Here is a 144,179-nt window from a genome sequence, read left to right as displayed (position 1 = left end):
GTGAGCAAGGTGAATGGTGCTCCCCGCAGTTGACACAGATGGGAGGCGGGGTACATGGAGTATCGGGATTTTTTTTTGTTTGGTTTTAGGGCGCAAAACTGCTATGGTCATTAGCGCCCAGCCCGTAACTTAGGAAACAGTAAAAAACCGAAATTGAAAACAAGCAGCAATGGGAACAAAGTCATAAAATTGGAGAAACTAAAAGCAGAAGGAAGGCTTAAAACTCTACTACAGAAAGGGGTTTGTTATCCCAAAAAAAGCTTCAAATGACTGACTTCATTTCACTGTCACTAATAAACTGGAGAACGCGGTCGGCTGAGCGCGTGTCATCTGCTAAAATCGACGATAGATCAGGCGATAGCTGTAGACGGGCGCGTAACGGATTAAAATAGGGGCATTCAATTAAAAGGTGTCTTACCGTCCACAGCTGAGAGCAGTGGGGACAGAGTGGGGGAGGATCGCCGCTTAAAAGATGTTGATGGCTAAAAACTCAGTGCCCTATCCGGAGTCTAGCTAAAATTACCTCCTCCCGACGACGCGTTCGGGAGGAAGAGGTCCAAGCACAAGGAATGGCTTTCACTTCCCGCAATTTATTAGGGGGAAGTGTTGACCAATGCGCATGCCATAAATGAGCAACTTTGCGACATAAACCGCTCCGTAGATCGGTGAAGGGAAGCGACTGAATAGCTGGCCGAGGAAGAGAGACTGCAGCCTTGGCCGCTATATCGGCCGCCTCATTCCCACAAATACCAGCGTGTCCCGGGAGCCAGAGGAACGCCACCGAGACGCCCCCCAGGTGGAGCAAGCGCAGACAGTCCTGAATCCGGTGGACCAGAGGGTGCACAGGGTAAAGAGCTTGGAGACTGAGGAGAGAGCTGAGAGAATCCGAGCAGATAACGTACTGTATCCGCCGATGGCGGCGGATGTAGTGGACAGCCTGGAGAACAGCGTAAAGCTCCGCAGTATACACCGAACACTGGTCGGGAAGCCGAAATTCGTTTGGGGTGTCGCCAACAATATAGGCACTCCCTACACCTAACGATGTTTTCGAGCCGTCGGTGTAAATAAATGTGGCGTCCGTCATTTGTGCACGTAGAGCAGCAAATGCCCGACGATAAACAAGTGTAGGGGTACCATCCTTGGGAAATCGACAAAGGTCACGGAGCAGGCAGATCCGGGGACGGAGCCAAGGCGGTGCTGTACCCCAAGTTGTCAAGAAGGTTTTAGGAAAGCGGAAGGAAAGAGAATGGAGCAGTTGACGGAAGCGGACTCCCGGTGGTAGTAGGGAGGAGGGGCGGCCAGCATACCCTACATCAAAGGAGGCGTCGAAAAAAAGGTCATGGGCTGGATTAGCAGGCATGGAAGACAGATGGCTAGCATAACGGCTCAGAAAGACTGCTCGCCGATTGGACAGCGGAGGTTCAGCAGTCTCAGCATAAAGGCTTTCCACAGGGCTAGTGTAAAAAGCTCCAGACGCTAAACGTAATCCACGGTGGTGGATAGAGTCGAGACGCCGAAGAATAGACGGCCGAGCAGAGGAGTATACTATGCTTCCGTAGTCCAATTTCGAGCGCACTAAGGCGCGATAGAGGCGGAGAAGGACCACTCGGTCCGCTCCCCAGGAGGTACCATTCAGGACACGGAGGGTGTTGAGCGATCGCAGACAGCGAGCCGAAAGATAGGAAACGTGGGAGGACCAGCACAGTTTTCTGTCAAACATAAGACCCAAGAATTTAGCGACGTCTGAAAACGGAAGGTTGACAGGTCCTAGATGTAAGGAGGGTGGAAGAAACTCCTTACGTCGCCAAAAATTAACACAAACGGTCTTACCGGGAGAGAAACGGAAGCCGGTTTCGATGCTCCCAGAGTCGAGGCGATCGAGACATCCTTGAAGACGTCGTTCAAGAAGGCTGGTCCGTTCAGAGCTGTAGTAGATCGCAAAATCATCTACAAAGAGGGAGCCCGAGACATCGGGAAGGAGACAATCCATAATTGGATTTATAGCGATGGCAAACAGTACAACACTCAGCACGGAGCCCTGGGATACCCCGTTTTCTTGGGAGAAAGTGCGGGAGAGAGTAGTGTTCACCCGCACCCTAAATGTGCGCTCTGCCATAAATTCGCGAAGAAAAAGGGGCAGCCGGCCTCGAAAGCCCCATGAGAACAGTGTGCGGAGGATGCCTGTCCTCCAACAGGTATCGTATGCTCTCTCCAGATCAAAAAATATTGCTACCGTTTGGCGTTTCCGGAGAAAATTGTTCATGATATAAGTGGAGAGAGCAACAAGATGGTCAACTGCAGAACGATGCTTTCGGAATCCGCATTGGGCAGGTGTTAAAAGACTGCGGGATTCCAGCCACCACGCTAAACGGTAATTCACCATACGCTCCAAAACCTTACAGACACTACTCGTGAGAGAAATGGGGCGATAGCTAGAGGGGAGAGGTTTGTCCTTTCCAGGTTTCGGAACAGGAACGACGATAGCTTCCCGCCATCGTCTGGGAAAAGTACTGTCGGTCCAAATTCGATTATAAAGGCGAAGGAGGTAACGCAGACTATGGGTTGATAAATGTAGCAACATTTGGACGTGGATACCATCTGGTCCTGGGGCGGAGGAGCGAGAAGAAGAGAGTGCATGTTGGAGCTCCCCAAGGAGAAAACAGTATTGTAGCTTTCGCGATTTTGAGAGGAGAAAGCAAGAGGTCGCACTTCCGCTGCACGTTTCTTCGGGAGAAACGCTGCCGGGTAATTTGAAGAGCTCGAAATCTCGGCAAAGTGCTGACCCAACGAGTTAGAAATTGCGACGGGGTCCACTAATGTGTCATGCGCGACAGTGAGCCCAGAGACCGGGGAGAAACCAGGCGCGCCTGAGAACCGTCGAAGCCGACTCCAAACTTCCGAGGAGGGAGTGAAGGTGTTAAATGAGCTAATAAAGAATTTCCAGCTTGCCTTCTTGCTATCGCGGATGACACGACGGCATCGCGCTCGGAGCTGCTTATAGCGGATACAGTTGGCCAAAGTAGGATGGTGGCGGAAAACGCGGAGAGCACGTCGCCGCTCACGTAGTGCATCACGGCATGCCTCGTTCCACCAAGGAACTGGGCGGGGGGGGGGGGGGGGGGGGGCGGGGCAATTCGGAGGTGCGTGGTATTGAATGTTCCGCAGCTGTAAGAATAACGTCGGTAATATGTGTGACCTCATCGTCGACGCTGGGAAAGCAACGGTCATCGAATGTCGCTAGAGACGAAAGAAGTGTCCAATCGGCTTGAGCAAACTTCCAGCGTCGCGGGCGCATATATGGCTGTTGAGGCTGCAGTCTAAGGACACATGGAACGTGGTCATTCGAGTGTGTATCGTCAAGGGCGAACCATTCGAAGTGCCGAGCTAGTGGAACAGTACCGACCACAAGGTCCAAATGAGGTAAATTTATCGTGGAGGCAGACAAAAAAGTGGGGACCCCAGTGTTGAGGCAAACTAGATCCGCTTGGTGGAAGACGTCTAGCAATAGTGAGCCACATGGACAAGGATGTGGAGATCCCCAAAGCGGGTGGTTGGCATTGAAGTCCCCAACCAGCAAATATGGGGGTGGAAGCTGACCAAGAAGATGAAGGAGATCAGCTCGTGCCATTGGTGTGGACGATGGAATGTATACAGTACAAAGAGAGAATGTGTATCCGGAAAGGGAAAGACGGACGGCGACAGCTTGGAAGGAAGTGTTTAAATGGATTGGGTGATAATGGAGAGTTTCATGGAGAAGAATCATGAGTCCTCCATGTGCTGGAGTGCCTTCAACAGAGGGGAGATCATATCGGATGGACTGAAAATGAGGGAGAACAAAGCGGTCATGGGGACGCAGCTTTGTTTCCTGAAGACAAAAGATGACCGGCGAGTAGTATTTTAAGAGGATCGACAATTCATCCAGATTGGCACGAATACCGCGGATATTGCAGTGGATAATGGACATAGGGTGAACTGGAAGTGGAGGAATGTGACCAAGGTCGCTGTCAACTCAACGACTGCTCTGAGCTTGCGACCGACAGCACGGAATGGCATTCAGCCGAAGGCAGAAGATCCTGATCCATAGGTTGGTCAGGAGCAGCTCCTGCCACCAGCGACCGGCCGGTTGATCGGCCGCCAGCAGTGCGCCTCGGCGACACAGAAGACGGCCGAGGGCGACTTCCGCCAGGTGGTGCTGTAGATGGGACACGCCTTGGCGGAGAAGGAGAGGAACTGGGTTTCTTTGTAGCCTTCTTGGAAGTATGATGTTTAGAGGAAGGAGGAACCGATGGTTGCGAAGTTGCCGTACGTAAAAACTCTTCACGAGTATGCTCTTTTTTCGAAGTCTTGGTGTCTGACTTTTGGGCTCGAGATTTAGCAGAACTCGACGAAGGGTTAACCAGAGAGTGGGCAGGCGAAAGTGGTGAGGTTGAACGGGCGATCTTTGCGCTGGCCGATCTGACGACCGTGGCACTAAAGGTGAGGTCGCAAGTCTGCGTGGCCGCCTCCTTTGTTGGCCGAGGAGAAGCAAGGACAGTGCTGTATTTTCCTTTCTGAGGCACGGTGGGCTGTCGACTGGCGAATAATTTTCGAGCAGCAAAGGTCGACACCTTTTCCTTTACTCGAATTTCCTGGATGAGCTTTTCGTCCTTAAAAACGGGACAATCTCGAGAGGAAGCGGCGTGGTCACCCATACAGTTGATGCAGCGAGGGGATGGAGGTGGACAAGCACCCTCATGGGCATCCCTGCCACACGTAACACATTTGGCCGGATTGGAACAGGACTGGCTGGTGTGATTGAACCGCTGGCACCGATAGCAACGCGTAGGGTTCGGGACGTAAGGGCGAACGGAAATTATCTCATAGCCGGCTTTGATTTTCGATGGGAGTTGAACTTTGTCAAATGTCAAGAAGACAGTGCGGGTTGGAATGATGTTCGTGTCAACCCTTTTCATAACCCTATGAACAGCCGTTACGCCCTGGTCAGACAGGTAGTGCTGAATTTCTTCGTCAGACAGTCCATCGAGGGAGCGTGTATAAACGACTCCACGCGAGGAATTTAAGGTACGGTGCGGTGCGGTTCCACCCGGACAGGGAAGGTGTGTAGTAGTGACGTACGCAGCAATTTTTGTGCCTGGAGGGCACTGACTGTTTTTAACAACAGGGTGCCATTCCGTAATCTGGAACAAGACTTGACAGGACCTGCAATTGCGTCGACACCTTTCTGAATAATGAAAGGGTTGACCGTGGAGAAGTCGTGACCTTCGTCAGACCGAGAAACAACAAGGAACTGTGTCAACGATGGAAGAACGGTCTGTGGCTGAGACTCAGTGAACTTACGTTTGTGAGCTGACATAGTGGAAGGTGAGGAAACCATTGCGGAAGAATCCCCCATGATTACCGGCGTCTCCGATGGCGCGCTCCTCCCTTGTGGGGGCCCTCACTGAGGGCACACCCGCCTTAGGTGATTGTTCACACCTCAGGTCACACCTCCCGACAAACAGACGGAGGGACCAATCGGCACTTTCGGAAGGTATCAGCTCGGGTAATCACCCCTCCCTGGGCCTGGCCGTTACCGGGGGTACGTACGTGTCCTACCTGTCTACCCGGGGCGGGGAATTACGCGTTACCCCGTTACCGGCTACGCATGGAAGTGCGTGGGTCGGCCTTCAGACAAGCACATGGAGGAAAAAAGAGAAAGGGAAAGGAAAGGAAAGAAGAGGGGGTCTCAAACGCCGCAGCGGAGAAAAGGGCAAAGAGAAGAGGGAAGGAAAAGAGAAGGACAGAGGAAGGACGAGGACTTGCAAGCGTAGAAAGCAAGGAATTTGGAACAGTTTCGAGCGTCCGTCTCCGGACGTAGGCACAAACTATACTCCCAGAGGGGGAGAAAGGGAAGGAAAGAGCCAGAGGTGAGGGGGGGGGGGGGGGCGAAGATGGGGGACGGGGAAGGATGCGGAAAGGGAAGGTGTGCAGCCCGGAAAGGAAGGAGGGCCACATTAGCTCGGGGTCCCGTGCTCGCTACGCACGTGTCCACAAAAGAGTTGTGGACCCCCTGGGGGATTCGATCGGACTATGGACCGATACAAGCGAAGCAGGACAGTGCGATCCGCTCCCCAAGATGAACCGCTAAGAACTCTGAGGACATTAAGGGAACGTGTACAACAGGCCGCCAAATAAGAGGCATGTGGAGACCAACACAGTTTCCTGTCCAACGTGAGCCCTAGAAACTTAGTTGTTTCCACGAATGGGAGAACAACGGGACCGAGATGTAAGGATGGTGGAAGGAACGCTTTATATCGCCAAAAGTTGGATCAAACCGTCTTCTCTTCAGAGAACCGGAAGCCATTTGCCACGCTCCATGAGTATAGGCTGTCTAGACAACGCTGAAGGCAGCGCTCCAGGAGGCATGTTCTCTGGGCACTGCAGTAGATCGCGAAGTCATCGACAAAGAGAGAGCCTGAGACATTAGGTGGAATGCAATCCATAATTGGATTGATCGCGATGGCAAAAAGGGATACGCTCAAGACGGAGCCCTGAGGCACTCCGTTCTCCTGGAGGAAGACGTCGGACAATACGGAACCCACACGTACCCTAAACTTGCGATCCGTTAAAAAGGAATCAATAAAAAGGGGCAGGCGACCACGTAGGCCCCACCTGTGCATAGTGCGGAGGATACCTCCTCTCCAACAGGTATCATAAGCCTTCTCCAAGTCGAAGAACACGGCTCCCGTTTGGCGCCTTCGCAAAAAGGTTTTCATGATGAATGTCGACAAGGTCACAAGGTGGTCAACAGCGGAGCGGCGGCGACGAAAGCCGCATTGGACATTAGTAAGTAGCCGTCGAGATTCAAGAATCCAGACTAACCGAGCATTAACCATGCGCTCCATCACCTTACAGACACAGCTTGTAAGAGAAATGGGGCGGTAACTAGAAGGAAGGTGTCTATCCTTCCGGGGTTTGGGTATAGGAACAACAACGGCGTCACGCCAACGCATGGGGACTTGACCTTCGGTCCAGACGCGATTGTAGGTACGAAGAAGGAAACTTTTGCCCGCCGGAGAAAGGTGTGCCAGCATCTGAACGTGAATGGCATCTGGCCCCGGAGCAGACGACCGGGACAGTGCAAGCGCACGTTCGAGTTCCCGCATAGTAAAGGGGGCATTATAAGTTTCCAGATTCAGCGAGTGGAAGGAAGGTCGCCGAGCCTCTTCTGCCTCTTTCCTGGGAAGGAAGGCAGGATGGTAATGGGCGGAGCTTGAAACCTCCGCGAAAAAGCGGCCAAAGGCGTTGGAGACAGCCACAGAATCAACAAAGACCTCATTACCTGAGGTCAGGCCAGGTACCGAGGAGTGGGCCTTAATGCCAGACAGCCGGCGCAGGCTACCCCAAACGACGGAAGAGGGAGTAAAACTGTCAAAGGAGCTGGTGAAGGAGGCCCAACAAGCTTTTTTGGTGTCTTTGATGACACTACAGCATTGCGCTCGGAGTCGTTTGTATGCAATACAATTCGCCAACGTAGGATGGCGGCGAAAGGTGCGTAAAGCACGTCGTCGAGCACGGATAGCGTCCCTACAAGCCTCGTTCCACCAGGGGACAGAAACGCGACGGGAAGAAGAAGTAGTACGAGGAATGGAACGTTCGGCAGCATTGATAACAGCCTTGAGGTATTCGACCTGACTGTCACAACTGGGAAAATCGTGGTCCGAAAAGGTCGCCAGGGAGGAGTAAAGTCCCCAGTCAGCTTTCAGTATGTTCCAGCTCGAAGGACGTGGGGATGGGGTGTGGTGCAGGAGACGAACGACACAGGGGAAGTGGTCGCTCGGATAGGTGTCAGAAAGGACATACCACTCGAACCGTCGGGCAAGAGTGGTAGAACAGATCGAGAGGTCCAAGTGGGAGTAGGTATGAGTAGAGTCCGAGAGGAAAGTCGGGGCGCCGGTATTGAGGCAGACAAGATTGAGGTGGTTGAAGACATCCGCCAAGAGTGAGCCTCTGACAGGATGCAGGAGAGCCCCAGGGGATGATGGGCATTGAAGTCGCCAAACAATAAAAACGGCGGGGGAAGCTGAACGATCAGGTGCATCATGTCAGCCCAACTAACAGCAGATGACGGTGGAGTGTAGATGGTACAAACTGAAAAGTAAAAGCAGAAAGAGTAATGCGGACAGCTATTGCTTGGGTGGTCAATGGGATGGGATGGTATGGTAATAGACATCGTCCCGAACGAGCAACATGACCCCACCATGAGCTGGGATACCGTCCACAGGGGTGAGGTCATACCGCTCCGAGGCGTAGTGGGTAAAGGCAATACGGTCAGTCGGGCGCAACTTTGTTTCCTGGAGACCAAGGACGAGCGGACAGTGCAGGCGGAGGAGCAGTTGTAATTCCTCCCGATTAGATCGAATACCTCTTATGTTCCAATGAAACAACGCCATCGCTAGTCAAAAGTTGGGGGAACGAGACGGGGGAAGAGCTGGTCACCTCGACGGCCGCGGAGGGCCTAAATTGAGCCCGAAAACGCTTAGAGACTGCTGGCGGCTGGCCGCCAGCGAGAGATGATGTACCACGCTTCATTGAGGGTCATCCGCCCTGATGCCACCTACTCCGACCAAGGGCCCTCCCCACGGGCGCCACCCAGCCGCAGCAATAGCCACCTGGCAGGATGTCCATTGCCGGGAGTCCTGATGCCACAGGGAGACGGGCATCTACTCCTTGGCATACGTGGGGAGTTAACGGCGCAGGCATCAGTAGAGCGATCCCTGTGTTGTCAGGGGATTACAACCAAGAGGGTACATGGCGGCCCCACCACAACGGACTGGCTACCGTGCTGGATCTTAGGTGCAAAACTGTCCAAGGTCGTCGTCGCAGTTAAAAGAAACACTGCAGAGCGCAGCGTGGGAATCGCACCCAGGGACGTATCCTCGCCCAAGAGATGGAAAACGAGCGGGACACCATTGCAACGACGAAAAAGCCGGCTAAAGGTCTCAATGCACGACGGATACAGTGCACCATGTAAGGCGCCCTTCCCCAATTGGCTCGCTCTTCGGAATAATTTAGAAAGATGGAGGTCAAACCCGAGAGGGGACCATCACATAAGGCCGAAACATTTGAGACTCCTTTTAGTCGCCTCTTACGACAGGCAGGAATACCGCGGGCCTATTCTAACGCCCGAACCCGCAGGGGGATATGGAAATGCCACGTAGCTAGTGCCTCCCATCAAGTAGACAGTTAGCCTGGTGCAAGTCTTGCGAGTTGACACCACTTTGGTGACTTGTGTGTTGATGGGGATGAAATTATAAATGTAAGGACAACCCAACATCCAGTCCCTGAGCAAAGAAAATCCCCGACGCAGCCAGGAATCGAACCTGGGCCGTTAAGTATGATATTCTGTCGAACTGACCACTCAAATACCAGGTTTTTTTTATTTTTTTATTTTGTGGTTTTAGGGTGCACAGCTTCAACGGTCATTAGCGCCCAGACTACGTTAGGAATGCACCGCGAGTCACAAGTTTAAAACAGCAACGAAACGGAAAACACGATAAAAGACTGACAGGCATAGGATTAAAAAAAGGAAAACCGCATAATCGAATGTCCTTTGAGAGGGTTGTCAAATTGATAAAATGAAGAACGCGAGCAGCTGCTCGTGGGTCATCCGCTAAAATGGCTTCTACAGTACATGGCAGGCCAAGATCAAGACGCAGGGTGTTAAAATCCGGTCAGGATGTTAAAATGTGGCGGACCGTCAGCAATTGCCCACATGGGCAGAACGGCGCCGGCGCAGCCGTCAGCAGATGGCGATGGCTGAACCGGCAGTGTCCAATTCATAACCGTGCCAAAACGACCTCCTCCCGCCGAGAAGGGCGTGAGGAGGACGTCCACGCCGCGGGAAGAGGTTTCAAGGCCCGAAGCTTGTTGTCTGGAAGTGCAGCCCAATCGGCATGCCACAGCGATAAAATGCGCCGACAAATTACCCTGCTACAATCTGACGAAGGGACACAACAAGAAGCTGTCCGAGGCTAGAGGACCGCAGCCTTGGCCGCGGCATCTGCAGCTTCGTTCCCAGGGATACCGACATGGCCAGGAACCCACATAAAGCTAACCGGAGAACCGACGTCCACCAGCTGCTGAAGAGAGCATTGGATCCGGTGCACGAAAGGGTGAACCGGGTACGGATCACCAAGGCTCTGGATAGCGCTCAGGGAATCGGAGCAGATGACATATGCAGAATGTCGGTGGCGGCAGATGTAAAGGACAGCCTGGTAGAGGGCAAAGAGCTCAGCTGTGAACCGAACAATGGCCATGGAGCCGATATTTGAAACTCTGTGCCCCGACAATAAAAGAACACCCGACCCCGTCATTGGTCTTAGAGCCATCTGTATAAATGAAGGTCATATTAATGAACTTCGAACGAAGTTCGACAAAACGGGAGTGGTAGACTGAACCGGGGGTAACCCCCTTCGGGAGCGAGCAGAGGTCAAGGTGCACGCGAACCTGAGCCTGGAGCCAAGGTGGCGTGTGGCTCTCGCCCACTCGAAAGGTTGCAGGGAGTGAAAAATTAAGGTGTTGAAGGAGGCGACGAAAGCGAACTCCAGGGGGTAGCAGGGCAGAGACATACGACCCGTATTGACTGTCGAGAGAGTCATCAAAAAAGGAACGATAAGACGGGTGGTCGGGCATTGCCAGTAGCCGACAGGCATACCGACAAAGCAGTATATCACGCCGGTAGGTGAGTGGCAACTCACCAGCGTCAGCATGAAGACTCTCGACGGGACTAGTATAAAATACTCCGATCGCAAGACGTAAACCCCGATGCTGTATGAAGTTGAGGCGGCGTAAGATGGATGGCCGTGAAGAGGAGTATACGAAGCTCCCATAATCCAGCTTGGAGCGGACGATCGACCGATATAGGTGAAGTAGGGCGGTTCGATCCGCTCCCCACGACATACCACTGAGAACACGGAGGACATTTAGAGAACGGGTACAACGGGCAGCCAAATATGACACATGTGGAGACCAACTAAGTTTCCTGTCAAATTTAAGACCTAAAAATTTTGTTGTCTCCACGAATGGGAGAGCAACGGGACCGAGTCGTAAGGACGGTGGGAGAAACTCTTTGTAGCGCCAGAAGTTAATACAAACCGTCTTCTCGGCAGAAAAACGGAAGCCATTGGCGACACTCCAGGAGTAAAGACGGTCAAGAGAACGCTGAAAACAGCGCTCCAGGAAAAACGTACGCTGCGCGCTGCAATAGATGTTAAAATCATCCACGAAAAGGGAGCCTGATACATCAGCTGGGAGGCAATCCATTATTGGATTGATCGCTATGGTGAAGAGAGCGACGCTCAAAACTGAGCCCTGTGGCACCCCATTCTCCTGGCGAAAGGTGTCTGACAGGACAGAACCCACACGTACCCTGAACTGTCGATCCATTAAAAAGGAACGAATAAAAAGAGGGAGGCGACCGCGTAGGCCCCATGTATGCATGGTGCGGAGAATGCCCACCCTCCAACAGGTGTCGTAAGCCTTCCTAAAATCAAACAACACAGCCGCGGTCGGGCGCTTCCGCAAGAAGTTATTCATAATGAAGGTCGACAAGGTAACCAGATGGTCAACAGCAGACCGGCGCCTACGAAATCCACATTTTACATTGGTAAGGAGGCGTCGAGACTCGAGCAGCCAAACCAAACAAGAGTTAACCATTCGCTCCATCACTTTACAGACACAGCTGGTAAGCGAGATGGGTCGATAACTGGAAGGCAAGTGCTTGTCCTTCCCCGGCTTAGGAATTGGGACAACAATAGACTCGCGCCAGCATGCGGGAACATGGCCCTCAATCCAGATGCGATTGTAAGTACGAAGAAGAAAACCTTTACCCGCAGGAGAAAGGTTCTTCAGCATCTGAATATGAATAGAATCAGGCCCGGGAGCGGAGGACCGTGATCGGCCAAGTGCGTTTTCGAGTTCCCGCATGGTGAATGGGGCATTATAACTTTCACGATTCGAGGAGCGGAAGTTGGGTGGCCTAGCCTCCTCTTCCTGTTTGCGGGGGAGGAAGGCAGGGTGGTAATGAGCGGAGCTCGAAACCTCTGCGAAAAAGCGGCCGAAGGCATTGGAGACAGCCTCAGGGGCCACAAGGACGTCATTCGCGACCGTCAAGCCAGAAACTGGTGAGTGGACCTTAGTGCCAGATAGCCGGCGCAGGCTACCCCAGACAACAGAAGGAGTAAAACTGTTTAAGGTGCTTGTGAAAGCAGCCCAGCTGGCTTTCTTGCTTTCTTTAATAATACGACGACACTGTGCACGTAATCGTTTATAATTAATACAATTCGCCACTGTAGGGTGGCGTTTAAAGGTGCGTAAAGCACGTCGACGAGCACGTAAAGCGCCTCTACATGCTGCGGTCCACCAGGGGACCGGTACGCGACGTGGAGAAGAAGTAGGGTGAGGGATGGAATATTCAGCAGCAGTGAGAATGACTTCCGTGAGGTGTGCGACCTGACTATCGCAGCTTGTGAAGGTTTGATCCTGAAAGGTCGCCCTGGAAGAGAAGAGCCCCCAGTCTGCTTTGGAGATATTCCAACTAGATGAGCACGGAGAGGGGGTATGCTGCAGGAGATGGATAACACACGGGAAGTGGTCACTCGAATATGCGTCAGAAAGTGCATACCACTCAAACCGGCATGCAAGTTACGTAGTACATATAGAGATGTCTAAATGGAAATAGGTGTGAGATGTGTCCGAAAGAAAAGTAGGGGCGCCAGTATTGAGGCAGCAAGATTGAGCTGGTTGAAAAGGTCTGCTAACAGGGAGCCCCTCGGGCAGGATGCTGGAGAGCTCCAAAGGGGATGGTGGGCATTGAAGTCTCCAGTTAACAAAAATGGTGCAGGTAGGTGAGCAATAAGCTGCATCATGTCTGCCCTGGTAACGGCAGACGACGATGGAGTGTAAACGGTACAAATGGAAAAGGTAAAAGTGGGGAGAGTAATGCGGATGGCAACTGCCTGCAGGCCGGTGTGCAACGTGATGGGATCGTAGTAAATATCATCCCGGACCAGCAACATAACCCCTCCATGAGCTGGGATACCCACCACAGGGGGTATGTCAAAACGCACAGAGGTGTAGTGTGCCAAGGCAATTTGATCGCATGGGCGTAGCTTCGTTTCCTGGAGGGCTACGACGAGCGGACGGTGCAAGCGGAGCAGCAACTTCAAGTCCTCTCGGTTGGAGCGAATGCTGAGAATATTCCAGTGAATAAGTGCCATCATAAGAAAAAAAAAAAAAAAAAAGATGAAAGAAGGGGTCACCTCGAAGGCCGCTGAGGGCCTGGCTTCGAGCGAGCACTGCCACCGCTATCAGTAGGCGGACAGTCATCGTCCATTGGGTCTATAGGTTCATCGGCCATCTTGGGAAGATGGCCGGGAGGGGGAGCTTCCTCCGCCGGTGAACGGCCAGATGTTCGGCTACCAGCGGTGCGGCCAGGCGAAACGGAGGACGGCCTGGGGCAGCAACCGCTGGGTGGCGCAGGAGAAGAAATGCGCCGTGGCGGAGAAGGAGAACTGTGCTTCCTATGAGCCTTCTTGGAAGGTCGTTTGGTGGAAGTACCGGTCGAAGGCTGGGAGGTTGAGGTACGTAGGAAGTCTGCACGGGACGGTTCCTTCTTGAAGGCCCGTGCATCTGACTTCTGGGTCTTCGTCTTAGCAGAAGCTGATGAAGGGGCTGGTGTCTGTGGGGTGATGGAAGGAAGAGGAGACGTCGACCGCGCGATCTTAGCACTGGCCGAACGGACGACCGTGGTGCTGAAGGTCAGATCGCATGTCTGGGTTGCCACCTCCCTGGTAGTCCGAGGAGAGGCGAGGACAGTACTGTATTTCCCCGCTGGGAGCAGCGTGGGCTTCCTACTAGCCAATAGCTTGCGAGCAGCCGAGGTGGACACTTTCTCTTTGACCCGAATTTCTTGGATACAGCGTTCTTCCTTATAGACAGGACAGTCGCGGGAGGATGCGGCATGGTCACCCTGACAGTTCACAAAACGAGGAGACGGAGGTGGACAGTCACCCTCATGGGCATCCCTGCCACAAGTGACACATTTAGCCGCATTGGAACAAGACTGTCGAGTGTGATTGAAACGCTGACACTGGTAGCAGCGCGTAGGTGTCGGGACATAGGGGCAAACAGAAATAATCTCGTAGCCCGCCTTGATGCGCGATGGCAGCTTAACACTGTCGACGGTCAAGAAAAGTGTCCGGGTCGGTGCAAGGTCATTGTTGACCTTTTTCATGACCCTATGGACAGCCGTCACGCCCTGCTCAGCGAGGAACGATTGAATCTCCTCGTCAGTCAAGCCGTCGAGGGATCTAGTATAGACCACACCACGAGACGGAATCAAAGTTCGGTGAGCCTCCACCCGGACAGGGAATGTGTACAAGAGTGTGGCCCGAAGCAGTTTTTGTGCCTGAAAGGCGCTCTCAGTTTCGAGTAATAAGGTACCGTTACGCAACCTGGTACAAGATTTGACAGATCCGACTATGGCATCGACGCCCTTCTGGAAAACGAAAGGGTTGACAGAGGAAAAATCCTTTCCGTCCTCAGATCGAGAAACGACGAGGAACTGTGGGGCAGGCGGTAGTACTTTTGTCACTGGTGGCTGGTCATGTTTCCGTTTGTGGGCAGAAGTCGAGAGAGAAGAAGAGAAATCCATTGCGGAGGAATCCCCATGATTGCCAGCGTCTCCGATGGCGCGCTCCTTCCTTGTGGGGACCCTCTCAGAGGGCACTCCCACCTTAGGTGAATGTTTACACCTCGGGTCACACCTCCCGAGAAACAGACAGAGGGACCAATCGGCATGGTCAGAAGGTATCAGCTCAGGCAATCACCCCGGGCCGGGCCGGGCCGGGCCGGGCCGGGCCTTTACCAGGGGGTACGCGCGTGCCTTACATGACTACCCAGGGCGGGGAATTACGCGTTACCCCGTCACCGGCTACGCGTGCGAACGCGTGGGTCGGCCTTCAGGCACGCACAGGGAGGAAGGAAGAAGAGGAAAAAGGAGAGAGAGAGAGAGAGAGAGAGAGAGAGAGAGAGAGAGAGAGAGAGAGAGAGAGAGAGAGAGAGAGAGAGAGAGAGAGAGAGAGAGAGAGAGAGAGAGAGAGAGAGAGAGAGAGAGAGAGAGAGAGAGAGAGAGAGAGAGAGAGGGAGGGAGGGAGGGAGGGAGGGAGAGGACTGACTGTCTCAAACGCCGAGGCGGAGACCAGAGAAGGCAAGGAGAAGAAGGCAATGAGATGTTGCAGGGGAAAGAGTAAGGAAGACAGTGAGGTGGAGAAGAGCAAAGGAAGGAACCAACCAACCAAAGGAAGGAACCAACCAACCAAAGGAAGGAACCAACCAACCAAAGGAAGGAACCAACCAACCAAAGGAAGGAACCAACCAACCAAAGGAAGGAACCAACCAACCAAAGGAAGGAACCAACCAACCAAAGGAAGGAACCAACCAACCAAAGGAAGGAACCAACCAACCAAAGGAAGGAACCAACCAACCAAAGGAAGGAACCAACCAACCAAAGGAAGGAACCAACCAACCAAAGGAAGGAACCAACCAACCAAAGGAAGGAACCAACCAACCAAAGGAAGGAACCAACCAACCAAAGGAAGGAACCAACCAACCAAAGGAAGGAACCAACCAACCAAAGGAAGGAACCAACCAACCAAAGGAAGGAACCAACCAACCAAAGGAAGGAACCAACCAACCAAAGGAAGGAACCAACCAACCAAAGGAAGGAACCAACCAACCAAAGGAAGGAACCAACCAACCAAAGGAAGGAACCAACCAACCAAAGGAAGGAACCAACCAACCAAAGGAAGGAACCAACCAACCAAAGGAAGGAACCAACCAACCAAAGGAAGGAACCAACCAACCAAAGGAAGGAACCAACCAACCAAAGGAAGGAACCAACCAACCAAAGGAAGGAACCAACCAAAGGAAGGAACCAACCAAAGGAAGGAACCAACCAAAGGAAGGAACCAACCAAAGGAAGGAACCAACCAAAGGAAGGAACCAACCAAAGGAAGGAACCAACCATAGGAAGGAACCAACCAAAGGAAGGAACCAACCAAAGGAAGGAACCAACCAAAGGAAGGAACCAACCAAAGGAAGGAACCAACCAAAGGAAGGAACCAACCAAAGGAAGGAACCAACCAAAGGAAGGAACCAACCAAAGGAAGGAACCAACCAAAGGAAGGAACCAACCAAAGGAAGGAACCAACCAAAGGAAGGAACCAACCAAAGGAAGGAACCAACCAAAGGAAGGAACCAACCAAAGGAAGGAACCAACCAAAGGAAGGAAGAAACGAGAAGTGAAAAAGCAAAATGACAGCAAATAGAGGTCGTGGAATCGTCCGTCTCCGGACGCAGGCGCTAACTACCCCCTTGAGGGGGAGGGACTCCTTTTAGTTGCCTCTTACGACAGGCAGGAATACCTCGGGTCTATTCTAATCCCCAGATCCGCAGGGGGGAAATACCAGGGATGGACACCCCTAATATGTCTAGATGTGATAGACAGGTGACATGTACTTAAGAATCCTGGCTGATCACTTGCATCCATTCATGTCCATTGTGCATTCCAACAGACTTCAGCAATTCCAGCAGGTAAATGCGACACTCCACATATCTGGAATTGCTGCCGAGTGACTCCGAAAACACTCCTTTGAGTTTGAACACTTACACTGGTCCCCTCGTGTGTGCGAATCTCATGGGTGCCCAACAATGAGGTCGTCCTGATAGAAAGTGTTACTGGTACCTTTATGCGAGGACACAGTTTCTTAAAAATACAGAATATATAAGGACTAAAAATAAATTGGGTTTGATGGGTGAAGTCACACAGAAGAGCTACACAGCAACAAGAAAGAATGGCTGTAGTTTCTCCACGATTTCAGCTGTTCATGGTACCAGCACATCAAGGCCATATTCACAGATGTTACAAGAACAAAATTGTGTTACAGGCAGTTTCCACTACAACTACTGAAAAAGAAGCTACACCACCACCACCACCACCACCACCACCACCACCACCACCACCACCACCACCACCACTCCATATCTCTAGCTGCTCAGGCCAGACCAATATATTAAACAGAACTAACAATCCATAGTGGAGCAGAGCAGGTAGAGGGACATCCCACACAGGTTGAAGAGGAGGAAACAGTGCAACTTAGCAGAGTGTGCAGGGACTAGAGGTGGCAGATGAGGCTGTCTGGTTTAGAATCGGGAGGGAGTTTGGGTGGGAGGGAGGGAGGGAGGGATGGAGGGAGGAAAGGAAGGGGAAAAACTGAGCAGAAAGGAAAGGAGCACACGAAAGGAGAAGGGACTGGTTGATGCACTTGCAGAGAGCCGTGCACAGTGGGGATGTGAATTGGGAGATGATAGGACAGTGGGGTGAGGGTGGGAGGAAACATTTTGGCAGAAGAAGGAAGACAGTAGGTTACTGTAGGTTGAGGCAGGGATGGTTTCAGGAGCAGAGTATGTGTTTTAAGGGTAACTCCAGTCTCCAGAGTTCAGAAAAGCTGGTGGTGTATGCGACAACACAGATTGCCTGGGTTGTGAAGCAGCCATTGAAATTGGGCATGCTATGTTTATCTCCATGTTGTGCAGGGTGTTCCACTTTCCTGTAGTAGGTCATGTGTCACATTTACAATGAGCAGCAATCTACCCCTTCTGTAACTCTCGACATTATACACCAAGGAACTTGGAGGCCAGTACATTCTGACTCTTTAATTTAGAAATTCATGGCAATCCTCCTACGGTACTAGCCAGTCAATTTCTCTCTCTCTTTGGTGGGTAGAGAAGGTGAATTATGAACTTCATAGTTGTTCCGGTACAAACAACAGAGTTATTCATCACATGGACCTTACTTAAAGAATACTAATTTCAGTTAGAATTTACAGAGGAAAATAATTATGCAAGCAGAAAAATGAAAGTTCCAGGTTAAGTTGATAACGCAATGTGCAACTTTATTTTATAGGTCATCCTCATTATCAGGAGAAGTGAAGTTATCTGTCATCCTTTGGTAGACCTGGGAGATTACTTGGGCCGATCACTGCTACAACCTTGTGACTCTGGCTGAAAATGGGGGTGAGATGCAAATACAAGAATGCCACAAGAGAGTTCTCTTAGCCTCTCTCACCTTAATTCTCCACAATCCTACCTACACATCATGGTCCTGTTAAGCTGAGCAACCCAGTGGACGGTTGGGTAACCAACCCCAGTGGTGAACTGGGTCAGCAAGCTGACAGGATATGGAGGACAGTGGAAGGAAATGGGAAACCACTACTGGAATTACTTCCCTAGATGTTCATGGGCTTGATCTCTTTGTAAAATATTCCAGAGGTAAAGCTTCCCCTCAATCGGTTCTCCAGGAGGCAAATACAATGAGGAGTCCAGAGATTTGGGAAAATGGAAAAGGAAGGAAGGAGAAGAAGGAAGACTTATTGAGGACTGGTAGCTGGAATGTTTTAACTCTTCTCCAGGAAGGGAAATTAGAAAACGCCAAACATGAAGTGACAAGAAACGAATTGGGTATACTCTGTATGTGTGAGGTGAGATGGGGTGGCTGTGGAAAACTAGAAAGTGATGACTTCTGATTGTACTATTCAAGTGAAGATAAAAATGGAATGAATGAGGTTGAAAGTTTGACAGGTGCAGGACAAGGTAATGAAGGTTAAATATGTTAGTGGAAGAATATTGATGATGAGACAGAGAGAAAAAGAAATACTTACTTATCATCCAGGTCTATATGCCAACAAGTGATCATTCAGATGAAGAGGTATAAGAATGTTGTGAGATGATAGAAAACTTAGCAGAGAGAGAAAAGAAATGCATGTATTGTTATAATGGGCGATTGGAATGTGGTAGTTGGTGAAGGACCAGAAGGAGAAGCTCTGGGAAAATATGGACTGGGTGAAAGAAATGAGAAAAGGCAGATGTTTTTGGAATACTGCAATGAAAATTTCATGGTAGTTGGAAATACTCTATTTGGTAACCACAAAAGATGACAGTGTACTTGGATACCTCGATTTGACAACAAAAGGTATCAAATTGATTACATAATGATACAACAAAGACACCAAAATTGCCTAAAGAGTCTCAAAAGCTATCCAGGGGCAGATACTTATTCAGATCATATATTAGTAATAGCTGATGTTCTAGTTTAATTGAAAGGAACCTTGGAAGGACAGAAGAGAGAGCACATTAACTTTGAGAAACAAAGACAAAGGCAATTGTGAAAAATTGGAGAATGCATATTGTGAAATCATAATAAAAAGTCAGGAAATGGAATGCACAGAAGGAAGGCAGGATCATTTTAAAAATAGGATCAAAAATGCAGCTCAGGAAACACTGAGTCAAGGAGAGGAAAATAATAAAAAAAAGAACGGGTAACACCAGTTATGATAACCAAGATCGGTGATTGCAGGAAATGGAAAACTGTAGACACAGAAGAAGGGAAGCATAACTACAGAAGTAGCAAAGGACAAATGGCTGACAGGAGAGTGTGACAAGACAGTGAAATTAGAGAAAGAAGGAAAATATGATTTCATGTACAAAGAAGGATTGGATTTGACATTCAGGGGAAAAGAGAAACGACAATGGACTGAAGGAAGTAGAGGCAGCAGATGGTAAAATGGTGAATGAACCCCAAGAAATTATGATAAAATGGGAAGAATATATAAAATGGCTATATGCTGTAAACAGCTGACAAAGTGAAGAAGACATTGGGATAGAAGAAGAAGATGAAGTTGCAGATGATGACAAAGGAAATGCAATACTAACTAGTGAGATTTAAGAGTCTATAAAGTCATTGGAGAAAGAAGGGAAAAGGGAGTTTATTGAATTGTGTAATCAAATATTCATGACAGGAAAATAGCCAATGGACTTTACAGAAAGAATCTTAATACCTGTAGAAAAGAAAAAGAACAGCAAAAAGTGTGAGAAACATAGAACAGTGTGCCTGATACACATGCAGCGGAAGTCTTGCTGAGGATGCTCAGCACAAAGCTATGTGGACAGTTGAATTGCATACTAGGAGATGAACAATTTGGTTTCAGGCGAGGAGTGGGGCCTACAGGTGCCATTGTGCTACTAAAGGTGATAGGGAAAAGGTACATGGAGAGGAAAAGGAAGGTGTATATTGCATTCATTGATCTTGAGAAGCCTATTGACACTGTCAGATGGGACAAACTGATGGAAATCTTAAGGAAACATGGAGCTGACTGAATGGATAGATGGCTAATTAAAATCTATATTTGAACCAGAGAGCAAGAGTAACAGTAGGAGGTGTGATGAATGAAGAAATTGAACTCTGAAGAGGTGTAAGACTAGGTGGTTGCTTATCACAAACACTGTTCAGTATATACCTGAAGGAAATTATTAATGAAAGTTTTGATGGAAGGGGAGGAGTTTATATAGGGGGTCAGAGAGTGGAGCGTATAAGATTTGCAGATGACATGGTTGTGATGGCAGAGAGTACAAGAGAGATGGAACAAATGTTATATAATCTAAACACAAATTTAGAAGAATATCAAATGAAAATTAACAAGAAGAAAACAAGAAGCGTGGTAATTGGAGAAAAGGGGACAAAACTCTGTATGAAAATAGGGGGAGAGGAAATAGAGCAAGTGAATAACTTTAATTACTTGGAAACTGTAATAATGGATGATATGTATTGCTCAACAGAAATTAGGAAAAGAATTGCAATGGCAAAAGAAGGATTCAAGAGGAAACAAATTACTTTATGGACAACTCAACAAAGATCTGAGGAAAAGACTTGCCAAATGTCACATCTGGAGCATTGCACTATATGGTGCGAAGACCTGGACATTGAGGAAGGAAGATGAAAGAAGATTGGAGGCACTATAGATCTGGATATGGAGAAGAAAGGAAAAAGTGAACTGTGAAGACCGAGTAAGGAATGAAGAAGTATTCAGGTGAGTTGGAGAAGAAAGAAACATGCTCAAAGTCAACTGAAAGAGAAAACGGAACTGGATTGGACATTGTTTAAGGAGGGACTGTTTATTGAAGGAAGGAATAGAAGGAATAATGGAGGGAACAAGGGGAAGAGGAAAAAGAAGATATCAAATGTTGGACAATATGAAAGGAGGCAAATATTCAGAAATGAAAAGACTGGCTATGGACAGACAAAAGTGGAAGAGGCTTAATCCACGATAAGAGCTGCTGTAAGGCAGAATACCATACTACTACTACTACTACTACTACTACTACTACTACTACTTTGGTAGTATTCCCTGCGTGATTCTATTGAGTACCCCCTGCATTAGATCAATAGCTTAGGGAGAACTGTCAACTGCTGAATCATCACATGATAAGTTTGATGCATCTTGGCTGAAATTTGTTTCAATAGAATGCTCAGCAAAAACTGAAGGTGCAAATCTAGACTTGTGAATCACTTAAAGATTGGAAGGGAAGATTTCTGTTTCTTCGAAACAGCAGTCAGGCTCATTTGTGTAGTTTCTCTCAGCCAGGCACTTACAAATATCACATCTATAACTCTTAACTTTTCCAGATGTCCAGGAATTAGGCCAGCAACGTCCCAGAATATTCACATGTTTTGAAAACACATTTATCAATTGGCATACATTCACATTTAGTTCCTTTATAGGCAATAGAATATTTTGTTTTCTTAAGCAGCAGCAACAATACTAGGCATCCTGATGTGATTTAGCTCCATTAAGAAGTAGGAAGGTTTTGCAAGGATACTGGCTGTCATTGAGCTTTTTCTGTTATTTTGAAACAGGTGTCATCACAGAACTTTTAATGCTTTTCATCTTTACACAGCATTCCTCTGAACAGAATTATACTTGCAATTACAGCATCTCCACATTCAACTATTGTTACATTCTCACCATTATCACCAGCAATAATCTGAACTCTTTTTGTCTCTGAAAAAGGGTCAAGTGGCAATCCACCTTGTCCACACTAAATATATTTTAGTGTTTACCAATAAATCCTTTATTTAATTTGCAACTTGTGCCAACTTTTTGGCAATATCAGTGAAATAAATATTGTCAGCCTTGTCCTGCAAGCTAGTAATTTATCGTTTTGAATGTTATTTAAATATTATTCATTTAGCAAAAGCTAAACAATCTGCCAAAAGATATGTTCTGGTTCCAAAGTTTATATTGTGGATCTACCCATATGAACCTGCTAATGAGGTGTTCACAGGTGTCAGCTGTCTCAAAAACAATAATTAATTATGGCAGAGCACAATATGAAGAAATCCTCAGTAAAAGAAACATAATTCTTCTTATTACAATGAACCATCGCGGTCTTATTAGAGATCTACATTCAAACAATGAAAATCTAGCGTAGGATGTGCTTTTTTTTTTTTTTTTTTTTTTTTTTTTTTTTTTTTTTTTTGTGGTTTTCGGGCGCACAACTTCAATGGTCATTAGCGCCCTGACTACTCTAAGAATGCACCGCGAGGCACAAGTTGACAACAACAACTAAAAGGGAAAACACAATAAAAGACAGACTGACAGGCATAGGATTAAAAAACATCATCAAATGTCCTTAGCGAGGTTTGTCAAATTGATAAAACAAAGAACACGAGCAGCTGCTCGTGGGTCATCCGCTAAAATGGCATCTAAAGTAGTAGGCAGGTTAAGATCGAGGCGCAGTGTTTTAAGATCGGGACAGGACATTAAAATGTGACGAACTGTCAGCAAGTGCCCACATGGGCAGAACGGCGCCGGCGCAGCCGTCAGCAGATGGCGATGGCTGAACCGGCAGTGGCCAATTCTTAACCTTGCTAAAACGACCTCCTCCCACCGAGAAGGGCGTGAGGAGGACGTCCAAGCCACGGGAAGAGGTTTTAAGGCCCGAAGCTTGTTGGCGGTAAGTGCAACCCAATCGGCATGCCACAGCGACACAACGCGCCAACAAATGACCCTGCTAAAATCGGACGAAGGGACACAACAAGAAGCTGTCCGAGGCTGGAGGACCGCAGCCTTGGCTGCGGCATCTGCAGCTTCGTTCCCAGGGATACCGACATGGCCAGGAACCCACATAAAGCTAACCGGCGTACCGACGTCCACCAGCTGCTGAAGAGAGCGTTGGATCCGGTGTACGAAAGGGTGAACCGGGTACGGATCACTGAGGCTCTGGATGGCGCTCAGGGAATCTGAGCAGATGACATAAGCAGAATGTCGGTGGCGGCAGATGTACAGAACAGCCTGGTAGAGGGCAAAGAGCTCAGCTGTGAAGACCGAACAATGGCCATGGAGCCGGTATTGGAAACTTTGTGCCCCGACAATAAATGAACACCCGACCCCGTCATTGGTCTTAGAGCCATCTGTATAAATGAAAGTCATGTTGTTGAACTTCGAACGAAGTTCCAAAAAACGGGAGTGGTAGACCGAACCGGGGGTGACCTCTTTTGGGAGCGAGCTGAGGTCGAGGTGAACGCGGACCTGAGCCTGGAGCCAAGGAGGCGTGCGGCTCTCGCCCACTCGAAAGGTTGCAGGGAGTGAAAAATGAAGGTGTTGAAGGAGGCGACGAAAGCGAACTCCAGGGGGTAGCAAGGCAGAGACATACAACCCGAAATATGGTCAAGAGAGTCGTCAAAAAAGGAACGATAAGAAGGATGGTCGGGCATTGACAGTAGCCGACAGGCATACCGACAAAGCAGTATATCGCGCCGGTAGGTGAGTGGCAATTCGCCAGCGTCAGCATGAAGACTCTCTACGGGACTGGTATAAAATGCTCCGATCGCAAGTCGTAAACCCCGATGTTGTATGGAGTTGTGGCGGCGTAAGATGGATGGCCGTGCAGAGGAGTATACGAAGCTCCCATAATCCAGCTTGGAGCGGACGATCGACCGATATAGAGGAAGTAGGACGGTTCGATCCGCTCCCCACGACATACCACTGAGAACACGGAGGACATTTAAAGAACGGGTACAACGGGCGGCCAAATATGACACATGTGGAGACCAGCTAAGTTTCCTGTCAAAGGTAAGGCCTAAAAATTTGATTGTCTCCACGAGTGGGAGAGCAACGGGACCGAGTCGTAAGGACGGTGGGAGAAACTCTTTGTAGCGCCAGAAGTTAATACAGACCGTCTTCTCGGCAGAAAAACGGAAGCCATTGGCGACACTCCAGGAGTAAAGACGGTCAAGAGAACGCTGAAGACAGCGCTCCAAGACACGTGGACACTGCGCGCTGCAATAGATGGTAAAATCGTCCACGAAAAGGGAGCCTGATACATCAGCTGGGAGGCAATCCATTATTGGATTGATCGCAATGGCGAAGAGAGCGACGCTCAAAACTGAGCCCTGTGGCACCCCATTCTCCTGGCGAAAGGTGTCGGACAGGACAGAACCCACACGTACCCGAAACTGGCGATCCATTAAAAAGGAACGAATAAAAAGAGGGAGGCGACCGCGAAAGCCCCACGTATGCATGGTGCGGAGAATGCCCGCCCTCCAACAGGTGTCTTAAGCCTTCTCCAAATCAAAGAATACAGCCGCGGTCGGGCGCTTCCGCAAGAAGTTATTCATGATGAAGGTCGACAAGGTAACCAGATGGTCGACAGCAGAGCAGCGCCTTCGAAATCCACATTGTACATTGGTAAGTAGGCGTCGAGACTCGAGCAGCCAAACCAATCGAGAGTTAACCATTCGCTCCATCACTTTACAGACACAGCTGGTAAGCGAGATAGGTCGATAACTGGAAGGCAAGTGCTTGTCCTTCCCCGGCTTAGGAATTGGGACAACAATAGACTCGCGCCAGCATGCGGGAACATGGCCCTCAATCCAGATGCGATTGTAAGTACGAAGAAGAAAACCTTTACCCGCAGGAGAAAGGTTCTTCAGCATCTGAATATGAATAGAATCAGGCCCTGGAGCGGAGGATCGTGATCGGCCAAGTGCGGTTTCGAGTTCCCGCATGGTGAATGGGGCATTATAACTTTCACAATACGAGGAGCGGAAGTCACGTGGCCTAGCCTCCTCGGCCTGTTTGCGGGGGAGGAAGGCAGGGTGGTAATGAGCGGAGCTCGAAACCTCGGCGAAAAAGCGGCCGAAGGCATTGGAGACAGCCTCAGGGGCCACAAGGACTTCATTCGCGACCTTCAAGCCAGAAATTGGGGAGTGGACCTTAGTGCCAGATAGCCGGCGCAGGCTACCCCAGACAACAGAAGAAGGAGTAGAACTGTTGAAGGTGCTGGTGAAAGCAGCCCAGCTGGCTTTCTTGCTTTCTTTAATAATACGACGACACTGAGCACGTAATCGTTTATAATTAATACAATTCGCCACTGTAGGGTGGCGTTGAAAGGTGCGTAAAGCACGTCGACGAGCACGTATAGCGTCCCTACATGCTGCGGTCCACCAGGGGACCGGTACGCGACGTGGAGAAGAGGTAGGGTGAGGGATGGAATATTCAGCAGCAGCGAGAATGACTTCCGTGAGGTGTGCGACCTGACGATCGCAGCTTGTGAAGGTTTGATCCTGAAAGGTCGCCCTGGAAGAGAAGAGCCCCCAGTCTGCCTTGGAGATGGTCCAACGAGAGGAGCACGGAGAGGGAGTATGCTGCAGGAGATGGATAATACACGGGAAGTGGTCGCTCGAATATGTATCAGCAAGGGCATACCACTCAAACCGGCGTGCAAGTTGGGGAGTACATATAGAGAGGTCTAAATGGGAATAGGTATGAGATGTGTCCGAAAGAAAAGTAGGGGCGCCAGTATTGAGGCAGACAAGATTGAGCTGGTTGAAAAGGTCTGCTAACAAGGAGCCCCTCGGGCAGGATGCTGGAGAGCCCCAAAGAGGATGGTGGGCATTGAAGTCTCCAGTTAACAAAAATGGTGCAGGTAGCTGAGCAACAAGTTGCGTCATGTCTGCCCTGGTAACGGCAGATGACGATGGAGCGTAAACGGTACAAAAGGAAAACGTAAAAGCGGGGAGAGTAATGCGGATGGCAACTGCCTGCAGGCCGGTGTGCAACGTGATGGGATCGTAGTAAATATCATCCCGGACCAGCAACATAACCCCTCCATGAGCTGGGATACCTACCACAGGGGGTAGGTCAAAACGCACAGAGGTGTAGTGTGCCAAGGCAATTTGATCGCATGGGCGTAGCTTCGTTTCCTGGAGGGCTACGACGAGCGGACGATGCGAGCGGAGCAGCAACTTCAAGTCCTCTCGGTTGGAGCGAACGCTGCGAATATTCCAGTTAATAAGTGCCATCGGAAGAAAAGGAAGATGAGAGAAGGGGTCACCTCGAAGGCCGCTGAGGGCCTGGCTTCGAGCGAGCACTGCCGCCGCTATCAGTAGGCGGACAGTCATCGTCCATTGGTTCTATAGGTTCATCGGCCATCTTGGGAAGATGGCCGGGAGGGGGAGCTTCCTCCGCCGGTGAACGGCCAGATGTTCGGCTACCAGTGGTGCGGCCAGGCGAAAGGGATGACGGCCTGGGGCGGCAACCGCTGGGTGGCGCAGGAGAAGAAATGCGCCGTGGCGGAGAAGGAGAACTGTGCTTCCTATTAGCCTTCTTGGATGGTCGTTTGGTGGAAGTACCGGACGAAGGCTGGGAGGTCGAGGTACGTAGGAAGTCTGCACGGGACGGTTCCTTCTTGAAGGCCCGTGCATCTGACTTCTGGGTCTTCGTCTTAGCAGAAGCTGATGAAGGGGCTGGTGTCTGTGGGGTGATGGGACGAAGAGGAGACGTCGACCGCGCGATCTTAGCACTGGCCGAACGGACGACCATGGTGCTGAAGGTCAGATCGCATGTCTGGGTTGCTACCTCCCGGGTAGTCCGAGGAGAGGCGAGGACAGTGCTGTATTTCCCCGCTGGGAGCAGCGTGGGCTTCCTACTAGCCAATAGCTTGTGAGCAGCCGAGGTGGACACTTTCTCTTTGACTCGAATTTCCTGGATACAGCGTTCTTCCTTATAGACAGGACAGTCGCGGGAGGATGCGGCATGGTCACCCTGACAGTTCACACAACGAGGAGACGGATGTGGACAGTCACCCTCATGGGCATCCCTGCCACAAGTGACACATTTAGCCGCATTGGAACAAGACTGTCGAGTGTGATTGAAACACTGACACTGGTAGCAGCGCGTAGGTGTCGGGACATAGGGGCGAACAGAAATAACCTCGTAGCCCGCCTTGATGCGCGATGGCAGCTTAACACTATCGAAGGTTAAGAAAAGTGTCCGGGTCGGTACAAGGTCATTGTTGACCTTTTTCATGACCCGATGGACAGCCGTCACGCCCTGCTCAGCGAGGAAAGATTGAAGCTCCTCGTCAGTCAATCCGTCGAGAGAGCTACTATAGACTACAACACGAGACGAATTCAAAGTGCGGTGGGCCTCCACCCGGACAGGGAACGTGTACAAGAGTGTGGCCCGAAGCAGTTTTTGTGCCTGAAAGGCACTCTCAGTTTCTAGTAATAAGGTACCGTTACGCAACCTGGTACAAGATTTGACAGATCCGGCTATGGCATCTACGCCCTTCTTTATAACGAAAGGGTGGCAGAGGAAAAATCCTTTCCGTCCTCAGATCGAGAAACTACGAGGAACTGTGGGGCAGGCGGTAGTATTTTTGTCACTGTTGGCTGGTCACGTTTCCGTTTGTGGGTCGAAGTCGAAAGCGATGGAGTAGAATCCATTGCGGAGGAATCCCCCATGATTGCCAGCGTCTCCGATGGCGCGCTCCTTCCTTGTGGGGACCCTCTCAGAGGGCACTCCTGCCTTAGGTGAATGTTTACACCTCAGGTCACACCTCCCGAGAAACAGACGGAGGGACCAATCGGCATGGTCAGAAGGTATCAGCTCAGGCAATCACCCCTCCCCGGGCCTGGCCTTTACCAGGGGGTACGCGCGTGCCTTACATGTCTACCCAGGGCGGGGACTTACGCGTTACCCCGTCACCGGCTACGCGTGCGAACGCGTGGGTCGGCCTTCAGACACGCACAGGGAGGAAGGAAGAAGAGGAAAAAGAAGAGAGAGGGAGAAAGAGGACAGACTGTCTCAAACGCCGAGGCCGAGACCAGAGAAGGCAAGGAGAAGAAGGCAATGAGAAGGAGGCAAGGAGAAGGCAAGGAGAAGAAGGCAATGAGAAGGCAAGGAGAAAAAGGCAATGAGAAGGCAAGGAGGAGTCAAGGGAAAGAGTAAGGAAGACAGTGAAGTGGAGAAGAGCAAAGAAAGGAACCAACAAAAGGAAGGAAGAAACGAGAAGTGAAAAACCAAAAAGACCACGATTATAGGTCGTGAAACCGTCCGTCTCCGGACGCAGGCACTAACTACCCCCGTGAGGGGGATGGACTCCTTTTAGTCGCCTCTTACGACAGGCAGGAATACCTCGGGCCTATTCTAATCCCCGGACCCGCAGGGGGGAGCGTAGGATGTAATGGTATCAGAGTGGTCTCAGTTGCCCGAGACTGCAGTGAGTGTGTTGTGCCAATGCATGTGACAAGGTTCCGTTAGATGGTGGATCTGACTTGAGTACATCGAAAGTACCATCAAGTTGCCCATCAAGTTGCCCATCACTTAACTGCCACCATTTAATGATGATGTAATGCAGTTCAGGCATTTTTATGACATTGAGGAATTACAGGGCACTGCTAAGCATTATCATTTGCTTAGTTAAGTAATGTGAAGCTCACAATGCCACTGCTCATATTCTAGTGACTAGCACTTACTTTAATGTGGCCTTTAATATGGTTTGCAACAGATACAATAACACTCAGTTTCTTGCATCAACACGTGGGAAGAAACTTAGCACTCCCATCAATGACAAGGGCATGTGCAAGTGCATTTGATGCACTGCTTAACAAGGCTCCAAGCAATTGTGCATGCACCGGTGGCATTACAACTAGATGCATCCCTGCAAGACATGATTATGTTTCAGCCCCTGAAAGAAAAAGTTGACCAGTCTGTAAGAACAAAATCTGAAGCCAGTCTGAGTCCCAATAGCTCCCGGTCATCTGAAGAGAGAGTGCTTTCCTCAAAAATAAATGTGAATCATTGCAGATCACAAGACTACAGTACCACCATGGCACAGCACACCTGAGAACAAACAGCAGTCTCCCTCCAATGCCAAGCACTTAGGTCATTGGAGACAAATCTAAGTTGCTATTAGAAGGCAAGGATTGTCTCCATAGGAAGTGATCATCCTGTGCTTCAGAATATGTCAGGGCAGTATCAAATGGTAGAGCACATTTCATCAGGGTATTCAGTCATGTTATGCTTTGCAAAAACTTACACGGATGCTCAAACTTCCTTGAACAGATTCTTGGAGACAGAAGAACTAAATCATGTTGTAATGATGAGAAGAGCAGCAATGCAAAAACACACAAATATAGATTCCACAGGCAGGTTCATTGTTTGTCTTCTGTTTTGGGAAGAGATGAGTCAGTACGCAATTCTTTTCACACTGCAGCAAAATGCTTCTCTCAGACTGAATAGAAACTTGTGAGACAACCAAAGTTTAAAGAAAGCTATGCCGAGTTTATGAGGGAGTACAAAGACTTAGCTACCAGTAGTCATTACAGATGCCATTTTGTGTTACATGGTGCATAGTACTGTCTCTGAGGAAGGCAGATCGACTACTGACAGAGTAGTGTTTGATTTTTCTACCATATTGAACATGGATTAGTAACTAAACAGTTTGCTAATGACAGGACCAATCATTCAACAGGAATTGTAATCCATAATATAGTGTTTCTGAATGCACTGCATTGCCTTCACAGCAGATATAGAGAAGACATATTGACAAGTTCTGGTAGCAGGTTAAGATCATGCTTACCAACAAATATTGTGGAATAGTGGTATGTGCAACACTTCAGGAATACCAACTGAAGACAGTCACATGACAAACGGCTTGTGCAACCTTTCTTGCAGAATGGTGTCTGTTACAACCAGCTCACAAAGAGAGTGACCACATTGAAGCAGCAAACATCATCACTAATTGTTTCTCTGTGGACAATCTTTCGTTGTGATTCAGTAAGGCCAGCAATCAAGCTCCAGCAAGATCTCACAAGGATATTTATGAAAGGTGGATCCTCACTATAGAAATGGTGCAGCAACAGTGTGACTACTCGAAAATATCCCCTCAGTGGCGCAAGAAACACAATTACCTCTACTGAGGATGTTAAAACTTTAGGTTTACTCTAGCATCCAGCATCTTGTGAACAGTGTCAAACCACCCCCTGATGTCTACAGCTTCATAAAATGCACTGTATTGTTTGTCACATTTTTATTCATTTGGATTAATTAGGCACATTGTGAGCACATGCAAGATATTTGACATTGACTATGGCAATTTAAGTTAATGTGGAATGAGCCCTTGCCTTTAGAATTGCACTACTTGTGGCAGACACTATACAGTGTAATTTTTATGACAGACAGCAGCTGTGTTGATCATAGAGTCATTGCTGGAGGGACACCTGTCAGCATAAAGAAGTCAGTACAAGAACTGGCGGATTGTCAAAAGAATCAACATTTCAGTTACCAGTGGAGAAGAAGTTGCAAACGTTCTGGGGGTCAGGAAACCAACTAGAGTGCTGGACATAATGTTACTGAAGTTGTGGTAAATAGGATGAGCAGAAAGGAGTTTACTTCATTAAGCAAGTTGGAAGTGTGCAGGGCAGCACACAAAATCAGGAAGTATTGTAATGGCTGAAACCTCTGGGCTGATTAAATTTGTGGAAAGAGGTCAGGAAGCAATGTGATGTGAATTATATGCTACAAAATCTAACTTTCTTGCTCCTGGTGAAACTCACATGTGCTCTGCCAGGCGCAGGGGTGCTGCCTGACTGTCCCCTCTTCCCCAGTATCGGGGACAGCTCCTCTTGAAGAGGTCCTGATTGACAGAAAAAGAAATTGGCAGTTAATGCAACGAACATTTTACCTGCAAACCTAAAGCAACCAAATAAAATAAGATTGTTTCAACACAAAATGAAAGAGAATTGAATCATTTATGTCAGTATTTTCAAATCCCTACTGATAAGTGAATGATCAGCATCTGATCTACTCAATTATACACAAGAATCAATATTACTAACAAACTTCCAGAAAGCCAGAACTTTACTCCAGTTGGAGGCTGGCTACCTGAAGACCTTCAAGGCAAACATTTACCATCAACATTTCAAAACATTACTGAACAAATTTCAAAATTTTAAATCCTGTAGTCATGTGCCTATTAAAACACACAACCTTATGTTACAGAGTTAACTCACTGTGCCAAGTTCTACAGTTACAAACAGTGAATAAGACTGTATAAGCAGCCTCACTCTCTGCAGGCATATACTCACACTATATTAATCCAGTCTTTTGCAAAGAGAGAACATAGTGACTAGCAAAAAGCTTCACCCACAATTTCAAACTATCATGAATTTTTCTCAGGTATACCCAACACAAAGTTATAGGAAAAATGTTTATCGCTTACAAGATTTTTGCTGTTCACACAGTAAAATTGCCACACCAAACACATGCAATGTAACTCTCCTTTCTTTACTTACTGATGAGTAGATGCAGCCAGGAGAATGAGTGGCAAATGGGTGGGGTATTTCTCAGCTGGATTCTTTGTAGAAGTGGGGCAGGAAGAAAAGCGGATGGTTATGACAACATGACGGAATAGGAGACACAATAGGATTGAGGTGCAAATGGGTGATGTACCATCTGACCGCTCCCTTAAAATCCAACCTTACACCACACAACAGATGGCTGTCTGTTGCTGCCATGTTAAGAAGCCTGAAATCCAAACTCAATGTCTATGATCTTGCCTGTGACGGCCACAGCATAGTTCCCATCCATGAGCCATGTGACACTGGACAACTTTCAAGCATTCCTCCAATGGTCAGCCTTTATAGGTCACTGCAGAGTGGAGCACCACCCAATCCAAGTTCCAGGCATGACTCCAATTATCTACTTTGGAGTGCTGTGACTATATTCCTAGGGGTGCTTAACACAATATTGGTACTTCAAGTGCAACCTATACTGATGGTGCCTACAGCAGTGTTTGTCAGTTGGTAGATGACAGAGTGTGGGACTGTAAGCTTCAGCAATAGATCTCATATTAGTGCCAATCTTTTAGTGGATCAGGACAATGCCTACCTTGCCTTCACTAGAAAGCTGTTTCATTTGCTGCATGTTACCGTGTACAATGTGTGTGTTGCAATGAAGCTCTATTCTTCTCGCCTATTCAGGAACATCTCTCTTCTTGTGCACTTTTCCTTACTTTTCTGTCTCTGAAAATTTATTTCCATTGTCTTGTGTTCCATCAGGTAGCATTCCGATCTGTGTTCATGTGCTTCCACACCAAGCTTGATGGTTCTGCTCCATGTTTAAAAAACATTGCTTTTGTTTCCTTTGGGTTGCAGATGACTATACACTTTTGTATTCTCATGTTCTGTGATTCTTTGCCTCATTCTTACCTGTTTTATCTTGTGCCTGTCTTGTGCCACTTCATCCCTTCATTCTGGTATCTTCCTGCCAGTGTCATTACACCACACAATCCCTCCTTCAAGATGTCCTGGCCTGATTGCTGTATTTTCTTCCAGGTCTGCACCTCCTTGATGGCACTGCCATCTCCTCCATGGGAATAACAGTTTTCATATTTTTTGCTGCTTTGAGTGACAACTTTACCCCTGAGTACAGCACACAACATTGGAATCTAGGACATCACCAGTGCACCTTGCAGTGCCCTACTTGCACCTTCATGAATGATTCTCTTTAGTGACAACATTACAGCCTGTCAGGACTATTTACGCATTGCTTTTGCTAGTAAGTGGTTTCACTTGCTGAGTATTATGTTGTTCCTTCCGTGTTGCAATGATATTCTAATGTTCATGGCTACCTGAGCACATTTCTTTCTTGTGCATGGATCATCCAGAATTGGTGGTACATCGGACCATGAGTGTGGGTGGCAGGTTGGGCAAGGGAGTTCCTTGTTTAACTCCCTATAGAAGATGAGGCAGAATGACAAACACATTGGTCTGGGAACAAACTGTAGAGAAAGGCTTAGTGGGAAAAATTTTATGAGCAAAGGCAATGGCATCCCACATAAATCAAGAGGACAAGATGTGTTATTGTATGTACATTATCTTTGGATACATTATCTGTACATTTGTGAGGGCTAATCTAAAACTACAGTCAGGATTTTCACATGGTTTTGCATTAATAGACACATGGGTGAGTTAGCAAGGTTGGTTTTTATAGCCTATTACTGCAATGCCAGACATGTCCAGCCATTGATACTTAGTGTTAGCTGTGGTAGCTATGAGAAATGTAGAAACAGTTTTTGATGTAAAGAAATGGTCAGAATGTTAATTTTTCTGAACAGTCTACTTACAAGACACAGACATAAGTTCTCTTTCATAATAAGTCATCAGTGAACATATACATCCATGACTAGAAGTGTAGCAAATATTGTAGTAAAATACCTTCACTGACTTTGCCACCCACAAAGAAGGGAAAGATAAGAAGCTCCTTCCACAAAACATACAGTGCTCGGTTCTGTAGAAATACAGCAGAAATATACATTTCTAACACCAACTGTCAGCCGGTGTGGTCAGATAGTACGCAAACTCAACAACACATCACAGTACCACACAGAAATTGGACATTCCTACAGATGTGTGGACTCAGAAACAAACATTCTGGCAGGTCCCTTAAGTCCAATGGTTCACAGAAGAGTTAAGGGAGCCTCTGAAAATGTTGGTACCAAATACTTCATAGGGTAGTGCTGAATTTATCAACTACAGCCTGTCAAACTAGATTCACACCCCAATATTTAATGTCATTTTCTCCCCTAAGAGGCTGTACAAAAATATTCTGTTTTGAAATTCAAATCATCCTCAATGAATGAAAAATGAGTACATAGAAAATATTTTTCATCCAAGAGCAAACTTCAAATGGAATACTCCCATTTCTAAATATTTTTGATGGGAGAATCATGAAAGTGAAAGAGTGAAATGACATGGAAGAGTGCTTGGTAGTGGAGACGTAATGTTTTCTGTTCATCTGTAGAATAGCCAACTTGCATTGGAGCTCTCATGTTACTTGATGTGATATTATTTCTTGGTCAAAGAGGCTTGGCAGTCAGAGGCTCCGCTCAGGAAATTGCAGATACAAACAAAGAAAATCTCTTGTGAATATTAGTACCCTTATTTCTACGATGATCCAATACATAAGCAAGGTCAGATACCAACAAGTGTCTGGAAAGATTTTACATGTGCATTATCTGATATGCGATGCTCACAATGAACACATTTCTAGTTGTCATGTCACTGGTGCCATATTGGAACAGAGAGAAAATAAAACATATTTCTCAATTACTGTTGCTGCAACTCCAGATTCAAATCACACTGAACAAACAACATTCACCCTGCATTATATTTACTGTGATAAGGATACTGATAAATGTCAAACACTTGACTGGTTTTTGGAATTTGTAGATTGTAATCAGGAAACAAGAGTAAAACTGTTAGAAATATTTTACTGAATTTCCAGTCTTCCCAGTTTTTACAAGATTTTTACCATCTTTCTCTTCCCAGGTATATTAAGATCCTTGTTACCCTATGTTTTGTTACTGCAATACCACTCTAGCCATATCTGTATAAGTATCAAGTGCCTATTGTTTAGAGCGACTGACCATGAAGCATCACTGGTGAAAAAAGTATGACTAAAAAAATATGACTAAAAAAATAATTTTGTGACCTGAGTAATCATTCATGACCCTACAACCCTTGCCACACGACCACGGCATCACACAAAACTATATTTATGCATCAGACCAGTAATTACAAGCATAATTTGCAATAAAAGTATGACAACTCTGAACCACTGGTTCTTAGCAACAAGTAATGTTATAAATAAATGTTTTGATGTTCCCTGAGAATATCATCTTTAGAACCAACAGTAAAATTTTCCCTTATTTCCAATCAAAAGAAACTGCTAAAGTGGGCATCCCCACAGTTTTTTTCTTTTCGTACAGAAGAAATTGGGGATTTTGCAGCTCCTCAGGAATCCCACATGGAAAAGATGGCATATTAAAGCAACAAAAGTCCTGTCTATACCACACCTAAGACAAAAGAACCAACCAATTTGATCTCCTGGTTTTGAGGAAGTGCATAACGTTTACATTTTTACCCTGTACTGTAGGATAGTTGCACTATCACAATTCTTCCTACAGGGATACAAATCGTCATGCATAAACCGATTGCAATTGTAAAGATGTGGTTAGTGTTTTAATAAGAAATTACATATACTCTTTATTTTATCCCAATGAGCACATTTTGTTTATCTCCAATATTCCTCAAACTGTCATGTTTCATGTCAAACCACCTTTAAAATAACAATAAAATTGGGTTAGTATAACAATACCATGAAAATCAATTTTTAACTTATGCAAGCTTCCAGAGCCACACCAAGTATGTTACATTGTCAATAAAATTCGGTTGCTATATTTCTAGATAGCGGCCAGCCCTGTATCATGCTCCATGGGAATCTGATGGCTGGGTTCAGTTTGAAAAACCTGATGTTTACTTTACCTGCCATTATCTTTGTGCAAACAATGACATTCACATTAACTTGTTCTCCCCTTATTGCACTTTCAAAAATGCTAAATGCAGAAGGATAAGCATATATTTGACAGTTCTGTGTAATGTGTACAGCAGAGGAAGACTGCAGAGACAATGACCATTTGAATCAGTTCAACAATGCCACCTGTCATGAAGCAGAATTGTGAGAAAATTATTTATGGACAGTGACATTCCTGAAGTGTACCTTTCTGCCCATGTTCCAGCATGAATGCAATGGTTCATCTTAGGGATGAGATATGAAGGTGGCTTCACCCAAAACCCAATGTCCACTATTTCCGTCTTCTTCAGTATCGACTATCGAGGAAAAATGGATGAAAGTTTCCCCACATGAGTTCAATCATTTAAAGGAGAAGTGTGGACACACCTCATCTTGAAGTCCACTAATAGGTGCTCAAACACATTTGATTCCAGAGTAGTAGAGTAGAGTAGAGTAGAGTAGAGTAGAGTAGAAACACCAACCTCCAACTGTGGGCTCTTATTGTTACTCACCTGGTGTGTGTGCAGCTGGAGACCTGGAACTGGGGCCAGGCTCCGGCTCCAGATGACGCTGCCTGGTCTTAGCCCCAGCACCTCCAGCTGTAAACACACAGAGGAAAACTTCTTTTAAAATCTTTATCTACTGCTTTAATGATGTGTTCCTATTATACCTCCAATGATGCGTATAAGCATATTTTATCATACACAGAAGTGTAGTGAGCCTACAACTCATTTCAGCAGCCATTATTAAGAAAAAGAGACCCATGACCATTGCATGTTTGTGAAACAGTAAGAAAGAAAGAAAGAAAGATAGAAAGAAAGAAAGCTTTTGGCATTGTTCTCCGGGACACACATTTTATGAACTGTGCTTATACATGATACTCCCGAGGAATGATGCACAGAACTATGCCCTATTAACAATATACTTAAAAAAGTAATATTATTAATACAGTATGAAAATAGTGACCTTAAACAACATATCATACATAAATGTACAGATATTGTTCATTAGATTTATTTGTGTTTTGTATGTGGTGACATATGTCGGGGGACAATATGCACACTCAGCAGTGGATGCCTATTGCAGCGGCATCGAGTGAGAAAGAGTGTGTGTGTGTGTGTGTGTGTGTGTGTGTGTGTGTGTGTGTGTGTGTGTGTGTGTGTGTGAAAGTATAATTTGTTAAATCAAAAGTAATACAGTAAGTTATTTATAAAAATGTGACGTAGCAAAGACATTAATTATGTATTTTAAAGTAATTATTAAAAGGATTTCAGTAAAGTATAGAAGATATGGTAAAGAAGATAGTTTGTCATTTGACTAAATACACTCCTGGAAATTGAAATAAGAACACCGCGAATTCATTGTCCCAGGAAGGGGAAACTTTATTGACACATTCCTGGGGTCAGATACATCACATGATCACACTGACAGAACCACAGGCACATAGACACAGGCAACAGAGCATGCACAATGTCGGCACTAGTACAGTGTATATCCACCTTTCGCAGCAATGCAGGCTGCTATTCTCCCATGGAGACGATCGTAGAGATGCTGGATGTAGTCCTGTGGAACGGCTTGCCATGCCATTTCCACCTGGCGCCTCAGTTGGACCAGCGTTCCTGCTGGACGTGCAGACCGCGTGAGATGACGCTTCATCCAGTCCCAAACATGCTCATTGGGGGACAGATCCGGAGATCTTGCTGGCCAGGGTAGTTGACTTACACCTTCTAGAGCACGTTGGGTGGCACGGGATACATGCGGACGTGCAGTGTCCTGTTGGAACAGCAAGTTCCCTTGCCGGTCTAGGAATGGTAGAACGATGGGTTCGATGACGGTTTGGATGTACCATGCACTATTCAGTGTCCCCTCGACGATCACCAGTGGTGTACGGCCAGTGTAGGAGATCGCTCCCCACACCATGATGCCGGGTGTTGGCCCTGTGTGCCTCGGTCATATGCAGTCCTGATTGTGGCGCTCACCTGCACGGCGCCAAACATGCATATGACCATCATTGGCACCAAGGCAGAAGCGACTCTCATCACTGAAGACGACACGTCTCCATTCGTCCTTCCATTCACACATGTCGCGACACCACTGGAGGCAGGCTGCACGATGTTAGGGCGTGAGCGGAAGACGGCCTAACGGTGTGCGGGACCGTAGCCCAGCTTCATGGAGACGGTTGCGAATGGTCCTCGCCGATACCCCAGGAGCAACAGTGTCCCTAATTTGCTGGGAAGTGGCGGTGCGGTCCCCTACGGCACTGCGTAGGATCCTACGGTCTTGGCGTGCATCCATGCGTCACTGCGGTCCGGTCCCAGGTCGACGGGCACGTGCACCTTCCGCCGACCACTGGCGACAACATCGATGTACTGTGGAGACCTCACGCCCCACGTGTTGAGCAAAACGGCGGTACGTCCACCCGGCCTCCCGCATGCCCACTATACGCCCTCACTCAAAGTCCGTCAACTGCACATACGGTTCACGTCCACGCTGTCGCGGCATGCTACCAGTGTTAAAGACTGCGATGGAGCTCCGTATGCCACGGCAAACTGGCTGACACTGACGGTGGTGGTGCACAAATGCCGCGCAGCTAGCGCCATTCGACAGCCAACACCACAGTTCCTGGTGTGTCCGCTGTGCCGTGCGTGTGACCATTGCTTGTACAGCCCTCTCGCAGTGTCCGGATCAAGTATGGTGGGTCTGACACACCGGTGTCAATGTGTTCTTTTTTCCATTTCCAGGAGTGTAGTTACACCACAACACATCTGACTGTAGTGTTAGGAGAAAAAAGACATGAAACGGAAGCTGTGGTTGACAGAGGAGTGAGACAGGTGCTGGCGTCTTGCACAACTAAGCAAGTGAGCACAAAATGTGATATTAAATGACCACAGGCTAAATTTATAGTAGTAGGCAAAACACAAGGGGGGAACAGCACTATTAATGTGCTAATGGTAAACTGCAGGAGCGTCTATAGAAAGGTCCCAGAACGGCTCTTATTAATAAATGGTCATAACGCCCACATAGTACTAGGGACAGAAAGTTGGCTAAACCAGATGTAAACAGGAATGAAATTTTAAACTCAGATTGGAATGTATAATGCAGAGACAGGCTCAACAGTGAAGTGGGAGGTGTGTTTATAGTGATAAAAAGTACAAAAGTATCGAAGGAAATAGACGGAGATCCGAAATGTGAAATAATTTGGGTGAAGTTCACGGTTAAAGTGGGCTCAAACATGATAATTGGATGTCTCTACAGGCCCCCTGGCTCAGCAGCTGTTGTGGCAGAGCACCTGAAGGAAAATTTGGAAAATATTTTGAGTAGATTTCCTGACCATGTTCTAGTTCTGGGTAGAGATTTTAATTTGCTGGCTATAGACTGTGAGACTCAAACGTTTGTAATGGGTGGCAGGGACAAAGAATCCAGTGAAATGTTTTTACGTGCATTATGTGAAAACTACCCTGAGCAGTTAAACAGAGAACGTACTCGTGGCACTAACATATTAGACCTTCTGGTGACAAACAGCCCCGAACAATTTGAAACAGTTAATACAGAACAGGGAATCAGTGATCATAAAGTGATTACTGCATCGATGATTTCAGCCATTAATAGAAATATTAAAAAAGGCAGGAGGATTTTTCTGTTTAGCAAAAGTGACAAAAAGCAGATTTCAGAGTACTTGACAGCTCAATGCAACAGTTTTGTCTCGAGTAGCGATAGTGTTGAGGATCAGTGGACAAAGTTCAAAACCATTGTACAGTATGCATTAGACGAGTATGTGCCAAGCGAGTCATAAGAGATGGAAAAGAACCACCATGGTACAACAACCGAGTTAGAAAACTGCTGCAGAAGCAAAGGGAACTTCACAGTGAACATAAACATAGCCAAAGCCTTGCAGACAAACAAAAATTACATGAAGCGAAATGTAGTGTGAGGAGGGCTATGCAAGAGGTGTTCAATGAATTCGAAAGTAAAGTTCTGTGTACTGACTTGGCAGAAAATCCTAAGAAATTTTGGTCTTATGTCAAAGCGGTAGGTGGATCAAAACAAAATGTTCAGACACTCTGTGACCAAAATGGTACTGAAACAGAGGATGACAGACTAAAGGCCGAAATACTAAATGTCTTTTTCCAAAGCTGTTTCACAGAGGAAGACTGCACTGTAATTCCCTCTAGATTGTTGCACAGATATCAAAATAGTTGACAGAGGGATAGAGAAACAATTAAAATCACTCAAAAGAGGAAAGGCTGCTGGACCTGATGGAAAACCAGTTCGATTTTACACAAAGTATGCAAAGGAACTTGCCCCCCTTCTTGCAGCGGTGTACCGTAGGTCTCTAGAAGAGCATAGCGTTCCAAAGGAGTGGAGAAGGGCACAGATCACCTCTGTTTTCATGAAGGGACATCGAACGGATGTGCAGAACTATAGACCTATATCTCTAACGTCTATCAGTTGTAGAAATATGGAACACGTATTATGTTCGAGTATAATGACTTTTCTGGATACAAGAAATTTACTCTGTAGGAATCAGCATGGGTTTTGAAAAAGACCATCGTATGAAACCCAGCTCACGCTATTCATCCATGAGACTCAGAGGGCCATAGACACGGGTTCCCAGGTAGATGCCATGTTTCTTGACTTCTGCAAGGTGTTCAACACAGTTCCCCACAGTCGTTTAATGAACAAAGAGCATATGCACTATCAGCCCAATTGTGTGATTGGATTGAAGAGTTCCTACATAAGCAGCATGTCATTATCAATGGAGAGAGGTCTTCCGAAGTACGAGTGATTTCAGGTGTGCCGCAGGGGAGTGTTGTAGGAACGTTGCTATTCACAATATACATAAATGACCTTGTGGATAACACCGGAAGTTCACTGATACTTTTTGCAGATGATGCTGTAGTATATTGAGAGGTTGTAACAATGGAAAACTGTACTGAAATGCAGGAGCATCTGCAATGAATCGAAGCATGGTGCAGGGAGTGGCAATTGAATCTCAATGTTGACAAGTGTAATGTGCTGCGAGTACATAGAAAGAAAGATCCTTTCTCATTTAGCTACAATATAGCAGGTCAGCAACTGCAAGCAGTTAATTCCATCAATTATCTGGGAGTAGGCATTAGGAGTGATTTAAAAGGAATGATCATATGAGGCTGTTCGTTGGTAAAGCAGATGCCAGACAGATTCATTGGAAGAATCCTAAGGAAATGCAATCTGAAAAAGGAAGTAGGTTACAGTACACTTGTTCGCCCACTGCTTGAATACTGCTCAGCAGTGTGGGATCCATAGCACATAGGGTTGATAGAAGAGAGATAGAGAAGATCCAACGGAGAGAAGTGCACTTTGTTACAGGATCATTTAATAATCATGAAAGCGTTATGGAGATGATAGATAAACTCCAGTGGAAGACTTTGAAGGAGAGACTCTCAGTAGCTCGGTACGGGCTTTTGTTGAAGTTTGGAGAACTTACCTTCACCGAGGACTCTAGCAGTATATTGCTCCCTCCTACATATATCTCGCGAAGAGACCATGAGGATAAAATCAGAGAGATTAGAGCCCACACAGATGCATACTGATGATCTTTCTTTCCACAAACAATACGAGACTGCAATAGAAGGGAGAACCGATAGAGGTACTAGAGGTACCCTCCACCACACACCGTCAGGTGGCTTGTGGAGTATGGATGTAGATTTAGATCTAGTCTGCACACACCACCTGTCATAGCCAAGCACAGAAAATGTGGCAAACCTAGATAATTTAAAGATACAGTGTGTTCTTTTGGTCACACATCCATAACAAGACACCATACCTTTATAAATCCACGTGCCTAATGCCATATTTGCCTTTCAGTCCAGATGCACGATGATGTCTTATTTCACAGAAACACAATAGACCTGCAAGCAAAGTAGAACAACATACTGGGAACAACATGCTGTAGTGTCCATCATATGGAGATTTGGGTTAGATAGGAAACATGCTCTGACAGCCAGAGCAATTAAGGTGACCACTCATGTAAAGTGAGAAAACAGGAAGTCAACTATGTACATATACTGCTTTGCATTATTGTGTTTCCAGTCAGGAACTACTCATTTAAGGGAATGCATTTGTAAGAAAACCCACATTGACACAGCTCCTTCAGTGATACTGAACATATTAAACAATAGGTTAACAACAAAGGGTGTAGGCATGTGTGCTAAAGGTACAAGTCCTTATAATGCTGTTTCTGGTGAAGGTTTTAAAGAACTAGGCCAATGATTAATAGATCTAGGTGCACATTCAGCACTTCATATGTACTGAATACATCAGCACAACACCACATATCAATGGTGTCTGCCATGTCTTGTGTTTGGAAACAAATCTGATCCATTCATTAACAGTAGTTGCTGTTAGCAACATAATGCATATCTTACTCTTCATCTTTGAGCTTGCATTCAGTACTGCTCAGTTTTGTCTCAGGATTGTTCTTCCACCGCTATTAGTTCTACATGAACAGTGACACACACAACTATGGATAATGTAGCTCACTTAGAATTGGCCGACATGTAGTTTTTGTATGGGTTCATTGAATGCTGTGGAATGATTGCACTGTGCTGAACTATTCCCACAGCAAAGGCCACCACACCACAGTTTCATCAATGTGTAGTTGCATTAACCTGCGTTTTGTGTTTTGATGTTTAAATACGCAAACTCTTCCATTTTTGCAAAAGTTTTTCATAGAAACCATTGTAATATGGGTAACAGAGTAAATCAATTAAACTTACTGTGTGACAAGCTGCTGTAGACAGTGTGTTCCTTATACCAAAATACTTAGGGACCCCAGAACAATGTCTAGACGTATGTCTGTGGAGTTCTGGTTCACTATTTGTACTTTCTTCAAGCCTGAATATTTTGTGACAATTGTTTTCCAGTTTTGTTAATTATTTCATGCAAGATACAATTTCAATATACTGTATATTTGTTACTAAGCAAATAATACATGTGTCACAATTTAATCTTGAGAAACAACAACCTAGTCAGCTTTGTAGGTCAGTTGTTCCTGACACTGAAGTAGTAATTATGTATACATTACTTATGTAGTTCAAAAGTCATTAAATACTTAAGATACTATTTCAAGTCTCCACCTATCCCTGTACACTGTCACACTTTCCTAAAATTCTGATAACTTGCAGTCTGCAATTTTCTGCACATGGTGGCATTCTAAAGTTTCCAAATTAATTTGGCTCTGAGCTAAAATTATTAAAGCTAAAGCTAAAGATAAAGCTAAATCTTTGAGCTAAAATTATTAAAAATTTAAATTTTTTAGTTACTTAAAAATAGCAACTGTTGGAAATCAGGTGTATCTTGTTGAATATCAAGAAAGAAGCGCCTTGTGGTGTAAACGAATGAGATAAATCATTTGGTACATGAAAGAAACCAGCAATAAGAATTATAATAGGTATGCCAATAATTGGTACTGCCTCCTATGTTCATAAAAAGTTTGAATACAATGTGGCAATTTCAATCCCATTGAGAAAGACACTTCTCACCGCGAAATGCAAAAATAAACAGTATAATTGTCAATTGCCACATTCCAATTAATGACGATAAGAAAAATATGAGAGAAGTAGCAGCATTTAATAACTTTTTGAAGATAAAATATCAAAATTTACATAGACAAATTTTGTCATGCTACTGGGGTATTTTAAGAGAATATCCAGCCCATAAAAAAAATGAATGAAAATGGTTCAGGACTTACTAATCTTCATAAAACATTTCAGTTGAAGTATATGTCAGCTTCTTTCATAAAATAACAAGGAAAGCAAAATGGTGGCTATCTCCAAATATAATACTAGATGCAATGCAATAAGATCAAGTGGCTATTTCTCAAAACAATACTAAAGATATCATGAATGTGAAAGTAACAAGAAACAGGGAATTTGTCTCTTATCATCACATGACAAATTAAACTCAAGCTTCTCCCTAATATAACCACAAAAGACAGCAAAAACAGATTAAATATAACACAGAGGCTCAAAAGAGACAATACAACATTTTTAAGAAGAAATTAAAATAGGTGAATCAGGAAAATGGGAAGAATTATCCAAAGCAATCAATAGGGCAGTGAAGAATCTATTGGTACAACAAAAAAGAAGGAAGTCTGGTGGAATGAAAAATGTGAAAAAGCTGTTGCAGAAACAAAAGAAAGGAAAAAAGGAAATGTTCTTGGAAGACTAAGCACTTTGATAAATTTGAAGGGCAAAGGAAAGAAACTGAAAGAATAATAAAGGGTGCTAAATGGTCTTTTGGGAAGTGTAATCTTCTTGACATACAAAACAGCTTTGTTAAAAATCACACCCACAATTTCTATAGGATGTTTAAAAATCACCTAAAGGGCTGCCAAGCTTTAAGTATTTACTTCAGAAAATAAAATGGTAAAATAAGCAAAATAAGCAAATAACCTGTGAATTAATGAGGAAGTATGGTACTTTCAACAAATCTTGAACTCTGGAGAACTGAACTGTCAGCTATAATTTCCACATCTTCATGGAGAAACAGAAGCAAATCCACCACCTACAGCCAAGGAAATCTAAAAAAAGGCAATAAATACCTTGAAAAACAACAAAGCCAGCGGAGAAAATTATAAAATGGTCTCAACCAAAAATGATGAATTCAGACCATATTTTAAGAAATATGGGAAACTGCAAAGATGCCAAAAGGCTCTAAAATGGCTCTTAACCATCCTGTGCACAAAAAAGGCAATAAGAAACATGTAAATAGCTCCAGAGATGTATCTCAACTGTCAGTGAGCAGGTAGAAGCAACACTTGATAGCTACTTTTGAGAATATTAGAGTGGATTTAGAAAGGGCCGATCTTCCTCAGAACAGAATTTCAACATCAAGTCCATAATCTGCCACACTTACAAATCTAAGGGCATAGCTTTAACATTTATATATTTTAAAAAGGCAATTTATTTGATTGACAGGGAATCACTTGACAAAGTGACTCAAGAATTTGGCATTAAAGCTAAACTACCTTATTCATGAAACACTCACAGACAATGAAGCAAAAGTACATTTTTGGTGTGAAGTATTGAAGGCACTCCAAATAAAAATAGGTGTAATGCAAGGTACAGCATGTCTCCACTCCTCTTTAACTTCATCCTAGAGAAAATAGTAAGATAATGCAAACAAAAACTGACAGAACACAAGATAGTACCAGTAAGACTAGATGCTAAGAAAATAAATAGTGAAATTCACTGTCTATCATTTGGAAATGATTATGCCATTCTAAGTGAAAATCCAACAAATGTAGAAATACAAATCAGACTCAAGAGAAACAGCCAACAAAGCAGCATTAAGAGTTTCTGTAGAAAAAACAATTTCTGACAAACATGAGAAATGCCCCTGAGATCCTAGAAACAGATGGGGAGGTAAGGAGGGTTAATGAATTTAAATATTTGGGACAAATTATAAATGGAGAGACCATGTGGTATAACCACGAATGTTTACAACACAAGGTCTCTGTCTAACAATTTGAAAATATAGCACTACAACCCAGTAGCAGAGCCAGGTGAAGGATTAGTCTTGAATAACAAATTGCACAAATTTCAAGTCCTAGAAAGAAGAATCATTTGAAAAATACTCACTGTGCTAAGAAATATGGAGGTGTAGATATTAGGAAGTATGTTGTTGTTGTTGTTGTTGTTGTTGTTGTCTTCAGTCCTGAGACTGGTTTGATGCAGTTCTCCATGCTACCCTATCCTGTGCAAGTTTCTTCATCTCCCAGTACTTACTGCAACCCACATCCTTCTGAATCTGCTTAGTGTATTCATCTCTTGGTCTCCCTCTACGATTTTTACCCTACATGCTGCCCTCCAATGCTAAATTTGTGATCCCTTGATGCCTCAGAACATGTCGTACTAATCGGTCCCTTCTTTTTGCCAAGTTGTGCCACATACTCCTCTTCTCCCCAGTTCTATTCAATACTTCATCATTAGTTATGTGATCTACCCATGCAATCTTCAGCATTCCTCTGTAGCACCACATTTCGAAAGCTTCTATTCTCTTCTTGTCCAAACTATTTATCGTCCATGTTTCACTTCCATACATGGCTACACTCCATACAAATACTTTCAGAAATGACTTCCTGACAAATATATACTTGATGTTAACAAATTTCTCTTCTTCAGAAACACTTTCCTTGCCATTGCCAGTCTACATTTTATATCCTCTCTACTTCGACCATCATCAGTTATGTTGCTCCCCAAATAGCAAAACTCCTTTACTACTTTAAGTGTCTCATTTCCTAATCTAATTCCCTCAGCATCACCCGACTTAATTCGACTACATTCCATTATACTCATTTTGCATTTGTTGATGTTCATCTTATATCCTCCTTTCAAGACACTATCCATTCCTTTCAGCTGCTCTTCCAAGTCCTTTGCTGTCTCAGAATTACAATGTCATCACCGAGCCTGAAAGTTTTATTTCTTCTCCATGGATTTTAATACCTACACCGAATTTTTCTTTTGTTTCCTTTACTGCTTGCTCAATATAGAGACTGAATAACATCGGGGAGAGGCTACAACCCTGTCTCACTCCCTTACCAACCACTGCTTCCCTTTCATGCCCCTCAACTCTTATAACCGCCATCTGGTTACTGTACAAACTGTATATAGCCTGAAACTTCCTGGCAGATTAAAACTGTGTGCCCGACCGAGACTCAAACTCGGGACCTTTGCCTTTTGCAGGCATGGAAGGGCCAGGAAGTTTCATATCAGTGCACACTCTGCTGCAGAGTGAAAACCTCATTCTGGAAACATCCCCCAGGCTGTGGCTAAGCCATGTCTCCGCAGTATCCTTTCTTTCAGGAGTGCTAGTTCTGCAAGGTTCGCAGGAGAGCTTCTGTAAAGTTTGGAAGGTAGGAGACGAGATACTGGCAGAAGTAAAGCTGTTAGGACTGGGCGTGAGTCTTGCTTCGGTAGCTCAGATGGTAGAGCACTTGCCTGCGAAAGGCAAAGGTCCGAAGTTCGAGTCTGTCGGGCACACAGTTTTAATCTGCCAGGAAGTTTCATATCAGCGCACACTCCGCTGCAGAGTGAAAATCTCATTCTGTAAATAGCCCTTTGCTCCCTGTATTTTACGCCTGCCACCTTCAGAATTTGAAAGAGAGCATTCCAATAAACATTGTCTAAAGCTTTATCTAAGTCTACAAATGCTAGAAACGTAGGTTTGCCTTTCCCTAATCTTTCTTCTAAGATAAGTTGTTAGGTCAATATTGCCTCATATGTTCCAATATTTATACGGAATCCAAACTGATCTTCCCCGAGGTCGGCTTCTACTAGTTTTTCCATTCTTCTGTAAAGAATACACGTTAGTATTTTGCAACTGTGACTCATTAAACTGATTGTTCTGTAATTCTCACATCTGTCAACACCTGCTTTCTTTGGGATTGGAAGTATTATATTCTTCTTGAAGTCTGACGGTATTTCACCTGTCTCATACATCTTGCTCACCAGATGGCAGAGTTTTGTCAAGACTGGCTCTCCCGAGGCCATCAGTAGTTCTAATGGAATGTTGTCTACTCCCGGGGCCTTGTTTCGACTCAGGTCTTTCAGTGCTCTGTCAAACTCTTCACGCAGTATCTTATCTCCCATTTCATTTTCATCTACAACCCCTTCCATTTCCATAATATTGTCCTGAAGTACATCACCCTTGTATAGATCCTCTATATACTCCTGCCACCTTTCTGCTTTCTCTTCTTTGCTTAGAACTGGGTTTCCATCTGAGCTCTTGATATTCATACAAGTGGTTCCTTTTTCTCCAAAGGTCTCTTTAATTTTCCTGTAGGCAGTATCTATCTTACCCCTAGTGAGATACGCCTCTACATCCTTACATTTATCCTCTAGCCATCCCTGCTTAGCCATTTTGCACTTCCTGTCGGTCTCATTTTTGAAACTTGTGTATTCCTTTTTGCATGCTTCATTTACTGCATTTTTATATTTTCTCCTTTCATCAGTTAAGTTCAATATTGCTTATGTTACCCAAGGAGTTCTACTAGCCCTCGTCTTTTTACATACTTGATCCTCTCCTGCCTTCACTACTTCATCCCTCAGAGCTACCTATTCTTCTTCTACTGTACTTCTTTCCCCCATTCCTGTCAATTGTTCCCTTATGATCTCCCTGAAATTCTGTACAATCTCTGATTATTGCAGTTTATCCAGGTACTATCTCCTTAAATTCCCACCTTTTTGAAGCTTCTTCAGTTTTAATACACAGTTCATAACCAATAAATTGTGGTCAGAGTCCACATCTGCCCCCTGGATATGTCTTACAATTTAAAACCTGGTTCCTAAATCTGTCTTACCATTATATAATCTATCTGATAGCTTCTAGTATCTCCAGGATTCTTCCAATTATACAACCTTCTTTCGTGATTCTTGAACGAAGTGTTAGCTATGATTAAGTTATGCTCCGTGCAAAATTCTACCAGATGGCCTCTTTCATTTCTCTCCCCCAATCCATATTCACCCACTATGTTTCCTTCTCTCCCTTTTCCTGCTACCGAACTCAAGTCACCCATGACTATTAAATTTTCGCATCCCTTCACTAGCTGAATAATTTCTTTTATCTCATCATATATTTCTTCAATTTCATCATCATCTGCAGAGCTAGTTGGCATATGAAGTTGTACTACTGTAGTAGGCGTGGGCTTTGTGTCTATCTTGGCCACAATAATGTATTCACTATGCTGTTTGGGCATTCATCCAAAGAGCGATTGCAAGTTTTCTTATCTACGCCTTCAGCCATATTGTTTTGATTTGATCCTTTTAAGGCTAAGTGTAATTTAGTGGTTCTTAGGAAAATAAACTTTTGTGTGTTTTGTGCAGCTAACAGTAACTGATTACAGCCCCCACCACAACCATAACCTGACTGACTATCCTGCAAAACCAGTTTTTACATCACCACCTTCGTCTGGACGGGCCAGTCAGACTTTTTTTTTTAGGGCGCAAAACTGCTATGGTCATTAGCGCCCAGCCCATGACTTAGGAAACAGTAAAAAATCGAAATTGAAAACCAGCAGCAATGGGAACAAAGTCATAAAATTGGAGAAACTAAAACAGAAGGAAGGCTTATAAATCCACTACAGAAAGAGGTTGATTGTCCCCAAAAAAAAAGCTTCAAATGACTGACGTCATTTCACTGGCACTAATAAACTTCAGAACGTGGTCGGTTGAGCGCGTGTCATCTGCTAAAATCGACGATAGATCAGGCAATAGCTGTAGATGGGAGCGTAACAGATTAAAATAGGGGCACTCAATTAAAAGGTATCTTACCATCCACAGCTGAGAGCAGTGGGGACAGAGTGGGGGAGGATTGCTGCTTAAAAGATGTCGATGGCTAAAAGGACAGTGCCCTATCCGGAGTCTAGTTAAAATTACCTCCTCCCGATGACGCGTTCGGGAGGAAGAGGTCCAAGCACAAGGAAGCGCTTTCACGTCCCACAATTTATTATGGGGAAGTGTCGACCAATGCGCGTGCCATAAATGAACAACACGACGATATAAAATGCTCCGTAGATCGGCGAAAGGAATCTATTGAATAGCTGGCCGAAGAAGAGAGACTGCAGCCTTGGCTGCAATATCAGCCGCCTCATTTCCACAGATACCAAAGTGTCCCGGGAGCCTGAGGAACGCCACCGAGACGCCCCCCAGGTGGAGCAAACGCAGACACACCTGAATCCGGTGGACCAGAGGGTGCACAGGATAAAGAGCTTGGAGACTGAGGAGAGAGCTGAGAGAATCTGAGCAGATAACGTACTCTATCCGCTGATGGCGGCGGATGTAGTGGACAGCCTGGAGAACAGCGTAAACCTCAGCAGTATAAACCGAACACTGGTCGGGAAGCCGAAAGTGATTTGGGGTGTCGCCAACAATATAGGCACTCCCTACACCTAACGATGTTTTCGAGCCGTCGGTGTAAATAAATGTGGCGCCCGTCATTTGCGCACATAGAGCAGCAAATGCCCGACGATAAACAAGTGTAGGGGGTACCATCCTTGGGAAATCGACAAAGGTCACGGAGCAGGCAGATCCGTGGATGGAGCCAAGGCGGTGATGTACCCCAAATTGTCAAGAAGGTTTTAGGAAAGTGGAAGGAAAGAGAATGGAGCAGTTGACGGAAGCGGACTCCCGGGGGTAGTAGGGAGGAGGAGCGGCCCGCATACCCTACATCAAAGGAGGCGTCAAAACAAAGGTTATGGGCTGGATTAGCAGGCATGGAAGACAGATGGCTAGCATAACGACTCAGAAGGACTGCTCGCCGATTGGACAGCGGAGGTTCAGCGGTCTCAGCATAAAGGCTTTCCACAGGGCTGGTGTAAAAAGCTCCAGACACTAAACGTAATCCACGGTGGTGGATAGAGTCGAGACGCCGAAGAATAGACGGCCGAGCAGAGGAGTAGACTATGCTTCCATAATCCAATTTCGAGCACACTAAGGCGTGATAGAGGCGGAGAAGGACCACTCGGTCCACTCCCCAGGAGGTACCATTCAGGACACGGAGGGTGTTGAGGGATCGCAGACAGCGAGCCGAAAGATAGGAAACATGGGAGGACCAGCACAGTTTTCTGTCAAACATAAGACCCAAGAATTTAGCGATGTCTGAAAACAGAAGGTTTGCAGGACCTAGATGTAAGGAGGGTGGAAGAAACTCCTTACGTCGCCAAAAATTAACACAAACGGTCTTACCGGGAGAGAAACGGAAGCCGGTTTCGATGCTCCAAGAGTGGAGGCGATCGAGAGAGCCTTGAAGACGTCGTTCAAGAAGGCTGGTCCGTTGAGAGCTGTAGTAGATCACAAAATCGTCCACAAAGAGGGAGCCTGAGACATCAGGAAGGAGACAATCCATAATTGGATTGATGGCAATGGCAAACAGTACAACACTCAGCACGGAGCCCTGGGGTACCCCGTTTTCTTGGGAGAAAGTACGGGAGAGGGTAGTGTTCACCCGCACCCTAAATGTGTGCTCTGCCATAAATTCGCAAAGAAAAAGGGGTAGCCGACCTCGAAAGCCCCAAGAGAACAGTGTGCGGAGGATGCCTGTCCTCCAGCAGGTATCGTATGCTCGCTCCAGATCAAAAAATATTACTACTGTTTGGCGTTTCCGGAGAAAATTGTTAATGATATAAGTGGAGAGAGCAACAAGATGGTCAACTGCAGAACGATGCTTTCGGAATCCGCATTGGGCAGGTGTTAAAAGACTGCGGGATTCCAGCCACCAAGCTAAACGGTAATTCACCATATGCTCCGAAACCTTACAGACACTACTCGTGAGAAATAGGGCGATAGCTAGAGGGGAGATGTTTGTCCTTTCCAGGTTTCGGAACAGGAACGACGATAGCTTCCCGCCATCGTCTGGGAAAAGTACCGTCGGTCCAAATTCGATTATAAAGGCGAAGGAGGTAACGCAGACTATGGGTTGATAAATGCAGCAACATTTGGATGTGGGTACCATCCGGTCCTGGGGCGGAGGAGCGAGAAGAAGAGTGCATGTTGGAGTTCCCGCATGGAGAAAACAGTATTATAGCTTTCGCGATTTTGAGAGGAGAAATCAAGAGGTCGCACTTCCGCTGCACGTTTCTTCGGAAGAAACGCTGGCGGGTAATTGGAAGAGCTCGAAAACTCAGCAAAGTGCTGACCCAATGAGTTAGAAATTGCGACGGGGTCCACTAAGTTATCATGCGCGACAGTGAGCCCAGAGACCGGGGAGAAACTAGGCGTGCCTGAGAACCGTCCAAGCCGACTCCAAACTTCCGAGGAGGGAGTAAAGGTGTTTAATGAGTTAATAAAGAATTTCCAGCTTGCCTTCTTGCTATCGCAGATGACACGACGGCATCGCGCACGGAACTGCTTATAGCGGATACAGTTGGCCGAAGTAGGATGGTGGCGGAAAACGCGGAGGGCACGTCGCCGCTCACGTATTGCATCACGGCATGCCTCGTTCGACCAAGGAACTGGGGGGCGCCGGGGCAATTCGGAGGTGCGTGGTATTGAATGTTCCGCAGCTGTGAGAATAACGTCGGTAATATGGGTGACCTCATCGTCGACGCTGGTAAAGCGACGGTCATCGAATGTCGCTAGAGACGAAAAAAGTGTCCAATCAGCTTGGGCAAACTTCCAGCGTCGCGGGCGCGTATATGGCAGTTGAGGCTGCAGTCTAAGGACACATGGAAAGTGGTCACTCGAGCGTGTATCATCAAGGGCGAACCATTCGAAGCGCCGAGCTAGCGGAACAGTACCGACCGCAAGGTCCAAATGAGATAAATTTGTCGTGGAGGCAGACAAAAATGTAGGGACCCCAGTGTTGAGGCAAACTAGATACGCTTGGTGGAAGACATCTAGCAATAGTGAGCCACGTGGACAAGGATGTGGAGATCCCAAAGCAGGTGGTGGGCATTGAAGTCCCCAACCAGCAAATAGGGGGGTGGAAGCTGACCAAGAAGATGAAGGAGATCAGCTCGTGCCATTGGTGTGGACGATGGAATGTATACAGTACAAAGGGAGAACGTGTATCCAGAAAGGGAAAGACGGATGGCGACAGCTTGGAAGGAAGTGTTTAAATGGATTGGGTGATAATGGAGAGTTTCATGGAGAAGAATCGTGAGTCCTCCATGTGCTGGAGTGCCTTCAACAGAGGGGAGATCATATCGGACGGACTGAAAATGAGGGAGAACAAAGTGGTCATGGGGATGCAGCTTTGTTTCCTGAAGACAAAAGATGACCGGCGAGTAGGATCGTAAGAGGATCAACAATTCATCCTGATTGGCTCGAATGCCGTGGATATTCCAGTGGATAATGAACATAGGGTGAACAGAAAATGGAGGAATGTGACCAAAGGTGCTGTCAACTCAAAGACTGCTCAGAGCTTGCGACCGACAGCATGGAATGGCATCCATAGGTTGGTCAGGAGCAGCTCCTGCCACCAGCGATCGGCCAGTTGACCGGCCACCAGCAGTGCGCCTCGGCAACACAGAAGACGGCCGAGGGCGATTTCCGCCAGGTGGTGCTGTAGATGGGACACGCCTTGGCGGAGAAGGAGAGGAACTGGGTTTCTTTGTAGCCTTCTTGGAAGTATGATGTTTAGAGGAAGGAGGAACCGATGGTTGCGAAGTTGCCGTACGTAAAAACTCTTCACGAGTATGCTCTTTTTTCGAAGACTTGGTGTCTGACTTTTGGGCTCGAGATTTAGCAGAACCCAACGAAGGGTGAGCCAGAGAGTGGGCAGGCGAAAGTGGTGAGGTTGAATGGGCGATCTTTGCGCTGGCCGATCTGACGACCGTGGCACTAAAGGTGAGGTCGCAAGTCTGCGTGGCCGCCTCCTTTGTTGGCCGAGGAGAAGCAAGGACAGTGCTGTATTTTCCTTTCTGAGGCACGGTGGGCTGTCGACTGGCGAATAATTTTTGAGGAGCAAAGGTCGACACCTTTTCCTTCACTCTTATTTCCTGGATGACCTTTTCGTCCTTAAAAACGGGGAAATCTCGAGAGGAAGCAGCGTAGTCACCCATACAGTTGATGCAGCGAGGGGATGGAGGTGGACAACCACCCTCATGGGCATCCTTGCCACACGTAACACATTTGGCCGGATTGGAACAGGACTGACTGGTGTGATTGAACCGCTGACATCGATAGCAACGCGTAGGGTTTGGGACATAAGGCCGAACGGAAATTATCTCATAGCCTGCTTTGATTTTCGATGGGAGTTGAACTTTGTCGAATGTCAAGAAGACAGTGCGGGTTGGAATGATGTTCGTGTCAACCCTTTTCGTAACACTATGAACAGCCGTTACGCCCTGGTCAGACAGGTAGTGCTGAATTTCTTCGTCAGACAATCCATCGAATGAGTGTGTATAAACGGCTCCACGCAAGGAATTTAAGGTACGGTGTGGTTCCACCCGGACAGGGAAGGTGTGGAGCAGAGAAGTATGCAGCAATTTTTGTGCCTGTAGGGCACTGTGTGTTTCTAACAACAGGGTGCCATTCCGTAATCTGGAACAAAACTTGACAGGACCTGCAATTGCGTCGACACCTTTCTGAATAATGAAAGGGTTGACTGTGGAAAAGTCGTGACCTTCGTCAGACCGAGAAACAACAAGGAACTGTGGCAACGATGGAAGAACTGTCTGTGGCTGACACTCAGTGAACTTACGTTTGTGAGCAGACATAGTGGAAGGTGAGGAAACCATTGCGGAAGAATCCCCCATGATTACCGGCGTCTCCGATGGCCCGCTCCTCCCTTGTGGGGGCCCTCTCTGAGGGCACACCCGCCTTAGGTGATTGTTCACACCTCAGGTCACACCTCCCGACAAACGGACGGAGGGACCAATCGGTACTTTCGGAAGGTATCAGCTCGGGTAATCACCCCTCCCTGGGCCTGGCCGTTACCAGTGGGTACGTACGTGTCCTACCTGTCTACCCGGGACGGGGAATCATGCGTTACCCCGTCACCGGCTACGCATGGAAGTGCGTGGGTCGGCCTTCAGACACGCACAGGGAGGAAAAAAAGAAAGGGAAAGGAAAGAAAAGGGGTCTCAAACGCCTCAGCGGAGAAAAGGGCAAAGAGAAGAGGGTAGGAAAAGAGAAGGACAGAGGAAGGGCGAAGACTGGCAAGTGTAGAAAGCAAGGAATTTGTAACAGTTTCGAGCGTCCGTCTCCGGACGTAGGCACAAACCATACTCCCAGAGGGGGAGAAAGGGAAGTAAAGAGCAAGAGGTGAGGGGGGAGGGGCGAAGATGGGGGACGGGGAAGGATGCGGAAAGGGAAGGTATGCAGCCCGGAAAGGAAGGAGGGCCACATTAGCTCGGTGTCCCATGCTCGCTACGCACGTGTCCACAAAAGAGTTGTGGACCCCCTGGGGGGGGGGGCAGTAAGTTTGTTTCTATCTTTCATCCAACGAGTCAACAAGTAGAGTCTGCAGTCGTGTGTGTGTGTGTGTGTGTGTGTGTGTGTGTTTGAGGTTTACGGGCGTTAAACAGCGGGGTCATCAGCGCCCAAACGCATAAAAACAGGAACACATGCAGTGAAGGGACTAAGACGGACAGCGAACAAGGAGTACGGCTAAGAGAGACAGACCTGACGCAGTTTCAAATCCTCACATCCAGAGGCAAAACAAGAGGAGAAGGAACACACGAAAAAGGAAGGGAAACAAGGTAAAGAGAACAGAAACCGAAGGGAAACAAGGAGGTAATCGTGACTGGCTGACCTCTTACCTAAAACCTGGGTGAGCCAGTCACCCAGCAGCATATTAAAACCCTCTCCCTAAAACCCGAGGCAACAAATTGGACAGGACACAAAACCGTAAGACCTTAAGTACAGTAGTTGCGTCATCCTGTAAAATAGAGGGCAAATCCGGTGGCAAAGAAACCACCGCCCTCTGGTCAGAGAATAAAAGACAGTCAAGTAAAATGTGGCGGACAGTAATCTGGACGCCACAAGCACTGCAGATTGGGGGGTCCTCCCGCCGGAGTAAAAAGCCATGCGTGAAGGGACTGTGCCCGATGCGGAGGCGAGTGTGGAGAACCTCATCCCGCCTGCATGACTGGTAGGACGTACGCCATGGTCGCGTGGTTGCCTTGACCAGACGCAGCTTATTTTCACCGACTGCCAGCCACTCCTCTTCCCACTGACGCAGAACGCGAAAACGCGGAGGGAGGTAACAGCATGGAGGGGGACGGCACATGCAACAATGTGAGGGAGGGAACACGCATCTTTGGCAGCCACATCCGCCAGTTCGTTTCCCCTAATACCCACGTGCCCCGGCACCCAGCAGAAGGAAACCACCTTCCCCTGCCGTTGCAGGTGGAGTAGGGCAACATGGATGTTCTGGACGACCGTATCCGCTGGGTACAAGTGTTGCATGGTCTGAAGGGCACTCAGGGAGTCAGAACAGATGAGGAACTTACGACTGGGAACACATCTCATCTGCTCCAATGCCCGCAGGATCGCAAACAATTCGGCATCAAAGATGGTAAACGCCGCAGGAAGCCGTAACTTGACGACTCGATCAGGGAAAACAACAGCACAACCAACAGAGTCCCCCTGTTTAGAGCCATCCGTAAATACTGGTACATGGTCGGGATGCTGGTTTAAAATATCATAAAATAAGGAGGTAAAAAACGCAGGAGTGCAGCTCCTCCGGTACTCCGACAAGTCTAAAAGGACGCTGGGCCTCTGGAGCAACCAGGGAGGCAGGCGAGTAAAACCTTGTCGTTGGGGGGCCACATGCTCGACACTAAGGGACTCAAGCAAATGCTTGGCACGAATCCCAAATGGTCTCGTTGCCCTGGGACGACTGGAAAAGAGACGTTCCATAGGCGGTCGGGCAACGGTAGGGTACGCAGGGGAGGTAGGACAGGCAAGGAATTGACACACCTGTCGCACTATGAGGAGTTTCCGCCGGATGGCGATCGGCGGTTCCCCTGCCTCAGCACACAGGCTGGGGATGGGACTGGTACGGAAGGCACCAGTGGCCAGCCTGATACCCTCATGGTGTACTGCGTTAAGAATCTTCAGATACGAAGGCCTTGCTGACCCATACACGGTGCAACCATAGTCAAGACGCGATCGGACGAAAGCCCTATAAAACTGCAGCAGACGCGCCCGATCTGCTCCCCAGGACCGATGGCTCAAACACTTCAAAATATTCAGCGCCTTCAGGGCCCGCACCTTGAGGTCTTTAAGGTGAGGCAACCATGACAACTTGGAATCAAAAGTGAGGCCCAGGAACCTCACAGTGTCTCTAAAAGGAAGAATGGCGTCCCTCAGACGCAATTCAGGGGAGGTAAAAAGACGTCGAGAACGATTAAAATGAACACACACACATTTGTCTGCAGAAAAGGTAAAACCCGTCTTCGCAGTCCATGCCTCTAATCGCTGTATCGTAAGCTGCAACTGCCGACTAGCAGTGACAAGACTGGAGGAAGAACAGAAAACAGCAAAATCGTCCACAAACAACGAGCATTGGGCAGGACTCCGGACAGTGGACGTGATACTGTTAATGGCGACGGCAAAGAGGGTGACACTTAAAACGCTGCCCTGAGGAACATCATTCTCCTGCACATACAAATCAGATAGCACATTACCAACCCTATATCGAAAGAGGCGGTGGGAAAGAAAGGACCGAATGAAGATGGGGAGACTGCCACGAAAGCCCCACTGATGGAGTTGATTGAGGATATGGCGGCGCCAAGTAGTGTCATACGCCTTATGAATGTCAAAGAAGACACCTAGACAATGCTGGTTACGCAGGAAGGCCTGCTGGATGGCCGCCTCAAGCAGGGTCAAGTTGTCGATAGGGGAACGACATCTCCGAAAGCCACACTGAGAGGGGCTAAGGAGCTGCCTGGTCTCGAGCAGCCAAACCAGGCGACGGTTGACCATGCGTTCCAACGTCTTCCCGACACAGCTCGTCAAAGCAATACTCCGATAACTACTGGGATGCGTTCGGTCCTTCCCCGGTTTGAGGAGGGGTATCAAAATCGCCTCCCTCCACGAGTCAGGGTACATGCCAGATAACCATATCATATTAAAAAAATTCAGGAGAACTTCCTTGGAAGGCAGTAACAAGTGCTGCAGCATGCTGCACCGGATTTGATCATGGCCAGGCGGAGTATCATGAGCCTCAGACAGCGCCGAATCCAGTTCCCACATTGTGAAGGGGCAATTGTAGGGTTCAGAATTTGGAGACCGGAAGTCCAAGCGACCCCTCTCGATGGCAGTGCGGTAGCGGCAGAAAGCTGGATCACAGTGAATAGTAGCGGTAGATTCCGCAAAATGCATAGCCAGTGTCTGGGCAATGTCTCTTGGCGCCGTGAGAAGATTTCCCTGATGCAGCAATGCCGTGACAGGTAGCTGGCCGAGTTTCCCGGAAATCCTCCCGATGGCTTCCCATACTTTTGTAGAACTAGTGGAGCGGGAGATGGAGTTCAGGAACGATTGCCATGACCGTCGTTTGCTCTCTTTACTCACTCGCCGCGCTTGGGCCCTTGCCACCCGAAAGGCCACAAGATTGTCAGCTGAGGGACGGCACTTGAAGCGGCGCAGAGCTGCACGGCGGGCTCGGATGGCTGTGCGGCACTCAGTGGTCCACCAAGGGACAGGACGCCTCTTGGGATGACCGGATGACCGTGGGATTGACAGTTCAGCAGCACGGGAGATCACGGCTGTAACATGGTCTACCCATTCGTGGACGCTGGCACGGTGTTCCAAAACAGCCAGTTGGCTGAAAAGTGTCCAGTCAGCTCTGCAGAGGTGCCACTGGGGCGGCACTGGTAATGCCATAGCCTCATCCAGGAGGCGAATCCAAAGAGGGAAGTGGTCACTAGAATGGAGGTCAGCAGCAACCTCCCACTCAGCAGAATCCGCTAGTGCTGGAGAGCAAAAGGAAAGGTCAATAGCTGTTGACGATCCAGAAGCAGTACAGAAATGAGTGGGAGCACCAAAGTTGAGGATGCACAGTTCTTCAGACATCATGAGGCTTTCCAGAATGCGACCCCTGGAGCAAGTAGTCGAAGAGCCCCATAAGACATTATGAGAATTGAAGTCCCCCAGAAGAAGAAATGGGCGGGGGAGTTGGCTAATAAGGTCTGCGAGAGCCTCAGAGTCTATCGCATCCTGAGGTGGTAAGTAAAGTGAACAGACTGTGAGCCTCCGACCCACAAGAAGGTCAACTGCAACTGCTTGCAAGTCGGTAACGAGAGGGAGCTCAGATGAGGGGTGCATGTCACGGACAAAAACCGCAACACCACCCTTTGCCCTTTCCCCCGTCAGATCATCTTTCCGATAGATGGTATAGCCCCGTAAAGAAGGAGCATCAGTGGCCCGAAAATGTGTTTCTTGGAGACTTAAGCACAAAGGGCACTCTCGGACAAGGAGCTGTAATTCGGCCACATGCGTCCTGAACCCATTTAGGTTCCACTGTAATATGGGAGCCATTGATCAGGGGGGCTGAACTCTCGTCCTGCCTCTGTGCTTTGGAGGAGAGCCCGTACTGGCCGGAGATTTATTCCTGGGGCGAGAAGATCGCCCCCGGTCGACGTCAATGTCCATCAGCTCCGATGACGACCCACGGGAGACGTCAGACAGTACGATGGCCTCGTCATCGGACCGACCCTGACTAGTCTCTGCAGGTGGCAAAACCTTCAGCTTCGGCGTCTGTCTTGGGGGGCTTAGAAGGCAGAGCCTTGTGAACAGGTGGAGCATTACTCGCCTGGGCAGAAGGCCCCATATGGGGAGAGGGAGGAAGTACCCCAATATCAGCAACCACAGCCTTGTCCGACGTTGCGGGGAGAGCCGCAGGTTGCAAAACAACCGCAGCAGCACAAGTACACTGGCAAACGCAGGTATTAGTGCTAACACTAGCAACCTCCGTTTGCGTAGCAACAGTGGCCATTTGTACCGGTTTTTTCAGAGCGGAAGCGAAAGATGTAGTAAACACAGGAGGTTGCATGGCCTTAAAGAGCTTCTTGGCCTCACCATAGGCGATGCGCTTAGATGTTTTAATCTCCTGTATTTTCCATTCGTCGAGATAGATGGGGCAGACCCGGCTCCAGACAGGGTGACTCCCAGAGCAATTCACGCACTTCACAGGCGATGAACAATCAGCTCCTTCATGGGCAGGCTGACCACATTTACCACAAGTGGCTATCCCATTGCACCCCAACGTAGTATGCCCAAAGCGCTGACATTTAAAGCAGCGCATTGGGTTGGGGAAATATGGCCTTACTGGCAAACGTAAGAACGCCGCTGTAACATGCTCTGGGAGTCGTGGGCAACTGAACGTGAGAATAAACGAGTCGGATTTGACTAGGTTCCCATCGACTCGTTTCATAATATGCTGCATGTCAACAATACCTTCATCAGCCCATTCAGATTTTAACTCGTCTATGGGGATATCCACCAAGTCCCTACATGTCACAACACCCTTACTGTAATTCAGAGTGGAGTGGAGCTCGGTCTCGATAGCATACTCACCGAGACAGGTTGCCTTCCGAAGAGAAGTGACTTGACGGGAACTAGATGTCTCAACTAACAGAGTCCCATTGCGCAGTCGCTTCACAGATTTCAGTGTTCCTGCAATTCCCTCAAGACCCTTGTGGATGTAAAAGGGAGAAACCCTCTCAAAGCTACCCGCCTTCCATTTAATAATCAAAAACACATTCTGATTATCAGCATGTGCTCTGTTACGACAGTCTGATAAATCTCGATCAACACTAGGCGCTGGAGGACTCGCAGCACGAAGGCGCTTCTTCGATTGGGTGTGTTTTCCTACCAGTGGCCCACCCAAGCCAATGGTAGGGGGAAATGTAGAGGTCGAAGGGTCCATTGCGGTCCCACGAGCAGCTAGGGAACTAAAGGTCCGCTCAGACAGAGCCCCCCATGCCTGAGTAAGCCTTATACAACTGGGGTGCGGCAGGTGCCCCCAGAGGCTGCCCGCTTGTGACTGTTCCACCTCAACAGCCATGCATCTCATAGGCGCGGAGCACACCGGAAGATTGAGGGGTTTTTATAGAGGTTGGCCTTCCTCGCAATCCAGGCGGTCAAGCCAAGATTACCATTCCCCGCAGCACACAACATTCCACCGCCGCGCCATACGGTGGTCGCTGAAGCATGTCCGGGGGTTACGGTGACAGGAGACTGGCAGCACTGACCAGTCCCCAGCTCAGGACCTCGGGGTCGCCATGCCCGTACTCAGCAACCCCTGGGGGGTTGCAGTCATAGTCACTTACAGTTGGGGACCATCGCAGGCAGTACTAAGTGACCAGAATAGTGTACATGGCAGACTTTTACTGCACCAGCAGTGAGGCTAACATGGTCTGTTACAGAGAACTTCTACAGCACCACCAGGACTATCTTGAGTTAAGTAATCTATTCTTACAAATAAAGAACCCAGTTAATATATGCTTGCAGTTTGCATTATAGAAAGATGAACCAACCATGAACCAACATACTGTCCTTGCTTCCCATGGTACAAGACTACAGTGACAATGCGATGACACTAAATCATTATCCCGAAACACTGTCCAGCTCATCTTGCCTGTGACAGGCACTGCGTACCTCACACCTGCGGGCCATATGACACTGGAAAACTTCCCAGTATTCATCCACTGGACATCCTTTAGAGGACACTACACGGCAGCTCACCAACCAATCCAAATTCCAAGCTTTACATCAGTTACCTACTTAGGAGTGGCATGGCTATATTCCTAATAGTGCAGCCCACAATATTAGCATTCCCCGTGCAATGGGTACTGATGTTTCCTACAGCAGTGTTTGTCAGTCATCACAGATAAAGCACCCAACTGGTAACTTCATGAATAATTCTCATATTAGCACCAATCTTTTAGTAGAGCAGGACCATCTTTAACTGGCCTTCTCTAGAAAGCTGCTTCATTTGATCCTAGTTATCATGTACTTTCCTCAGATTGCAATGAAGTTCTACTCTTCTTGGCTAACTGGGAGCATCCCTCTTGTGCATTTTTCATTATTTTCTTGCCTCCAGATACTTGTGTTCCACCAGGTAGCCTTCCTCTATGTGTTTTGTGCTTCCATACAGTGTTTGCATGGTTTTACTCTGTTCAAAAAACATTGCTCCTGGTTCCTTTGCATTGCAGATGACTGCACACTTTTGTTGTCTCATGTTCAGTGAGTCTTTGCCTTATTCTTACTTTCTCTCTCTTTTTCTGTCTTGTGGTGGTTACACTTCATTCCTTTATTCTGGTGTCGTCCTGATGTGCCATTCCACCATCTTGTCAACCTAGGGATCTCTTTCACGCTTTTGCCATTGCTCTCACTTGCTCATTTACCTCGGCTCCTTCCATGCCCAAACCTTATCTTCTGCAGCCCCCAGAATCCTCTGCACTCTGGCTGCTCCCCCTTCTCTCTCCCCTGGTACCATTGCTATATGTTTGTCTTCTCTAGTCAGATCTCATCTCTCACCTCCTGCCATGTCTCCCATCAGTCTGCTCTCACTGATGCTTTAAGCCCATCTTAGGTCTCTTCCTTCCCCTCCTGGTCCTCCTCTTTGGTCAATGTGGCTCTTGCCCTATTTTGTTCTCTGACTGACACATGCAAGGCCTGCCTTCTGCCTTTGGTCAGGCCCTGCCTGGCGGTGCTGTGGTCTGGTCACCACAGCCATCTCTTACAGCCTCATTAACTTCCCTGCTCATCTCAGTTTTTGTCTCTAAACTTTTGTTTCAATGCCAAGGTTCAACTAGTGTCTCACTTTTGGCGGCCCAGTTGCCCTTTGTAAACAATGCTGCCACAAATGTTTCATTTTTCCAGGTTTACTCTTCACTCATCTGACTATGTTGACCTAACAGATTGACTCCACCAGCAATGTCCAATGCTGCTCATACCTTCTGCCAAAAGTCCATTGTTGTGATCAGCTTTCCTTCCTCCCTCTGCAGTTGCTGCACTTTGTGAAGAGAAACCTATGGTCTCCTGGTGCATTTTGCTTGCACTGTTACATCTGGCCCAGCTTCTGTTGTCATCTCCAGCTGTTACTGCCTGTCTGGCCCCATTGGCACCCTCATGTCCCACCTGTGTGCCTCCCATTTGCCACCTGTGTCCTGTCACTGTCCAATTCCCAGCCAGCCTGCAACAGTGTTACAAAAAAGACACATGGCTGCAGCAATGGGCACATCAAACACCCTTTTCCAGTGCTGCTAGTGCTAGTGCCACCAACCCTGGTGCCCTTTTGGATTCGAAAACCATCGCTGGCACACATGCCTCTTGTTTCTGACTTGCATACCAGAAGCCATTGGCCCCCTGTAAGCCCCTACATGATGCATGCCAGCACCTTCTCAGTACAACAGCTGGTTAGTTAAAAGAGGGGGGAAGGGATCAAACTGAGGTCATTGGTCCCTTGTTCCAATTAAAATAATTCCATAGGAGAAAGAATAAAACGACGCAGCACAAAATGGGGGAGAAAAATCACAAGAATGACAGAATGGCAACGAACACTACAGTGAACAAAACAGGACAGGAAAACCAGAGAGGGAGAAGAAACAGGTTGGAGGGAGAGCAGATGACCATGATTGGCTGACCACAAGAATAAAAAAGAAGCAGCCAGCCACTGAACACATTAAAACCTCCAGCCTAAAAGCACTAGGGTGAAGGGAACAGATAGATGAAGAACATGTGCTGAAACTTAGATCAAAAGATAAAACCCACCCTCATGGATAAAATATAAAAATAAATCAGCTGATAAGGCATTCCTCACCCCCCCCCCATGAACCGTGGACCTTGCCGTTGGTGGGGAGGCTTGTGTGCCTCAACGATACAGATAGCCATACCGTAGGTGCAACCACAACGGAGGGGTATGCGTTGAGAGGCTAGACAAATGTGTGGTTCCTGAAGAGGGGCAGCAGCCTTTTCAGTAGTTGCAGGGGCAACAATCTGGATGATTGACTGATCTGGCTTTGTAACACTAACCAAAATGGCCTTGCTGTTCTGGTACTGCGAATGGCTGAAAGCAAGGGGAAACTACAGCCGTAATTTTTCCCGAGGCCATGCAGCTTTACTGTATGATTAAATGACGATGGTGTCCTCTTGGGTAAAATATTCCGGAGGTAAAATAGTCCCCCATTCGGATCTCCGAAGGGGACTACTCAAGAGGACGTCGTTATCAGGAGAAAGAAAACTGGCGTTCTACAGATCGGAGCGTGGAATGTCAGATCCCTTAATCAGGCAGGTAGGTTAGAAAATTTAAAAAGGGAAATGGATAGATTAAAGTTAGATATAGTGGGAATTAGTGAAGTTTGGTGGCAGGAGGAACAAGACTTTTGGTCGGGTGACTACAGGGTTATAAATACAAAAGCAAATTGGGGTAATGCAGGCGTAGGTTTAATAATGAATAAAAAATAGGAGTGCGCGTAAGCTACTACAAACAGCATAGTGAACGCATTATTGTGGCCAAGATAGACACAAAGCCCACTCCTACTACAGTAGTACAACTTTATATGCCAACTAGCTCTGCAGATGAAGAAATTGATGAAATGTATGACGAGATAAAAGAAATTATTCAGGTAGTGAAGGGAGACGAAAATTTAATAGTCATGGTTGACTGGAATTCGGTAGTAGGAAAAGGGAGAGAAGGAAACATAGTAGGTGAATATGGATTGGGGCTAAGAAATGAAAGAGAAGGCTGTCTGGTAGAGTTTTGCGCAGAGCATAACTTAATCATAGCTAACACTTGGTTCAAGAATCATGAAAGAAGGTTGTATACATGGAAGAACCCTGGAGATACTAAAAGGTATCAGATAGATTATATAATGGTAAGACAGAGATTTAGGAACCAGGTTTTAAATTGTAATACATATCCAGGGGGCAGATGTGGACTCTGACCACAATTTATTGGTTATGAACTGTGTATTAAAACTGAAGAAGCTTCAAAAAGGTGGGAATTTAAGGAGATGGGACCTGGATAAACTGAAAGAACCAGAGATTGTACAGAATCTCCCCGATGTTGTTCAATCTGTATATTGAGCAAGCAGTAAAGGAAACAAAAGAAAAATTCGGAGTAGGTATTAAAATCCATGGAGAAGAAATAAAAACTTTGAGGTTCGCTGATGACATTGTAATTCTGTCAGAGACAGCAAAGGACTTGGAAGAGCTGTTGAACAGAATGGACAGTGTCTTGAAAGGAGGGTATAAGATGAACATCAACAAAAGCAAAACGAGGGTAATGGAATGTAGTCCAATTAAGTCGGGTGATGCTGAGGGAATTAGATTAGGAAATGAGATACTTAAATTAGTAAAGGAGTCTTGCTATTTGGGAAGCAAAATATCTGACGATGGTCAAAGTAGAGAGGATACAAAATGTAGACTGGCAATAGCAAGGAAAGCGTTTCCGAAGAAGAAAAATTTGTTAACATCGAGTATAGATTTAAATGTCAGGAAGTCATTTCTGAAAGTATTTGTGTGGAGTGTAGCCATGTATGGAAGTGAAACGTGGACAATAAATAGTTTAGACAAAAAGAGAATAGAAGCTTTCGAAATGTGGTGCTACAGAAGAATGTTGTTGATTCGATGGGTAGATCACATAACCAATGAGGAGATATTTAATAGAATTGGAGAGAAGTGGAGCTTGTGGCACAACTTTACTAGAAGAAGGGATCAGTTGGTAGGACATGTTCTGAGACATCAAGGGATCGCCAATTTAGTATTGGAGGACAGCGTGGAGGGTAAAAATCGTAGAGGGAGACCAAGAGATGAATACACTAAGCAGATTCAGAAGGATGTAGGTTGCAGTAGGTACTGGGAGATGGAGAAGCTTGCACAGGATAGAATAGCATGGAGAGCTGCATCAAACCAGCCTCAGAACTGAAGACCACAACAACAGCAACAACGACAAGGCATTGTCAGATAAAATTAGTGGCAATAAGACTAGTAACCGAAGATTTCGTCACAGGGCAGTGAAAGTGGGGCAGTGACCAGAAAATGGGCCACTGTCAACTGGGTACTGCATTGACACTGAGGTGGATCCTCATAGTGCACGAGATAGCCGTGGGTCGCCCATGTGTGGCCAATGTGGACCTGGCAGAGAACCACAGAGTCCCTGCAAGAGGCACTCTTCAATGACTTCCACACATTCAGAGTCCCCTTAATGGCTCGCAATTTGGTGTGCACACTGAGCTTATGTGATTAAGTCTCCCAAGGCCAAAAAACCTTGCAGCATATAATGAAGGCAGGTCAATTACGAGAATGCCTATCTCTAGAAACTGTTTCCGTGTAGTCTATTTGGCCAGCCTGTCGGCAAGCTCATTTCCATGGATTCTGATGTAACCAGGAGCCCAGACAAACACCACAGAATGATTAGACCATTCCATGGCATAGATGGACTCCTTGATGGTTGCTACCAAAGCATGACGACCTCTCCGGGGGACACCACTTTGACAAAGAACTGTCTGTGGAGGTGGAGAGGCTTGCGTATCCGCATGAGGCTGAGGGCTATGCCTAAGGTAGAGTATCTACTGCTGGAAAGGCCTCAGCCAATGGATCAGACTAAGAGTGTCCCACAACATCCCATCTTCCCTATCCATTCCTAGTCCTACCCAACTCCCTGACCCAACACAAGTTGTGATGGGATCTGTGCCAACAGGTGCATGGCACATAGGATTAAGATCAAAGGCTTGTCTGATATTGCTTTTAGGGTTCTTGCAGGTCAGTGTCAGGGTTCTCAAAGATGGAGACAGGAGATGTTGCAGATTAATCTGCACCACAGTAAAGGGTGCCTCTGCTGCCCTGAGTCACTGCCTGGGGAGGCAGGAAGTGGACGTGGCCACAACACAAGAAATCTATTTATATGAAGGGGGTGTATTGGGTCTTGATTGTACTGGAGGTAAGCTATTCCATGTTAGAAATCTAAGAAACTCCAGACCATGCATCTACGTAAGAAATGGAATTTCTTTCATGCCAATGATGGACTTCTCCTCAAGGGATTTAGTGACCATTAAATTGCAGCAATTTGATGAAGTTACCACAATGTAAATTGTTTTGGCCTCAGCATACCTCCCTTATGAAGACAGCTCTCCTCCTCCCTCCTTGGAGGTGAGGAGACTGGTAGAGACTTGCCATCAGCAAAGTGACCAACTGCTGGTGGGATGTGACGCCAATGCCCATAACCTACTGTTGGGCAGCAAGGAGACCAACTGTAGAGGTGAATACCTCCTTGAATTCCTTTTAGCTATCAACTTAGAGGTCCTGAATAGGGCAATGAACTTACATTCAGGAATAGCAGGAGGGACGAAGTAATTGACATAACCTTTGGTTTCATGATAATGGGCAGCTATGTCAAACAATGGCATGTGGTGCTGGAGCCATCCTCATTGGACCACATCCATATTAAATTATTAAATTCAAGGTTGAAATGGGAATCAGACAGACCATGATCTATAGGAATCCCAGGAAAACAGACTGGGAGAGATATACGAGGGACCTTGATTTAGGATTATTGGAAGTTAAAACCTCAATAAGGAATCCAGTAGAATTGGGAGAAGTAGAATTGGGAGAAGTAGAATTGGGAGAAGTGGAATTGGGAGAAGTGGAATTGGGAGAAGTAGAATTGGGAGAAGTAGAATTGGGAGAAGTAGAATTGGGAGAAGTAGAATTGGGAGAAGTAGAATTGGGAGAAGTAGAATTGGGAGAAGTAGAATTGGGAGAAGTAGAATTGGGAGAAGTAGAATTGGGAGAAGTAGAATTGGGAGAAGTAGAATTGGGAGAAGTAGAATTGGGAGAAGTAGAATTGGGAGAAGTAGAATTGGGAGAAGTAGAATTGGGAGAAGTAGAATTGGGAGAAGTAGAATTGGGAGAAGTAGAATTGGGAGAAGTAGAATTGGGAGAAGTAGAATTGGGAGAAGTAGAATTGGGAGAAGTAGAATTGGGAGAAGTAGAATTGGGAGAAGTAGAATTGGGAGAAGTAGAATTGGGAGAAGTAGAATTGGGAGAAGTAGAATTGGGAGAAGTAGAATTGGGAGAAGTAGAATTGGGAGAAGTAGAATTGGGAGAAGTAGAATTGGGAGAAGTAGAATTGGGAGAAGTAGAATTGGGAGAAGTAGAATTGGGAGAAGTAGAATTGGGAGAAGTAGAATTGGGAGAAGTAGAATTGGGAGAAGTAGAATTGGGAGAAGTAGAATTGGGAGAAGTAGAATTGGGAGAAGTAGAATTGGGAGAAGTAGAATTGGGAGAAGTAGAATTGGGAGAAGTAGAATTGGGAGAAGTAGAATTGGGAGAAGTAGAATTGGGAGAAGTAGAATTGGGAGAAGTAGAATTGGGAGAAGTAGAATTGGGAGAAGTAGAATTGGGAGAAGTAGAATTGGGAGAAGTAGAATTGGGAGAAGTAGAATTGGGAGAAGTAGAATTGGGAGAAGTAGAATTGGGAGAAGTAGAATTGGGAGAAGTAGAATTGGGAGAAGTAGAATTGGGAGAAGTAGAATTGGGAGAAGTAGAATTGGGAGAAGTAGAATTGGGAGAAGTAGAATTGGGAGAAGTAGAATTGGGAGAAGTAGAATTGGGAGAAGTAGAATTGGGAGAAGTAGAATTGGGAGAAGTAGAATTGGGAGAAGTAGAATTGGGAGAAGTAGAATTGGGAGAAGTAGAATTGGGAGAAGTAGAATTGGGAGAAGTAGAATTGGGAGAAGTAGAATTGGGAGAAGTAGAATTGGGAGAAGTAGAATTGGGAGAAGTAGAATTGGGAGAAGTAGAATTGGGAGAAGTAGAATTGGGAGAAGTAGAATTGGGAGAAGTAGAATTGGGAGAAGTAGAATTGGGAGAAGTAGAATTGGGAGAAGTAGAATTGGGAGAAGTAGAATTGGGAGAAGTAGAATTGGGAGAAGTAGAATTGGGAGAAGTAGAATTGGGAGAAGTAGAATTGGGAGAAGTAGAATTGGGAGAAGTAGAATTGGGAGAAGTAGAATTGGGAGAAGTAGAATTGGGAGAAGTAGAATTGGGAGAAGTAGAATTGGGAGAAGTAGAATTGGGAGAAGTAGAATTGGGAGAAGTAGAATTGGGAGAAGTAGAATTGGGAGAAGTAGAATTGGGAGAAGTAGAATTGGGAGAAGTAGAATTGGGAGAAGTAGAATTGGGAGAAGTAGAATTGGGAGAAGTAGAATTGGGAGAAGTAGAATTGGGAGAAGTAGAATTGGGAGAAGTAGAATTGGGAGAAGTAGAATTGGGAGAAGTAGAATTGGGAGAAGTAGAATTGGGAGAAGTAGAATTGGGAGAAGTAGAATTGGGAGAAGTAGAATTGGGAGAAGTAGAATTGGGAGAAGTAGAATTGGGAGAAGTAGAATTGGGAGAAGTAGAATTGGGAGAAGTAGAATTGGGAGAAGTAGAATTGGGAGAAGTAGAATTGGGAGAAGTAGAATTGGGAGAAGTAGAATTGGGAGAAGTAGAATTGGAAGAAGTAGAATTGGAAGAAGTAGAATTGGAAGAAGTAGAATTGGAAGAAGTAGAATTGGAAGAAGTAGAATTGGAAGAAGTAGAATTGGAAGAAGTAGAATTGGAAGAAGTAGAATTGGAAGAAGTAGAATTGGAAGAAGTAGAATTGGAAGAAGTAGAATTGGAAGAAGTAGAATTGGAAGAAGTAGAATTGGAAGAAGTAGAATTGGAAGAAGTAGAATTGGAAGAAGTAGAATTGGAAGAAGTAGAATTGGAAGAAGTAGAATTGGAAGAAGTAGAATTGGAAGAAGTAGAATTGGAAGAAGTAGAATTGGAAGAAGTAGAATTGGAAGAAGTAGAATTGGAAGAAGTAGAATTGGAAGAAGTAGAATTGGAAGAAGTAGAATTGGAAGAAGTAGAATTGGAAGAAGTAGAATTGGAAGAAGTAGAATTGGAAGAAGTAGAATTGGAAGAAGTAGAATTGGAAGAAGTAGAATTGGAAGAAGTAGAATTGGAAGAAGTAGAATTGGAAGAAGTAGAATTGGAAGAAGTAGAATTGGAAGAAGTAGAATTGGAAGAAGTAGAATTGGAAGAAGTAGAATTGGAAGAAGTAGAATTGGAAGAAGTAGAATTGGAAGAAGTAGAATTGGAAGAAGTAGAATTGGAAGAAGTAGAATTGGAAGAAGTAGAATTGGAAGAAGTAGAATTGGAAGAAGTAGAATTGGAAGAAGTAGCAGAGGCAGTTACCTCTGCCACAATGACCTCATATCAGGACAACTGCACAACCACTAAGAAGTGTACATATAGGATTGTACCTTGGTGTAATAACTTAGAAATGCAAAGGAAACAGGTATGGAGACTGTTTAATATTGGGAGACGTAATGGACAATGGGCTAGATATCTTGAGGCCCTTGTCAACCACAATATTGCAATCAGACAAGCAAAGGAGGCATCCTGGGAGGCATTCTGTGAGGAAGTGGAGTGCACAAGCCAGACTGCACAAGATTTTCACTAGAGTACCAACCAATCCAGGAGATACATTGAGGAAGGAGGATGTGGAATATACCACAACAGCACATGAGATGCTGGAACTGCTCCTCAAAACTCACTTTCCTCAGTATGCTCTGCCAGACCACACAGTCCAAAATGTGATCCCTGAGAGACAACAGTTCTCAGGCACTCAAAGAGAGGACTGGGAATCAGGGGGGGAGGGGGGGGGGGGCAACATTCTAACTGTTCATGTCACCTGGCCCAGATGGAATTTTTCCAGCTCTCATTCAACAGGCAGGAGAGAAGCTCATAAGAGTTCTATGCAGGCTATTCAGGGTTAGCCTATCAGTAGGAATCATTCCCAGTGCTTTGAGGGCAGTGAAGGTTGTCTTCATTCCAAAGCCAGAGACAATTTATCATACGAAGGCGAAGGATATGAGACCAATCAGTCTGTCCTCCTCCATTCTCAAAACATTGGAAAAACTGGTTAATGTATATATTAAGGAGAGGATGCTAAGTAGTGCCCCCCTACATTCAAACCAGCACGCATATCAACCAGGTAAATCATACAAGTCAGCTCTCCTCCAACTCGTTGGGAAGGTGGAGAAATCACTTCCTAGAAATAGCCCTGTGTATCTTCCTACATACCAAGGGGGCCTTCAGTAACATGACCTTCGATTCCATGGTAAGGGTAGCAGAGGTGCATGACCTGGGGACCACAATATGCAGGTGGACCAGGGCTATGCTTAGTGGAAGGAATGTGGAGGCTACCATGATGAATGAAGAGATGGTAATTAACACCACTAGGGGCTGCACATAAGGAGTAGTTCTGTCCCCGCTATTGTGGAATCTAGTGGTGAATGAAATCATTGTGGAATTAATTTCCAGACAATGCTTCTGCCAAGGATATGCAAATGACCTTGTCCTAGTAATACTAGGCAAATTTACTCATACAGTTAGAAATATGGCACAAGAAAGTTTGAACATTGGGCAAAATTTGTGCATTAAACAGGATCTCAGTGTTAATCCTAAGAAGACTGTTGTGGTGCCATTTACAAAGAGACATATTCGACACTCAAGTTGGAATACAAAGCTCTTCGATGAAACTTGACCTGTGAAGGGGATAGTGAAATATTTAGGGGTAACCTTAGATGAGAAGCTAACATGGACCCCTAACACTAAGAGTGTCCATTCCAAGGCAAAAAGTACACTAGTGAGTACTAGAAGGGCTTGTGGCAAAAACTTGGGCCTAAGCCCCAGGGGTATGCACTGGATATACACCACAGTGGTCAGACCTACAATTTCCCATGGGGCCATAGTTTGGTGGCAGAAGGTAGAACAGCAGGTTGCAGCTAAGGAGCTGGCTAAGGTGCAGAGATTGGCCTGTTTAGCCATAGTGAGTGAAATTAGCAGCACACCAACCGCTGAAATGGAAGCCATACTGGACATGCCTCCACTACACCTTTAGGTCAGGATGGAAGCAGCAGCTGGGGCACACAGACTTAAAACTGGCAAAAACTGGGTCTCACTCAGATATCGAGAATCACACACTAACATAGTGAGTGAGGTAAATATAGGAACGGCTGGGGAAATGCCTGCTGACTACATAATAACTCCCAACCGCTTTGACAAGCCTTACAATATAATTGGAAGCAGGGAGAAGTGAGGGAACAGTTCGACACAGTACGGGGACATAATTTGGTTCACCGATGGATCAAACATTGACCAAGACATTGGGGCAGGGGTGTATGTGGTTCAGCCAAGACTGGAGGGCATCACCTCTCAACAAAAACTGGCCTCTGTATTCCAAGCTGAAATTACCGCAATCGGGGCACATGTGGAGGAGAATATACATAGGTGCTACAAGAAGCCAAGTATCTGCATCTATTCAGACAGGCAGGCAGCTCTGAAACCATTGGCAGCTCCTACAATGAGATCTAAGATTGTTGCAGAATGCCACAGGGCTCTGGTGGAGCTAGGGGGAAGCAATATGGTAAACCTAGTGTGGGTCCCTGGCCACTCTGGGATCTGTGGCAATGAACAAGCCGACAGGTTGGCTAGGATGTGGACAACAACTCCATTTATTGGATTGGAACCTGTCCTGACAATCACCAAGGCTACGATTAAATTAGAACTATGGAACTGGCTTAGGAAACAGCAATTAGGACACTGGACCAAGGTCCATAAACAAAAACATGGGAAGGTAATAATGCCCAAGCCACGTTTTAAAAGAATCTCTTTAATCCTGGGGTTGAACAGGAAAGAGATCAAATTCATGAATGGACTTACGACCAGCCATGGGAATCTCAAAAAACACATACACACAATGGGTAAAATGGAAGAGGGCCCTAAATGTAGGATCTGAATGCATGGCATTGGAGAGTAAAAGGTACAGAATCTTCAGAAGAACTAGACCTGAAGAAATTGTGTTTAACAAAAAACTGGTAGTTGGACTCCTTGCAATATTTAAGGGCATTGGTTGGCTTTACTAGGTAGACAGGGAGTGATACCGTGCAATAAACTTAGTTTCGGTGTGGGCATTGGCAGGTTAGGCATAAGCTGTTTTAGCTTCCCTGATAAAATCAAATCCAATCAAAATCAAAGGATGACAAGGGTAGCACTGGTTGATATATTGTAGGCTGCTCAACGACTCAGTACACAAAAGAAACGACTCCTCAGGGCAAGAACGGATATGCTCAAAAGTACAAAACAGTCACCAGCTCTGCAGTGAGAACACTGCAGCCATCAGGGAAGGAATGCTGTTCAATATGGCCTCTGTCAATGACTGCCATTGAGCCGTCAGTGTAAACCATGTCAGAGCCCCAGAAAACGTCAAGAATTGAGAGGAAGTGACAGCAGAGAGCCGCTAGAGTAACTGAATCCTTAGGGCCATATGAAAGTTTCCAGACAAAGCCGCAGCCAAAGTTAACACCACGGAGGAGTATGTGGGTTGACCTGGAATGAAGGTGGTAAAGGGAAGGACTCCAGACAGAAGTGATCACATGCAAACTGCAATCATAAGTGCTGACCTGGGACGTAGATGTGGAAGATGAAATGCCATGGTTGGGAAGAGTAGACAGTAATTTGGATACTCAGGAGAACTATGAAGGTGTGCAATGTAACTGTCGAGCAGTTGTTTATGTCTAACCTTCAATGGAGGGTCTCCGGCCCCCACCAGTATGCTGGTCACCAGACTCTTCCTAAAAGCTCCTGTCGCTAGTTTAACGCCGCAGTGGTGCACTAGATGAAGTGCAAACAATGCTAGGGTGCTGACGAACCATGAACCGGACTCCCATAGGGAAGGTGGGATTGAACAAGAGCTCTGTAGAGCTGCAATAGCTTAGAGCGATATGCACCCCAGTTTGTGTCGCTCAGGCAGCGGAGGGCACCCAGGTGCTGTCAGCACTTCCGCTTAAGATGATGGTGAGGTAGCCAAGTCAACTGGGATTCGAAAACCAGTCCTAAGAATCTAAGTCTCCACTACAGTGAGTGGATCATCGTGAAGGTAAAGTTCTGGTTCTGGATGAATGGTGCGACGTCGACAGAAATGCATGACATGACTTCACAACTGGAAATAGGAAGCTGTGGGCTAGTGCCCATGACTGCACCTTGTGGATGGCTAACTGTAGGGGCTGCTCAGCAGCACTAGTACTGGAGCAGCAGTACGAAAGGCAGTTGTCTTCTGCATCAGAGAAGGTGAGACAGAGTGCCCAACAGCTGCTGCTAGACCGTTAATGGACACTAAAAATACAGACAGACAATACAGAGCTCTTTTCTTTGTGGTTTTAGGGCGCACAACTACAATGGTCATTAGCGCCCAGACTAAGTTAGGAATGCACCGCAAGGTACAAGGTTAAAACAGCAACTAAAAGGGACAACACTATAAAAGACGTATTAACAGGCATAGGATTAAAAAAAACAGCATAATCAAATGTCCTTAGACAGGTTTGTGAAGTTGATAAAACGAAGAACGTGAGCAGCTGCTCCTGGGTCATCCGCTAAAATGGCATCCAGAGTACATGGCAGGCCAAGATCAAGACGCAGTGTAGTAAAATCCGGACAGGACGTTAAAATGTGGCTAACCGTCAGCAATTTCCCACGTTGGCAGAACGGCGCCGGCGCAGTCGTCAGCAGATGGCGATGGCTGAACCAGCAGTGTCCAATTTGTAACAGGGCCAAAACGACCTCCTCCCACCGAGAAGGGCGTGAGGAGGACGTCCAAGCCGTGGGAAGAGGTTTCAAGGCCCGAAGCTTGTTGTTCGTAAGTGCAGAACAATCGGCATGCCACAGCGACAAAATGAGCCGACAAATGACCCTGCTACAATCTGACGAAGGGACACAACAAGAAGCCGTACGAGGCTGGAGAACTGCAGCCTTGGCCATGGCATCTGCAGCTTCATTCCCAGGGATACCGACATGGCCAGGAACCCACATAAAGCTAACCGGAGAACCGACATCCACCAGCTGCTGAAGAGAGCGTTGGATCCAGTGCACGAAAGGGTGAACCGGATACAGATCGCTGAGGCTCTGGATGGCGCTCAGGGAATCGGAGCAGATGACATAAGCAGAATTACAGTGGCAGCAGATGTATAGAACAGCCTGGTAGAGGGCAAAGAGCTGAGCTGTGAAGACCGAACAATGGCCATGGAGCCAGTATCTGAAACTTTGTGCCCCGACAATAAAAGAACACTTGACCCCATCATTGGTCTTAGAGCCATCTGTATAAATGAAGGTCATATTAATGAACTTCGAATGAAGTTCGACAAAACGGGAGTGGTATACCGAACCAGGGGTAACCTCCTTTGAGAGCAAGCTGAGGTCAAGGTGAATGCGAACCTGAGCCTGGAGCAAAGGCGGCGTGTGGGTCTCGCCCACTCGAAAGGTTGCAGGGAGTGAAAAATCAAGGTGTTGAAGGAGGTGACGAAAGCAAACTCCAGGGGGTAGCAGGGCAGAGACATACAACCTGTATTGACGGTCGAGAGAGTCGTCAGAAAAGGAACGATAAGACGGGTGGTCGGGCATTGCCAGTAGCCGACAGGAACACCGACAAAGCAGTATATCATGCTGATAGGTTAGTGACAATTCACCGGCTTCAGCATGAAGACTCTTGACGGGACTAGCATAAAATGCTCCGATCGCAAGACGTAACCCCCGATGTTGTATAGAGTTGGGGAGGCGCAAGATGGACGGCCGTGCAGAGGAATATACAAAGTTCCCATTATCCAGCTTTGAGCGGATGATCGACCGATATAGGCGAAGTAGGACTGTTCGATCCGCAGCCCACGACGTACCGCTGAGAACACGGAGGGCATTTAGGGAACGGGTACAACGGGCAGCCAAATATGACATGTGGAGACTAGCTAAGTTTCCTGTCAAATGTAAGACCTAAAAATTTTGTTGTCTCCACGAATGGGAGAGCAACAGGACCAAGTCTTAAGGACGGTGGGAGAAACTCTTTGTAGCGCCAGAAGTTAATACAAACCGTCTTCTCGGCAGAAAAACGGAAGCCATTGGAGAAACTCCAGGAGTAAAGACGGTCAAGACAAAGCTGAAGACAGCGCTCCAGGAAACATGTATGCTGCACGCTGCAGTAGACGGCAATGTTGTCCACAAAAAGGGAGCCGGATACATCAGCTGGGAGGCAATCCATTATCGGATTGATCACTATGGCGAAGAGAGCGATGCTCAAAACTGAGCCCTGTGGCACCCCATTCTCCTAGCGAAAGGTGTCCGAGAGTACAGAACCCACACGTACCCTTAACTGTCGATCCATTAAAAAGGAACGAATAAAAAGAGGGAGGCGACCACGAAGGGCCCATGTATGCATGGTGTGGAGAATGCCCACTGTCCAGCAGGTGTCGTAAGCCTTCTCCAAATCAAAGAACACAGCCGCGGTCGGGCACTTCCGCAAAAAGTTATTCATAATGAAGGTCGACAAGGTAACCAGATGGTCAACAGCAGAGCGGCGCCTATGAAATCCACATTGTACATTGGTAAGTAGGCGTCTAGATTCGAGCAACCAAACCAAACGAGAGTTAACCATTTGCTCCATCACCTTACAGACACAGCTGGTAAGCGAGATGGGTTGATAACTGGAAGGCAAGTGCTTGTCCTTCCCCGGCTTAGGAATCGGGACAACAATAGACTCGCGCCAGCATGCAGGATCATGCCCCTCAATCCCGATGCGTTTGTAAGTACGAAGAAGGAAACCTTTACCCCCAGGAGAAAGGTTCTTCAGCATCTGAATATGAATGGAATCAGGCCCTGGAGTGGAGGAACGTAACCGGGCAAGTGCGTTTTCGAGTTCCCGCATGGTGAATGGGGCATTTTAACTTTCACTATTTGAGGAGCGGAAGTTAGGTGGCCTAGCCTCCTCGGCCTGTTTTCGGGGGAGGAAGGCAGGGTGGTAATGAGCGGAGCTCGAAACCTAATCGAAAAAGTGGCCGAAGGCATTGGCGACATCCTCGGGGGCCACAAGGATGTCATTCGCAACCATCAAGCCAGAAACTGGTGACTGGACCTTAGTGCCAGACAGCCGGCGCAGGCTACCCCAGACAACAGAAGGAGTAAAACTGTTGAAGGTGCTTGTGAAAGCAGCCCAGCTGGCTTTCTTGCTTTCTTTAACAATACGATGACACTGCGCATGTAATCGTTTATAATTGATACAATTTGCCACTGTAGGGTGGCGTTTAAAGGTGCGTAAAGCACGTCGATGAGCATGTAAAGCATCTCTACATGCTGCGGTCCACCAGGGGACCGGTACGCGACGTGGAGAAGTAGTGTGAGTGATGGAATATTCAGCAGCAGTGAGAATGACTTCCCTGAGATGTGCGACCTGACTATTGCAGCTTGCGAAGGTTTGATCCTGAATTTTCGCCCTGGAAGAGAAGAGCCCCCAGTCTGCTTTGGAGATGTTCCAACTAGTTGAGCATGGAGAGGTGGTATGATGCAGGAGATGGATAGCACACGGGAAGTGGTCGCTTGAATATGTATCGGGAAGTGCATACCACTCAAACCAGCGTGCAAGTTGGGTAGTACATATAGAGAGGTCTAAATGGGAATAGGTGTTAGATGTGTCCGAAAGAAAAGTAGGGGCGCCAGTATTAAGGCAGACAAGATTGAGGTGGTTGAAAAGGTCTGCTGACAGGGAGCCCCTCGGGCAGGATGCTGGAGAGCCCCAAAGGGGATGGTGGGCATTGACGTCTCCAGTTAACAAAAATGGTGCAGGTAGCTGAGCAATAATTTGCATCATGTCTGCCCTAGTAACAGCAGACGACGATGGAGTGTAAACGGTACAAATGGAAAATGTGAAAGTGGGGAGAGTAATTCGGACGGCAACTGCCTGCAGGCCGGTGTACAATGTGATGGGATCGTAGTAAACATCATCCCAGACCAGCAACATAACCCCGCCATGAGCCAGAATACCTGCCACAGGGTTAGGTAAAAACGCACAGAGGTGTAGTGTGCCAAGGCAATTTGATCGCATGGGTGTAGCTTCGTTTCCTGGAGGGCTACAATGAGCGGATGGTGCAAGCTGAGCAGCAACTTCAAGTCCTTTTGGTTGGAGTGAATGCCATGAATATTCCAGTGAAGAAGTGCCATCATGAGAAGAAAAAGCAAGAAGGGGTCACCTCGAAGGCTGCTGAGGGCCTGGCTTCGAGCGAGCACTGCCGCCGCTGTCAATAGGCAGACAGTCATCGTCCATTGGTTCTATAGGGTCATCGGCCATCTTGTTAAGATGGACGAGAGGGGGAGCTTCCTCCGCTGGTGAACGGCCAGATGTTCGGCTACCAGCGGTGCAGCCAGATGAAACGGATGATGGCTTGGGGCGGCAACCGCTGGGTGGCGCAGGAGAAGAAATGCACCGTGGCAGAGAAGGAGAACTGTACTTCCTATGAGCCTTCTTGGAAGGTCGTTTAGTGGAAGTACTGGTTGATGGCTGGGAGTTCGAGGTACGTAGGAAGTCTGCACGGGACGGTTCCTTCCTGAAGGCCCGTGCATCTGACTTCTGGGTCTTCGTTTTGGCAGAAGCTGATTAAGGTGCTTGTGTCTGAGGGGTGACTGGAGTAAGAGGAGATATCGACCGGGAGATCTTAGCACTAGCTGAATGGACGACTGTAGTGCTGAAAGTCAGATCGCATGTCTGCGTCGCCACCTCCCTGGTAGTCCGAGGAGAGGTGAGGACAGTACTGTATTTCCCCGCTGGGAGCAGCGTGGGCTTCCTACTAGCAAATAGCTTGCGAGCAGCCGAGGTGCACACTTTCTCTTTGACCCGAATTTCCTGTATACAGTGTTCTTCCTTGTAGATGGGACAGTCGCGGGAGGATGCTGCATGGTCACCCTGACAGTTCACACAACGAGGAGACGGAGGTGGACAGTCACCCTCATGGGCATCCCTGCCACAAGTGACACATTTAGCCGCATTGTAACAAGACTGGCGAGTGTGATTAAAACGCTGACACTGGTAGCAGCGCGTAGGTGTTGGGACATAGGGGCGAACAGAAATAACCTCATAGCCCGCTTTGATGCGCGATGGCAGCTGAACACTATCAAAGGTCAAGAAAAGTGTCAGGGTCGGTACAAGGTCATTGTTGACCTTTTTCATGACCCTATGGACAACTGTCACGCCCTGCTCAGCGAGGAAAGACAATTTCCTTGTCAGTCAATCCGTCGAGTGATCAAGTATATACCACACCACGAGACGAATTCAAAGTGCGGTGAGCCTCCACCCGGACAGGGAACATGTACAGGAGTGTGGCCCGAAGCAGTTTTTGTGCCTGAAAGGCACTCTCAGTTTCAAATAACAAGGTACCGTTACGCAACCTGGTACAAGACTTGACACATCTGGCTATGGCATCTACGCCCTTCTGGATAACGAAAGGGTTGACAGAGGAAAAATCCTTTCCGTCCTCAGATCGAGAAACTACGAGGAACTGTGGGGCAGGCGGTATTACTTTTGTCACTGGTGGCTGGTCAAGTTTCCGTTTGTGGGTAGAAGTCGAGAGAGAAGAAGAGAAATCCATTGCAGAGGAATCCCCCATGATGGCCAACGTCTCCGATGGCGCGCTCCTTCCTTGTGGGGATCCTCTCAGAGGGCACTCCCACCTTAGGTGAATGTTTACACCTCAGGTTACGCCTCCCGAGAAATGGACGGAGGGAGGGACCAATCGGAATGGTCGGAAGGTGTCAGCTCAGGCAATCACCCCTCCCTGGGCCTGGCCTTTACCAGGGGGTACGTGCGTGCCTTACTTGTCTACCCAGGGTGGGGAATTACACGTTACCCCGTCACTGGCTACGCGTGCTAACATGTGGGTCGGCCTTCAGGCACACACAGGGAGGAAGGAAGAAGAGGAAAAAGAAAGGAGAGAGGGAGAGAGACTGTCTCAAACGCCGAGGCGGAGACCAGAGAAGGCAAGGAGAAGGAGGCAAGGAGAAGGAGGCAAGGAGAAGAAGGCAAGGGAAAGAGTAAGTAAGACAGTGAGATGGTGAAGAACAAAGAAAGGAACCAACCAAAGGAAGGAAGAGACCAGGAGAAGTGAAAAACCAAAATGACCGCAAATATAGGTCGTGGAACCGTCCGTCTCCGGACGCAGGTGCTAACTACCCCCTTGAGGGGGAGGGACTCCTTTTAGTTGCCTCTTACGACAGGCAGGAATACGTCGGGCCTATTCTAACCCCCGGACCCGCAGGGGGGACAGAGCTCTGTGGTGACCCCGTTCTTCTGGATATGGGGGGGTAACTATGGGAGACACCAACTTTGAACATATGGAGCGACAGGAAATTTTGGATAAAAATCGAGAGCGGGCCCTGAAGACCCCACTCATGTAATGTGGCAAGAATATCAGGGGGACAGGATTATCAGTGGTACAGCGACCCTGGTGGAAACTACCCTGGCATGGAGCCAGAACGCCACGTGACTCTAGGACCCAACGCAACGGCTGACACACCATACATTCTAGCAGCTTACGAAGAACATTGGTGGGCTGATAGCTATCCACATAAAGTGGGTTTTTACTGGGTTGGAGCAAGGGAATGATGGTGCTCTCCTGCCATTGCTATGGAAAGATGCCATTGCACCAGATACAGCTGAAGATGGTGAGATGTCACGTGTAATTGGATGAGATGTTTAATTATCTGACTGTAGATCCGATCTGGCCCAGGAGCTGTGTTGGGGCAATGTGCAAGGGCACTGAGGAGCTCGCACTCAGAGGTGTGTTGAAGGGTTCACTGTGGCATGTAGTAAACAAGAGGACTTTCCCTTCCATCAACCATTTGAGGGCACGAAAGGATGGGGAGTAATTCTCCAACACAGAGGCTTGAGCATAGTGCTGAGTGAAGTGCTCGGCAATCACATTTGCGTCATAGGTGATACGGCATCGGTGTGAACGACAGCGGCACCTGTTGAGGTCTGTACCCAAAAACAGATCTGATCTTGGTCTAGAGTCGGGAAGGTGACATGGCGCACAATGGTCAAGACATACATCTCCCAATGCTCCTGTTTTCGTCTTTTTATAAGCTGATGAATGCTGGCATGGAGCCAATTAAATGCGGTTGGGTGCTCGAAAGAAGGGTGCTGTTTATGTCGCTGTAGAGCCCACCTGCACTATTGAATGCCCTCAGCTACTTTCAGCGACCACCAAGGTACAGCCTTCCGCCGGGGCACCCTCAGGAACAAGAAATCGCGTTTTTTGCCACAGAAACGATTGTTCTGGTAACCAGCTCAACTAACAAATCGATGGTACCATGTGGGGGAGATTCAGTGGTGACAGCAGAAGTCAAAGTTTCGAGGATGCCTTGTTTAAAACCCATCTGGGTAGTCATCTGTTGTCAGGGTGCTGGGGTAGTGAAAGGAAGATGGGAGGGTGGTCACTACAACCCCAAGTCACCATCGGCTCTCCAGTGGACAGATGGAAGAAGTCCTGGGCTGCAAAATTGATAAATCAAGGGCCAAGTAAGTACCATGAGCCACGCTGAAATGTGTGGGGGTCCCAATATTTAGGAGGCAGAGGTCGAGCTTGGACAGTAAATTTTCGACCTCTCTGTTTCTGCCAGTAGGCATAGTGGCATCCCAAAATGGGTTATAGGCATTAACATCTCCAAAAGTAGGAAAAGTTTACAGAGTTTATCAATGAGTACAACTAAAATATTTAGGGCTACTGCACCATCTGGAAGGAGATATACGTTGCAGACAGTTATTTCCTGCAGTGTCCTTATCCTAACAGCCACAGCTTTAAGAGTGTGAAGGGGCACAGGTTCACTACATACCGAATCCAGGACATAGACAAACTCCAGACAGTATATTTGTTACGGTGCTTTTAATATCCCCTATTGCCACAGAGGCAGGGTTCCACATCGCTGGGAACCAGGTTTCCTGGAGGGCAATGCTGAAAGCAGGTGTGAAGCTTAACAATTGCCACAGCTAAGCCAGGTGGTGGAAATAAGCACCACAATTCCACTGGAATATGACGATGTATGAGGCAGGGAAGGCATGAAACACTCAGTGAGGCAGGCTACACCACAGCGTCACTGGCTGCCACCAAGTACCTGTGCAATCAATATCCATTGTGTCTGAGGACCTAGAGAGATCTAGGTTCTGAGGGGACACCAGATTCTCAACCATCCTCAGACACAGAGCTTTTATGGAGTAGAGGTATGGGTGCCACCGCAAGGTTCGAGTTCTTGGGGGACTACCACTTTGTGGCTCTCTCACTGCTCCTTTGGTTTCTCTAGCTCTGAGGGCTTCACTGAGTCAATCTCATGGACAGAGGACCGTGATGCCCTACAACCAGCTACCTGTCATTGCTTCATCCACTGGCGGGTGTCTGCTTTGCCACTGGTAGGAAACTGGGAAGAGAGTGACCCAAGTGACCCCTTACTAGCAAGAGGAACCAACGAAGACTTTGCTTCTCCAGCTGAGAAGTGGGGGACTCATGTCTTTAATGGTTGGGGAGGGAGGGGGAGGGGGGAGGTTGGGGCAGTGGTGGCGTTGCTCCCAAAGTAGGTGGTGCAGGAGCAACAGGGAGGGAAGTGCCCACCACCATCAAGGAGGCAGGTGAAGTCTGACGGCTCAGAGGTAACTGTACACAGCAGAACAGAAGGTGCTAAAACTGTTGTCATAGCAGCAGCTTAAGTCAATGTCATATGCACAGCCTCAGTGTAGGTTGGTCAGTTAAGGGTCTTGCATTCCATTATTTTCCTCTCTTTCTGCAAAATCCTGCAGGCTGGGGAGCAAGGTGAATGCTGCTCTCCACAGTTGATGCAGATGGGAGGCTGGACACAAGGTGTACTGGGATGTGATGCACATCCACAATCTCAACGTGTGATGCTGGAAGTACAGCAGGAAGACATATGGCCAAGCTTCCAGCACTTAAAGCACCACATCGGGGGAGGGATATATGGCTTGACATCACAGTGGTAGACCATCACCTCGACTCTCGAAGGCCAAGATGAAGCCACCGGTGGCAACCTGATTATCCCTTTGACACCGGTGAATGCGCCAGGTGAAATGAACACCTTGTTGCTCTAAATTGGCGTGCATCTCATCGTCAGACTGCAAATGAAGGTCCCTATGGAGTATAATACCCTTGACCATATTTAAGCTGTTATGTGGCGTGATGGTAACAAACATCCCCAAATGGTGTTGCAAGTAAATAATGCCCATGACTGGACGGAGGATGCTGTTTTTCTCAAGACAGATCCAGAGCACATTTTGGACAAACCCTCCACCTCCCCAAACTTGTCTAACTCTCCACAGAAAACTGAGGCTTCATTGACATGGAAAATTCTCCATAAAGTATTGTACATACAAGGTACTGGGGGAATAAGCTTTGCTGCCATCCTTAGCCTGGCATTCCTCCCATGGTGTGTCCAGGGAGGGGAACGATTTGGGGTCATACGTCTACACATTGAAATTAGACCTAGACTGCTTAAAGACTTACTACACTTCATGGCACGTCATCCGCCCTGATGCCACCCACTCCAATGCCCATCCCCTTGTTTGCCACCTAGCCGCAGCAAGGGCCACCTGTCACAATGCCACTGCCATGAGTCCCGATGGCCCAAGGTGACAGGGAACTATTCCTTGGCATACGTGGGGCGTTAATGGCAAAGGCATGAGCAGAGTGAACTGTGTGGGGTAAGGGGGCTACAACCAACAGGCTACATGGTGGCCCACAACAACAGACTGGCTACCATGCTGGATATGAGGTGCAAGTGAGTCTATGGTCGTCATCAGTGCTGAAAAGGACACTGCATACTGGATGGAGGGAAACACACCCAGGAAGGTGCCCTTGCCCAAGAGATTGGGAATGAGTGGGACTGCAATTCCACGATGAAGTGGGCTAAATGTCTCAGTGCACGATGGACACTATGCATCTTTTAAGGCGCCCTTCCCCAATTGGCTCACTCTGGGAAAATTTTGAAAAATGTTCAAACCCTAAAAGGGACCACCACATGAGGCAAAAACATGTGGGACTCCTTTTAGTTGCCTCTTATGACAGGCAGGAATACATTGGGGCTATTCTAACCCCCAGACCTGCAGGGGTCAGTACAATGGTGGCAAATATCCATCCACATTTATCAATACTGTCCACTTCTTGTCTCCTCCAAACAAGTGGCCCTTCATTCCCTCAAGCTTCCCACCCATTGCTGCTGCTCTGCACCCATCCTTGGGGTCACTACTTCCTTCTCCACCCAAATATTCTGAGTTTCACTGTAGCATCTGTAACACAATGGGTTTCTTCTCCAACAGGCACCTTCACAGCATGCCATCACCCAGCCTCAGGTCATTGCCATTTGACCCTGGTCATCTCCAATCTTTGTCATCTCCTGAGTGCCAGCCTCTTCTCCAGGGCACCGATTCTGCATCCTCAGTTGTCTTTCACTGTCACTCCTCTTCCCTGATACTGGAAATTTTGCCACAAGCGTAGCCTCACCAGATCAAGCTGCCTTGAACCACGCAACAGTTTTCCTTAATCATGTCCTTGCCTGATTCCTGTAGTTTTGTTTAAGGTCTGTGCCTCCTGGATGGCACTGTCATCTAATTCATTGAGATGACAGTTCCCTATATTTTGCTGTTGGTCCAGTCACAACTATTCCTCTGAGTGCAGCACATATCATTTTAATCTAGGACACTCCAAGTGCAGCTGCCAGTGCTCAATTTGCACCTTCAAGCAGGTTCACTGTGTTGGTGACACTCAAAGCACATCAGGGCAATTTTTATGTTGCCTTCACTAGGAAACTGTTTCACTTGCTCAACATTATGTACCTTCCATGTTGCAATGAAGGGCTGCCACTCATTGCTCCTTGAGCACATTTCTTTTGTGCATTCATCACCCACAATACTTGGGACATGTGGCCAGGAGAATCGGTTGCAGATGGCATAAGCAAGTTTTCTGCTGGTCTCCCTGTAGAGATGTGAGGCACAAAGATGAACAGATTGGTCTAGGTACAAACTGTAGTGGAAGTCATATTCTGAAACATTTATGTTCAGATGGAGTGTCACCTGAAATAAAAGAAGGGAACAAGAACTGATACAGTATGTACATAACCTCTGGTTACTTATCAGCCATTCATTTCAATGTCAACCCATTTGTCCTGTGTGCTATGCTACAGCTGTTTCCATTACACTATTTACTCCCAGCACCTTCATTTCAGAGGTGATTAGCTCTCTTATCTTAACATAGATCACAGAAACCTTATTTTCTGCTGAGAGGCTTCTTTGTAACACTCCCCCCCCCTCCCCCTCCAACGAGGAATGACAACAGATACCTCCAAGAAGGACTGTAGCAACTGAAGACTCCAAAAAGCTATCAGGACACCCAAGACAAAATAAAGATAATACAACTGTCTCCAGTGCCCCATCTCACTGTAAGTAAGAAAAATAGTACATGGGAAACCATACATCTACGTTTTTGAGTGCTAACCCCATTTACAGTTGGGATTTTTATATGGTTCTCATAAGCAGATACATGGATTAATTAGCAAGGTTGGTTTGTATAGCCTATTACTGCAATACCAGACATGTTGTCCAATGAATGATGATCAGAATTAGCTGTGGTCGCTATTATAAGTATAGGAATGTAGTTTTGAATGTGAAGAAATGATGAAAATTTTTATTTCTCTTAACCTTCTGATTAAGAGAGATGGACACCTGTTCTCTTCAAGAAAATGTTATCAATGAATATATATAAGTTTAACACTATATAGATAGCAAATAATGTAACAGATAATGTGTATCTTCACAGACTGTCACTTACAGAAACCAAAGCGAAAGATTGGAAGCTCTTTCTATGAAACGTACTGTACACACTACTGTACCAACAAAGCAAAAACATTTCCCCACAGAAATGGGACATTCCTATAGTCCTAAGGACACTGAAACAAATGTGTTGATGGGATGCTTACATCTGACTGATCACAATATGGTTGAGGGAGCCTCTGAAAAATGTTAGTAACAAGCACTTCATATGGTAGTATTTCACTTAACAGCTAGGGCCAGTTATAAACCAGATTCACACCCCAATATTTCATTTCAGTTACTACCTTACTGGGTTGCACATAGATGTTCAATTTTGAAATTCAAATCTTCCTAATTTTTTCTACTAGCATCATCACTGGAGCCCCACTGTTGGACAAAGCCTCCCTCCAGACTTCTCCTGGTATTCCAGTCACAAGCTATACGCATGTCCACTCCCCATTTAGTCAGATTATCACCACAGTTTTTCTCCTCTTCACTATTATAGGATGTAATTCTCTCACCCCATCTGCAGCCCATTCCCCAAATGCATGCCACACCACTTCCTTCCCACGAAGTCTCCTACTCCAGTCTGTTCCCTGATCATTTTGTTTCCCTGTCTCTCTAGGTAATTCTCTGCTTTCATTTCTCCACTGCTATCCACACAAACTTTCAATTTTTTAAGTCAGTATCTACTTGCTCCAGATTGAACTTCTCAATATTAATGAACATTATTGCAATAAAACATATTGTAATTTGTCAATTCTAATTCATTTTAGTGTGGCCAGATGACTAAGGGGTTACAGATATCACAAATAAGAATTACCAAACACTATCTGATCAAAGTACCTGGACACTTATTTAGGGCAGAATTGACCACTATATTTCTGAAGAGGTGGACCTCCCATTACAGAAGGTGCCAGGTGGTACTGCTTTGTCAGTTAAGGAGCAGTAATGGCAGACTTGGTCAGTCAGGAGAGCTCAGCACATTTAACATGGATTTGTCTTTGGATGTCACCTGAATAATTAAAACAGGGAGGCATTTCAACCCTCCTGAATTTGCCCAAGTCAACAGTCATGGATGTGACAGTGAAGAGGGAATATTAAGTAAAAAACAAAGCTAAATGACTTTAAAGCCAGTACTGCCATTAGACTGTTGTTTATTTGCAGTGTTACATTTACACTTACATGATCATGATTTCGGCTTCAAACTGCCATTATCAAGTGTTAAGTTTTATACAGTGACCAATATGGCATACTCTTGTATTTAAAACACACTATTAGATACATTGTCTAAGGGTTGATATTTTTGGTAAAGCCTACCTGCTTTGTTTCATCACTGAGTATACCATCTTGACTGAATGACAGTTGGCCAACTGTCATTCAGTCAAGATGGTATAGTCACAGATGAAACAAAGCGGAAGGTTTTACCAGAAGTATCGACCCTTAGACAATGTATCTAATAGTGTATTTGAAATATGAGAGTATGCCACCTTAGGCACTGTATAACACTTGAAACACTTGATAATGGCACTTTGAAGACAAAATCATGTTCGTGTAAGTGTAAATGTAACACTGCAAATAAACAACAGTCTAATGGCAATATAAGGAAATATATTATGAGTGTGGCCCCACATTATGAAAAAAATTATTAAAAGCTAAATGAAGTCTGGGCAGGCCTAATGTGCTGCTGGACAGGGGGTATCTAACATTGTGGTGGGTGGTGGTAAAATATAGCTGCTGTGGTCACTTAGTTTTGATATGCTACTAGCAGTCCCATAAGAAAAGGTCTGTGCACAGGGAGTTACAAGAAACTAGTCACAATGGCTGAGCAGCTTCTGAAAATCACACATTTCTGTTCTCAACATTAAGCCATTCTCCAGGTAGTGTAAAGAGCAATGACCACAGGACAGTGGACTTTTGGAGACAATACCCCACAGTAATCCAATGGAAGAATTTGGGTTTGTTGAATCCAATGTGAACATTACGTGTCATCTTTCATGCCAACAATGAAGTGCAGGAAGGCAATATTACAGCATGCAATTTCTCCTTATTAATTTGTTCTCTCCTTATCGCACTTTAGGAAATGTCAAATGTAGAAGAACAAGTACATATTTGGCAGTATTGTGTACTATATGCAGCAGAGGAACAATTCAGAGGCAATGATTGCTTGAATTGTTTAAAAAATGCCACTTGTCATGTAGCAGCATTGTGATGCAATGGTTTGTGGATGTGGCACTCCTAAAGTGACCTTTCCTGCCCCATGTGCCACCCTGAATCAAATGGAACACCTGTGGGATGAGTTAGAAAGATGACTTCACTCTAAATCCAGCACCCAACATCTGTACTTTCTCTGGTTTCAGCCCTAGAGGAAGAATGCGCTGCCATTCCTTCTAACAGATTAAGACATCTCACTGAAAGTGCCCCCAGAGGAGTTCAAGCCATCATAAAGGGGAAGGGTGGACACACACAGTCTTAATGTCCACTAATAAGTGTCCAGATACATTTCATTCACTGGTGTATAGAGTAGGAACACAAGCCTCCCACTGTGGGCTATTTCTGTTACTCACTGAGTACATCTGTAGCTGTCCTGGCCCCAGCCTCAGTATCGCTTCCAGCCTCTTGTGTGGGAAGCTGCTGTGGTTCAGCTGTGCCTACGGTTGTACAAAGGGAAACATTTTTTAGGAACTTTATGTATTGCTTTACTGACATGCTGCTCCTACTATTCCTAAATGGTTGCAATGACAGGTATACACATATTTTAAAACACACAATGGTATACTGGCCCTGTAACTAATGTCTGATGCCATTAGTAAGAAACAGTAATCAGTATCATGCCATTTGTGTAATAAAAAAAGAAAAAAGACAAAGTGAGTCCATTGGGATACAACTTTTCTGGACTGTGCATATACATATCACTCCAGGAGTGATGCACATACCTATGCATTGTTAACAATGAATGACATTTTCAAAAAAGGAATTACTTATACATCATGTAAATAGCAACCTAATAGAACATGTCGAACATAAATGTGCAGATGTTGTTCATTAGTTTTATTTCTATTTTATGTGTGGCGATTTATGTCAGGGGCCAATATTAACCTTCAGCACAGGATAGCTATTGCAGCAGCTTTCATGAGAAAGTACCTGCCCAGCTGTAGAAATAGGTATTCTGTGGGTCACCACACTGTGCTACAGATGCATGGGCTTCCAAAGGACAGTTATTGTGAGATACGGAAGGGGAAAATTGGAAATCATTGTCTCTCTTTTATACTGAATGAATGAAGGTGGTGTTTTAGTGTAGTTCATAAATGTAAAGATGAAAGAATTAAATTATTTGTTAAGTCAAAAGTAATATGGAAAGTTATTAAAAATGTGGTGTAGCAATGACACACAATCCAAATTTTAAGGTACTTTTAATACATTTTGGGAAGATGTACGGAAGATAAGACGTGGAAGGTAATACCACATTGTACTAAATAGTTTCACCACAAGACACCTGACTTCAGCCATAGGAAAGTACAACATGAGAAGGAAACTGCAGTTCACAGATGAATCACACCGGGTTTGGAGTCCCGCCCAACCGAGTAAGCGAGTACAAAATGTGAGATTTGATAGTTTCAGCCTATCTATTCTGAAGGAATGGGTGCCACACCTATATAAATATATGTGCCTGACAGCATACCAGCCTCTCATGCAGATGGACTCTAATGTCTTGTGTCCCTCACAAATACAGTAGATCTAGAAGCAAGGAAGAGTAAAATACTGGATACACTAGCCTGCAGTTCCCAGAATATGGAAATTAATAGGGAACACACACTGATAACCCAAGCAGTCAAGGCAACAAATGGCATAAAATGAAAAATTTCTGTTTGCATCCTGGTGTGGCACAAATGTTCATGTGTCACGATTGTGTTGTTTCTATCCATTATTCCAGTAAAAGTCAAATTTCTTTTGTCAGCCCTAAATAGTTTTCACTCCAAACGTGTTAAATGTCTCTACAGTCCCTGATTATCTCCAGTACTGTTTTCTGCTTTGTGCATGAATAATCCTGTAGCATGAGAAAGCCAATGCAGTGAGAAGTAAGACTGAAACCAATGCATACACATTGAAGAAGTAAATATGGTGGATCCAAACAGTGAAGTATGGAATAAATTTCGATAGGTTGTGTATGAGAACATGAAGTTTACTAAGTACACATGCTGCTTTCCAATATTGTGTTTCCAGACAGGAACAACTGATTTAAACTGACACATTTGCTGTAAAACTGACACTGACACAGCTCTTTCAGTGATACCAGCAGTAATAAACAATAGTGTAACAGGGAAATGTGTTACCATGTGTTGTAAAGTCATTTCTGGTGAAGATTTCAAAGAATTACACCAATGATTAATAGATCTAGTTGCACATGATAGAGAAATCAGTATTTTGGATGTCATGCTGCATGTCGTCTCTCGTGAATAGGGTTTTCTTTAGAACTAAATTTCTGGATGTTAGGAAGATGGCAATAAATATTGTGAGTATCAGAGGTAAGGCACACTGATTCACTGGACATATTTCATAATTTTCTCACAGTCTCCACACACGTCCCAAAATAATAAAACCTTTGGATCATCACAAAAGGTTTTTTTGCCTTGTTCCGATTTCTGTGTTGTTAGCTTGTAACAACAACAACTGTACATATAATAATTTTTTCTTCCGATTTTCGATAAATTAGTGTAATCGATGTTCTGAATTCATTTCTTTTCTTGTCATGTCATTATGTTAAAGAAACTGTAAACAATTTTCGGTGTAAATATTAATGTTTATGTCAAATTGCAAGCAATATTATAACAAAATTGAAATGTAAGAAATGTTGAAACTGTTGGAAGATGTTAAAGTTGTAATTGTGCACCTGGTACATACGTAGGCAATGTATTAGGATATGTAGAATGCAAAACTTTTGGTGAATACCCTGTCTGTAGGGGAGCGGTAAAAGGTGGATGGCAGGCAAGCATGGGAAAAATGCACACGGGCGCGGCACGGCATAACGGGCTCAGCAGTAGTAGTCGGAGTTGGGCTTTGATCTGAGCAACACGTTCTGGATCGAGGAGGCTCTCCTGGAAAACGTGATTTCATTGAGCCTCTGATGTGCTGTTTCAGACGCCTATACAGCATGGCAATATTCCATAGGCACTAAAGGGAAAGCATTGCGACGCTATGAAGAAGTAAAGTGCCGATACATCAAGAGCCATAGCTGTGACTGTATGTGTGCTCTGCGCCTCGCCATCTCGCCGTCTGCCAACCGCCACATCGATACGAACAGGTTGAATCTTTTAGTACTGTATTCATGTGGACCGGTGTTACTTTTGTTCCTGACTGTTCAATAACAACTTAACTTTTACCAGAACTGTCCTATCATTTAATTATCCTCATCACTAACCTAGACAGGGTCCTTTCCACATGTTGTGCAATCCGAGTGTCCCGAGATGAAGATTTAAAGTTTATGTTAATAATAATTACCAGCAGACCTATCTATGTTAGAACGATGTTTAAAGAACTTTGTTGTTAAAGAATATATAAGCAAATAAAATAGGTATGACAAAATTTGAAGATAATGTTGAAATTGGTTTAGTAATGAAGTTTAATTAATTTGAGACAAAAATAATGGTAGTTAAATGAGCAGGTAATAAGACAAAAAGAGTAGTAACTCATATATTGGAAATCTTGAGTGCTTAATGCTTGCAATAGTTAATAGTTTCAATACAGTGATCATAACAGTTTCAGGGTCCCCCCCCCCCCCCCCTTTTCTCTTTTCTATTCATTTGAATTATGAAGTGTACTGAACTGATTTGACCAGCAAAGTTAAAGTCAATATAAAACCAAAATTTATTAGTGTTTTACCTTTTTCAAAATTGACATTGTACGTGTGTTTTGAAGGTGCTAATTCTAGGGTAACCTATGCCCGATTTTAATCAGATCAGTAGACAGTACAAAGTTTGTAGTTAACATTATAGTGTATTGTTGTGTATTTATGGCTTGTTCATATTAGTACAGAAAGTGGAATTATTATTTCAGTAGATTTTCTGGTTCTATAATTTACCATATTATGCAGTGTTGTTACGTGTTGTTTGGTATGAACGTACTTCAACTTGTAGTGGGATGAAACTCAGTTAATGCCCAATTAGGCTGGCGACTGTATTATTAATAATTTGGTAGCATCTGCGGTGTAGTTTTTTGTCAGTCCTAACAAGTAGTTACACTTCAGACTTGCTTGACGTATCATGGTTGTTACCGAGTGGGTGAAAGTCTGATTTTGCCTCCATTCAGGTACACGCGGTCAACATATATACCAAAATCCTTTCTTATAAGGTGAAGCCCGTCAACTTACCATAGTATAAGTTTTAATGACATATTGCGTATGACGCTTGAGTGTTACAAGTGGCTTCCCGGAAAATTGTGAGAGGGTTACAAGCTCTAATTTAAAACCAAAGAAATCACTGAATAAAATAAGGTTCTGACTCTTTTACATTTATTAGCTTTCAAAATAAGCTAGGTGCTCCGTCAATGTAGTGGAATTCTCAGAGTGCTTTATCAGAGTGGTAGTTTTGGAACCCCTGCCATAGCAAAATAAAATACGAAACAGGAAAGAGAGCATTAGAAGTTTCCCTCTCAAACTAGATCATGGAAAGTTCATTACAATAACCATAAACAGCTCTCCACTAGAATGATCACACCATATCCTCCCCACATTCCCCGTGTTGCCCTGAGCTCTCAGAAAATTTGTTTCAAGACTTCATGTTAGCAAGTAACATCAAACAAAATGATCATATACACTAAAAATCAGATAATGTTACTCACCTGCGGAGTGTGTGACATCATCCACATGGTGATGAAAGACTTCATCACGATGGAGCAGTTGCTGCAGAATTTTTTTCCTGAACTTCTTTATTTTGCTTTCGTACTCATCAATTATGTTAATTATGCAGCAGCAGTCATTGCAGACTACTCCATCGTGATTTATCTCTATGTCTAATATATCTTCTGCAAGAAGCTGGAGACACTTATATAGTTTTATTTTTCGTGTCTCTGTCCGCGATGACAGTGGTGATGCATTAGATACAGCAGCTTTCCCACACACGAAGCACAATGCACCCAAGGGTGATGACTGATGTAACTGCAAATACGAGCAAATAAATATCTGTAGTAAGTGCTCATTAATATTCCACTTATGTTAGACTGGGTTACGATACTGTATATTCTAGAAGGAGCAACTACTATTACCACCAGTTAGAAGCAGTACAAAATGTGATACAATGACCTCTCCCACACTATTTGTGGCTGACAACCATTACTTTCAACACTCACTCTAGCTCCTCAATCTTTATTTTAACACACACTTTAGTAGGCTGAACCAAGCATTGATTTTATTCAGTTTCTATTGCATCAAGCTATAAAACAAATATTTCATCCTTGAATATCATTCAATTGGACCATGCAGAACTGGACAGTCTCTCAGAAATTATAGGGGATCACAAACAGAAATAACTCAGGAAAACAGGAAGCAACAGTCACAAATGCTTATATTGCTACTAGAGCGGAGGAATCCAGTCAATGCCATCTGCTTACAATACACAGCTACAGCAGGTAACTGTGTTTGAGAGGAGGATTCTGTTTGGTGCTGTGAGAGGACACACACATGAAACAAATAGCAACTCTGTCAAGTGGCATCAGTATGTCTTTTACCAAATGGACTACAATGAAAGTTAATTGGCAGCTGGAACGTTATCAGTTAAAGTATACTACCATGGAAAATACCTCCACTCTATAGTCTAAACCTGAATAAACATGATTTTAAGTACTAGTCTGCTTCTGTGCTACCACCTTTCAAAATCATTTAGCTGTAAAGCTCAAAATTTGTGTGTAATTTTTGTTTGAAAGACATGACAGGGACTACAGAAATAAGCCACTGAAGAAATGATAGTATGCAGCAAATCATTACTACCACAAGATTCCAAAATCATAGATGTGGTACTATTTGGCAAGAAACTAAAACATCTATGATTAATGCATGCTCACACATCCAATGTGTGTGTGTCGTGGTTTTTCCCAAAACAGACGTTTTTCACCTATATTGTTCCACTATTCAGCATTAAAATGTATGTGTGGCATTTCAGTGAAGTAATTAAAGCACAGTAGAACATAACACTATTCTCACTTGGTTAGTACAACTTGTGGACATGCTACATAATTTTAGGTGCATCTGCAACACTGTATTCCAATATCGAAAGCCACAATGAACTCCTTATCCAGTTCCTTGATATGACCTCTTCTATCCTATTGTGTTTTAATCACTCCATTGAAACTCCACAGTTAAGAAAGCACAATGGTGTCATCCTCAAACCTTACACTGGAGCAGCAGGTGGCGATTTCATCCTTTGGTGCAACAAAATTAATCTGTATGAGGCTTGGCATTTAGGTATGTATTTCACATGGCAATTTAGCACACTTTCTTTTAGCTTAAGCACCAATGACTTGCATAAAAGATGAAGTTTTACCTGCTGTTGGAAGGTGTGTTGCAGTTCATAGTGTTCATCATCACACTAGCCACACTGACAACAGCCTTTAAAAAAAAATAGCACTCCCTCCCACTTTGGCAGTTAGGGAGGTGACAGCACAACACTGTACTCTTCAGCTAGGTTGAATCACTTTATAAAAATAAAATACTAGCATCATCATTAAAAATGCACTCAATACCAGTGATGAATTCTGAAACGCACTACAAAGTTATCATGATTTCTGAGCAGAACCAAACCCCAGGAAATAGATAGGAGACCAAATGGAGGAGTAAAGGAAGAAACTGACAATGTGTGATCTGACAGGAAAACAAGACCTAGACCCTGTCAATGATACTGATTTCATATGATAGCACTTCCTGCCTTTCAGTGCACAGCAACTCAAAACAAAAATAATGTTCTTGTTGTCTTCAGTCAGAACATTGGATTGATGCAGCTCTCCACACCAGCTCTCCCATCCAAATCTCCGCATGTCACAGCAGGCTCCCACTCATCAATATTTTTTGAAATATAATTTGAAATTTTGAGTCCCAGTTGACAAAAAATGACACCATTAAATGCATGTATCCAAGCTTAAGAAACTACACACACCAAAAGTACTTGTGCAGTAATTAATGGTTTGTGGCAGTAAATCAATCTTAAATGATTCATTATAAACACAATATTCCGCATTAAAATGAATTGTATTGGTGCAAGTACAAGTGATGAGGGAATAGGATTGATAAGCGTCAATCTGCATGGTTTTGCTGTGAATTAGTAGTGGTGTGGGCAGGAGGCAGACAGCTAACAATCTAATGCCATTCAACAATCACTTACAGTACTATGTTGACGTAACAACAAACTTTTCATCAGTGCATGGGTCAAGAGGAACTGCTATGAGCAGAATTCTTCACAGTTCAGCAATACTGTCTGTTGTTAAAAGGTGAAAGAATGATAAATAAATTTTTATTGCAAAATGTATTCCAATTTACCGAATTTTAACTCTATGATGGAATACATCAAGTATTTTATAGGAATTGATCAACTGTTTTTTAAAATAATCAAGTATGTCATACAGCAAATTGTGTCTTATATGTATCTTCTCTTTATTCTTTCCAACAAAATGTTATAATAAATAGAGTATTTTTAGTGACAAATTATGGCCACAAAGGGACAAGAAGTTTCTAAGCATACATACCAAAAGCTGCTGGTGAAATCACTTTCATTTGATTTTTATCAGCTACATTAAATTTGTTTACCCCATTTAAAGGCTTCTGTCATTTCAATGTTTTTACACACCAAGTCGCAGACATTTTGAGCTCAATAGTTCCTTATACATGGAAAAACCCTACTTGACTTCTACAGAACCCAATAGTAGATTTCTTGTCAGCACCCATAAAGGCAGCCCAGTCAAAGTTGTGAAGAGTTGCACATCTGTAAGGTTCTTCAGATTTAAAATGGATTTGTTTTTAGCAGATTCATCAAGGATGTTCTTAATACTAATTGTTTTGTTCTGTGGCACAAAATCTACTAAGGTCAAATGCACCCATGCCAGGACCTTAGAACAAAGACAAAGGAGGTGTTAAAAATGGGTACACACTAATCCCAACTGACAGATGCAAAAACAGCTAAAAATAACTACTTCCTCCTGGAAAAAGATCCATAAAATAAACTGTAGAGAGGAGGCATGTCCTGAACCGAAGATGAAATGTCCATATTTCTACGGTGGATAAGAAGTAAAACACAGTTGATGACCTGCACATCATTTGTTAAAATGGCCAGTAACTCACATGGAAAAAAATTGGACTGTAAGTGGTTAAAAAATAGCCATTTTGTCAGAAAATGGTGACAATTAACACAAAATGGTAAGGGATCACCACTTAACAAATGATACGGTTAAAATGACAGTGGCTAATATACACCCTACCTAAAATGATCCCTTCACTGTGAGAGGGTCGAGGAGGAGGTTGGCCAAGCAGTTGAGAGAGGTTTTTATTCCCTGGAGCTTGTTCCCATTAAAGGAAGAACAGTGGTAATGCCAAAGGGACACTACCTGCTGACCGATGGCAACACAGAGATCATTGGAAACAATGAAAGAACTGGGGGGGGGGGGGGGGGTTTGGATTGCAGCCTTGGCAGTAGTGTCAGCAACATTGTTTCAGACCAGACCAATGTAACCAGGGATTGACAAACATCACAGTGTCACAGTGGCTCAATCAAGAGTGACGAACAGGAGTGTATGACAGCATTAGTTAGGCTGCTTCTGTATAAAGACTCCCAAACAGGCTAGTGTATAATGCACCAGCATTCAAATGGATGTTGCAATGGTGGAGTGTATTTAGATGGCATAAAATTGAAAGACATGCAGAGGAATAAATGGAACACCCACATTCTAGTTTCAGACAGACAAGGGATTGGTAATAACAGATGAGGGTGGTCTGAGCCACTCCCCATAAAGTATATCACTGATCACACATATGACATTAAGTGACTGGGTACAGAAGGCAGCCAGGTAACACACTTTAGAGGACTAAGAAAGTTTTCTGTCAAGCATGAGCCCCAAAAATTTTGCATTTTCAGCAAACAGAAGAGCAGCAGGTCAAAGATGTGAAAACTGGAAGAAACCCAATGAACTGCCAAAAATTGATACGAATGGTTTTATCAGTGGAAAAGCAAAAGCCATTGTCAATGCTCCACAAGTAAAAAGAATTGAGATAATGCTGAAAATGCCAACCAAGGAGACAAGATGACTGAGAACTGCAATAGGTTGCAAAAATCATGAAAAGTGGTGCCAGAGATGCAAAGCAGGAGACAAGCCATAGTAGGGTTCATGGTGATAGCAAGGACGACAACACTCAGGACTGAACTCTGAGGCACACTGCTTTTGTGATTAAGCTGTCTGACAAGGAAGAACCCACACATACTCTAAAAATCTGTATTTAAGAAATTCCTGAAGGAATTGGAGTAGGTCGCCCTCTAAGCTCCACGTATAAAGAGTATAGATGATTCCAGTACCCAGCATGTGTTGTAGGCTTTCTCCAAATCAAAACCCACTTCCACAGTCTTGCAGTTCCACAAAAATTGTCTACAACATTGGTTGAAGTCACGAGATGATGAAATGCAGAACAGTGGACTCTAAATCCACTTTGTGTAGTGGTTAGTAAATTGTGAGACTAGCCACCACACCAGCTGGGCATGAATCAAACTTCCCAACATCTTGCAAACACAGCTAATGGGAGAGAGGTGGAGGTAGCTTGAAGGAAGGTGTTTGCCCTTATTGGGCTTACGTATGAGTGTGACAGTGGCTTCACGCCAGTGACTGGGAAATGTGCCATCTGCCAGATGGGATTGTTCGTATGAATGAGAAAGTGCTTGTCCACAAGAGAAAGGTTCTGCAACATCTGAATGTTAACTTGATCTGGCCCTGGCATGAAAGGTCAGGATGAAGTGAAAGAATGATATAGCTCCTGCAAATTAACAGCAGTATTGTAGTATTCATGATTCTTATAGGAGAAGGTTATCACCTGAGGCTCCTCCACTTGTTTCTGATGGAGGAAGGCGCTGCTCTACAAAATAGCAGCCCAAGGTACAGACGATAGTAAAAGGGTCCACGATGATATCATATGCTACGGTCACACTGGAAATAGTGGAAAAGACGTTGTTCCAAGAGAGCCATCTGAGGATGGCCTACATGACTGAAGAGGGAGTGGAAGTGTTAAAATATATAATAATTGAAAGGCAGCTAGCTGCTTTGCTATCTCAAAGAATGAGAGAGCACATTTCCACGCACAAATTGCATTGTAGTATGCCTCAGTCCACCAAGGGATTGGGACATGGCATGGCAAAGGTGAAGCACAAGGAATTGAATGTTCTGTGGTGTAAGGATAAAGTTTGTAAGGTATTCTACCTGGTCAGCACAACTGGGTAGATGATGTTCATCAGAGGTCGCCAAGGAGGATTAAAGCCTCCAGTGAGCCTCAGAAAGCTGCAAATTGGCTTTTGCACATGGGTGGGGTAGGAGTCAGCAAATGGATAGCACACGGGAAACGGTTGCTCGAGTGTCAGAGAGAATAGACTACTCAAGATAATGGGCAAGTTTGGCAGTGCGGAAGGTTCGGTCCAAATGGGACTTTGTGTGCAAGGAGTCTGAAAGGAATGTGGATGCTCCAGTTCTAAGTCAGAAGAGGTTGAGTTGATTAAGACGATCGGCCAAGAGGGCATAAGCATTAAAGCATTAAAGTCACAGAGTAGCAGAAATGGGTGAGGTAGCTGCCCAATAATGTGAAGGAAGTCTGCCCTGGTGTGATTTAGGTGGTACAAAGAGAAGAGGTGAAATGAGGAAGGAAAATGCTGACCAGAACAGTTTGCAGCCACATGTTCAGTGAGATGGTTTGAAAATGATCATCCTGGATGAGCAGTGTGACTCCTCCATCAGATTAAGTTCCATCTTTGGGGAAGGTCAAAATATGCCAAACAGAAATGCAAGAGGTCAAAGAAGCCATAAGGACACAATTTGTTTTCTGGAGGCAGAGAACAAGTGAACACACTGATTCTGAGAGCAGTCTGAATTCCTCCTTTTTGGATCAAACATTATGAGCATTCCATTGGAGGATAGTCATGATGGAGACAAAAAGAAAGTAGAAAATGAACGTGTATCACCTCAGAAGCTCCCAAGAGCCAGCCTTTGAAGACCCATTTCTACAAGGTTCAAAGGTTGGAGGATGCTGCTCCATTAGACCTGCAGAGGTATCAGCATTCTCCCTCAGTCAGTCTGCAGACTCCAGGGTATGAAAATGGTTGATCGCACACACCGGCAAAAATGGAGGTTGGCAGGATAAGGCTATCACGTCATGACACCACCAAAGGGGATCTTCGAGTCGGCACTGGAGAAGAATATTTGCCTTTGAGTTTCTAGGGAAGTATTCCTTATGTCCTTTATGGCCTGTTGGGAGGGAGGGGAGAGAGAGAGAGAGAGAGAGAGAGAGAGAGAGAGAGAGAGAGAGAGAGAGAGAGAGAGTGGGGGGGCGCAAGTAAGCGAGCGAGGAATTACAGGAAACAGGAAAGGAAAGAACTGCTGAGGGCATGCTCTTAAGTCATGCTACTTAAAAATTCAGAGCATAATCCCAAAAATATCACGTTTGTGGTCCCCAAGGGAGGGGAAGAAAGAATAGCAGGAGGAGAGAGAGGCAGCACATAAGGAAAACGTGTCCAAAGGATGGTGCCCTGTGTTAGCCAAGCATGAATGCTCAAAAGAGTGGTCAGCCTCATGGGGGAGTTTACACACTGATGACTGACACCTCCAATAGGCCCCTCACGACACATTCACGATTATTACCTCTGTAGTGCCGAGGGAGTCAACCCTATATACAGCTGATCCCCCCTATCACTGACACTGTTTCAACCAACACTTACAACACCTCTGCCCCCACTGTGAAGTACCTCGGGTGTCCTCTAGCCGCATCACCATCAGATCATGGCAGTAATGTTTCCCCAGTGCTCCTCAATAACTGAGCTAAGGGGGATGGAGGGGGGTGGGGAGGGATGGGGAGGGAGGGGGAGAGTGAGGAGTGGAAGGGGGGGGGGTGCACACAGCTGACAGGACATCAAATTGTATAACCCCAGTGACTTCCAAGTGTGGATCGCAATCAACTGTCTCTTGTTGACTATGCATTCATTGGTGGTTTTTGATGTTTCCAGGTCATCCTTACCCTATATTCCACACTACAGACCAAGAAAAATATGAGAGATTACTGTCATGAAAACAAATTGAAATTTTTTCCATTCTCTGACTGTTCTGTCATCTCTGTCCTATATCGCATGAAGCAAATTTTGGTGAGTATACTGAACCCCCCATCATTTTTGTCTGTCTGTGATCAAACAATGCTCACCATCAGCATTACATTAAATTCTGCTGCACAGACAATTAACTATTCAGTATCCTTTCCAAATGAACTAGAATGCCAAGTTTTATGGTAGTGTAATAACACTAGAGAAGTAAGTTGCTCAGAGCAGTTTACCTTTTACAGTGTAATATGAGCATGAAGGGGGCGCAAACTGTCAGCAGAGCATTGTGATGACAGCTGACAGCTCACTACTGATAAGGAGACTACTCCAAGTTCAAACAGCTACAACTGATGGTAAACATACTTAAAATTTAGTATTGATGGTATCCACTCTTAAAAACATGCAGGTGGTGCCTAGCATCAGTGTTCGCCCTCACTGCATTGCAACTGAACACAGTTTAAGTGAGGTTGCTGTTGTATTTGGTAGTGAATGGGTAGATGAAAGCCAGTTAATCCTGTTAATGTTTTTAAGCTACTGCACAGTAACCCAAGTCAAATTTACACATTCAATAGTGGAGATTTAAGTAAAATGGAGGATGAGGCAGTGTATGGTATCATAATGGAAAAAGCACTATGACAGCTTAAAAGGTATTTATACTAATACAAAGGGGAGGAATTTTGAGTGGGCATGAAGGAATAGCACATGGCTATGACAGTTCCAACAGTTCCAAAATGCCATATCCAGTAACTAAAGAAACTGTGTTGAAGTGAATAGGCAGCTGAACCCCCAAAGATATCACAAATGAAAGTGGTGCTTATGCCTGAACGATGGACAACAGTTATAGAGAATACTGTGACTGAAGTTAAAACTCCTAAGAAACCAATCAACAATTTTCTCAAAATCAAATTGCAATGTAATTTTATATTTTGTGATATGCGAAATTCAGGTACTACATCACTTCAAGGGAAACTAAACATCAAAACTGAAGGCTTAAAGTTAAAATGTAACACTACAGCTAGATAGAGTTACCATAATGGATGGATGCTCTATTGTTGGCACACTCAAGCATGTGCTATGGAAGCTGCTAGAGCAGCTGCTCTGGACATTTTTTAAGGCTTCTTTGCATTTCATCCAGGCAAATCACTATCGTGAGCAGGGGCGTGACTGGAATGGGGCAGCCAAAGGACTAGCAGTGCACTGGCACCCACAACAAGGAAAATACTGTAAAGTTGAAATGGAAGCAAAAGTGGAGAAATAGAAAATACAACACGTGTCTAGGAAAGAAAACATATTGTAAAACATACTTTCTCTCAGGAAATGTGGATTATGAGAGAGCAGCAAAGAAATCTATACAAATATCTGGAGTAGAGCGGTAGATGGGTTGATGGCTTAACTCACTTCAACCAGCAGGGCACATTCTATAATAATAATATGGGGTATCATATGGTTCATTTGTTAACAGTGATTTCCAGTATTTTCAAGTGTAAAGAAAATTTCCACCTGAAATAAAATTTTCTAATGTGACAAATGTTGAAAAAATTACTTCTTTTAGCAGTTAATGCCATTCATGGAGGTACTGCTGAGCATGTGTGTATAGATTCCATTGGTTGAAGTAAAAGTAAATACACTGAAAAAGCAATTCAAAACAACTTAACATTGGCAGCATCTGTGGAATATTACAAACAGTAGTAACTTGGCACTAAAAACATTTTTATTGTATTCCACTGCTGGATTTAGTATCTTCTGTGGTACATCATTTTCCTTTGGAATTCTGTAACAATGAAGCCTAGAGAGGAAGAATTACTACAACACTGGAAAATTTTGCTAGGTTAATTTTTTTCTTAGAACAGAAGGGAATGAGCGTTTCAAGTACTCTATTGTTGAGGACTCTGTTTCAAGTGGTGCCCAAACCAAAGGCTATAGGCCTGACACGCCACCTGAGAAATCATTGCCCATAGAGAATGGGCAACAGGTTGACTGATTTCCAGAGGACAGCTAGAATGGAAACCATAGAAGAAAACAGTGGTCAAATCTACCATTAAACATCAAGCAGCACGAAACTCCCTACATGGGACATGTTGGGACAAGTTGCAGGGAGTACATTCATCATAAAATAACTGTAATTCATTAATTAACCAATATCAAGTAGGTGTGAACATCCTGATATTTAAACTGCTGTCTTTATTAAAGTTTACTTAAACAAAAGTGATTTTTTTTTTTTTTAAAATTGGAGTACTGTTGATTGGTATTTGCTGTGCAGGGGAAGACCCAGCCAGCAAACCCATGTCGACTTATTATGGTAGGTGTGTCCCACTCCACAATACCCACTGCACCACAACTATGAAGTTAGAGGAATGCAGGGAAAATAGTATCATCATTTAGATCTGCAGTGGGAGAAGAAGACAGACAAGACCTGTCACAGCTAAAGGGGCTGCATGCTTAATAGGTTATAAGTAACTGCATCGTAGATCAGCATGAGGTTGTGATGCAGCTGGAAGCATCTAGGGCTGTTATTGTGGTAATATCCTCTGCCTTCAGATTCTTGACAAACTCTGTCATGAAGCTGAGAGGATCATCAAATTTCATGGAGAAATCCACTATGAATCTCAGGACCTGCCCAACAGCTGTTTCATTGTACATCAGTATGCATCCATCTCTCCTCAGGCCAGCCAGGGTAGAATAGTTTGTCAGTATATGAGCCAATGTGAGGAGAGGAATACACTGAACTTGGGTGTGTTCTCTGATAAAGAAAATCATGAGTGAACTTAGTGTGGACAGACCAGTCTGCATAAAGAGAGAAGACTCTTTCCACAAAGTTTGGCAGTGGTTTCTGTGTCCATTTTCAAGTTATTAAGGGTAGTAGAAGTTTAGCAATTCCTATCCTAAGCCTTCAGAATTAGAAGCTCTCCTTGCTTTGTAAGTCAGTACCAAGTATTCTTACATCTAGTAATTCCCTCTTGCATGCTTCCTCAGTAAGTTAACTCATTCCTGATATACTGATGTGCATCAGTCATCATACAAACATCATGGTAGCACTAAACTGGCAAAGTTCAAAAACTTTTTTCCACATGTTAGTGATGGCTAATAGCCTGAAAGTAGCATAATGAGTCACACCAGGACAAGAGCTTCTCATTGTCATTGTCATTTGTTCCAAAGTGTAACTGTTGGCTTCACAGTCTACTTTCTGCATCCATTTAGAAGGGACTGCAGTTTGTAGATACCAGTGCACAAAAGCACATACTAAACTCTTATTTGTCCTGTAGGTGGGTGGGTTATGTAGAAAGGAGATTATTTGATGAAATAAATCATGAATATTATCAGAAATAATGCACGGGGGGGGGGGGACATTTTGTCTCAAATGAAAAAATAGTTGCGGAAAGGGATAGCAGCACACAAAAGGATGGTGTATTTTCATTGCTTGGAGCTCCATGCACACGAAAAGAGTGGGTGCCCTGGAACGAAAATGGGAACGTTTTTTTTGTTGGGGTTTAAGGGCACTCAACTACTGAGGACATTAGCACCCAGTCACAATTGTTAGAGCACATAGAATCTAGTAAAACTCAAGGGGTGGGGGGTGGGGGGGGGGGGGTGACACCAGAAAGTCCTTACAAAGATGCAGATAAAATAAGTAAAAGAGTTAGATGTCTTAGGACAAGCCAGTCAAAGTTATAAAATGAAGAACACGAGCAGCTGCTCGAGGGTCATCAGCTAAAATATCCGGTAAAGTAGATGGCAGGGACAGGACAACATGAGATTTACTAAAGCGGGGACACGACAATAAAACATGGCACACTGTTAATGCTTGGCCACAAGGGCACTGCGGGGCTGGGTCACCGGAGAGCAGGTAGCGGTGGCTAAAGCGGCAATGCCCAATCCGCAACCTCATCAGAAGGACCTCTTCTCGCCGAGATGGTCGGGAGGAGGTAGTCCAAGCAGTTGGGAACAGTTTTACTGCCCGGAGCTTGTTCCCTTGAAGGGATGACCAAGTATCCCACCACAACGACACAAGCCTCTTACGAACAACCCCACTAACGTCAGATGACGGGACACAATGGGAGGCTGGCCGAGGCAGGAGGACTGCAGCCTTGGCTGCAGCATCAGCAGCCTCATTCCCAGGCACTCCTACATGTCCGGGAACCCACAGAAAGCTGACAGGAGAGCCATCATCAGCGAAAGAATGGAGGGACTGCTGGATCCCTTGCACCAAGGGATGGACCGGATAGGGAGCTCCAAGGCTCTGAAGAGCACTGAGTGAATCAGAGTGCATACAATGAATGGCGGTAGCGGCGGGCATACTGAACGGCCTGATGGAGAGCAAAAAGCTCGGCCGTAAAGCTGGAACATTGGTCGAGGAGCCGGTATTTAAAGGTGGCAGCCCCGACGACAAAGGCACAGCTGACACCATCGTCAGTTTTGGAGCCATCGGTGTAAATAAAGGTGTGACCGGCAAGTCGAGCACGAAATTCGACAAACCGTGATCAATACACTGCAGCCGGAGTACCGTCCTTCGGGAGTGAGCTGAGGTCGAGATAAACATGAACCGGAGCCTGGAGCCAAGGTGGTGTCGGGCTCTCACCCTCTCTGAAGGTGGTAGGGAGGGCAAAATCCAATTGTTGAAGCAGGCGACGGAAGCGGACTCCAGGGGGCAGCAGGGCAGACACATACAACCCGTACTGATGGTCGAGAGAATCGGCGAAGAAGGACTTAAGAGGGGTGGTCGGGCATAGACAACAGCCGGCAGGCATACCGACACAGCAGTACGTCGCGCCGGTAGGGCAATGGTAACTCGGCAGCTTCAGCATAAAGACTCTCGACAGGACTAGTGTAGAAGGCTCCGGTCGCAAGACGTATCCCCCGATGGTGGATGGAGTTGAGCCGGCGTAAGAGGGATGGCCGAGCGGACGAGTAGACGAAGCTCCCATAGTCCAGCTTCGATCGGACTATGGACCGATACAAGCGAAGCAGGACAGTGCGATCCGCTCCCCAAGATGAACCGCTAAGAACTCTGAGGACATTAAGGGAACGTGTACAACGGGCCGCCAAATAAGAGACATGTGGAGACCAACACAGTTTCCTGTCCAACGTGAGGCCTAGAAACTTAGTTATGTCCACGAATGGGAGAACAACGGGACCGAGATGTAAGGATGGTGGAAGGAACGCTTTATATCGCCAAAAGTTGGATCAAACCGTCTTCTCTTCAGAGAACCGGAAGCCATTTGCCACGCTCCATGAGTAGAGGCTGTCTAGACAACGCTGAAGGCAGCGCTTCAGGAGGCATGTTCGCTGGGCACTGCAGTAGATCGCGAAGTCATCGACAAAGAGAGAGCCTGAGGCATTAGGTGGAATGCAATCCATAATTGGATTGATCGCGATGGCAAAAAGGGCTACGCTCAAGACGGAGCCCTGAGGCACTCCGTTCTCCTGGAGGAAGACGTCGGACAATACGGAACCCACACGTACCCTAAACTTGCGATCCGTTAAAAAGGAATCAATAAAAAGGGGCAGGCGACCACGTAGGCCCCACCTGTGCATAGTGCGGAGGATACCTCCTCTCCAACAGGTATCATAAGCCTTCTCCAAGTCGAAGAACACGGCTCCCGTTTGGCGCCTTCGCAAAAAGGTTTTCATGATGAATGTCGACAAGGTCACAAGGTGGTCAACAGCGGAGCGGCGGCGACGAAAGCCGCATTGGACATTAGTAAGTAGTCGTCGAGATTCAAGAATCCAGACTAACCGAGCATTAACCATGCGCTCCATCACCTTACAGACACAGCTTGTAAGAGAAATGGGGCGGTAACTAGAAGGAAGGTGTCTATCCTTCTCGGGTTTGGGTACAGGAACAACAACGGCGTCAGCCAACGCATGGGGACTTGACCTTCGGTCCAGACGCGATTGTAGGTACGAAGAAGGAAGCTTTTGCCCGCCGGAGAAAGGTGTGCCAGCATCTGAACGTGAATGGCATCTGGCCCCGGAGCAGACGACCGGGACAGTGCAAGCGCACGTTCGAGTTCCCGCATAGTAAAGGGGGCATTATAAGTTTCCCGATTCAGCGAGTGGAAGGAAGGTCGCCGAGCCTCTTCTGCCTCTTTCCTGGGAAGGAAGGCAGGATGGTAATGGGCGGAGCTTGAGACCTCCACGAAAAAGCGGCCAAAGGCGTTGGAGACAGCCACAGGATCAACAAGGACCTCATTACCTGAGGTCAGGCCAGGTACCGAGGAGTGGGCCTTAATGCCCGACAGCCGGCGCAGGCTACCCCAAACGACGGAAGAGGGAGTAAAACTGTTAAAGGAGCTGGTGAAAGAGGCCCAACAAGCTTTTTTGCTGTCTTTGATGACTCTACGGCATTGTGCTCGGAGTCGTTTGTATTCAATACAATTCGCCAACGTAGGATGGCGGCGAAAGGTGCGTAAAGCACGTCGTCGAGCACGGATAGCGTCCCTACAAGCCTCGTTCCACCAGGGGACGGAAACGCGACGTGAAGAAGAAGTAGTAGTAGTACGAGGAATGGAACGTTCGGCAGCATTGATGATAACAGCCGTGAGGTATTCGACCTGACTGTCACAACTGGGAAAATCGTGGTCCGGAAAGGTCGCCAGGGAGGAGTAAAGTCCCCAGTCAGCTTTCAGTATGTTCCAGCTCGAAGGACGTGGGGATGGGGTGTGATGCAGGAGACGAACGACACAGGGGAAGTGGTCGCTCGAATAGGTGTCAGAAAGGACATACCACTCGAACCGTCGGGCAAGAGTGGTAGAACAGATCGAGAGGTCCAAGTGGGAGTAGGTATGAGTAGAGTCCGAGAGGAAAGTCGGGGCGCTAGTATTGAGGCAGACAAGATTGAGATGGTTGAAGACATCCGCCAAGAGTGAGCCTCTTAGACAGGATGCAGGAGAGCCCCAAAGGGGATGATGGGCATTGAAGTCACCGAACAATATAAACGGCGGAGGAAGCTGAACAATCAGGTGCATCATGTCAGCCCGACTAACTTCGGATGACGATGGAGTGTAGACGGTACAAACAGAAAAAGTAAAGGCAGAAAGAGTAATACGGACAGCTATTGCTTGGAGTGGGGTGGTCAATGGGATGGGATGGTAATAGACATCGTCCCGAATGAACAACATGACCCCACTATGAGCCGGAATACCGTCCACAGGGGTGAGGTCATACCGCTCCGAGGTATAGTGGGTAAAGGCAATACGGTCAGTTGGGCGCAACTTGGTTTCCTGGAGACCAAGGACGAGCGGACAGTGCAGGCGAAGGAGCAGTTGTAATTCCTCCCAATTAGATCGAATACCTCTTATGTTCCAATGTAACAAGGCCATCGCTAGTCAGAAAAAAGGGGGGAATGAGACGGCGGAAGAGCTGGTCACCTCGACGGCCGCGGAGGGCCAGGTTTCGAGGAAACAACGCTACAACTGGCGGGAGGCGGATCCTGTTCCATCGAGTCATCGCCAGCTGTGGCTGCTGTCCCGGGTTGCGTAGGAGGGGTAGCATCATTTGCCGACGAGAGACCAGCTGAGCGCCTGGCAGCAGAGCGTCCCGGCGAAACTGAGGACGGCCGGGAGCAGCGACTCACGGATGGAGCGTCAGACGAAACGCGCCGGCGTGGAGAGGGGGATAGACTTCTTCCTGGAGGCCTTCTTGGAAGTCCAAGGAGGCACGGTGTAACGGAACATATTAAAGGCTTTATTTTAATGAAGTATGCGATCCCTTCCAAATTCAACCAGTTTAACGAGTATTTATGATTATAGAAAAGTTATTGTGTATGTTAACAAGGATTGCACAACATGTCTCCATAAACAGTCAACCCATTAAATTATACTGAATAACTGACCCACACAAAAGTTAATATCACTTGATCACTGATACAGCAAATGTCATCATGTAAAAACACTAAGTTTATCTTAAATAATGAATATGAAGTACGAAAAATAGTGGCCAACTTAGGTATTTTGGATCTCCTTAAATAAAAATCACCCAGTGAAACCTATTTGTTCACTAGGAGCGTTTTCACTCAGTATTCACGTAATCAATCCTATTTTAGACGAAAACCAATGTAATTCTTCATAATTCATGTTACTTATTTATGCAAATTAGAGAAGTCAATTGACAAACTTCTAAAAAACGGCCTTTTTGTAACAGAGAATTATTCTGTCAAGTCAACAAATCTGTCTGTCATTTTCATATCATGTTAAATTATATCACTCGATGCAAATTAATAACTTTTCTGCACAAATTATGATAACAGATGTACATGTGACTCAAACTATATCTCTTTTTAGTAGTTCTTTGACAATGTTATAAATACAAGCAGCGAGAAGGGTTGAGAGAGCAGTCGGAGGCAGTAGGGCAGTCGGAATGTCACTTTGGTGAAGTGTGTTTCTGTGTTATTGTTTGGCAAAACAAGTCAAAGAACATGTAAAGGAAGTACTACTTTGTGTTGTGTTATGGTCTTTGGTGGACAGTGGAATCAATATGGCCACCAAAGTAATAAATGTTTGATGTTTACATACGTGTTGGTTTCGCTCGTTCTTTATCATCAAAAGCACATGAAAAACACGGAACCTCATGTGTTTACCCTAGACAACCAAATTTAGAGCCAGCATCAGCAACGAGACACCGCAGCGATCCAGCAAGCAGCAGCGATTACTACAATACAATATTTTGTAATGGCGCCAACCTAACATCAAGTGCTAACAAGCTCCGTAAATGGGAGTGAAATAGTGCGTTTATCAGCAATTAGCAAAAGATATCTACGACCACTTTTGGCGGTCCATTTACAACGGGGATGGTGGGCTGGACCCAAAGAATGTCCTCACGCGTGGGGTCAGTTTTGGAACGCCGGATCTCGGAAGCAGGGGTCCGGGACGTTTCCCCGATGGATGCCTGAGAAGAGGATCGCTTCTCAGGTGTCTGGGGGGGGGGGCGGGGGGGGGGGGGTAGGGGAAGGAAGAGGAGGAGGAAGGGTGGCCCCTGGGGCAGAGGGGGTGGGGGCCGCGGTGGAGGAGGATTTGGAAGGGAGGGATTTGGGAGGCGGAGGCATAGACCCCGGATGGGGGAGGAACTGGAGGGGGGACAGGATAGGGGTGAGGATACTGTGGAAGGAGTGGACACGACTGAGGCAAACGAAGTTGTCAACGTTACGGGATGGAGGTGGTCATACTTCTTCCTGGCCTTAGAATAGGAGAGACGATCCAAAGTTTTGAGTTCTTGAATCTTCTCCTTCTGATACGCAGGGCAGTCTAAAGATCTAGGCGAGTGGATGCCAGGGCAATTAACGCACTGAGGTGGTGGGGTGCATGTACGTTCCTCACGAAGAGTACGTCCACAATCGCCACAAAGGGGCTCATCCTCACTCCGTGACGTCATGTGCCCAAAGCGCAAACACCGAAAGCAGCGCATAAGAGGCGGGACGTAAGGACGCACGTCGCACCGGTAGCACATCACCTTTACCTTCTCTGGGAGAACGTCCCCCTCGAAGGCGAGGATAAAGTCCCCGGTGTCGATGCGATGGTCTTTGGGGCCGCGCTGGACCCGCCGGACGAAATGCACGCCTCGGCACTCCAGGTTGGCCCTGAGCTCCTCATCAGACTGGAGCAGGAGTTCCCGATGAAAAATAACCCCCTGCGTCCTATTCAGTGCCAGATGCGGGACAATGGACACTGGGATGCCCCTAGCCATTCGCACGCCTGGAGTGCCACCGACTGTGTGGCGGAGGTGGTCTTTATAAGAACGGACCCCGAACGCATTTTGCTGCGAGCCTCAATTTCCCCGAAGATGTCCTCGATGTGCTCAACAAAGAACATGGGCTTGGAGGTGGCGAACGTCCCCCCCCATCGGTCCGAGAACAGACCAAATAGCGGGTGAAGTACTTCGCCCCAAGCCGGCGGGCCTGTCCTTCATCCCAGGGAGTGGCCAAGGGGGAAAGGGCAGGAGAACCAGAACCAGAGAGAGTACCTTTCTTTTTAAAAGACTCGGCTGCAGAGCGACCTGATACATGTTGACGTTTCATCTGCGAAACGTCCGCTCCGATACCACCCACTCCGACCAGGGGCTCTCCCCACAGGCGCCACCCAGCCTCAGTAAGGGCCACCTGGCAGGATGACCGTTGCCGGGAGTCCTGATGCCCCAAGGAGACGGGCATCTACTCCTTGGCTGACGTGGGGAGGGTGCAGCTCAGGTATCAGCAGTACGATCCCTGTGTTGTCAGGGGGCTACAGCCTAGAGGGTACATGACGACCCCACCACAACGGGCTGGCTACCCTGCTGGATTTCGGGTGCCATGGAAAGTCCATCATGATCGTAGGTGCAGATGGGGACACACTATGGGCGTAACTTGTACAACCCATCAGGCATTTATGCCCAATTTGAGGAATAGTGGGTATGGTTACAACGCCGTTACAATGCTGAGTGCCAAGGTCTTAGTGCACGGAGGACCAGTGATACACCACGTAAGGCGTCCTTCCCCAAAAGGCTCGTACTTCTGTAGAATTTTGAAAAATGGAGGTCAAACCCCAAGGGGGGCCATCAGATGGAATGCCGAAACGGTTGAAACTCCTTTTAGTCGCCTCTTATGACAGGCAGGAATACCTCAGGCCTATTCTTACCCCGGACCCACAGGGGGGAGTGGGTACTCGTATGCTGCTAATGAAACTCACCATTAGTGCTTCTCTTTCTTCTTGTCGTCCGCTGTGAACACCAGTCTCCTCCATAACTGGTATTGCGGGTCCTGATTGTCAGGAAGAAAGATCAATTTGAAGTTACTGTCAAAATTTAGTCACAAATATAAGACAACTATAATACACGTGAAAGAGCGACAAAGGGTTTTTAATCATGGAATGAAAATGGCGCAAATTAAACAATAGAAAACCCAGGTTGGAATATTAACAATATTATGAAAATAATAGATTTATACTCACCATAAAGATGACATGTTGAGCTGCAGACAGGCATGAGCAAAAGACTATTGTGTCAGGTTGCATGAACTTACGAACATGTATGCGTGTGCATGTGGGGGGACTTACATCCATTTCAAGAGTCACCAGGTTCATTTTCTTTGGGATTTTCCATGCATTAGCGATACTGAGCCATAGATACCACCATAAAGAAGGAGTATTTCTTGTGGGACTAGTCAAAAGTGTAGTTCCTTAAAAGGGCACAGCATCCTTTTCAGTAGCACATAAATAAGCCACTATAAGTAACTGATGTGGCCTTGTGACAACTTAAATGGTCTTTCTGTGCTGGTACAGCAAACATCTCAAAGCAAGAGGAAACTACAGCCATTGTCTATCAAGGACATGCAGCTCTACTGTTTGGTTAAATGTTGGTATCCTCTTTAGGAAGAGACTCCAGAGCTAAAAATGATCCCCCATTTGGATTTCCAGGTAAGGACCACTCAGGAGTTTGTTGCCATAGCAGGAGAAACAAAACTGGAATCATACAAGTCTGAGCTGGTAAATTGTATCATTTAATCTTTCAGGGACCCTAGAAAATGTATAAAGGGAAATGTACAGGTTGAAGTTAGATGTCATGGGAATTAGAGTAGTTTGATGGTAGGAGGAACAAAATTTCTGGTTAAGTGAATATAGGGCTGTAGAAAGGAACTAAATAGCACTAATGCAGGAATAGGTGTAATAATGAATAAGAAAATAACAATGCAAGTAAGCTACTAACAACAACACTGTAACATTATTGCAGCCAAGATATGTGAAGCCAAAACCCACAGCTGTGGTACAAGCTTACAATACAGCTGGCTCTGCATATGGAGAAATTGAATGTGGTGAGACAAAATACAATATTTGGATAGTTAAGGAACACAGAAATTTAATTGTGACAGCGGTTGGAAATTCAATAGTAGGAAAAGAAAGAGAACATATAGTAGAGGAATGTTGACTGGGAAAAGGAATGAAAGAGGAAGCTGCCTGGTACAATTTTGCACAGAACAATTTAATCATCAGTAACACTTGGTTTAAGAATCATGAAAGAAGGTTACACACATAGAAGACTTGCAGCCACCACAAGGTTTCAGATTGATTATACGATTTTGGGAGAAGAGAATTAGAAATCTGTGTCCAAATTCAAAGATATATCAAGGTGCAATGCAGAATGATCATGATGTACTGGTTATATATTGTAGATTAAAATTTAAGCAATGTCAAGAAGGTAGGAGGACATATTACCTGAATAAGCTGAAAGAGCCAGAGGTTGCTGCAAGTAATGGAGGGAGCATTATGCAATGACTGACAATACCAGGAGAAAAGGAACACAATAAGACAAGTGTGGGCTAGCAGCCCACCGGTGGTTTTTGTGAGGCCTGCCAATACAGTCAGAATTTTTTGTAACAATTTATAACTTTCTTGAAATGCAAATTAAACTATTGCATGCTATCATTTAAGAACTGTGACCCTCTGCTAACCTCTGCCTACACAATAATGGCCCCAAAGCCAATGATATTGCCCATTACCGCAGTAGCAGAGCAATAGGTAGCTTTGAGAGCTGGAATTATGAAGTGAGAAGAGGACCAATTATGTGAAAAGAAAAGGCTCAGTAGAATTCATTTGACAACACAGGAGATCAGAATTCAGTTGTTGAAAAAATATAAAAATGCAGCAAATGAAGCATGCAAAAGTGAATAAAAAGTCAATGAGTGACAGGCAGTAACAAATTGCTAAGCAAGAAAGGCTACAGTCCAAATTTAAGAATCCAGAAGCAGATGTCACTAGGGGAAACTGAAGAGGCCTTTGGAGGTAACAGAAGCAGAAGTATGAATATCAAGAACCAAGATAGACAGCAATTTTTAAATAATGAAGAAAAAGCTGAGAGTATATAGACTGTCTGTACATAGGATGTCAACCTGAGGGCAATGTTATAGAAATGGAGGAGGATGTGGACAAAGATGAGATGGGAGATATTACATCAAGAACCTGAAGGATCTGAGTCAAAACAAGGTTCATGGAGTGGACAACATCTTGTCATAACTACTAACAGCCTTGGGAGAGCAGCCATAATGAAACAGAACTATTCCATCTGGTGTGAATATGTATGAGACAGATGATAGTTAATTGATTTAAAGGTGGGATAAGGGATCAAACTACAACGTCACTTATTTGTTCCCAATAAAACAATGCCACAAGGGTGAGAATAAAATGGATGAAACATATAACACAAAATGGAAAGAAAGGAAAAGCCACAAGAACAAAGGGAAGGCAACGAATACTAAAAGGAAAAAAAGAGAACAAGAAAAGAGAGAAGCTAGGAACAGAAGGGAGTAAAACATGAAAGCAGATTACATTGGCTTGCCAACCACGATAATAAAAAGGGAAAGTCAGACACACCACAATACATTAAAACCTCCACCCTAAAACCATTAGGTTGGAGGACACTGAGGGATGAAGGACATGTGCTAAAACCTACATAGAAGTATAAAACCTACTATCATGGATAAAACTTAAAACTAAAGCTGATGTGGAGGCATTGTCACCCAACACTGAAGACAGCATGCTGGGAAAGTTAGAAGTCTACCGCAGAGCGGCTAAAAGTGGGCAGTCCAGCAAGAGGTGGACGACTGTCATTTGGGAGCCACAGCGACACTGAGGTGGGTCCTCACAACAGAGTAGGTAACCATGCGTTAGCCACGTTTGGCCAATGAGGAGCCAGCAGAGGACAACTGACTCCCTGTGAGAGGCCTGCATGGATAACTTCCACACATTCATTGTCTCCTTAATGACACACAGTTTTGTTGTGTGTGCTGTTATGCTATTCCATCACACAAAGCCGGAAAACCCATGCAGTGTAAGACAGAACGCAGGCCAGCTTCAGAGATGCTGATCTCCAGAAGTGATTTCTGCGTCACCTGTTTGGCCCGCTTGTCAGCAATTTCGTTGCCAAGGATTCCGACGTGTCCTGGGGTCCACACAAACACCACGGAATGGTGGGACTGTTCCAGGGAATAGATGGACTCCTGATTGGACACTACCAGAGGATGGAGAGGGTAGCACTGGTCAATAGCTTGCTGGCTGCTCAGTGAGTCAGTACGCAGGAGAAATGACTCGCCAGGGCACGAGTGGATGTACTCAAGAGCACGATATATGGTCGCCAGCACTGCAGTGAAAACACTGCAGCCAACTGGCAAGGAGTGCTGCTCAACATGTCCTCCATGAACATATGTGAAGCCTACGTGACCATCAGCCATTCAGCTGTTGGTGTAAACCACTTCAGAGCCCCCTAACTCGTCAAGAATCGAGAGGAAGCGACAGCGGAGAGCGGCGGGGTTAATGGAGTCCTTAGGGCCATGCAAAATGTCCAGATGAAGCTGTGGTCAAGGCGTACACCATGGAGGTATACGTGAATGGACCGCAAGTAGAGGTGGTAAAGGGAAGGACTCCAGTTCAGAGATAAGGGACCGCACGCAAACCACTAACGTTGGACTCGATATGGGCCACTTATGTGGAAGATCGACCGCCACGGGTAGGAAAAGGAGACGGTAATTCCAATGGTCAGGGCAACTATGAATGTGTGCTGTCTAACTGGTGAGCAGTTGCACACGTCTGATCTGCAGTGGAGGCACACCAGCCTCCACCAGTATGGTGGTCACTGGACTCATTCTAACAGCTCCTGCCTCTAATCAAACCCCACAGTGGCGCACAGGGTCGAGTAATTGCAATGCTAAAGTCGTTTCAGAACGATGAACCACACGCCAATAGTCAATTCGGGATTGGGCAAGGGCTCTGTAGAGCTGCAGCAGTGTACAGCAATCTGCATCCCAAATAGTGTTGCTCAGGCAACAGAGGGAATTGAAGTGCTGCCAGCACTTCTGCTCAAGCTGACAAAGATGAGGGAGCCAAGTCAATCGAGCATTGAAAACCAATCCTAGAAACTGATATGTCACCACTACAGTGAGTGGATCGTCAATAAGGTAAAGTGCGGGTTCCAGGTCAACGATACAACACCGACAGCAGTGCATGACGCACGACTTTGCGGGTGAAAACTGGAAGCCGTGGGCTGGAGCCCATGACTGCGCCTTGTGGATGGTCCCCTGGAGGCGACGCTCAGCAACAATAGTACTGGAGCAGCAGTACGAAATGCAAAAGTCGTCTGCATATAGAGAAGGTGAGTCGGAGGGCCCGAGAGCTGCTGCTAGACCGTTAACGGCCACGTGACTCCAGAACCCAACCCAACTGCCGACATACCATATGTTCCAGCAGCTTACAAAGAACGTTGGTGAGGCTGATGCGGCAATAGCCATCCACATCAGGCAGGCTTTTACCCGGTTAGACCACCAGAATGATAGTGCTGTCCTGCCATTGCGACAGAAAGATGCCATCACACCAAATCTGGTTGAAAATGACTGGAAGATGTCGCTTGTAGTCAGATGAGAGGTTTTATCATCTGGCTGTGGATCCGATCAGACCCAGGAGCTGTGTCGGGGCAATGTGCAAGGGCACCGAGGAGCTCCCACTCCGTAAATTGGGTGTTATAGGATACACTGCTGCGTTTAGTGAAAGCGGGCGTTCCCTTCCAGCTGCCGTTTGAGTGTGCAAAAGGCTGGGGGGTAATTCTCTGAGGCAGTGCCCGGCACAGTGCCCGGCACAGTGCCCGGCACAGTGCCCGGCACAGTGCCCGGCACAGTGCCCGGCACAGTGCCCGGCACAGTGCCCGGCACAGTGCCCGGCACAGTGCCCGGCACAGTGCCCGGCACAGTGCCCGGCACAGTGCCCGGCACAGTGCCCGGCACAGTGCCCGGCACAGTGCCCGGCACAGTGCCCGGCACAGTGCCCGGCACAGTGCCCGGCACAGTGCCCGGCACAGTGCCCGGCACAGTGCCCGGCACAGTGCCCGGCACAGTGCCCGGCACAGTGCCCGGCACAGTGCCCGGCACAGTGCCCGGCACAGTGCCCGGCACAGTGCCCGGCACAGTGCCCGGCACAGTGCCCGGCACAGTGCCCGGCACAGTGCCCGGCACAGTGCCCGGCACAGTGCCCGGCACAGTGCCCGGCACAGTGCCCGGCACAGTGCCCGGCACAGTGCCCGGCACAGTGCCCGGCACAGTGCCCGGCACAGTGCCCGGCACAGTGCCCGGCACAGTGCCCGGCACAGTGCCCGGCACAGTGCCCGGCACAGTGCCCGGCACAGTGCCCGGCACAGTGCCCGGCACAGTGCCCGGCACAGTGCCCGGCACAGTGCCCGGCACAGTGCCCGGCACAGTGCCCGGCACAGTGCCCGGCACAGTGCCCGGCACAGTGCCCGGCACAGTGCCCGGCACAGTGCCCGGCACAGTGCCCGGCACAGTGCCCGGCACAGTGCCCGGCACAGTGCCCGGCACAGTGCCCGGCACAGTGCCCGGCACAGTGCCCGGCACAGTGCCCGGCACAGTGCCAGGCACAGTGCCCGGCACAGTGCGAAGTTTAAAGGCTGTGTGGTGCTCCAGGGAAGGGTGCCGCTTATGCCGTTGTAGAGCTCACCAACTCTCTTTAATTGCTTCAGCGATTTCCAGCGACCACCATCGGACTTCTTTATACTTTGGGCACCCTAAAGAGCGAGTGATTGCGTTTTCTGCCTCAGAAACAATTGTGCTAGTCATCTGCTCAACGATCACATCAATGTTACCATGTGGGGGAGATTCAGCAGTGATAGTTGAGGCGAAAGCTCCCCACTTCTCCTTGATCAAAGCCAATTCGGGCAGGCGTCCATGTGCCTGACACTGGGGCAGTGACAGGAAGATGGGGAAGTGGTCACTACCACATAGGTCGTCATACGCTCTCCAGTGGATAGATGGGAGAAGTCCTGGGTTCCAAATTGATAAATCAATGGCCGAGTAACTAACATGAGGCACACTGAAATGTGTGGTGGCCCCAGTATTTAAGAGGCAGAGGTCGAATTGCGACAGTAAAGTTTCGACATTTCTGCCTCAGCCAGTAATCTTGGTACCACCTGACAAGTGGTTATTGGCATTAAAATCTCCCAAAAGTAGGAAAGGTTTAGGGAGTTGATCAATCAGTGCAGCTAATGCATTCAAGGGTACTGCACCCTCTGGAGGAAGATATATATTACAGATAGTTATTTCCTGTGTCGTCCTTATTCTGACAGCCATAGCTTCAAGAGGGGTGTCACCACAGAATGAGTTTAGGACATAGACGCAAACTCCACCAGACAGTATTACAGTCGCTACGATTCTTTTAATATCCTTTATAGCCACTTTGTACAGGCGTCCACATTGCTGGGAACCAGGTTTTCCTGGAGGGCAATGCAGGTAGCAGGTGTAAAGCTTAACGGTCACCATAGCTCAGCCATCCGGTGGAAAAAACTGCCGCAATTCCACTGGAGGATGACATGAGACTGGGAAGCAACATTTAATGAGGCAGTTTACGTCTCATAGTCACCTGCTGCCACCGATTTATGGCCTGCACAGCCTATATCCGTAGTGTGAGGGTATGGCGAGATCTAGGTCCTAAGCAGACGCCGAAATTTTTCATCGCATCCTCTGTCACACAGCTTGTAGGTAGCGATGGTGTGGGTGCCACTGCAATTTCCTTGGCATTAGGAGTCTTCTTTTTGGAATTCTCTCGCTGCTCCTTGGGTTTCTCTGGCCGGGAGGACTTCACTGGCTCAGTCTCTGGGACTGAAGCCATATGACCAGCAGCTTTTGGGCTTTTCAGCCACTGGTGGGTGTCATCTTTCCCACTAGAAGAAAGCTGGGAAGGGAGTGACCCACAGGACCCCATCCTAGCGAAAGAAACTGAAGAAGACTTACACTTCTCTGTCTTAGAATTGGGGACAGATGTCCCCGATGGTTGGGGGGGGGGGGGGGGGGTGGCGTGTTGCTCCTGAAGTAGGTGGTGCAGGATCAAAAGGGAAGAAAATTCTCCCACCATCGCAGGGGCAGGTGGTGTCTTCCGGCTCTGAGAGGTGACCTGGGTTGTCGGAGCTGATCGTGCCAGAACTGTTGTACTGGTGGCTTAAGACAATGCCATATGTACAGGAAGCAGGTGTTCAAATTTTCTCTCAGCCTCAGTGTAGGTCAGTTTGTCCATGGTCTTGTACTCCCTGATTTTCCTTTCTTTCCTACTCATCCTGCCCAGCCTTGGTTCATGGGAACAAAAACAGTCTTTTATTCATGGTCATAGCATCCCAGTTGTCAGCATCTTCACACTGTGAAACGATTAGCAGTATCAACAATGGCATCATGAATCATGGGTGTTTTGTAATATGGCATAGCGCAACCATCAGGTTTCGCATCCATTTCAATTTTTCTTTTTTTTATGTTTCCTGTAACTCTCCATTGAAGGTACCACAAAATGTTCAATAATACTTTTTTTATATCAATGCTGAAATGGCACAAAGTACTTTTTATTCCAAGTTAAATCTCGTTTTCAGAAAAAGAGTAACTGTATTGAAAATTAAATTTACGCAAATTCTTTAACTAGCACAAAAATACCAAAACTATACAATATTACTTTCATTTTGAATTGTGTTTGAGAATTTCACTTCAAACAGGTTCAGAGAAGTCTTAGAATAATGTGTTTTTTTATTATAGTAACTGTGATTCAAAGAAACAAAGTGTCTACTTATGACAGCTGTGAGTTTGTAGAAGAGTAACTCAATATCCATGTTAGGTTACATTAAAATGAACTCACAGAAAAAATAATGTTTCCTGTTTTCCAAATCGAAACGGAACAGCCCATATGTGCCCCAGCCATTGGCAGAGCGGGGAAGTCACATGTGGTACACAGCTTAGTGTGGATGAGTGTGATGGGACAGAGTGTGGTGGTGGGGCGGGGGGCAGAAAATGGAAGGACGAAATTGGAGAGAAAGTTTAAGTGAAGAGAATGAAATACAAGAAACAGGGCAGGGGTGGATATGTCTGTGTGCATGGCACAGGAGCAAGTGATGATTGAGGCTTGTGGGACAAAGGTATGATATAAGGCAACTCCCATGAACTTCAATCAGATAATCTGATATTGGAGACAATGGCAGTGGTGAAGTCAGAATGCTGGGAACCCATATGCTGTGGGTCATGAAGCCAGGTAGTAGCTGAGCATCTCTTTCTTGGCAGCACATTCTGCCTGTGGGTAGTCAATTGTGCTCTTCACTGTGATTTGAGATGGTCATCATGGATTACCAGTTCAGGTAAAATATCATACAGAAGTTACAGTAGAGCTGGAATACATTTTGATTTTATCGATGGCCCTGCCTCTGATAGGGTGAGATATGACTCTGAAGCATGGTCAATTCCTCTAAAGGAGCTGTAATATTATCAGTTGTGTTGCTGCGTATGGCTAGCCTTGCATTTGGTTCTTCCACAGGCAGATCATTGATGTGGAAAGGGACTGGGAGGAAGTATGGCATAACAATGGACCAGGTTACTTAATATGTCAGGTGGCAAATTTCCACTTTGGGAAAGAGAGAAGATGCCAGAGCCAAGACTAGGAATGCAGTTAAGTTGTCCTGTCTGTGGTAATACGGGGAACATTCCTTAACAAGTGACTGAAGGATTAGAGTCACGAGTGGTACACGAGATATGTTTGGGAGTAGAGTGCTCATCTGTCATGTCCTTACTAAGGTCTTCAGGACATAAAGAGGAATTGTGAGTCATTTCATGCTGAGTAAGAGGGGATGGCAGCTATCTAACTGAACATACTGTCAGTACAAGTAATCTGTAGTTCAGCAACATGCAACACAATTCTGGAATTAAAAATTACCCTTGAGCAGTCTAATATGCCACACTACAAATCTTAATGGTGTACAAACTTTTGGTGGTATGAACTTGCAAAACATGCTCTGTAAGAATTCAGCACAGAAGAACATTATATGATTATAGAGGAAAGAACTGCCAGTTATCACAGAAAAGCAGAGGTAATAATTACAATACAGAGAGGAGGGCCTAGTGCACAACAGGGAGATTTGGGTGGTCAGGGCAGTAGAGAGAGTTTTCGCAACTGTAATTTTGACACACATTCAAACAGCCCACTCTGAGCACTAGGAACTCTCAGGCATTCATCCTTCATGAAAGTTTAGTTTTTTTTTTTGTTTTGGTTTTAGGGCGCAAAACTGCTATGGTCATTAGCGCCCAGCCCGTGACTTAGCAAACAGTAAAAAACCGAAATTGAAAACCATCAGCAATGGGAACAGAGTCATAAAATTGGAGAAACTAAAAGCAGAAGGAAGGCTTAAAAATCCACTACAGAAAGGGGTTGGTTGCCCCAAAAAAAGGTTCAAATGACTGACGTCATTTTACTGGCACTAATAAACTGGAGAACGCGGTCAGCTGAGTGCGTGTCATCTGCTAAAATCGATGATAGATCAGGCGAAAGCTGTAGACGGGAGCGTAACGGATTAAAATAGGGGCATTCAATTAAAAGGTGTCTTACCGTCCACAGCTGAGAGCAGTGGGGACAGAGTGGGGGAGGATCGCCACTTAAAAGATGTCGATGGCTAAAAAGACAGTGCCCTATCCGGAGTCTAGTTAAAATTACCTCCTCTCGACGACGCATTCGGGAGGAAGAGGTCCAAGCGCAAGGAAGGGCTTTCACTTCCCGCAATTTATTGCGGGGAAGTGTTGACCAATGCGCATGCCATAAATGAGCAACTTTCCGACATAAACCGCTCCGTAGATCGGTGAAGGGAAGCGACTGAATAGCTGGCCGAGGAAGAGAAACTGCAGCCTTGGCTGCTATATCAGCCGCCTCATTCCCACAGATACCAGCGTGTCCCGGGAGCCAGAGGAACGCCACCGAGACGCCCCCCAGGTGGAGCAAGCGCAGACAGTCCTGAATCCGGTGGGCCAGAGGGTGCACAGGGTAAAGAGCTTGGATACTGAGGAGAGAGCTGAGAGAATCTGAGCAGATAACGTACTGTATCCGCTGATGGCGGTGGATGTAGTGGACAGCCTGGTGAACAGCGTAAAGCTCTGCAGCATAAACCGAACACTGGTCGGGAAGCCGAAAGTGATTTGGGGTGTCACCAACAATGTAGGCACTCCCTACACCTAACGATGTTTTCGAGCCGTCGGTGTAAATAAAGGTGGCGTCTGTCATTTGTGCACATAGAGCAGCAAATACCCGACGATAAACAAGTGAAGGGGTACCATCCTTGGGAAATCGACAAAGGTCTCGGAGCAGGCAGATCCAGGGACGGAGCCAAGGCGGTGCTGTACCCCAAGTTGTCAAGAAGGTTTTAGGAAAGCGGAAGGAAAGAGAATGGAGCAGTTGACGGAAGCGGACTCCCGGTGGTAGTAGGTAGGAGGGGCGGCCTGCATACCCTACATCAAAGGAGGCGTCAAAAAAAAGGTCATGGGCTGGATTAGCAGGCATGGAAGACAGATGGCTAGCATAACGACTCAGAAGGACTGCTCGCCGATTGGACAGCGGAGGTTCAGCGGTCTCAGCATAAAGGCTTTCCACAGGGCTGGTGTAAAAAGCTCCAGACACTAAACGTAATCCACGGTGGTGGATAGAGTCAAGACGCCGAAGAATAGACGGCCGAGCAGAGGATTTTTTTTTTTTTTTTTTTTTTTTTTATTTTGGTTTTAGGGCGCAAAACTGCTATGGTCATTAGCGCCCGGTCCGCGACTGAGGAAAGAATAAAAACTGAAAATGGAAAACAGCAAAAATGGGAACAAAACTCAAAAAATTGGACACGAAAAGCAGAAACAAGGCTTAAAAGTCCACTACAGAGAGGGGTTGATGGTCCCCGATAAAACTTCAAATGACTGACGTCATTTCACTGTCACTAATAAACTGGAGAACGCGGTCGGCTGAGCGCGTGTCATCTGCTAAAATCGACGATAGATCAGGCGATAGCTGTAGACGGGAGCGTAACGGATTAAAATAGGGGCATTCAATTAAAAGGTGTCTTACCGTCCACAGCTGAGAGCAGTGGGGACAGAGTGGGGGAGGATCGCCGCTTAAAAGATGCCGATGGCTAAAACGACAGTGCCCTATCCGGAGTCTAGCTAAAATTACCTCCTCCCGACGACTCGTTCGGGAGGAAGAGGTCCAAGCGCAAGGAAGGGCTTTCACTTCCCGCAATTTATTGCGGGGAAGTGTTGACCAATGCGCATGCCATAAATGAGCAACTTTCCGACATAAACTGCTCCGTAGATCGGTGAAGGGAAGCGACTGAATAGCTGGCCGAGGAAGAGAAACTGCAGCCTTGGCTGCTATATCAGCCGCCTCATTCCCACAGATACCAGCGTGTCCCGGGAGCCAGAGGAACGCCACCGAGACGCCCCCCAGGTGGAGCAAGCGCAGACAGTCCTGAATACGGTGGACCAGAGGGTGCACAGGGTAAAGAGCTTGGAGACTGAGGAGAGAGCTGAGAGAATCTGAGCAGATTACGTACTGTATCCGCTGATGGCGGCGGATGTAGTGGACAGCCTGGAGAACAGCGAAAAGCTCCGCAGTATAAACAGAACACTGGTCGGGAAGCCGAAAGTGATTTGGGGCGTCGCCAACAATATAGGCACTCCCTACACCCAACGATGTTTTCGAGCCGTCGGTGTAAATAAAGGTGGCGTCCGTCATTTGTGCACATAGAGTAGCAAATGCCCGACGATAAACAAGTGAAGGTGTACCATCCTTGGGAAATTGACAAAGATCACGGAGCAGACAGATCCGGGGACGAAGCCAAGGCGGTGCTGTACCCCAAGTTGTCAAGAAGGTTTTAGGAAAGCGGAAGGAAAGAGAATGGAGCAGTTGACGGAAGCGGACTCCCGGGGGTAGTAGGGAGGAGGAGCGGCCTGCATACCCTACATCAAAGGAGGCGTCGAAGAAAGGGTCGTGGGCTGGATTAGCAGGCATGGAAGACAGATGGCTAGCATAACGGCTCAGAAGGACCGCTCGCCGATTGGACAGCGGAGGTTCAGCAGTCTCAGCATAAAGGCTTTCCACAGGGCTAGTGTAAAAAGCTCCAGACGCTAAACGTAATCCACGGTGGTGGATAGAGTCGAGACGCCGAAGAATAGACGGCCGAGCAGAGGAGTAGACGATGCTTCCATAGTCCAATTTCGAGCGCACTAAGGCGCGATAGAGGCGGAGAAGGACCACTCGGTCCGCTCCCCAGGAGGTACCATTCAGGACACGGAGGGCGTTGAGCGTTCGCAGACAGCGAGCCGAAAGATAGGAAACGTGGGAGGACCAGCACAGTTTTCTATCAAACATAAGACCCAAGAATTTAGTGACGTCTGAAAACGGAAGGTTGACAGGACCTAGATGTAAGGAGGGCGGAAGAAACTCCTTACGTCGCCAAAAATTAACACAAACGGTCTTACTGGGTGAGAAACGGAAGCCGGTTTCGATGCTCCACGAGTGGAGGCGATCGAGACATCCTTGAAGACGTCGTTCAAGAAGACTTGTCTGTTGAGAGCTGTAGTAGATCGCAAAATCGTCCACGAAGAGGGAGCTGGAGACATCAGGAAGGAGACAATCCATAATTGGATTGATGGCAATGGCAAACAGTACAACACTCAGCACGGAGCCCTGGGGTACCCCATTTTCTTGGGAGAAAGTACGGGAGAGAGTAGTGTTCACCCGCACCCTAAATGTGCGCTCCGCCATAAATATGCGCAGAAAAAGGGGCAGCCGGCCTCGAAAGCCCCAAGAGAACAGTGTGCGGAGGATGCCTGTCCTCAAACAGGTATCGTATGCTCTCTCCAGATCAAAAAATATTGTTACCGTTTGGCGTTTCCGGAGAAAATTGTTCATGATGGAGTGGAGAGAGCAACAAGGTAGTCAACTGCATAACGATGATTTCGGAATCCGCATTGGGCAGGTGTTAAAAGACTGCGGGATTCCAGCCACCAAGCTAAACGGTAATTCACCATACGCTCCAAAATCTTACAGACACTACTCGTGAGAGAAATGGGGCGATAGCTAGAGGGGAGATGTTTGTCCTTTCCAGGTTTCAGAACGGAAACGACGATAGCTTCCCGCCATCGTCTGGGAAAAGTACTGTCGATCCAAATTCGATTATAAAGGCGAAGGAGGTAACGCAGACTATGGGTTGATAAATGCAGCAACATTTGGACATGGATACCATCCGGTCCTGGGGCGGAGGAGCGAGAAGAAGACAGGGCATGTTGGAGTTTCCGCATGGAGAAAACAGTATTGTAGCTTTCGCGATTTTGAGAGGAGAAAGCAAGATGTCGCACCTCCGCTGCACGTTTCTTCGGGAGAAACACTGGTGGGTAATTTGAAGAGCTCGAAATCTCAGCAAAGTGTGACCCAATGAGTTAGAAATTGCGACGGGGTCCACTACGGTATCATGCGCGACTGTGAGCCCAGAGACCGGGGAGAAACTATTCGCGCCTGAGAACCGTCGAAGCCGTCTCCAAACTTCCGAAGAGGGAGTAAAGGTGTTAAATGAGTTAATAAAGAATTTCCAGCTTGCCTTCTTGCTATCGCGGATGACACGACAGCATCGTGCACGGAGCTGCTTATGGCGGATACAGTTGGCCAAAGTAGGATGGTGACGGAAAATGCGAAGAGCACGTCGTCGCTCACGTATTGCGTCACGGCATGCCCCGTTCCACCAAGGAACTGGGGGACGCCGGGGCAATTCAGAGCTGCGTGGTATTGAACGTTCCGCAGCTGTAAGAATAACGTCAGTAATATGGGTGACCTCATCGTCGACGCTGGGAAAGCGACGGTCATCGAATGTCGCTAGAGACGAAAAAAGTGTCCAATCGGCTTGGGCAAACTTCCAGCGTCGCGAGCGCATATATGGCAGTTGAGGCTGCAGTCTAAGGACACATGGAAAGTGGTCATTCGAGTGTGTATCGTCAAGGGCGAACCATTCGAAGTGCCGAGCTAGCGGAACAGTACCGACCGCAAGGTCCAAATGAGATAAATTTATCGTGGAGGCAGACAAAAAAGTGGGGACCCCAGTGTTGAGCCAAACTAGATCCGCTTGGTGGAAGACGTCTAGCAATAGTGAGCCACATGGACAAGGATGTGGAGATCCCCAAAGCGGGTGGTGGGCATTGAAGTCCCCAACCAGCAAATAGGGGGGTGGAAGCTGACCAAGAAAATGAAGGAGATCAGCTCGTGCCATTGGTGTGGACGATGGAATGCATACAGTACAAAGAGAGAACGTGTATCCGGAAAGGGAAAGACGGACGGCGACAGCTTGGAAGGAAGTGTTTAAATGGATTGGGTGATAATGGAGAGTATCATGGAGAAGAATCGTGAGTCCTCCATGGGCTGGAGTGCCTTCAACAGAGGGGAAGTCATATAGGATGGACTGAAAATGAGGGAGAACAAAGCGGTCATGGGGACGCAGCTTTGTTTCCTGAAGACAGAAGATGACCGGCGAGCAGGATCGTAAGAGGATCGACAATTCATCCAGATTGGTTCGAATGCCGCGGATATTCCAGTGGATAATGGACATAGGGTGAACAGAAAATGGAGGAATGTGACCAAAGGTGCTGTCAACTCAATGACTGCTCAGAGCTTGCGACCGACAGCATGGAATGGCATTCAGCCAAAGGCAGATGATCCTGTTCCATAGGTTGGTCAGGAGCAGCTCCTGCCACCAGCGATCGGCCGGTTGACCGGCCGGTTGACCGGCCACCAGCAGTGCACCTCGGCGACACAGAAGACGGCCGAGGGCGACTTCCGCCAGGTGGTGCTGTAGATGGGACACGCCTTGGCGGAGAAGGAGAGGAACTGGGTTTCTTTGTAGCCTTCTTGGAAGTATGATGTTTAGAGGAAGGAGGAACCGATGGTTGCGAAGTTGCCGTACGTAAAAACTCTTCACGAGTATGCTCTTTTTTCGAAGTCTTGGTGTCTGACTTTTGGGCTCGAGATTTAGCAGAACTCGACGAAGGGTGAACCAGAGAGTGGGCAGGCGAAAGTGGTGAGGTTGAACGGGCGATCTTTGCGCTGGCCGATCTGACGACCGTGGCACTAAAGGTGAGGTCTCAAGTCTGCGTGGCCGCCTCCTTTGTGGGCCGAGGAGAAGCAAGGACAGTGCTGTATTTTCCTGTCTGAGGCACGGTGGGCTGGTGACAGGCGAATAATTTTCGAGCAGCAAAAGTCGACACCTTTTCCTTCACTCTGATTTCCTGGATGAGCTTTTCTTCTTTAAAAATGGGGCAATCTCGAGAGGAAGCAGCGTGGTCACCCATACAGTTGATGCAGCGAGGGGATGGAGGTGGACAAGCACCCTCATGGGCATCCTTACCACACGTAACACATTTGGCCGGATTGGAACTCGACTGGCTGGTGTGATTGAACCACTGACATCGATAGCAACGCGTAGGGTTTGGGACGTAAGGGCGAACGGAAATTATCTCATAGCCTGCTTTGATTTCGATGGGAGTTGAACTTTGTCAAATGTCAAGAAGACAGTGCGGGTTGGAATGAAGTTCGTGTCAACCCTTTTCGTAACACTATGAACAGCCATTACGCCCTGGTCAGAAAGGTAGTGCTGAATTTCTTCGTCAGACAATCCATCGAGGGAGCGTGTATAAACAACTCCACGCAAGGAATTTAAGGTACGGTGTGGTTCCACCCGGACAGGGAATGTGTGGAGCAGAGAAGTATGCAGTAATTTTTGTGCCTTTAGGGCACTGACTGTTTCTAACAACAGGGTGCCATTCCGTAATCTGGAACTAGACTTTACAGGACCTGCAATTGCGTGGACACCTTTCTGAATAATGAAAGGGTTGACCGTGGAGAAGTCGTGACCTTCGTCAGACCGAGAAACAACAAGGAACTGTGGCAACGATTGAAGAACTGTCTGTGGCTGAGACTCAGTGAACTTACACTTGTGAGCAGACATAGTGAAAGGTGAGGAAACCATTGCAGAAGAATCCCCCATGATTACCGGCGTCACCGATGGTGCGCTCCTCCCTCGTGGGGGCCCTCACTGAGGGCACTCCCGCCTTAGGTGGTTGTTCACACCTCAGGTCACACCTCCCGACAAACGGACGGAGGGGCCAATCGGCACTTTCGGTAGGTATCAGCTCGGGTAATTACCCCTCACCGGGCCTGGCCGTTTCCAGGGGGTACGTATGTGTCCTACCTGTCTACCCGGGGCGGGGAATTACGCGTTAATCCGTCACCGGCTACGCATGGAAGTGCGTGGGTCGGCCTTCAGACATGCACAGGGAGGAAAAAAGGGAAAGGAAAGAAGAGGGGTATCAAATGCCTCAGCGGAGAAAAGGGCAAAGAGAAGAGGGAAGGAAAAGAGAAGGACAGAGGAAGGACGAAGACGTGCAAGTGTAGAAAGCAAGGAATGTGTAACAGTTTCGAGCATCCGTCTCTGGACGTAGGCACAAACCATACTCCCAGAGGGGGAGAAAGGGAAGGAAAGAGCCAGAGGTGGGGGGGGGACGAAGATGGGGGGGGACGAAGATGGGGGATGGGGAAGGATGCGGAAAGGGAAGGTATGCAGCCCGGAAAGGAAGAAAGGCCACATTAGCTCGGGGTCCCGTGCTCGCTACACACGTATCCACAAAAGAGTTGTGGACCCCCTGGGGGGAAGGTTACAGTTGTCATTCTGACACAGGAAGCTGAACACTGGTTATTAGGTAAGTTGGTGTGTGACATGAGCAGCCAGTCCCATTCTGAGGACACAAACCAGCAAAACGACTGCCCACTGAACTGCAAAAGTTGGCAATGAAAAGCTGTGTGTTGAGATGACAGTAGATATGATGGATCTTCTTCCAGGATATATCACACTTGGCTGCAAAATTCCCATTTCAAAAAATTTTCTTTGACAAATAATTGAGTCCTCTGATGTCTTCCACATGAATCGAAGCTTTTTCTTCGGAACTGAGCCTCTGGGTTATATGTAACTCAAGGCAGTGATTTGGGTCACTGGTGCGGTGAGTTATTTTTGGAAAAGTTAAATTTAATTCGAGTGTCAAGAATACAATGAAAAGGAAAATTTGATCTGGAAAGAATCATTGTCCACTTACCAATAAAAAGATGAGGGAAATAAGTACTGGTGTCAGTGGTGTTGAGTAAGAGCTTACATTATTAAAACTGAATGAAGCTCCAGGCCCAGTGGAATCCATTGATGATACTATACTGAATTTGGAGCTGAATTAGCCCCTCTTTACTATCATCAATCATAGACACGAGGAAGAAAAAACAGTGCCCAGAAGTCTATGTCACACCTGTCTAGAAGAAGGGTAGTAGAATTGGTCCACAAAACTTATGTCCAATATTCATGACATTGATTTGTTGTAGAATGTTAAAACATATCCTCAGCTCAAATATAATGAGGTACCCTTAGCAGAATGATCTCCATGCCAATCACACACATTCTGATAACACTCACCTGAACCTTAACTTGCATCTGTTTGTTACCAAAGTACAATAATTAGGAGATATCATGCAAAAGATTTGACTGGATTAACTTCTTTTGAAGGGAGGACATGGCTTGTGTCATGAACAGATGTTGAGGTAACTTTAGGTGTGGCACAGGGAAGTTAGTTGGGGCTCTATGTTTTTATATTAATGACCTTGTAGACGTTACTAGCAGTGATCTCTCATTTTTTGCAGGTGATACATTTAGCTGTAACATGACAAATGTCATGGGATTACTCCTACTGTTGCGTCACACTTACTTTGTCTGGTATAGTGCAGCAACTTGACATAGCATCATGTAACGAGTCATTAGAAACCCCTGCAGAAATATTGAGCCATGTTTCTTCTATAGCCATCCATAAATCTAAGTGTTGCCACTGCAAGATTTTAGGCATGAAATGACCTCTCTATGCCCCATAAATGTTCAATGGGGTTCATGTCTGACAATATGGGTGGAAAAATCCTTCATTAAAATTGACCAAAATGTTTAACATGGCACACTGTCATCCATAAAAATTCTATTATTGTATTGGAATATGCAGTCCATAAATGACTGCAGATGGTCTCCAAGTAGCCAAACAAAACCATCTCCAATCAATAATCGGTTCAGTTGGACCAGAGAACCCATTCCACTATTATGGAGCCACCATCAGCTTTCACAGTTCCTAGTTGACAACTTGGATCCATGGATTTGTGGAGTCTGCATCACATAATAATCCTACCATATGCTATTACCAACTGAATTCTGGACTCATCTGACCAGGCCACAGTTTTCCAATTATCTAGTGTGCAACTTGTATGGTCACTAGCCCAGGAGGGGTGCTGCAGGCCACACCATGCTGTTAGCAAACATGTCCTAATCAGTAATCTGCTGGCATAGCTAATTAATGTCCTAATGGATGCATTTGTCACACATCCCACATTGATTTCTGCAGTTATTTCACACAGTGTTGCCTGTGTCAGCAATGACAACTCTGTGCTGCTCTCTCATCAAGTGAAGGCTGTTTGCCATGTTGTCCATGGTGCAACATAAAGCCTGAAACCTGGTATTTAAGCATGCTCTTGACGCTATCATTTAATACTGAATCCCTAAATGATTTCCAAAATGGAATGACTCGCATGTCTAGCTCCAACTGCAATCAGTGTTTGAAGTCTCTTACTGTCATGCTCACAATCATGCCTTATACCATTTCACATGAACCTCTTGAGCAAAAACGACAGTTCAGCTCAGCTCAGCCAATGCACTGGCCTTTTATACCCTGCATAAGCAATACTACCACCACCTATATAAGTGCATATCACTATCCCATGAATTGTCACCTCATTGTAATTAAGTACAGTGTGACATAAGTGACAATCTTCAGTTTCATCATGTCAAGATTTAGAACTGGTGCAAAAAAATGGCATCTTGTTTTAAATGTTGAGAAATGAAATACTGAGCACTTCACTTCACAAAATGAAAAACTTAACGTCCTATGACTATCACATCAATAGTCAGAATTTCTGTTGTGAGTAACGCTGCTAGCAGATTTCAGTTTATTGGTAGTATACTAGGGAAATGCAATCAGTCTACAAAGGAGATTGCTGGCAAATCACTCTTTTAACCCACGCAAGAGTATTACTGATGTGTATGGGACCCACATCACTTAGGGCCAACAGGTGATACTGAACGTGTACAGAGACTAGTGGCACAAATAGTCACAGGTTTGTTTAATCTGTAGGAGTGTCACAGAGATGCTGACAAAACTGAAGTAGCAGACTCTTGAAGATGGACAAATTATCCTAAGAAAGCTTACTTATGAAGTATAAGGAACTGGATTCAAATGTACTAAAACCACTTGATGTATTGCTCCCACAGGGATTGCAAGGAGAAGGTTAAATTGATTAAAGCATGCATGGAGACATGCAAACAATTATTCTTCTTGCACTCTGTATGTGAATGGAACAAGTAAAAACACTAATAACTGGTACAATGGGATGCACCGTCTGCCATGAACTTCACAGTTGCTCGCAGAGTATAGATTTAGATGTAGTGTGTAGATAGTGTTATTAGATGGGCAAATCAACAAGGAATGGTGTCAAGTAACCACCAGCAAATATATAGACTACCAAGGGTGACTTTAGATGAACAAAGTATTAAAAGCCAAACATGAAAGTGAATTTTTGTGCTCTAGAAAATTCTGCTACTTTTTTCCACTTATAGTGACCTCTGATTCCTTGAAGGCAGGCAGTCACTAAATGAAATGCCCAATATGGACTTTTTTACAACGTTTATGCTTGTTTCTTTCTCAGACAGTAGTTGAATTATCAAGTGGGTGGCAGGAGACATGTATGTAATGGAGAATCACAATCTGGAAGACCAAATTTTACACAATTCTCACAACAAACAGATTGCAGTGGGATGTAAACAGCTTACCTGCATCATCAGATCTCCTCCTCTTTCTTCGAAAATCTGATGAATCAGAAAACCGCCTTTCCTGGAAGAACAAAAGTTCGGCACTTTAATAAATGTAAATGAACAAAATTTGAGTGCAAATCACTATCAGAAATATTGCAATACATCTACATTTATACTCTGCAAACCACTTGATTTTAACAGTAGAGGTGACATATCATACTATTTATTAGGGTTATGACAGAAGATTAACTGTCACCATACAGATGTGGTGTCAAACAATAGACAGCAAGCCAAGACAGTGTTTGGACAGTATACACTGTGTTCTTTCGTCTGCCTCTACCTTCCCACTTCATTTCCATTCCCCAACACCACTGACACTAGCTGGAAGAGGCCCTTTGACATGAGTGTAAAAAGGAACTATCTGTCTCCACATTCCATAGGTTAGCACACTTGGTTCAAGCAAATCTGAGTGTAGTACTAAAAGACAAATTTATTACTTGCCCATTGGATAGTAGGCACTTCTGTGATAGTTGTTGCAGAGCTTAAGAAGGTGACTTTAATGAAAAATCTGTATGAGCATTTAATCATATGATAAATTGATGCACTAAGTAAATGAACCATGAAATTTTGGAAGGAGACTCATCAAACCAAGTAAAAGTAGCCCCTGGCTTGCACAAAAGGAGTGTTTGAACCCTCATCATTCTTGTTTTATGTTAGCAAGCTGACCAACAGTACAAATAGCAACCTCAGACTTTTCACAGATGACACTTATCAATAATTAATTATTGTCAGGAAATAAGTTGCAGGAATAAGCAACCGGATGTGGAAAAAAATCCAAGTGTAGCAGACTGGTACCAATATTTGATGTACAGAAAGGTAAAACTAAGCATCTCAAAAAATAAGAAAGTACCCTACCCTATTACTACATTATCAATGATTCAATATTATAATCAATAAACTGAGGCAATAATTTGTAGGGATACAAATTGTATTAGCTCCATCACAGGTGGATGACTCCAATTCATGCGTATGGCCAATCTTAGGTAACTGTTGAAGTATGAGGGACCAGGCCATTTGTTCAGCTGATTCTCAATGTATACAAAGAAGGATGGCACATATGGTCACAGATTTCCTTGACTGATGAGAGCCATACTATTCAAAAGATAGATACAAATTATTCCACAAAAGTCAACTTCTGAAAGTACAAGAACCAGTATTAGGGAATAACCTAGAAATATTCTTCAGCCTCATCCTTGTATCTGCCTTAGGAACTCCAAAAACAAAATTGGACTATTTACTGTACACGTGGAAGCATTTATGCATTCATTCATTATTCCTCACTCCATGCACAACTACAATAAGGAGAATTTCTAAAACATGGTAATGTGCAAAGTGCCCCCTGCCATACACTTCACAGTCATTTGAGGAGTATGTATGCAAATGTAGACACACATATTTTCCATCCTCAATACTTAAATGCATTTCACTCACAAGAATAATGATAGTTCCACAGTACTCGCTATATGGCAAGTATGAACTGTAAGATCGAGCAGTTTCTCTATTTTAAACCTTAAATGCATGAACTGTTTATTTTTACTGAAAAATTGCAATGTTTGTATTAACATCTAGAAAAAGAGTAAAAAGTTATTTCAAAATTTGATGCAGTTACAAATTAATGTTTTGTAGCTGATGAACTATGTAATGCATTTATCAGCTTACTAACATGCTACAGTGGCAACCTTGCATCGACTAGTTCCAGTAATTGAGATCCAATGTGTAAGTGAGAATTTTGTATACATGCACATACAGGATTTTCTTAACAGATATTAAAGAAAGGGAAACAAATAGTATCCAAGTCTCAGGAGATTATGAATAGCAAAACAATTTATTTAAATAAAGGACAAATTAATTCAAAATTTTTCAACCCATTTTGGGACTAAGAATTATGTCCTACTGCATTTGAAATGACTTAAAGCAATTTTTATTTTTGTTGAAACACAATGTAACTACACACTTCAAAATAAACCCTGGTAAATCCACTACATCCAGGAAAATTACATCTGTGGCTTACTTCCAATTAACACACATGATTGTGTCTTACATCATTGGTAGCACATGAGCTGTTGGTTTTTTGTCATCAGTCTACTGACTGGTTTGATACAGCCCGCCACGAATTCCTTTCCTGTGCTACTGTGCTAACCTCTTCATCTCAGAGTAGCACTTGCAACCTACGTCCTCAATTATTTGCTTGACGTATTCCAATCTCTGTCTTCCTCTACAGTTTTTGCCCTCTACAGCTCCCTCTGGTACCATGAAAGTCATTCCCTCATGTCTTAGCAGATGTCCTATCATCCTGTCCCTTCTCCTTGTCAATGTTTTCCACATATTACTTTCCTCTCCGATTCTGCGTAGAACCTCCTCATTCCTTACCTTATCAGTCCACCTAATTTTCAACATTCCTCTATTGCACCACATCTCAAATGCTTCGATTCTCTTCTGTTCCGGTTTTCCCACAGTCCATGTTTCACTACCATATAATGCTGTACTTCAGACGTACATTCTCAGAAATTTCTTCCTCAAATTAAGGCCGGTATTTGATATTAGTAGACGTCTCTTGGTCAGAAATGTCTTTTTTTGCCATAGCGAGTCTGCTTTTGATGTCCTCTTTGTTCCGTCCGTCATTGGTTATTTTACTGCCTAGGTAGCAGAATTCCTTAACTTCATTGACTTCGTGACCATCAATCCTGATGTTAAGTTTCTCGCTGTTCTCATTTCTACTACTTCTCATTACCTTCGTCTTTCTCCAATTTACTCTCAAACCATACTGTGTACTCATTAGACTGTTCATTCCGTTCAGCAGATCATTTAATTCTTCTTCACTTTCACTCAGGATAGCAATGTCATCAGCGAATCGTATCATTGATATCCTTTCACCTTGTATTTTAATTCCACTCCTGAACCTTTTGTTTTTATTTCCATCATTGCTTCCTCAATGTACAGATTGAAGAGTAGGGGCGAAAGGCTACAGCCTTGTCTTACACTCTTCTTAATATGAGCACTTCGTTCTTGATCGTCCACTCTTATTATTCCCTCTTGGTTGTTGTACATATTGTATATGACCCATCTCTCCCTATAGCTTACCCCTACTTTTTTCAGAATCTCGAACAGCTTGCACCATTTTATATTGTCGAACGCTTTTTCCAGGTCGACAAATCCTATGGAAGTGTCTTGATTTTTCTTTAGCCTTGCTTCCATTATTAGCCGTACCGTCAGAATTGCCTCTCTCGTCCCTTTACTTTTCCTAAAGCCAAACTGATTGTCACCTTGCGCATTCTCAATTTTCTTTTCCATTCTTCTGTATATTAATCTTGTAAGCAGCTTCGATGCATGAGCTGTTAAGCTGATCGTGCGATAATTCTCGCACTTGTCAGCTCTTGCCGTCTTCAGAATTGTGTGGATGATGCTTTTCCGAAAGTCAGATGGTATGTCACCAGACTCATATATTCTACTCACCAACATGAATAGTCGTTTTGTTGCCACTTCCACCAATGATTTTAGAAATTCTTATGTAATGTTATCTATCCCTTCTGCCTTATTTGACCGTAAGTCCTCCAAAGCTCTTTTAAATTCCGATTCTAATACTGGATCCCCTATCTCTTCTAAATCGACTCCCGTTTCTTCTTCTATCACATCAGACAAATCTTCACCCTCATAGAGGCTTTCAATGTATTCTTTCCACCTATCTGCTCTCTCCTCTGCATTTAACTGTGGAATTCCCGTTGCACTCTTAATGTTACCACCGTTGCTTTTAATGTCACCAAAGGTTTTCCTCAGCGACTTTTATTTCTGTATTCCTGATTTTCCCCGGAACATGTTTGTACTTCATCCTTTCATCAATCAACTGAAGTATTTCTTCTGTTACCCATAGTTTCTTCACAGCTACCTTCTTTGTACCTATGTTTTCCTTCCCAACTTCTGTGATGGCCCTTTTTAGAGATATCCATTCCTGTTCAACTGTACTGCCTACTGCGCTATTCCTTATTGCTGTATCTATAGCGTTAGAGAACTTCAAACGTATATCGTCATTCCTTAGTACTTCCATATCCCACTTCTTTGCATATTGACTAATGTCTTAAACTTCAGCCTACTCTTCATCACTACTATATTTTGCTCCTGGGTACACCTTACAATCCAGTATCTGATTTCGGAATCTCTGTCTGACCATGATGAATCTAATTGAAATCTTCCCGTATCTCCCGGCCTTTTCCAAGTATACCTCCTCCTCTTGTGATTCATGAACAGGGTATTCACTATTACTAGCTGAAACTTGTTACAGAACTCAATTAGTCTTTCTCCTCTTTCATTCCTTGTTCCAAGCCCATATTCTCCTGTAACCTTTTCTTCTACTCCTTCCCCTATAACTGCATTCCAGTCGCCCTTTATTAGATTTTCGTCCCCCTTTACATACTGCATTACCCTTTCAATATCCTCATACACTTTCTCTATCTGTTCATCTTTAGCTTGCGACGTCGGCATGTATACCTGAACTATCGTTGTCGGTGTTGGTCTGCTGTCGATTCTGATTAGAACAACCCGGTCACTGAACTGTTCACAGTAACACACCCTCTGCCCTACCTTCCTATTCATAACGAATCCTACACCTGTTATACCATTTTCTTCTGCTGTTGATATTACCTGATACTCATCTGACCAGAAATCCTGGTCTTCCTTCCACTTCACTGACCCCTACTATATCTAGATTGAGCCTTTGCATTTCCCTTTTCAAATTTTTTAGTTTCCCTACCACGTTCAAGCTTCTGACATTCCACGCCCCAACTCGTAGAACGTTATCCTTTTGTTGATTATTCCATCTTTTTCTCATGGTAACCTCCCCCTTGGCAGTCCCCTCCCGGAGATCTGAATGGGGGACTATTCCGGAATCTTTTGCCAATGGAGAGATCATCATGACACTTCTTCTATTACAGGCCACATGTCCTGTGGATACACGTTACGTGTGTGTAATGCAGTGGTTTCCATTGCCTTCTGCATCCTCACGTTGTTTATCATTGCTGATTCTTCCGCCTTTAGGGGCAATTTCCCACCCTTAGGACAAGAGAGTGCCCTGAACCTCTATCCGTTCCTCCGCCCTCTTTGACAAGGCCGTTGGCAGAATGAGGCTGACTTCTTATGCCGGAAGGCTTCAGCCGCCAATGCTGATTATTTATCAAAATTTAGGCAGTGGCGGGGATCAAACCCGGGACCGAAGACGTTTTGATTATGAATCAAAGACGCTGCCCCTAGACCATGGTTCTATCCTATTGTTGGTACTCTACTCTTAATTGCTTAGATTTTTCTTGTACTTCATTGCCTTATCTCCGTCATTTTGGTGCATTGGTACCTATCCGGCACAAGCATTCGGCAACCTCCATACAAAATTTGCTTCCACTCTGTGACAGAGCTGGAAGACCCCAAGACTCAAGGAGCCAACACAATTGCCAGCTCACCTCTGCATTCAAGCAAATTACAGAGAACATTGGTGAAACTAATTGGGCTATAACTGTCCCATCTCTATACGGTGCTTACTCAGTTTCAGTACTGGGAAGATAATGCTTTCTCACTATTGTGATGGAACTCACCCTTGCACATATACAGTTTAAGATGCAAGGTTATGATGCTGACAATAAGCTGATAGGTTATTATTTGGTTGTGCATGCAGTCTGGCCCTCGGGCTGTGTCAGGACAGTGGGCTAGGACACTAACTCCCACTTGCTGAATGGAGCATTATATGGCTCCAGGTGGAAGACAGCGAAAGATAATTGCTTTTGCCACTCACTCCTTTGGGACACTAAAGCTGGTTGGTAATTATTTGATGCAGAGGCTTGGACATAAAGCAGAGCAAGATTTTCAATGGTGGTGTCTGGGTCATTGTAGACAGTGTCATTCAAGTTAATGCAGTCACACCTGCAGATGTCTTATCCACGGAGATGTGTGACCTTACCCCAAACCTGCTGCAGAGATGCTCCTGGTCTCGTAGTTAAAGATGCTTGTTTCTGTTTTATTATGTGGTGGGCTTGGGCATGGACCCATTTAAAGGCAATAAGGTGCTCCATAGATGAGTGCTGGTTATGGCACTAGAGAGCCTGTCTATGACCTCTAATGGCGTCCAATTTTTGTTGACCACCAAGGTATAGTCTTCCTTTGGGGAAGGTCCGATGACAGGAGAGCACCAAATCTGCTGCCAAAAGAATAAGTGGAGTTGTACTCTGGACTGCCTCACTGATATCTCCACACAACAGGGAGCTGACGGTGGCAGCAAATGTTAAAGCACCCCAGTTGACACTTAAGACCCCATCTGGGCAGGCATACATGGGAGTGATACTGAGTGAAGTACAGGAGGATTGTGAAGTGATCCCCACCATACAGGTCACAGGTCATCATTGACCCTCCAGGAGGGAGAGAGAGAGAGAGAGAGAGAGAGAGAGAGAGAGAGAGAGAGAGAGAGAGAGAGATGGATGGATGGATGGATGGATCGATGGATGGATGGAGACAAGGGCTGCAAATGCAAAAGGCAACTGCTGAGGAAGTTCCACAGATCAAGCAGAAGTTTGTGAGGGAATCAATATTCAAGAGGCAAAGGTCAAGATGTGCTGGTAAATCTACAAGGTTTGATTGTAGTTCCACCCCTACCCCTCCCCTCCCACATAGATAGTACAGAGGTTACCAGTCCTCCAGCATGTCTCTTAGGTTTTCTCCAAATCGAAAAAAAAAGCCACAATCTGGAATTTCTGCATAAGACCATTCATGGCATGGGTCAACAAAGTGACTACATGGTCAACTGCAGAGTGGAGCACTCAAAATCCACACTGTGCTGTGGTTAGTTCTGAGACTTGAGCCGCCATACCAGCTGGGCATCAACTGTACATTCCATCACCTTGCAAACACAGCTTGTGAGAGAAAGAGGACGGTAGCTAGAAGTAAGGTGTTTGTCCATACCTGGCTTAGATATAGGTACAACAGTGACTTCATGCCAGTGTCTGAGAAACTTGCCCTCTGCCCAGATGCTGTTGTATGTATGAAGCAGAGGGTGCTTGCCCACATGAGAGAGGTGCTGCAGCAGCAGCTGAACATGAACAGTGTCTGACCCTGGGGCGGAGCATGATCTAGCTCCCTCACAGGAAAGGCATCATTGTAGCACTCACGATTCTGAGAAGACAAGGGGAACATCCGACCCTCCTGCATTCATTTCCGATGGATAAACACAGGAGGATAGTGGGTAGAGCTGAAAATCTCCGCGAAATGGTGGCCCAAGTTTATGGGGGTGGTAATAGGTTCCACAATGACATCATTTGCTACTGTCAGGTAGGAAATTGGGGAATGGATCTTGGTCCCAGAAAGCTGTCAGAGGTTGGTCCACACGGCAGAAGAGGGAGTGGAACTGTTAAAACAACTACTGAATGAAATCCGGCTAGCTTTTTGCTACCCTGAAGAACAACTACACTATGCACACAACTGTTTATAATTAATGAAGTTTACCGTTGTATAAGGACATTTAAAAACCTGTAGAGTACATCTCCATGCATCACAGAATGCCTAAGACTGCCAAGGGACAGGCACATGGCGTGGTAAAGAGGAAATGTGAGGAATGGAATGTTCTGCAGTGGTAAGAATAACATTTGTAAGATATTCATCTGGTCATCACAACTGGGGAAATGTTTTTCATCAATTCACCAGGGAGGAGTAAAGCAGACTGTTGACCATAGTAAGCTACCATTTGGGTGTGTACTTGGGTGGGGTAGAAGTCAGCAAACATATAGCACATGGGAAATGGTTGCTTGAGTATGTGTCAGAGTGAATGGGCCACTTGAGACAATGAACAAGCTGGGTGGTGCAGAAGGACAGGTCCAAATTGGAACAGATATGTGTGGAGTCCAAAAGGAATGTAAGCCTCCTGTGTTAAGGCACAAACAAGTAAATTCATTAAGAAGGTCAGCCAAGAGGGCACCTCTCTGACAGGCTCTGGGAGAACCTGAAAGGGAATGGTGTGCACTGAAGTCACCCATCAACAGCAAGTGTTGAGGCAACTGCCCAATAAGCTGGAAGAAATCTGCCCTGGTGACATTGGATAATGGAGGAATGTAAATGTCACTAAGGGAAAAGGGTAAGTGCCGACATCAGGAGAGAAGATCAAAATACACTGGGAAGAAATGTAGAAACTCAAAGTGGTCATGAGGATGCAATTTTGTTTCTTGAAAGCAGAGAACAAGTAGATGCTGTGATTCTAAAAGCAGCTGTAAATCCTTTGTTGGATTGAAGGTAGTCATGAGGAAAAATGAAGTGTTGTCACCCCAGTGGCTGCCGAGAGCCAGCCTGCAAAGACACGCTGTGACAGGGCACAGAAGCTGAAGGCTCCTGCTCCATGAGGTTCACAGAAGCATCGGCTTTCTTCTGCTGTCGGCCTGTGGAGTCCAACGCAGAAAAATGTTTGGTGGTGTACACCGGCGACACAGATGTCGGCTAGAAGGGGGTATCATGTGGTGACACCAGTGAAGAGGATCTTCAGGTCATGAAGGAGACCATTCACCTTTGTTTGACTTCCTTGAGCTTTCCGGTTAGTCAAGGAAGATTCAGATACTGGTTGGCTGGAGAGACATAGGAAGTCTTCAAGAGTATTCCTTATGCCCTTTCTGGCCGGCTTTTTTTGTTTTTTTGTTTTTTGTTATGGTTTTAGGACGCAAAACTGCAACAGTCATTAGCGCCCAGTCTGTGACTTAGGAAAAGGTAAAAAAACGAAACTGGAAACCAGCAGCAATGGGAACGAAACTCAAAAAACTGAAAACAAAACAGAAGGAAAGCTTAAAAAACCACTACAGAAGGGGGTTGGTTGTCCCCAAATAGAGCTTCAAATGACTGACGTCATGTCACTGGCACTAATAAACTCAAGAACGCGATCGGCTGAGCGCGTGTCATCTGCTAAAATAGAAAATATATCAGGTGACAGCTGTAGACTGGCGCGTAACGGAGTAAAATAGGGGCAGTCAAGTAAAAGGTGTCTTACCGTCCACAGCTGAGAGCAGTGGGGACAGAGTGGGGGAGGATCGCCGCTTAAAAGATGTCTATGGCTAAAAAGACAGTGCCCTATCCGAAGTCTAGTTAAAATTACCTCCTCCCGACGCCGCGTTTGGGACGAAGAGGTCCAAGCACAAGGAAGAGCTTTCACGTCCCGCAATTTATTATGGGGAAGTGTCGACCAATGCGTGTGCCATAAAAGAGCAACACGACGACATAAAACACTCTGTAGATCGGCGAAGGGAATCATGCGAATAGCTGGCCAAAGGAGAGAGACTGCAGCCTTGGCCGCTATATCGGCCGCCTCGTTTCCACAGATACTAAAATGTCCTGGGACCCAGACGAACGCCACAGAGACGCCCCCCCAAGTGGAGCAAGTGGAGGCAGTCCTGAATCCGGTGGACCAGTGGGTGGACAGGGTAGAGAGCTTGGAGACTGAGGAGAGAGCTGAGAGAATCTGAACAGAAAACATACTGTATCTGCTGATGGCGACTGATGTATTGGACAGCCTGGAGAACAGCGCAAAGCTCCGCAGTATAAACCAAACACCGGTCGGGAAGCCGAAAGTGATTTGGGGTGTCGCCAACAATATAGGCACTCCCTACACGAAACGACGTTTTTGAGCAATCAGTGTAAATAAATTTGTGCACATAGAGCAGCAAATGCTCGACGATAAACAAGTGAAGGGGTACCATCCTTGGGAAACTGACTAAGGTCACGGAGCAGGCAGGTCCAGGGACGGAGCCAAGGTGGTGCTGTACCCCAAGTTCTCAAGAAAGTTTTAGGAAAGCCGACGGAAAGAGAATGGAGCAGTTGATGGAAGAGAATTCCCGGTGGTGGTAGGGAGGAAGGGTGGCCTGCATACCCTAAATCCAAGAAGCTGTCGAAAAAAATGTCATGGGCTGGATTAGCAGGCTTGGAAGACAGATGGCTAGCATAACGACTCAGAAGGACAGCCCGCCGATTGGACAGCGAGGGTTCAGCAGTCTCAGCATAAAGGCTTTCCACAGGGCTGGTGTAAAAAGCTCCAGCCGCTAAAAGTAATCCACGGTGGTGGATAGAGACGCCGAAGAATAGACGGCCGAGCGGAGGAGTAAACTATGCTTCCATAGTCCAATTTCGAGCACACTAAGGCGCGATAGAGGCGGAAAAGGACCACTCGGTGCGCTCCCCAGGAGGTACCATTCTGGACACGGAGGGTGTTGAGGCATCGCAGACAGCGAGCCAAAAGATAGGAAACGTGGGAGGACCAACACAGTTTTCTGTCAAACATAAGACCCAACAATTTAGCGACGTCGGAAAACGGAAGGCTATCAGGTCCTAGATGTAAGGAAGGTGGAAGACACACCGTACGACGCCAAAAATTAACACAAACGGTCTTACTCTGAGAAAAGCGGAAGCCTGTTTCGCTGCTCCAAGAGTGGAGGCAATTGGGACATCCTTGGAAACGTCGTTCAAGAAGGCTGGTCCGTTGAGAGCTGTAGTAGATCGCAAAATCGTCCACAAAGAGGGAGCCCGAGACATCAGAAAGCAGAAAATCCATAATTGGATTTATGGCAATGGCAAACAGTACAACACTTAGCACAGAGTCCTGGGGTACCCAATTTTCTTGGGAGAAAGTACGGGAGAGAGTATTGTTCACCTGCACTCTTAATGTGCGCTCTGCCATAAATGCGCGAAGAAAAAGGGGCAGCCGACCTCGAAAGCTCCAAGAGAACAGTGTGCGGATGATGCCTGTCCTCCAACAGGTACCGTATGCTCTCTCCAGATCAAAAAATATTGCTACTGTTTGGCGTTTCTGGAGAAAATTGTTCATGATATAAGTGGAGAGAGCAACAAGATGGTCAACTGCAGAACGATGCTTTCGGAAACCGCATTGGGCAGGTGTTAAAAGACTGCGGGATTCCAGCCACCAAGCAAAACGGCAATTCAACATACGCTCCAAAACCTTACATACACTACTCGTGAGAGAAATGAGGCGGTAGCTAGAGGGGAGATGTTTGTCCTTTCCAGGTTACGGAACAGGAACGACGATAGCTTCCCTCCATCGTCTGGGAAAAGTACTGTCGGTCCAAATTCGATTATAAAGGCGAAGGAGGTAACGCAGACTATGGTATGATAAATACATTAACATTTGGATGTGGATACCATCCGGTCCTGGGGCGGAGGAACGAGAAGACGAGTGCATGTTGGAGTTCCCGCATGGAGAAAACGGTATTATAGCTTGCGCTATTTTGAGAGGAGAATGCAAGAGGTTGCACTTCCGCTGCACGTTTCTTCGGGAGAAATGCTGGCGGGTAATTTGAAGAGCTCGAAATCTCAGCAAAGTGTTGACCCAATGAGTTATAAATTGCGACGGGGTCCACTAATGTCTCATGCGCGACAGTGAGGCCAGATAACCGTCGAATCCGACACCAGACTTCCGAGGAGGGATTGAAGGTGTTAAATGAGCTAGTAAAGAATTCCCAGCTTGCCTTTTTGCTGTCGCGGATGACGCGACAGCATCGCTCACGGAACTGCTTATAGCGGATAGAGTTGGCCAAAGTAGGATGGTGTCTGAAAACGTCAAGAGCACGTCGTCGCTCACGTATTGCGTCACGGCATGCCCCGTTCCACCAAGGAACTGGGGGGCGCTGGGGCAAATCGGAGGTGCGAGGTATTGAACGTTACGCAGCTGTAAGAGTAACGTCTGTAATATGAGTGACCTCATCGTCGACGCTAGGAAAGTGACGGTCATCGAATGTCGCTAGAGACGAAAAAAGTGTCCAATCGGCTTGGGCAAACTTCCAGTGTCGCGGGCGCATATATGGCAGTTGTGGCTGCAATCGAAGGACACATGGAAAGTGGTCACTCGAGTGTGTATCAGCAAGGGCGAACCATTCAAAGCGCCGAGCTAGCGGAACAGTACCGGCCGAAAGGTCCAAATGAGAGAAATTTGTCGTGGAGGCAGACGAAAATGTAGGGTCCCCAGTGTTGAGGCAGACAAGATCCGCTTCGTGGAAGACGTCTATCAGTAGTAAGCCACGCGGACAAGGATGCGGAGATCCCCAAAGCGGGTGGTGGGCATTTAAGGCCCCAAGCTGACCAAGAAGATGGAGATCAGCTCGTGCCATTGGTGTGGACGATGGAATGTATACAGTACAAAGAGAGAAGGTGTTCCAGAAAGGGAAAGACGGCGACAGCTTGGAAGGAAGTGTTTAAGGGGACTGGTTGATGATGGCGAGTATCATGGGGAAGAAGCACGAGTCCTCCATGGGCTGGAGTGCCAGCTTTGTTTCCTGAAGACAGAAGATGACGCTGAGTAGGATCTTAAGAGGATCGACAATTCATCCCGATTGGCTCGAATGTCGCAGATATTCCAATGGATAATGGACATAGGGTGGACAGAAAATGGAAGAATGTGACCAAGGTTGCCCTCAACTCAACGACTGCTCGGAGCTTGCGGCCGACAGCGTGGAACGGCATTCAGCCGAAGGCAGAAGATCCTGATCCGTAGGTTGTTCAGGAGCAGCTCCTGCCACCAGCGATCGGCCGATTGACCGGCCGCCAGTAGGGCGCCACGGCGACACAGAAGACGGCCGAGGGCGGCTACCGCCAGGTGGTGCTGTAGATGAGACACGCCGTGGCGGAGAAGGAGAGGAACTCTTTCTTATTAGCCTTCTTGGAAACAGGATGTTTAGATGAAGGAGGAATCGATGGTTGTGAAGTTGGGGTACGTAAAAAATCTTCACGAGTAGGCTCTTTTCTGGAAGTCCGTGTGTCTGACTTGTGGGCTCGAGATTTAGCAGAACCCGACGAAGGGTGAGCCATAGAGTGAGCAGGCGAAAGTGTGGAGGTTGAACGGGCGATCTTTGCGCTGGCCGATCTGACGACTGTGGCACTAAAGGTGAGATCACAAGTCTGCGTGGCCGCCTCCTTTGTTGGCCGAGGAGAGGCAAGGACAGTGCTGTATTTTCCTGTCTGAAGCACAGTGGGCTTTCGACTGGCGAATAATTTTCGATCAGCAAAGGTCGACACCTATTCCTTCACTCTGATTTCCTGAATGAGCTTTTCGTCCTTAAAAATGGGGCAATCTCTAGAGGAAGCAGTGTGGTCACCCATACAGTTGATGCAACGAGGGGATGGAGATGGACAAGCACCCTCATGGGCATCCTTACCACACGTAACACATTTGGCCGGATTGGAACAGGACTGGCTGGTATGATTGAACCACTGACACCAATAGCAACGCGTAGGGTTTGGGATGCAAGGGTGAACGGAAATTATCTCATTGCCCGCTTTTATGTTCGATGGGAGTTGAACTCTGTCAAATGTCAAGAAGACAGTACAGGTTGGAATGATGTTCGTGTCAACCCTTTTCACGCCACTGAACAGCTGTGTCGCCCTGGTCAGACAGTTTTGAATTTCCTCGTCGCACAGTCCGTCGAGGGAGCGTGTATAAATGACCCCACGTGCTGAATTTAAAGTGCGGTGCACTTCCACCCGGACAGGGAAGATGTGTAGCAGTGAAGTACACAGCAATTTTTGTGCCTGGGGGGCACCGACTGTTTCTAACAACAAGGTGCCATTTCGTAATCTGGAACAAGACTTTACAGGACCTGCAATTGCGTCGACACCTTTCTGAATAATGAAAGAGTTGACTATGGAGAAGTCGTGACCTTCGTCAGACCGAGAAACAACAAGGAACTGTCGCAACGATGGAAGAACTGTCTGTGGCTGACACTCAGTGAAATTACGATTGTGAGCAGACATAGTAGAAGATGAGGAAACCATTGCGGAAGTACCCCCCATGATTACCGGCGTTTCAGATGGTGTGTTCCTCCCTTGTGGGGGTCCCTCTCTGAGGGCACTCCCGCCTTAGGTGATTGTTCACACCTCAGGTCACACCTCCCGAGAAACTGACAGGGACCAATCGGCATTTTCGGAAGGTATCAGCTCGGGTAATCACCTCTCCCTGGCCCTGGCCGTTACCACGGGTACGTACATGTCCTACCTGTCTACCCGGAGTGGGGAATTATGCTTTACCCAATCACCGGCTATGCATGGAAATTCGTGGGTCGAACTTCAGACACGCACATGGAGGAAAAAAGGGGAAGGGAAAAACAAATAAAGGGAAAGGAAAGAAGAGGTCTAAATCGCCGCAGCGGAGACAAAAGGAAAAGAGGAGGAAGGAAGCAAAGAAGGAAGCAAGCAAGCAAGCAAGCAAAGAAGGAAGCAAGGAAAGACGGAAGGAAGCAAGGAAGCAAGGAAAGACGGAAGGAAGCAAGGAAGCAAGGAAAGACGGAAGGAAGCAAGGAAGCAAGGAAAGACGGAAGGAAGCAAGGAAGCAAGGAAAGACGGAAGGAAGCAAGGAAGCAAGGAAAGACGGAAG

At 46.2% G+C, this 144,179-nt stretch overlaps 1 protein-coding gene across 1 annotated transcript; it reads left to right on the top strand.

Annotated features, from left to right (window-relative positions):
- Positions 1-61,678: 61,678 nt before the first annotated feature.
- LOC126195773 (uncharacterized) lies at positions 61,679-127,563 on the top strand. The gene is made up of 5 exons (XM_049934405.1): positions 61,679-61,703; positions 66,598-69,221; positions 101,573-101,738; positions 114,611-115,425; positions 127,540-127,563. The coding sequence occupies exons 1-5, from the start codon at positions 61,679-61,681 to the stop codon at positions 127,561-127,563; spliced, it is 3,654 nt and encodes a 1,217-aa protein (XP_049790362.1).
- Positions 127,564-144,179: the final 16,616 nt, after the last annotated feature.

This window comes from Schistocerca nitens, chromosome 7 (assembly GCF_023898315.1).
Source record: "Schistocerca nitens isolate TAMUIC-IGC-003100 chromosome 7, iqSchNite1.1, whole genome shotgun sequence".
Lineage (NCBI taxonomy): Eukaryota > Metazoa > Arthropoda > Insecta > Orthoptera > Acrididae > Schistocerca > Schistocerca nitens.
The sequence above is the reverse complement of the archived record's forward strand: the minus strand, read 5'-3'. Positions and strand labels throughout refer to the sequence as shown.

Coding starts and splice junctions, on each gene's coding strand:
- LOC126195773 (XM_049934405.1), top strand. CDS start 61,679: ATGCAAGGCCTGCCTTCTGCCTTTG. Junction 61,704..66,597: donor AGGCCTGCCTTCTGCCTTTG/GTCAGGCCCTGC, acceptor TAAGGAATCCAG/TAGAATTGGGAGAAGTAGAA. Junction 69,222..101,572: donor AAGAAGTAGAATTGGAAGAA/GTAGCAGAGGCA, acceptor CTCTGCCTTCAG/ATTCTTGACAAACTCTGTCA.